We start from the raw sequence: 123227 nt of genomic DNA, 5'->3' as shown, positions 1-123227 counted from the left end.
AATGGTTAATGCTGGTAGGAATAGGACAGCAAGAAATAAATACAAAGATATGTTACCAAATCAGAACGCAAACCAAAACTTTGACAATGTTGAGGATCCAGAACAGAACGCCTTACTGCTATGCTATGCTAAGCCAAGCCAAATCAAACCAAAGCATATAGGCAACCTCCAAGTGTTCCCTTCATATGGGCTTTGGAGAATATTTAACAGTGCCCCAAAGATAATAGAGTTTCCTACAATTCCCCACAAAGCTAGGACCAACCTCTCCATAACTGACCAAATTGGCATTCTTGTTGTACAATCGTACTTTGCTTCTTGTCATTTCCACTCCTGCATCTCCCATCCTCCATATCATCATCTTCTTCACCGTTTTGTTCATTCGCTTAAGTACTCGTTGAGCTTGATATCGACCTGCAAATTTCAAATGGTCTCCTCATCCATTGTTTTGATACAGAAATGATGACAATATTAAAGCATGTATATATCGTGTTTACCATATATAAGCCATAGAGTACACAAATACTAACTAATTTTGAGGTTCAATGGGAGCAGCAATGCTGTAAAAAATTGATATTGTAGGGGAATAAGGCCGGCCAGGCTAGGCAAATCAGTCTTTGCTTGTATAAGCACTTGTACCAGATTCTTATTTATTTATGTTCAAACCGTGAATTATTATTCTTTGCAATCTGGCCTCGTTGGGCATTTCTTCCAGAGGCAATTTTGCAATTTCATTAACTCATTATGCAAGGCTTGTAACTTTGCCTCATTTGTCTTTGTGAACAATGTTGCTAGAGTATCCCACGCTTCCTTCAGAGTCTCGGCATCCCGTATATGCTGCTGCTGCAAGTATTCGTCCTCTATCGCAACGGTTAGACTGAACATCGCCTTTGCAGCCTTTACCTCCCATTTCTCCATGTCATTAGCTTCGGTTGGTGGTTCAACTTCATTTCCACCAACTATGCTCCATAGCTCCTTCCCTTTCAAATAAAACTTCATCTGAAGGCTCTTTATGCTGTAGTTGCTCCCGTTGATCTTCTGTATTGTGCTAGTTTGCGCACCAAAATCCGTCATTATGGATTTATTAGCTCTTGAGCTACTTTAGCTATGTTTGGTCCCAAACCGAAAATTAATTGCAGCCTCGAATTGCAAAATTAGCAGCATATCCTAAGCGATCCCTGATCGCGAACTCGAAAAGTTTATTTTTATAATCACGCTAGTTGATATCCGCAACAGTCTTGTAATGCTAAGTAGCTATCTTTGATACCACTTCTTGAAGTAATTGAGGGAGCAAATATAAAATAACTTAAGCAATAGAAGGAAGGGACTCAATTAAAAAGAAAATAGAACTAACTTGGATGCCTAAAAAAGCCATATAACCAAAATTCTAAAGAGAGCTTATAGCTCACTGTTTATTGCTTTCTCAACTCACACGTACGATGGGAAATGCCTAGCCTATTTATAGCTTCCTACATCGACTTAAACAGGTCGGATTAATTTTTTATTATTAATTTAATCTATAGATAAGCTTGACTAAGGATGATAAGCTTGATTTTTTATTCTATGAAGTAGAAACAAAGAGAAAGATCGAGAGAGAGCCGGAGAGAAGTCGGTGACTCCCAACATATAATTTTTATATATTGTGACTTAATCATCACAAATTATTACTCCATAAATGAGGTGTGCTGATGTCGAGATCGGATTAAGATGATTGTTGGTAAGTTATCGGAGCAATTAGGAAATATAGAGATTTCAAAGTAAGATTATAGAATAAAAAGGATCAATATATCTTATAAAATGGCAAAATGTAATTTAACTGAAAAAATAAAATGCAAAATTTATTAAAATATGAATAGTTAATTTATCTTTTCGAAACTTATCCAATTCATAAATAAATATATTATCCTTCTTTTCTTTTCCTTTGTAATTGTCTAACTAAACGATTTAATTAAATAATTACTTAGGATAAATTTTGGAACAACATTACATATAAACTTTAACTTTGTGTAAGTTTTTTTCTCAATTAAGAAAGATATTAATAAAAGAAAGAGCCCTTACAAAACACAATCAACTAACACTAAAATGCAATAGCAGCAAAACAATATCAAAACTGACTTAAAAAATTATATTTATTTAAATGTATACAATTGATTTAAAATTAAAATTTTGTATATACTTTTAAATTATCATTTATATAATTACACCAAATTAAAATATATTTATTTATTTAGTATAAAAATAAATTGATGTATTTAAATACAAACACTTAATTTAAAATTAAAGTTTTATATATACTTTTAAATTATCATTTACTATAAGAAATTATAGTGATAAAAGTTATGATTTTGAAATTTATGTGATAATACCACGAATCAGTGATAAAAGTTATTGCAAACTATAGCTTTTTAGTTGAAATTGTAACCACCATACCAATTTCGCCATTAATTAATTTGCTCTGCCCCCTCCTATCCATGGATCCAGCAGTAAATCAACTCCACTAATAATAATTTTATATGTATATCATATGCTTTGCCTTTACCTATTCACCAATGGGCTTGCATCTTTTTCCCAAGTAAATCATTTCTACTACTTTGCGTTCACGATCTAGCATATACACACATAAGTACTAGAGAAGAAAAGCAGCTCTCCCAGTCTAAATCTGCTATTTTTGTTTTCAAAAAGGTTGGAGTCATTATGAAAATTTCACCAATGGGAGCCTAGCCTTTGTAAAAAATAATATTCTTCAATCGGAAAAGAAAAATATAAGGTAGCTTAATTGAATGCTATTCAGCATTATTCTAGCTATTAGCTCCTTTTTATTCCAATATAATTTGTATATTCATATGCAGCCCAAGTTTTGTACGATTTGTTTTGTTTTCTTTTTTTATTGAATTGTTGGCATTAATACTAAATTGTTGGCAAAACACGATATTAATAACACTTGTATTAATAAGAATAAAAAAAATGCATGATATACAAATTTTAATTAATTTTTTTCTAGAATTAAACTAATCATTTTAGGGTTTGTGGATGTGTGTGTGAAGAAATTAAAGCGATAGTGATAATGACCCTCAAAAACCCTAGCATGCATCTTAGCCAATCACACGTTGCCGCCGGAAGTAAAAAGTTAAAAAGGCAACCAATAAGTAATGGAGTAGTAGTGTTTTTATCTTTACCACTAAAAGAAGCCACTTTTTGCCATAAAAATCAGAGTCGGCTCCGTAGTTAATAATAATAATCAACTACCTTATTAGACTCCTATTAGTATTTAATATGCCAACTCAAAAGTTGCAAACTCCCGTGCCAATGTAAAAAACTTTGATCACAAAAATTCACTCGCTCACATCATGCTTTAAAATGTTGATGATCGTTGATAAATATGAAGCCAATAGTGAACAATCCTTGATAAGCTGGTAAAGTGAAACGAGGAGAATGGTCATTTGTCAACATGTTATTCATTTATTCTTTCTAGTTGTGAAACCTAGTTCTGACATGGCTGCGTAGGTGAAAATCTTTATTACATGGAGTCTCCAGTTTCCATTCAAATCCGCCGACAGCGCAATAATTTCCAACTCTCTAAGGCAAAGATCCCACCATCCTCTTAAAAACTGAACCCCCTCTCAATGCTTCCATATTTAGGAGATCTCTGCAAGTTTTTTTTCTTCAAACCAAAAAAACATGGTACAAACAAAGAAATTCCGAGGTGTTCGGCAGCGTCAGTGGGGCTCTTGGGTATCTGAGATTCGCCATCCTTTACTGTAACTCCACCCACTCTCATCATTATCACCTTAATTGCCATATCTATATAAATGATTTATTTTATTTTGTTTATGTGTATAGGAAAAGAAGGGTATGGCTAGGCACATTCGAGACGGCTGAGGCAGCGGCAAGAGCATATGACCAGGCTGCCATTTTGATGAATGGACAAAATGCCAAGACCAATTTTCCTCCTGCTACTGCTCACAAAGATGATTCTCCATTGCCTCCCAAGGCTCTTTCTGAGCTTCTCAATGCTAAGCTCAAGAAATGTTGCAAAGACCAGTCTCCATCTCTTACTTGCCTCAGGCTTGACACTGATAATGCCCACATTGGAGTTTGGCAAAAACGTGCAGGCACTCGTTCCAGTTCCAGTTGGGTCATGAGGGTTGATCTTGGGAATAAGAAGACAACTACACCGCCATCGGAAGATGGACCGGCATTATCATCGCCACCTATAGCCGATGAGATTGAAGGGGAAAGTCACGTATTGGGAGAAGAAGACAGGATTGCACTGCAGATGATAGAAGAATTACTCAATTGGAATTGTCCTATGGTTTCAACTTCAAGTGGAGTTTAAAAAAAGCCATATCCATGTAGCTTGCTCATAAACACCATTGATCTCACTGTAAAACTGGTGCAATAAGCAGTATTTTTTTATTTACTAGGTAACTGTGAAATTTACTATATCAACATAAAGCAAGCACCAATGCTAGTGGCTTCAGGAACCTGAATTACCCATATGTTTGAATTGTCAACTTCTCCTTGTTCCCTACTTTTGTTGCTAATATATAGGTGTCTGTCATGGTGGGGTATGAAGCAGCAGCTAAGGCAAGGGTTAATAGATCAAATGACCTTTAAAATGTGTCTTATTAATAGGTTAATGTTCTAAGTAGGGCTAATTACATCCGTTTAGCTGCTGGAATATTTAGGATCTTGTAACGTATTAGCAGGGCTATGCTTTATTAATGAATAACACCTTTCAACTTTCAAAAACAAAACAAGTCTGTCATATACATTAAACACGGTCACCACCTAGGTAAATCGGATTTTGTATTTTTATATACAAGGCACCAAAACACCAAATCATCATCACTACTAGTAAATCATTTTTAAAAAAAGATTCTTTTAGTACGAAATGGAACCCTTAATTTGGTTAAATTAAGTATGTAGTGAGGTTTTTAATTTTTTTCCTTTTCATTTTTGTCCGCATACATGATACTCTAAATTAGGCAATTACACAAAACCAAAGCAGTTAGAAATGATTTTTAGTACGTAGAAAAGTGAGAGAGATGTACCTTGTGATGTTTATTGATGGGAACTTGATAAGAGAAACATGGCATGATGTTGAAATCTTTCTAATTTTCCGTTGTACTTTTATAATTTGCTGAAACTTAAAAGTGATGGACGACAATTCTTTGTCGATTCCTGTTGATTCGATGAGGTTGTAGTTATGGCCATGGGCCCTTTTGCTTAGCCTGCCTGCATGCATGCATGACGACATAATCCATAGCTTCCCTCACCACAATCGCTTTCTCTTGCATTAATTTTATGTCTTTTTTCTTTGTCGACCTTACAGCATGTTATATGTGATTATATGAACAACACAATTATATTGTATTTTAAACAAAGCTTTGTTTTATTAATAGCAAAAAGAAAAATATTTGAAGAAATTACTATTACTATATACCAATTAGTCTAAATACTGTCATCCAACTTTAAAATTTTTCAATTTAAGCATTAATATTTGAATTCGTTCCTATTTTGATCATTTGCAGTTCAATTGACAACGAAAAACCTTTTTCTAACTAGTATAATAACACATTTAGTCCTCAATACTTACATATTCTATCAATTTGATCCTAATTCTAAATAATTTAATAAATTTAACTCTTCACATTTACAAATTCTATAATTTGATCCTCAAACTTCCTAGCCAAATCTTTCAAGTTTTAAAACAGAGACATTCCACATCTATTAATTGTTTTATTTTGGTACATAACCATTTTTGTTTATATTTTTAAAGCGTTAGTGTTAGAAATAAAATAAACACCATTAAAAATAATAGAAAAATACAAAATTTGAAAATCTAATATATAGGAAAAGTACATAAATAATTCAATATTTGAAAGAAAGAAATTTTCACTCAACTAGCATAATTTTAGTTCTTAATTTATTTGGTAAATGATTTGACACAAAATCGATTATTAATGATACACATCGTTTATTGTGAATTTAAAATTAAAATAAATAGAACACATAATAATGTTTAAAAATTTTAAAAAATCATTATCAATGTAACAAAAGGAAATTCAATTATATCTTTCACATATTTTTCTTATGAAAAATTAAATGTTCATAATTTTTCTTATATAATTATTGATTGAACATTTAGATATTTCAAAGCCATATTTTTAACTTTGGATTTAAATTTTAATTTCAAGGACCTACTTCAAGGACTATTTCTATAAATATCATATTGTTAACAACAATAGTAAATCTAACGTGTTTTTTTTAAGGTTTTTCCATTTTCTTTAGCCAAAATTTTATGGTCATAAAATCTTATCTTTAGAAGAAAACTAATGAAAAAAAGAAAAGAAATGATAAACTCATTCGTATCAAGAATTGGCTCGAAAAACAGCTTGTTAGTTGAGAGAAGTTTTTTTTTTGGGGGGGGTACAAATTTATAGATGTGGAATGTTTTTGCTTTAAACACTAAAAGCTTTGGTTAGGAAATTTAATGATCAAATTAATAGAATTCGTAAATATGAAGGGTTAAATTTATTAACTTATTTAGAATTAGGATCAAGTTGATATAAAATGTAAATATTGAGGACTAAATTAATGTGTTATTAAACCAATTAGAAAAATGCCTTCCGTTATCAATTTAAAGATGAATGACCAAAACATGAACATATTCAAATGTTAGTAGCTAAATTTAAAATTTTTAAAGTTGAATGATTAAAATAGGATCATGAATATAATTGGATAACCATTTGTATAGTTTACCCAAATAATTAATTGATAGATTGAACTATTTTCGAAATTATACAAATTTGTCCCACTTATTATTTAAGCTATCTCTCTCAGTCAACTTCCGATACTAGCTAGTTTTTTTGAACTTGAAAGAGATAGGACATCACAAAAAGGAGTCTCCAACGTGGAGCAATATGGCTCAGATAATTTTATGTTTTTTTAATTGAAGATATCAAAATATTATGTTTAAATCAACGTAGTTGGTTTCTCGTTACACCAATCCATGCGTATTATTTCAGTAATAATTTGAAAATATTACATCATTTCTCTTATTTGTGACAAAACATTGCACATGAGCATGAATAATGTTAAAATATTTTTTACCAACTTTAAAATTTTTATTAATCAAATTTAAACTTTAAACTTCAATTTATGTAAACGAGAAACTTAAAAAATTAATAAATAATAAAAAAGTAAAAATTTAAATAGCAAACAAACTCAAGAAATAAAATAAAATTCTAAAGCTTCATAAACACAATGCGTATTTTTTATTAGCCTTTCATTTTATATATTTAGTATGAGGTCATATTATTGTAGATATTTTAAAGTAATGTTGTGGAAAATTTTGTTATTTAATGTGTGAGATACTTTTTATTCCTTGTTTTCTTTAGATTTATTAAATGATGAAGTTTAATTTGTGAAGTTTATTGATAAGTATTTTTATAATTAATTAATATTTTTATATTCAAAATTATTTAATCTAATTAATTTGATACATTTAAATATTTTATATACTAAATAGTTTTCAAAAACATCGATAAATTTGAAATGGTATATCGAAGCAGATTAGTACATATTAGTTCCATAAAAAAAAACGATGCAGTATTAACTACTTTAGTTTAAATAATGATACTCGGACATTCATGTATGTATCAACACAGATATTTAAAAAATAATAAAAAGAGTTGAAATAAAAATAATAAATTTATATAAGAGGTCAAAGATGTTTGACCTTTTCAAAGACTCTAAAAACAAAGATGGCCCTCTACAAGTCTCCTTCCTACGAATTAAAAGTCTACTACTATTTAAGTTACGGTAAACCATATGCTGACTTTGAAACTCTTTTAATGGAAAAGTAGGTAAATTTTTAGTTGGCAATGTCATACTCATTAATTTGTTTTTGTCACATAATATGTCGAATGCAAGACTTGTATGGTATCACCTAATTTCTGACTCCTTCCCTAACATCACTTAAAAGGAAAAACAAATAATATTGTAGACAAGGATGAATTTCGTTGTAATAACTTTTTGTTTGTCTTAGGCACACGTAATTCTGTTGGAAAATTGAACAATGGGAATAATTCAACTGAAGAAACAATGCTAATTCATCTGACACGTTCATACCATTTTATTATTATCTAGAACTTGTTTTCATATCCTGGGAGGGGGATTCATTGATCTGGCTTTGGAGATGTTGTTGTAATAACCAAAGCTTGATGTGAAATAATCACTTACTGGTAAGAAACATAGAGGAGCATGCAGCAGAAGGCAAAGCATGAAAGGAGGAGTTAATAATGGAATATGTTATACATAGTAGTGATGGATACTGACCGAGCAGCTTAATTTTATTTTATATCCCTTGGTGGTGAAAGTCCTCATTATTTTTAAGCGTATATATGTTTGATTTGCTGAGAGAGAGAGAGAGAGAGATGTGTTGAGAAGCATCTCGGCATCATCATCTGCTGGTATTGTTGTTAACTATAAGCACGGTTATGCATTTTCACCTTCACGTAGCATCTACAAGTTTCATCATACTTTTGAAATTTCCAGTCTACATATACCTTTTTCAATTCAAGTAGCGATAATGTTTACAAAAATCAAAACCAATCCTAAACCCTTGCGGTTATTGTTTTATTATTTCGGCAGTATTCACTCAATTACGAAAAGTTATAAAATCATCATTTAACTATTAGTACATTTTTTATTACCCAATTATAAAAGTTACAAAATGACTACTCAATTATTTTATTTTATCTTTTTCGGTCACCAACTATTTTCATAGTTAAATGATAAAAAATTAATTAATAGTTAAGTGATTACTAATGTAATTTACCCTAATTATTTTTATGGTGGTTATAAGTTTAGGGTTGACTCAACCATAACTTTGTTTGGAGATATATAGATTATGATGATTGTTCTAACTGAGTTGAATGTTTATATAAGCAAGTAACTAGTGAACCATGGTTTGGCCACCATTCTATAGGTCGTTCTCATTAGTGCATATAATAATATTGTAGGATAAATATTAAAACTATACATGAGTTATGATTTAATGTGTAATGTCATATATGAACTTTTATTTTTATGATTTTATACATAAAATTTTAAATTTATTTAAATTTCACAAATCACTAGTAACATTATCTAATTAACACCTTTTTATATTGATATATTGTATACACAAATAATTATATTAAGTCAATATGAAAATAAACGTATGCAATCATTTCTTTAAATGTATACAATTGAATTAAAACCAAAGTTTCATATATTTATATGAAACACAATTTAAATTTTATGTGTATAATTGTACCAAATTAAAGTTCATATATTAAATGACACATTAAATCAAAATTAATGTATAAATTTACTATTTATCCCTAATCTTGTATGAAGGAAAAAAAAGCTTTTGGGCCCAAAATGGTCCACAGCCAACCCGGGGGGGGGGTTTGAGGGTGGGATGGTAATTAGCGAAGAGCAGCTAGGGCATTCTGGGTCATAAGCTAGAAGAATTTCTCCCAAACTCTCTAAAAATCTAATTTTTGCTTCCGTGAACCAGCCAGCCTGTTTTCGTTTGCAGTAGTGACTCTCCAAACCCTAACCCTATAAACCTACTAGTTCTGCCCCACTTTTAATTAATTTCTCTGGTAAATCTCCAATCAAACTTGTTTTTAGCTATTTTCCGTCTTTTATTTGCAAAATTCCTAACTATTTTCTATTCGGATTTTGTAGAAAAAATGGGAGAAACAAGGGACAACGACGCTTATGAGGAAGAGCTTCTCGACTACGAAGAAGAAGAAGAGAAAGCCCCTGACTCTGTCACTGCTAAAGTCAATGGCGATGCGGGCAAGAAGTGAGTTATACCTTCTTTCTGTTCTATTTTCGCTCTTTTTTTCATTCTAATATTCTTTATCTTATGCACCTCTGGTAGGAGAAAAAGAAGAAAATTTGAATGATAGATAGTTTTTCTCGGAACAATTATTAGTTGTATAATTTATTTTTGGTTTCAAATACCATAGAGAATTCCTTTTCCATCTATCTAATTTGATCTTTTCTCTGTCATTGTAGGGGCTATGTTGGGATTCACAGTTCCGGATTCAGAGATTTCCTTTTGAAGCCAGAGCTGCTTCGAGCCATTGTGGACTCTGGATTTGAGCACCCTTCCGAAGGCAAATTTATACTCTCCTTTTGTAGCATTTGTTAACCTATATATGCAGTTCCATCCCTAAAATTACCTAGAAGGCTTGTTCATTAGCTGTTTGTTACTATGATAGTGTTTTCTATGACTGGGATAGAATGCAACGTTTTTGTTTCTGATTTTGACGTATACAACTTTTTCTGAATGTTTAATGTGTAACCTTTTCTCTGGCCTAAGATTTTAGTTTGTGATGCACTGCCTTTGCAGGTAATATACCACTATCACAAAGTTTCAATTAAAAGGATCTGGGAGGTTATATTTTACTTACCAGGGATTCCTTCGAAACAATTTTCTTTGGTTCTTCATCAGTTCAACATGAATGCATTCCCCAAGCTATACTGGGTATGGATGTTATTTGTCAAGCTAAATCAGGGATGGGGAAGACTGCGGTTTTTGTTCTATCAACATTACAACAGATTGAACCCACACCAGGACAAGTTGTTGCCCTTGTTTTGTGCCATACTAGGGAGTTAGCTTACCAGGTAAGAGCAAGTTCTCATCTTTTCTTGGAAGTCTTCTGGTCATAAAAATTGCCTTTGTACTCTTTAAGTTATATCATACATGTCGACTCATTAGTTATGCCTTGAACATGTAGATTTGTCACGAGTTCGAGAGGTTCAGTACTTACCTTCCTGATATCAAGGTTGCCGTCTTCTATGGTGGTGTTAACATTAAAGTTCACAAAGATCTACTGAAAAATGAATGCCCCCATGTTGTTGTTGGCACACCTGGAAGGATATTGGCTCTGACAAGAGACAAGGACCTTTCATTGAAGAATGTGAGGCATTTCATTCTTGATGAATGTGACAAGATGCTTGAATCACTTGGTACAGTTAATTTCACCTGAAGCTGGATGAGGGTATATGTTTTTAAAGTTCCATTTACTGCTATTCCTTGTATTTATTCTACTTATCTCACAGACATGAGGAGAGATGTCCAGGAGATTTTCAAGATGACCCCTCATGATAAGCAAGTTATGATGTTTTCTGCCACTCTTAGCAAAGAAATTCGCCCTGTCTGCAAGAAATTTATGCAAGATGTAATGTTTCGTGGCCAATACTACTTGAATTTAGAAGTACCTTTTTAATTAATCCCAGCTTTCTCCAAGAGTTTTGTGTGCATCTGGTGGGTCCATGTGTATATACTTCCCATTGGTTTTGCTTAAGCGCTGTGGCTCCTATTAGGCATTTATGGATTATGCAGATTGAAAGGGGAAGGTTAGTGGTGAATTCATGGGTTTGCTGTGGTTAGATTATTGAAGTAGTGTATCTGTGTGAGCTTATTTTTACTTTGGCTTAATTGTTTTTAGTTGTTCTCTATTTAGTCTATGGGTGTGGGTTTGGAGTGGGGTAATAATAAGGGTTGGGCATTTCCGGGTTAGGGAAGCAGTATCTGTCCTGTAATAATGTTTTTGAGGGAGAACAGAACTTGCTTGCTTTTACTAAGTAAGCATCTGCAAGGAGGCAAGGAAGATGGATCTGAATCTCAATTAAAGGGATGTGCATCTGTAATTCATTTCATACTGGATTCCATTTGCTTAAGGAAGCTCCCTAACATGAGTTACTGTAATGTTTGTTCCTTTCAGCCCATGGAAATTTATGTTGATGACGAGGCCAAGTTGACCCTTCATGGTCTTGTGCAGGTATCTTCCAAGAAGCTAGCTCATTGCCTTCTGATTTGTTTTCTAAAAGATTATTTAAGATCTAATCACCGAAATGATTCTATTGACAGCACTACATCAAATTGAGTGAGCTGGAGAAAAACCGCAAGTTGAATGATCTCCTTGATGCATTGGATTTTAACCAAGTTGTCATATTTGTTAAAAGTGTGAGCCGAGCAGCTGAGTTGAACAAGTTGCTCATGGAATGTAATTTTCCCTCTATATGCATTCACTCTGGCATGTCACAGGAAGAAAGGTTTGTACATATTGTGTATCATATATTCTTGCTACCTTGTCTTTTTTTAGAAAGGCTTTAGTGTACTTTGTTCTTGTAAAAAATAAATGACTCAATAACCTTTATCTTGTTGAAGGATCCCTATCAAAGGCCTTTTTTATATATATATTTCCTTATATTACCTTAATGCACTGATTTATGGTGGTATATTTGTGTATTTTCCACGGGGGAAGCTTTGGTTCGGTTAGAACCCCGAAAATTTTATTTTGCCTTATTTGGTGATATGGCCAAGTTGTGTTAATGCTTCATGGTCATTTGTTATTTTATTTTTCTTCGAGTGGTGCAAAACATACTTGAAGAGAAAATAGCGCCATTTTTTACTTTATTTTGGTTTTTTAGTTTACTAAATACTATGTTTTTCCTGTGATCCCAAATTTAGGCCTCTTGTTTAGGATTTGGCTGGTTCATTCAATGTCTACTGAATACTGTTTACTCGATATCTTTTAGAAGTTCAGATTTCTTTTTCTGTTCAAGTAGGTTAATGTTCCTTGTTTAAATATAATGTGGTTTAGCTTTTACCAATTAGCTTTGTTTTATAATGTATGCATCTGTAATGAATGCTTTATAGGTTGACTCGTTACAAAGGTTTCAAGGAGGGTCATAAAAGAATTCTTGTGGCCACAGATTTGGTTGGAAGAGGAATTGATATTGAACGTGTTAACATTGTCATCAACTATGACATGCCAGATTCTGCTGATACATACCTGCACAGGGTAAACTTTGTTTTGACTGCATTGTCATAGTAATCTTGCTTCTGTTTTCTGAGTACAAGTTATCTGACTGATGTTTCGTGATTCTTTGGCAGGTTGGTAGAGCTGGCAGATTTGGCACCAAGGGTCTTGCAATTACATTTGTTTCGTCTGCTTCAGATTCTGATGTGCTCAATCAGGTTTGCATTTAGAACTTGTGAATATTGTTTTGTCCCATTGATATGCCCAGCTCTAATTAATTTTGTTCAATCACTTGCAGGTCCAGGAGAGGTTTGAGGTGGATATTAAGGAACTTCCAGAGCAGATTGATACATCTACATACAGTATGTTTTTCTGCCTTCCCTCTGCTTTTGATATCCTTGTACAATTTTATTAGTTTTAAAGATTTCAAGGCGCTATTAGAATGCTTGATTACCAGCATGGTTCAGCTTTCTTGTGGAAAGCATTTTTTCTGCTCTACTGTCAAGGCGCTTTTAGAAAGCTTGATTACCGGCATGTTTTAGCTCTCTTGTGGAAAGTTGTTTGTTGGTTTAGTTTTTAGTTCGCCAAATTTCATAGCATGGTGCTTTGAAATAATTGACCTTTAATATTTTGTTCATCTGCTGGCAATAGGATATGGATGTCGAATTTTATTCTCATTGTACTTGTTTGGTAACCAAATTTTCTAAAGCATATAAAATATTTCATGTAGTGCCATCATAATGAAGGTTGAATTAGCAAAAGCAGAGTCTGATGCCCAAATCATGGATCCAATTTGTATTGCTGGATATCATGGCCGTGTACTTGTTGAATGAGTTGCTTGGGAGGAGCAGCAGCCACCATTTCCTTGCAATGTTGGACTGCATCTGAAGAGTAGTGTTTGTAGCCATTTAAGGCCTCAGTTAATTGAGATTTAGCTCTGTTTCCCTTTTTTTAGGACTTGTTTTTCATTTTGCTATCTATAGATATTATGCTGTGTTGTAATTAATTTGGGAGAGCATAACCTCTGTTTTTTAAAGTCCGATTTACCCTGTTATGAAACAATCATATAAACCAATATAATAACGTTATTGTATAAATCATGCATTTTCTGAAAGATTGATATCTTAGTGTGATGCTCCTCCCTTAATTGCAATTTGCAAAGAGTGCGCGCTCGTACGTGTATATATTGCAAATTTTGACTTGCAAGTAACATAAAATATTTGTTGGCCAGCAAGTCAGTATTAGTATTTGTTCGACGGAGTAATGGATTCGTCGTAGCCTACTTTAATTATGTGAAGGGGAAAAGCAAATTTTTTTTATTGTAATAAACAATCGGGTTAGATTCATTTAATAATGACATTTTGGAATAATAGTTCTCAAACAGAAGTTAGAATAAAAATAAATAAAAATTTTGCATTAAAAGTTAGATTGTGTTTTATTTCTTTTACTTAAAAATAGATAAATATATCTTAGATTAAAAAGTAAGTTGTTTTTTTTGTTAAAATTTTATTTATTTATATTGTTAAAAATTAATTTTTATATGTCAAAATGAGTGTACATTTTTTAAATAAAAGGGGCTAAAATATAATCTTATTTTTATTATATTTTATATTATTTTTACTTTTTTTTTAGCATCATAACAAGCCCAAGAGTAGGCCCATTGCAGCAACGAACTATTATGAAACCAAACTAATTTGAACTTCCCCCCCTTGAATCCGCTCTGCTCTGAGTCTGACCCCTTCTTGTTTCAGCAGTCATCTCCACTATCCCCATCTGATCTGATCAGGGTGGTCTGCAACAATGGGAAAGGGCGGGTCTTTGAGTCACAGCGTCCTCAGGAAGATCCTTCTCTCTTACACCTACGTTGCTATCTGGATCTTCCTCAGCTTCACTGTCATCGTCTACAACAAGTACATCCTCGACAAGAAGATGTACAATTGGCCTTTCCCAATCTCTCTCACCATCATCCACATGTCCTTTTGTGCCTCCCTCGCTTTCCTCCTCATCAATGTCTTCAAATTTGTCGAACCTGTTTCCATGTCTTCCCACCTTTACCTTTCTTCCGTTGTCCCCATCGGTGCCCTTTACTCTCTCAGCCTCTGGTTCTCCAATTCCGCTTACATTTACTTGTCTGTTTCCTTTATTCAAATGCTCAAAGCCCTCATGCCTGTCGCTGTTTATTCCATTGGCGTTCTTTTAAAAAAAGAACCCTTCAAGCCTAATACTATGCTCAACATGTTGTCCATCTCTCTTGGGGTCGCCATTGCTGCCTACGGGGAAGCTAGATTTGATACCTGGGGTGTCATTTTGCAGTTGGGAGCCGTTTCTTTCGAGGCTACCAGGTTGGTTATGATCCAAATCTTGCTTACTTCTAAAGGGATCACCTTGAACCCCATCACTTCTCTGTATTATGTTGCACCCTGCTGTTTGGTTTTCCTGTTGGTGCCATGGATTTACGTTGAATTCCCAGTTTTGAAAGAGATATCAGATTTCCATTTCGATTTCCTGATTTTTGGGACCAATTCTCTTTGTGCTTTTGCTCTGAATCTAGCTGTCTTCTTACTGGTTGGAAAGACTTCTGCATTGACCATGAACGTAGCTGGGGTTGTCAAGGACTGGTTGTTGATTGCCTTCTCATGGTCTGTGATCAAGGACACCGTGACGCCCATCAACTTGTTTGGGTACGGGCTGGCCTTTCTGGGTGTTGCTTACTATAATCATTCCAAGTTGCAGGCTTTGAAGGTTAAAGAGGCACAGAAGACGACTACAGAGGCTGGCGAGGAAGCTGGGAGGTTACTCAAGGATACTCAAGGTCAGGAAACTGGTAGCAGTAACACCGAATCCCAGAATTAGATCACATACACTTTAGGATATGAAATATGGAAAGACGCACAAGTTTGCTCTTTTGGCTGCTATTTGGTTTAGAGGTTTCCAATTCATTCCATAAGCTAATTATTATGGCCATTTCTTAGTAATTTTAGGGGTTGGTTGCTTATTGCAATGATTAATGTTAATAGAGGAAGAAGAATCTCACATGCCTTTTGTATTTTTCTATGATGTTTATTTAATTTCTTGATTCATTCTATCCCTTTTTTGGGGGTATTGACAAAATGTTCATCTAGGTGCTCATTATGTATGCAGAATACTTAGTGTTAGTGTGTGTTATTGCCTCTTTAGAAACAAAAACACAACAAAGTTTGTAACTAAGCCTGTTGTCACATTGCGACACCCGTGCCTATATATATAGTCATCCTTAATTGATGTCATCTAGCTGCAATCCCCTTTATTTTGATCCTGACTCTAGGTATTTGGCTAAATCCGAATCTAAAATACCATTAGTTCGACCTTGCTGGACTTTTGAAAGTGCAGATAGCCAAAAGTTGAAAAGCAACCGGCGCATTGAGGACAATTCCACTTCATGTACAAATATGGAGGGAGCCGCCGGCAACTTCCCATTGCTTAGCAAATATGGAAAAAAACTAGGAGGCTAAGGAACAAATAAAATGCAAGCCGATAAATTTGTTTCTCCATTACTCCAACAATCAAACATGAAACATAATGCAAGTAAACAACTTTTAAAAAGTTGTGACACAAACATAATGTTAAGGATTCAGAACAAAACAGCCTTAGTGCTAAGCTAAGTCAAAGCAACAGTAGCAGTAATGAAAACATATAGGCAACCTCCGAGTGTTCCCTTCATTTGGGCTTTGGAGAATATTTAGCAGTACCCCAAAGTTGATAGATTTTCCTAAAATTCCCCACAAAACCAGGACCATCTCTAGGCTGGCAAACCCTGCCTTGGCTTGATCCTTTTCTTCTAACGGTTGACGTCTTTGAATGCGAGGACCAACCTCTCCATAACTGACCAAATTGGCATTCTTGTTGTACAATCATACTTTGCTTCTTGTCATTTCCACTCTTGCATCTCCCAGCCTCCTTATCATCTTCGTCTTCATCTTCTTCACCGTTTTGTTCACATGCTAAAGTGCTCATTGAGCTTGATATCGACCTGCATATTTCGAATGGTCTCCTCATCCATTGTTTTGATACGGAAATTATGACAACATTAAAGCATGTATATATCGTGTTTACTATATCTAAGCCATAGAGTCTACAAATACTAACTACTTTGAGAATCAATGGGCAGCATTGCTGTAAAAAATTGAAATTAGAGGGGAATAAGGGCGGCCAGGCCTGCCAAATCAGTTTTTACTTGTACCAGATTCTTATTTATTGGTGTTAAAAGTAATGCTTAAAACAAAGTTAAAAAGCCATACAAGTATGATTGTTTTTGGGCAGCCATTCTTCTCTTTGATTGAATCTTTGTCAGGTTATAGCTGGAAGTGACATGCCTAATAAAATGAAGCTGGTGAGGGAAAAAAAAAGTCATTATGTGAAATTATGTTGTAAAAACAGAGGAAACATAACATGTACAAACCTGATCACCATCCTTGATGCCATAATTCATGATATGATCAGTGTCTGTGAGCAACTTCTGACCATCATAGCACAAGCAAAAATGTCCCCAAACATGTGGCCTCCATTATAAGTCAATAACACATGAATCAAAATCCTTTTGTGCTTTGCCAAGATGAACAAAAGAAGCTCCAAAATCGAAGAGTTGTTGAATACATACCATGAAATCTTGCCGGGACCTTTCTTTGGCATATGACTAAACACGTGTTGAACAGCCAGCTTGAGGTCGGCGATGGTGGCTGACTTTATAACTTCAACATCTACAGAAACCAAAAACAAAGTTACAAACATATGTAACAATTTCAACATACTGAAACGAAAGAAACCCGATAAAAGTACCAAAGGAAGAGCCATCCAGTTTCCGAACAGAGAGCTTGATGGGCTCCTCGGGAAGCTTAGAATAAGAATAAGAGGAACCAATGGACCGCCTTGGCTTCTCCAAAGAAGCCCTTGGGATCACCAAATCCTGAACTTGGTTACTCAACATGCTGTCTATGAAATAAGGAGAAGCGCCTTTTTGTGTGAGTTGAAGAAACACCATATATCCAAGGCAGGCTCTACCCATTTTACGCAGATGGTAAGAAAGAAGCAATTTGATTCTTTAGGGAAAGCCACAAGCATCATGGTGTAGCTTGTGCTGGGGGAAATTCTAATTGAAAGAGAGAGAAAGGTCCTTCGCCTTTGCCATTTTTTGGTATAATTACAAAATTTTATTTTTATCTGACGTGACAGGAACTTCAATTGATGATGTGACATGCCAAGTTATCGCTGATATGACATTATGAAATAAATTTATAAAATATGGAAAATGTTACAGAGGCTTTGCCAAAAGAATATTCGAGAAAAAAACTTGAACAAATTTGTGGAATCTCTCAACAAGTAGTTTCGCACCACAAATAAAATGCAAGGCAACAAATTTACTTCTCGATTACTCCAAGAATCAAACATGAATGATGACGCAAGTTAAACAACATTTTGGTTTAGGATAAGCATCGATATTCAAATTTATCTTTTATAAATTCATTAGATGCAAACTATATTTCCTTTTTTTACAAAAGCGAGAATAATAGAGCCAGAGGAGGGCGGCAAGCTAAACTAATAAGGTCCCAAACCCTTTAAAGCTAAGCACTTCCCATCACAAGAGACTTAAACCTTCAAAGCCACCTGATCTTGCCACGTGATCTTCCGTTTTCCGACTCGGTTCGGGCCGTTTCCGGTGTTCCAGCATGCTGATAGTTTAATATCATTGTGCTGCTCATCACTTCCAATTCTAAGTGAACTTCTCTTCAATTCCTCTACTCCCATTGAGTTATTACTAGCTTGTACTTCTTCCTCCTCTGTCTGCAATGGATGAAAAGTTATAAGAAACTAACCCTTCACAGAAAAGATTATAAAAAGCAAATTTATACTAAACTACGAATAGATCACCGAAATCTGATTTAAATCGAAAACCGGCGCCATGCTTCGAGCAGTAGCCTCCTTTTCGCTATAAGGCCTTTCCTTCTGGTATGAGTCGAGAGCCGGTAAACTAGTTCGCAAAGTAACTTCCTCCTTTTCGCTGAAAACTTTCTGTTGCTTTTGGTTTAAGTCAAACATAGGAGAAGGATGAGCTAAAGTGGTTTCCTTGGTCTTTACCTTCTGGTTCAAATCGAAACCTGTAGCTAGGCGCCCCAAAGTACGTTCCTTTCCGGTCGATTTCTTTTCCTCCGTATTTAGTTTACTTCTGATCACCTTATTTTGTGAATGCGCAAAGCTTTGTTCGGCCGGTGTGTTCGAAGTTAGGTTTTGCATCAAGAACTTGTGCCTCCGTTTCAAAAACCTTAAGAACGAAAAAGATGATCGAAACTCAAAATATGAACACTATATTAATAAATTACAGTGGTACTGTCATGCAAATCCAACAAATTTATGGCGGTACAAGATCATACCGAACTTCAGCCAAAAGGGTCAATTTTTTATCTTTCAAAACCTGCGATCTCTTTCTCATAGCCTCTGTTTCCTGAAGAACACAAAGCAAACAAAAGCTAAAACAAAACTGAGGACTTAACTGTATAAACGAACTAATAATTCCAGAAACAACAAAACAGCAGTTAAATTTGGTACAGTAAATGAGCCTTCAATTCTATTTTTGAAGGAATAAGTGCGGTTCGGACTTAGTGTTACAAAGCCATGATCTTAAATTACTAGTATGAAATATTCTCACTTTTAAGAACTTGAGGATTTTGATACAAAAAAAAAAAATCAATATTTTTATCATCAAACGTTACAGTAAACAGAGAACCATCAATTTAAACAAAACAAAAGAGATCCAAAAGATCATATCCAGTCCTTATTCTTAGAAGATTGAAGGCAATAACATATACCAAAATAAATAAAGAAACAAATCCAAGAGGAATAAAAACACCGGATCTAATAAAATTTAACAAAAATATAAACAAGCAGCAAGAAGTTAATACCTTGAACAAGTCGTCGAAGTCTTGCATAAGGCTGTGGTGCTTGAACCTGTTCCTTTGGTCCTCGTATATGGGGTATGGAGAATACTCCACAGAAGCAGCAACCCCTTTCATCTTCTTCATGTTTCAGAACACAGGGATGAGATTAAGAGACCCACAAATATGGAGAAGAGAAAGAGACAAGGGTATTTGACAAGAAATAAAGAGATGAGGGCAAGAAATAATAAAAAAGGAAAGAAAAAGTGTTGAGAGAGAGAGGAAGGTTCTGGCTTCCTGTTTACTCTGTGAAAACTCTGACCAAGACAAAGAAGCCCACATAACTGGGTGAAAAAAAAATGGGATCTTTAGAGAATAGAGACAGTGATGAAGATGACTTTTTGGGGGGGATTGCAGAAGGGTATTTGTGGTAAACATGTTTTTAATTGGTTTGAGAGAGTTGGATGGAGCACATTGGAAGACACCTATATTATCATCCCCCTATCTATTCTTTTTGGTTTATCTTCTACATAAAAACTTTGGTCCAGCAGAGCTGAGCTGGTCCATTTATGAAAGAGGGTGATGTGTGGACTGAGTCTTGGAGAGTGCGTGTGTGGAGTTTTCCCCATGTTTCCTTTGTTTTTCATGCCATGTCCCTGTGAGCTGTTGGTTGTTGAAAATAAAGCAGTGTGTGTGTGTGTGCGAGGATAGAAAATAAGATGATGCTGTTTCCTGATGTGTTTGTTCTTCTTGTCTTCTTGATGCTGCTGTTGGTGTTAGTGTTTCAGTTGCTCAAGGTACCTTATTTTTAGGCTTTGACTGCCACAAAGTCATCATCTTTTTTCCTTTTACTTTTTAGACACTGATGATGGATTTCAATGTTTTTGGAGTTACATTAACCATTATTATTATATTTCAGGCCCATGCATTGTCTATAAATTTCCTAAGCTACCCTTTTCTTTGTTCTCAAGGATGTTTCTGCATCCACACCATCTCCCCCATATATGTTTTTTTTTAATACTTCCCCACCACCTTTCTAACCCTACCATCTATTAAAGAAAAAGAAGGGAATAAACCCCAAAAGTCACAGTCAGTAGGTCAACTTATTGAATTGATGAGGATCTAATTCAATTTGCAGGCTGCCTACCTGCCTGTGTAGTTTCCCTGCTATTAAATCAGTAGGGTTAAACTAGTAATCTCATTGAACGACCTTTTGAATGAAACTAGCAAGTACTACTTGACAAATCAACCCACCAAATCCTGGAATCAGACACCATGGCCATCCTAATCTTATCTTTCCAAGGCCTAGCCATCCATAAATGCTTGACAGTTGAAATTTTCTAGTTAAATAGACCCCTTTGAATTGATATTTTAACAAAGTTCGAAAGGATGGTGAAAAAGCAAAAAAAAAAAAAAGAGACGCTTAAATGATGGATCGGATAAGCAAAGAAGACAAAAGGTGGAAAATAATGTACTTTTTATGTTCCTCTATTGTCTCTCGAACTGTTTAAGCATGCTCTTTTTCTTAAAATCAAGTGCTAGTATCTTTGCTTATGAGTTAAGGCAGTGGGTCATTAAATGACAAATACAAAACAAAGTGGCCACTCCCACCATTGATGACTTGTAGTGCTCATTGTTACTGTTTACAAATCAGGATTATTCCTTTTTCTTTTTCTCATCTTGTTTGCATATGAAAAAAGTGATAGAAATGATAGCCAGAAGCTGAGAATGATAATGGTGATGAAATTGCCTTGTGTAACAAATGATCGTCGAAGTGAAAATATTTTTTTCAAACAGGAAATTTAGTGAAAGGCGACATCCAAGGAAACTGCCAACAGTACCCTTTGGTTTGAAGGTGTTGCAGACAGAAATTGGAACAAGTGAAGGAAGGATCTGTTATGTTATGTTGAAGTGTCAATGCACAATTTTTTGTTATCACTGTTAGCGGTCCCTATGCTATACAAAGCTGAAACTGACAGAGTACCACAAAAAAAGAAAGAAGAAAAGCTAAGCCAAATGACTTACCCAAACTTGTACTGATAGACTCTGCTGCGCTGCCTGCAATTGTACCCCTTTTAAGAGTCAAAGCTATATATGAAGGCCCAAAGGAACCATGGTCAATGAAAATTGGGTTTCCGAGCCCTTTACAGTTGTGGGTTAATGTTATAACATTGCAAAAGCCTGGTAATAGCAAGCTATTTGCCTGTTTAACATTCCATCCTTGTTGAGGTCCAAATACGTAGTAGTTTGAATTTTGAAAACAGTTTATGGAAGGATCCTCCTATCAATGCAAGTATGTAACATTGGGAAGCGGATCAATCAGAATGCCATATATCATCATTACAAAACAAAGAAAATATCGGGTTGCCACAGGAAGGAATTTGCACTTAAACTTTTGATTCCAAACAAAGGCTGAGGTTGGTCAAATTTGGAGGTTTTAATGGCAATTTTTAATACACAGGGAGCAGAAGGTAAGTGGCAATTAATTAACTAGATAATGCATGTTTCTAGAGTATATTTCACAGCTACAGTTCGTGCTCATGAATGCAACGTCCGACCTGTTTCAATTCATTTTGAACATCGTTTTTGAGTGTTAAATTACAAAGCTTAACTAGTTTTGATGTTTGATGAAATCATGCAATGTCAGTCTTCAACGAGCCATTTGCAGCTGAATCCGAGCTGCCAAATTCTAGTTTGTTCCTTCAGAACTTTAGCTTGTCCTTTTGGTTGATGATAAGAACTAGAGACCTACTGTCCATCATCAATATATATATATATATAACGTTATTACATGGTTAAGGAAGATGTGAACAGATCTTTGTCCAGCCTGCTGCAACAAGGAAGCAAATGGATCCGTTTGCTGATGCTATATATGGAGCTGGAACAGATTTGATCGAAACCGAATTAGGTGCCTACCGGGCGAAGCTCTTAGGATGAGGCTCACCTTATGTGCAAGGCAATGTAAGATGAAGTTGTAACTTCTTAGTAGGTGATTTTCCTTCAGCCGATGTTACTTCAAAGTGAATGATCAATATGTGATGAATAAATTGAAATTAATCTTGTTCCCATTCCTGCATAAGGTATGCACTAGTAAATACTTAGCTTCCGAATCGCCAACCCGATGTCATCTTAGAAACTGACTCGAACTTGTTTGTTTCATCCAGGGGCATTGGATGAGAGAAACTGAAACAAGTACATTAACTTACAAGCCTTCTATGATGATGTAAATGCACCTGATCTATACATTCCATTGATGGCATTTGGCACATATGTAGTTCTAGCAGGCTTCTTTTTAGGCATCAGTGGAAAGCAAGTCCCAACTTATCCCTTTCAATCCTCTTATTTCATTGAATCAATAGCTTTTCCATGCCACAATCCTAGTTACAGATGAATTCCGAACCCGTATTTGTTGAATCTCGCTTCTTACTGCATGATCCGAGTTAAGCCTCGAAGTTTTTCAATGCAGGTTCAGTCCTGAAGCTCTAGGTGTGCAAGCTACAAAGGAATGCTTGGTTGGTTATTCCAAGTCCTACTAGAAGCAACGCTGCATACATTCGGAGATGGAGACGTGCCATTTCTCGACATAGTTGCTTACGGTGGATACACATTTGTTGCTGTTTCCATAACTATAGTTTGGAGGACGATTTGGAGTTACAGTTTGTGTGTAGTAGCAGTGTGGGAATTTTTGTCTATGGGGATGTTGCTTGTGAAGATCATCAAGAGAATTTTGATTGCAGAGGTTAGAAGTTCTGAAAAACATTCAAGCAAGCGCCATTATCTTCTTCTTCGACTAGCTGTGGCTCTTTTGGCTTGCAAATATTCTACTCTAAGTATTTGGAGCATTTGCTTAATTAGTATTTCTTTTTTTTTTCAAAACATTAAAAAAGCAAATAAATTATCAATATTATTTAGATATACTACTATCTCCGCTTCCTTTTAGTAAAACAAATAATCACTCATACCACTTTCGTAATTTAATCGAGTTAATAATATTAATTATTATGATTAACAAATAACATTATAAAAATATAAAAATTAAATTATGTTAAAAATTAAGTATTGAAATTACAACTTAGATTTAGGTAAAAGATAGAGATCAAAAATGAAATTTGACTATTGTGATAAATAAAACTATTTTTACGTAGTAAGTGAAAATAAATTAGTGTTACATCTATGATTGTGCCAATTACAGTTTGTACAATAAATTAAAATCAAAATTTCATCTATGCAATTATATACGGTGTACATTGAATGAAAGTTCATTTATATTTTTAATTTATTCTAAATTAGTTTTAGAATTTTAATAGTTTTCGTTATATAAGTTTTAAAATATTTTATATATTTTGTAATATTTTAGATAGACTTATAAATTTTAATCTAAACTCAATCTTGAACTCAAACAAGACTCAACTTGATTTGATCTTAAAAGTTAACAATCTAAACCTGTCCAATTCTAACTTAAACATGAAATAACTTGAAAAGGAACCCTAATTATTTGAATCCAAAATAATCTAACCCTAATCTTCAAAACCAAATGAGGATAAAAATGCTTTTGCAACACAAATTAAGGGATTCAAATAAACTCAATTAAAATCAATTCAACTTATTAATTAGGTCTGTTTTATATCATTTATATATAAAATTTAATATAATTATATGTTAGTATTGATTGGTGTTTTATAATACAATTCCTAATCTCTAAAACTCTTAAATCAGAAAATAATATATGTTAAGTTACATTTAATTTATGAATCTATAATTTTGTTCATTAAATAAGATTTAAGTATAGAAAAAGAAATTCCAAATGAAGAGAATAATATAATATAATATAATATAACAAATGTGAAGTTGAACAATAATCATATGTTTGAATCCTAAGGAACATTATTTAGGGAAATGACTGTGAGCAAGATCAGCAAACACAATACTATCACATATGTATGCTGATCACATAAAATGATAAAAGGCAATACCAGAAGCAAACGAATAAAAATTGAAATGAAACTCTATTTTTCCCAAGGGAAAAAAGCATTGGACCAAAGGCCATTGTTGACGTTATGAATCTTATCCCCAAATGGGAATACCGTCTCTTCGCCACTAAATCCCACATGAGTTTGTGTTTGTGGATTATTATTAGTATTCATCAGCTCCATGATCCATTGTTGCCTCTGCATCCAATCCATGTTGTTCACCTCCCCTTGCACCATGTCCCCCGTACTAGCCACTTCGGGCGTTACCATAGGCGGCACAGTCACGGACGACGATGAACCCCCTTGGCCTTGGGGATTAAGAGATGTTTTAGCAAGTGCATCGACCCTCTTGTCGATCTCCTTCAAGTTTTGATCGATCAACCAAGCGAGATCATTCAAGTCCACCACGTTTAATCCAAGGATACCGGCTTTGCCATTAAGGTTCTGGAACATGACATGGGTCATCTCCTTTTCTCGGTTATCCTTGCACTGCTTCTTGAGCTGCTCATTGGCTTTGGCGATCCTCTGGGCTAGGAAACTCTCTTGGTTCACCATCTTTTTGCTTTGTTCCATCTCGGGTACCTTCTTGAACTTGGACAGCACTCGTTGGACTCCCATAGCCGATGGCCAAACCTCCGGTTGGGACTCATATGGACTGTACATAATAGCACAAGCATCGATACCACAAAGGGTACTAAGTTCACTCACTTTTTTCATTAAACCCTTCTTTCTTTTCTTGAAGGTGGCTTTCCTTGCCGAGTCATTGGTAATATAGGCAAGCTTCACTTTCTTTCTCGTCATGCCTTGCAAATCAAAGGTTTTTTTCTCAGGTATTGCTTACCCAAAGCGCAAGTTTATGTTATATATAGAAATGAAGGGAGTCAAAATCTACACAAATTTAATATTCAATATTATCTAATAATTTTTGTATATGGAAGGTATCATCGGATATGATAATTACATAGAATATAATTGTGATTTTTCTTTATGATAATTAAGTTTTCGTTTAGATTTAATCATAAAGTAACGTCATATGTAATAAAAAAATTCATCATGTATTTATATGGAAGATATCATCGGATGTCAAAATTGTAATGTGATAATTACATAGAATTTAATTCTGATTTTTTTACAATAATTAAATTTTCGTGTAGATTTAATTATAAATGTAATAAAAAAGTCATCATGTATTTATATGAATTATATATAATATCAAATGATTTGTTAAGTAAAAAGGATAAAAATTATCTTCGTCACGTAATTATACGAATAATATATAAATATATATTTGGGAATGACAGATATATAATGTATATATAAAAGTCTAGCCAGATAAGATCTTGATGTCAACTTAAAATAAAATGCATTTGTTCACAAAGACATTATATAGCATTTAATCATAAAACAATAAAAAGAAATTTAAATTTATATAAATTGTAAATTTCAGCTGTTGACACAAATACCATGGAAAAAGAAAAGTATATAAAAATATTTATTCCTTGGATGAACATTATATAATTTATATTGTAAAATTCAAATTTGTGGACCAAAAATAAAGTTGTAATGCATAAATGGTATGTAGCAGTTGTATAATAACCATATTAGAATATTTATTACCTAATCAGTGTAATTATTAATTAGGAAATGTAATAATTTGATTTTTTAAATAATAATAACGTGTTTGGATTTTGTATAATCAAAATGTATTATATACATTGGGAATACCTTTCCTTTTTTTCTTTTACAAAATTATTGTATCGCAAATAAACATAACCGAATACGAACTTCTTTTCTAAAGGATAAACTTTAAAACTACACAAAATTTCGGTTCAATTAGCAATGTTATACATCAACTTTAATTTTATTTTTCATTTGATTCAATTTTCACAAACCACTAAAATAATTATTGATATAACACTACTTTGTGTTTATATATTACATACACAAACAATTATACTTATATAATATAAAAATAAATTGATGTGTTCATTCCTTTAAATATATATGATTGAATCAAAATCAAAATTTTATGTATATATCTAAACTAAAATCAAAGTTCATATATTAAATTACTCATTGAATCAAAGTTGAAATATAATTTTGATATTTATCCTTTCAAATTTTCCATTTCTTTTACATGAAGAAATAGGATGTTGGAGCAGGCCACGGGACCCATACAACTTTGTCTTCTTGGGCTTTAGTGGAGCCTTCAAAAAGAATAATAAGGCTAAAACTAAAGAAAATTTTCCATATGAATGGCCTGCTAATTGTTAAAAGCATATGGCTTATTATTAGTTGAATCTCTGATTCTGTTGAAAGGTTGAGAATTTAGATAATATTTACAAAAAAGAAAGCCCCTTTGTTAATCAACCGATGATGTTTCTATTGATGTAAAAATGTCAGCTTCCCCTTCTTCAATGCGCTGCTGTAAGCTTTTCTTTCCTTCTCTTAAATCCATTTGCTTCTTCTCCATCTTTGCCTATTTTCTGGGTTTCCATTCTTCAATTCATTCTCCTTTATTTCATTAATCAACCAAAGGGTTTTATAGTTTCTTTGAGATTATTAAAGCTTTGGACTTGTTTGCTTATCAAAGCTCAAAATACGAGTTTTTTTTTAAAAAAAAAGTATATTGTAATTATGGTTTCAGGGGTGGATTTTAATTCCAAGAATTATCTGTCTCATGGTAAATTAGTGTGTTTGCCTCCCAGAATGGGGCCATCAATGCTTTCATACCATTCCAGAGCTGATTTTCTGAAACTCAATAGCCTTACTTCACTTTCTTCTTTCCAGGTATGTTTGCATTTTACTCCTTACTTAGCTACTGAACTTACTCTTTGAATTTCCATTTGTCAATTAATAAAGCTTCAGCTCAAGAACCAATAGAATGGTTGATTCAAACTTCCAATTATTGAAATGTTTTATCCTTGTTCAATACAGCCACAGGTAATAAATTTAACTTACAAGCAGATTTTAGAGAGTAATCTAACTATAAATGTCTTACAACTGTCTAGTTCAGACCCTTGGCATGTTGAATAGAATCCAGCAGTATCGTAATTTTAATACCATCATTCTTTAATACCAGATGAAATATGAGATTCTTGAGTCTCTTCTTTGTTTCTTAATTTTCTGTTAGTTTTAGTATACAACTAACAGATATTATGCATATTTTTGGAATCGGTGCATTCCACAGCATAGGAATGGGAAACTCAAACTTCAGTCAAAGCCTATAGCACCATCAAGAAAGTTACATCAACCATGTGCATTGGTTATTAGATGTGATCACCCTCAAAATGCGGATTTGCCTCGCTATTATTCCAAGAAAGAGAAGAAGCCCTTCCCCGTGCCCATTGTGGAGCTGAGGCGAGCTGCTAGGGAGAGGTTCAAGAAAAGCAGAGGCCAGCCTAAAAAACCAGTTCCACCTCCAAAGAATGGCTTAATTGTTAAAAGCCTAGTACCCCTTGCCTACGATGTGTTCAATGAAAGGATTACATTAATTAACAATCTCAAGAAACTCTTGAAGGTGGTGAAAGTTCATGCTTGCCGGTATGTTTTTGTCCCTCTTCTTTGCTTATGTCCTTACGAACATCCTTATTCATAAAAGCACGGTGTTTTTAGTGAAAAATAACCTCTTTCGTTGTAATGTAAACAGTAGACACCTATAAAATAAATTTTGCATTTGACATCATGATATTTCTTACTACATATTTTTCATTTTACTACCAATCCATCTAAAGACCACTTTTTGCATTAAAGTTAATGAGTGCCATGTATGCCGCTTGGCCATCTTAGAGGTGCTATCAATGTTCTCACTGAAATTATTTAGTATCCTTGTAATATCAATGTTCTCACTTTTCACATTAATTACTGCACTTACTTACATTAGCTAGTCTTGCAAGTGATTGGCTGACTCTTTGTAAGATTATTTCAGCCTTCAATGTGTATGCTGAAGTGATCTCTTGATCTCACATGTTTGCAGTTATTGTAATGAAATTCATGTTGGTCCCATTGGGCATCCATTTAAGTCATGTCGGGGTCACCGTGCTTCCATCCGTAAGGGTCTTCATGAATGGACATATGCAACTGTTGAAGATGTATTCGTGCCAGTTGATTCCTACCACCTATATGATCGCCTTGGAAAGCGTATACGTCATGATGAGAGATTCTCAATTCCTCGGCTTCCTGCAGTTGTTGAGCTCTGCATCCAAGCTGGTGTCGATCTTCCCGAATTTCCAACAAAGAGGAGAAGAAAGCCAATCATTCGGATTGGTAAAAGTGAATTTGTTGATGCCGATGAAAGTGAACTACCAGATCCGGTCCCAGAACCTCCCTTGAAACCCATATTGACTGAAATACCTGATACAGAGATAGTAGCTCCTCGTGATGAAGAGGAAACAATCCAACTTGCTGAGGAAACACTTGAAGCATGGGAACAGATGAGGAGAGGTGCGAAGAAGCTAATGAGGATGTATCCTGTGAGGGTTTGTGGATACTGCCCAGAGGTGCATGTTGGTCCCTCAGGACACAAAGCACAGAATTGTGGTGCCCACAAACACCAGCAACGAAATGGGCAACACGGTTGGCAATCAGCGGTGCTGGATGACTTGATACCTCCAAGATATGTTTGGCATGTGCCTGATGTAAATGGACCGCCATTGCAGCGTGAGCTCAGGTCTTTCTACGGGCAAGCCCCTGCTGTGGTGGAAATTTGTGTGCAGGCTGGTGCTGATGTGCCCGATCAATATAAACCAACCATGAGGTTAGATATTGGGATCCCTACTAGCCTTAGAGAAGCTGAAATGGTAGTCTGATCCTTGAATGAGTTTTGCGCATTATTTCGTATCTTCATTTATTGTAAATTTGTTCATCAGACGGTTGTAGAGCTTGCTTGCTTATACCATGCAGCAAAGCACTATTATGAATTCTTTTACTTTTATTTTACTGAATAACCATACGTGATTATATGATTGATTGGGTAGAGCCAAGATTCAGACAAGCAACAATGTTTCCTTCTGCAAGTGAAAAGATGTGTGTTTCAACTAAAAGTTGTTCATTAAATAACAACACCTCATTTCCATAACCAAAAGAATGTAACTTTAAAGACAATCAAAGGTTCAAAAGAGTTGAATATTTGCAGATTTCCCCCTTCTTTTTTGACATATTCCCCCTTGATCCATTGCCTGGACTAAGTGATTGACCGAAAACAGACAAATTGGAACCAATTTTGAATTGCCTTCTTCACCTTTTTTCCCTCTACCTTTCCGGCCATGAGAAATGAGAAGACATTGTTACAACTGAAAAAATTTACTTGTCAAGCCATGGATAATTCACGGTCGCCACAGACCTGTTTTCTGATAAACAAAGAAAATATGACAAGCTTCAAAGTAGAAAAAAAAAATTGTAGCTTATAAACAAATAGCTTTCTAGTTTTCATCTTGTGTACTTGTAGGTGGTTCGATCAATCTCACAGTACGTGGAAGAAGAAACTCGGCAAACATAGGATAGTGTGAAGATGGGTAATAACCATCCATGTTATCATTGACCACTTGACATAAAACCGGTATCAGAGATCGTCCCCGGAAAAGAATCCAGTCTATGTGTAAATCCTGAGTTTGTCGGTCCCAACAGAGGCACAGTGCTCGAAATATCAACTTAAGGAATTCAAGAGCTCCCTGTTTGTCACCTGAAAGGACGAAATTGCTAAGTCCCGAGAATCATCACACCTCACTACTAAAGCAGCAGTTGGAGTATAAAAGGGTACCTTTGAAGCCATGATAAGTGCGTATGAGGGACACATTTTTCCTCACCCGAGCATTAGGCCACACGTCCCTCATGTCTCCCACCACACCATGCTCTCTGCAAAGAAATAATACAAAAACAGCCAGCAACATTGGAATTTGCTTCAACGCCGAGAGACACATAACAGGTTTTGCACCAAATAAAGATACCTTGATCTCCCAAGAAGAAAACGCCCTGTCGTTGATTCCTTCTGTGTGTTAAATCCTCCACAGTACACAACAGGTAAGCTAGGTGGTAAGGATGCAATATGTTGCCACGTAAGTAAAGCACTTCGTCTACGAGCACGAGGACTGAACTCATCCATGTTAGTATTTACTACTTGGAATGAGAATCCCGGAGGTTCAACTCCCTTAAGTTGGAACGTGTGTGCATCACGTTAAGGAAATAAATAAACACAATGGATTTCTATGAATGGTAACAACAAGCGGCAAGCTGAATATAAAAGGATATAGCCCAAGTTGCAATACACGGAACTACAGAACCCCACGATGTACTCCCAGGAACAGAAGGTGACTCGGACAACCAAAATGTTCCACCTTCAATCAGTTCTACCTTCAATCAACATTGAAACAAATGTTAGCAAACTGTATCCCGGAATAATTGATCATGGAAATCAACAAAACTACTAAGATACCTTCTCCTTATCATAGAATATTGTACAACATTCATCCGAAGTATCCTGAGGCCCTTTTCTCGATATTCCAAACTGATCATAACCTAAGGAAGGTCAAAAACCAAACCCATCCATGTTCAGCATGAATCATAAGATAATGACAGGAGACTGAAATTTAATTTGTAGAACTTTTACACACTTTATAGAAGCAACAGCAGTAAAAATACCATGGAGGCCACTGTACTAGGTGTCAAATTACATTTTGCCTCCTTTACTAAAGAAATCAGCAAATCAGACCCTGTACACTAGATCAAAGAGCAAACTGATCTTTTCTATTGAAATTTTCATTCATTTCTATTGTTAAAAACTGGAATGGCTGACAAAATAACCAAATAGTGTCACCTTGTATGTGTATCTCATGCTAAAATACAAGGACCAATTTTTAACAGTAAAAATGAATAAATTTTTTAAGAGAAGGGCCTCCATGATATGATACTTTTAACAAGAAATAACAACAAAAGCTTAAGCATAAATCTGAAATTCTAAATCTCATTATCTGGTGTAGTTAGAATATACTTTGAGTGTAAGATTTATAGATTATACTGCTCAACATTAGGCTAAAAATTGGTAGATTATATACCTGGCAAACCCTGCTGAAGATAATCCAGTTGAGATTTAACGCCTGAATGCAAATACCCAAAATGGAAATGATAACAATTACAATAAAATCAGATCCAGCAAAGAAAGGACGATCCCAAATTGCTTAAACCAGCTTGAATCAATCTCCAACACATTCAATCAGTTTCTATTCACCAACCAATTGTTTTTTAATATCGAAAGCTCTAAAGATTAGCTCAAAGAACATAAAACCAGCCTCCAAAAGTCAAATTAGGAAACACCCAGATCATGCAAATCAAGAAAAAAAAACAGCTAGAACAAAGATCCAATGTATAGATTAAGAAGAGGGGCATACCTTGTTGAGTACAAAGAATAATAGGGGAGTAACTAGTGATGACGCTTATGCACAAATCCCTCCTTTTCTCCCACGAATTTGGGCTATCTTCTGATTCATCTTCATGCAGGTTGAAAGTCATTACAGTCAAAGAAACACTCATATTTTAATTCGAAAAACGAGGGAATTTTTCACTCTTTCTCTCTTTCAATCTATTTGTTTATCTTCAAAAACTACATGTTGATTGATCAAACAACAAACCCAAAGTCAAAAAAGAGCTAAAAGCAAAAGGTTGAGGCTTATGCCATGCTTGTGAGTTTAGCTGTATTGACTTAGATTGCGGAATTTAGGGGTACAAAGAAAAAAAAAGACGTGTTGGTTGAAATGTTGAGAGAGAGAGAAAGACAGAACAGCCGAGAGAAACTGAATTATGTCTGAACGAGACAGAAATCCTTCCAAGCATTACTGCAACTTGGTGTTACTAGTATGAAGCAGGAATTTTTCCACTTTTAGCTCAAAACATTGGATTGTAACAAAATTAACCCAAAAAACCGTGAAAGTATAACTGGGCTTTCGGCATATCTTAAAGCATTGGGTCTTGGATTTTAATTTTGAATCCTTTGGAGGCTTTTCAGGTTTTCAGTCCAGTCCAATTTCACACATACATTGTCTGAAAAAGCCTAGAAAGTTTCCAAGCCGTATGTTGCGTAGTGCGTACTATGTAGTTCTGCTAAGCTCTGTACTAGATTTTAACAGTAACCACTGAATAGATGTTTTTTTTTTATTTGGTAAAAGTAAGCACTATACTAAACTTAGATTATATTTTGTTCCCCATTTAAAAAATAATTGAATTACACTATAATAAATAATATTTTCATTAAAAATTATCTATTTGTACTGCTCATTTTTTCAATAAAAAAATTACAATCCAACTTTTAATACAAGATCCTAAATATGTTTGTAAATCAACTGAAAAAAAATACATGTTCTTGAGCTTTGACGGAAGTCCCAATGAATAGATGCTTAACGCTTTCTTGTTAAATAGCTTCCAGTTTGAAGCATCGAATGTAAATTTGACAACTTGTAGGAAAAGTTAGTATTATTAACCTAAAATTTAGCAGCATTGGACTTGACATACACTAATAATAGACCAAAATTTACTATCACAAGTTCTTTATTCCATAGAACAGGTCCTTTTCGTCCGTGTGTCCCAAACTACAACTATCTAATGAAGAAACTTCAGAAAAGGAAAAGGAATAGGAAAAACTACAATTATCTGATGTTTTTTTTTTCTCCACTTTAAACACTCTCCTGGTTACAAAATACAATTTAGCTCATGTCAACAAGAGAGCAAGAATTACTGCATAAACTATAACAGCAGACAGACAGGTCAAAATTGCTCCAAATTGATAATGGATTTACTTCATATCCTGAATGGTCGGTTTTCTGATTTAGAATGGTCTAACTTAGCCTTCTTAAACCGTGTTTTCTTGGTGGCGATTTGTTGGAAAAGATTTGCACCGCCGAACTTGTGCTTATTTTGCCTTATCTTCTTCCTCTTACCCCTGTCATATTCTTCATCCCTGTACAAGTTTAAACAGGCATTAGGAGATTACAAGCTTCAAACCAGACAATGCTATCAGAAAATCAGGAAAGCACTTTCTTTTCTGAATCTTAATGGAACTCGCAGTTGAAGCTCATAACTTATAAAGAATACATCTATGTTCGCTCACCATTCATCTGGAACATAACCAATTCCTTTACTTTCCGAATCATTTGCTTCTATGGTCTGAGCAGGAGATACTATGTCCATATCATTCCATCTGGCAACTGCAGCAAGCAAAACAGCCCAAAGAATAACATGAATGGAATGGGAGCATAACAAAAAATAAATGCAGATGATGCACATGAGAAATGAATTTCAAAAGTACGTGGCAAAAAAAGCTGATGAAATAGATATTTTCGACAAGCACGCACCAGCAGTCTCCCCCAGACCTTTGGTAAGCACATGCCTATTTGGAGATGAGCCTGTTTTTCCATCTTTAAACGAACCAATTTCTCTTGAATTATGCCAATTTGCTTCTAAGACTGAGCCAGAACTCCCTTCTGCTTGCTGATCACTTGCAAGAACAGTACCATTCTGATAAATCCTCTCTTTAACTTCTCCATTTATATTATTCATCAAAGAACCGGAGTTAATGTTAACATTTTTATTTGCTGCCTTTTTCCTCCTATGATGAATCAAACCCAAACTGATTGTGCTGAATTTCTCAGATGTAGATGACCCTAGATCAGAGGGAAAACAATCCTTATCCAATAAATTATCTTTTAAAAGAACATGGGCCTTTAATGTGCGTTTCTTGCTCTTTTTATGTTTCTTCTTGCTGTGCATGTGAAGAGATGCCCTGAAAATTTTTAATTTTATACCGATATGCATGTTTCTAAGCTGACGCTTCAGATGCTTCTTCGTTGGCTTTTTACAGGGTGCTTTAATTTCCAAAGATCCATTTGGAATGCTCGAAGGGGATTTGAAAATTTTCTTTTCGCTACTATTGTCTCCCCTCTCATTCAGTGTCTTATCAATGGTACTGTGGCTGGAAACATCTCCTGCCTGGAAATGGTAAGGGAAAAAACCATAAATCAATATACAAGTACTACTATTATTACTAGTGGCAAATACTGAATAAGATATATATTCACCTGACTACCGTTACAAATTGGCTTATCTAGAGACATAGTAGCCTGAGCATTCTTTGATGTTTCACTAGTAGTACTCATAGATAGAGCTTTACCAGGAACTTTCTTCACTGCTTTTCCTATCAAATCTTCTAGTGCAACAGTGCTTGAAACCTCAATCTTTGAAGCACAACTAATCTGCAGTCATAAACGTGTAGAAATTAGAAACAGGTGTCAATGCTGCCCATGACAGAAGCCTGTGTAGGGAATAAAACATGCATATTTACCTTCTGCAGGGTCTCTTTACTCGCGATCTTTGCAGTGCCCGAGTTCTGGAAACCACCACAATTGGGTGATAAGGTCACTGGGATTTCAAAACCACCTTTAGTGTTTCCCCTCTCATTGCAGTCACTATCTTTGCCACCAGTAGTAACAGTTGAATTTTCTGTTTTAGAACTGCCAAGATTCCCACCTACAGAACAAGCTGATGGTTGCAAGTCTTCACCTTGAACCAGATTTGAAGAACATGCTTCTGATGAGTCTTTTGATGGCACATTGAAAGGGGGGAAAAAAGACTCCTTAAGCACTGAACCTTCTGCCATTACATGGTTTTGCAGAGATGGCACTTCCTTCATGATTGTCTCCTTTGACAAGTCACCATTAACAATAACCTTTGGAGTCATAGCAGCACAAGTGCCTGAAGCACTTAACTTTTTACCAACGGAACAAGTTTGCATATGCTCCTTAAGATTTTGATTTAAAACAGACCTTCCATTAACATTTGCTTTTAAGTTATCCCTCTGAAGAATACCAGTAGTTTTTCTTGGAGCAGTATTTCTTCTGTCACGAACATAGAACAACATGTAAGCTTTCTGCTCCAAAACAGTCCTCTCACTGACCTGGACAACCTGTTGCATTATATTTGAAACAAATAAGAAGGCTCATTCCCAAGATCAACAATAATGCTCCTAGAAAGGAATCCTTCAAGTAATGGAATAAGAAAGAAAAACAGTTCTTCATCTCCACCCTTAAATCTCTCATAATCCAATTACATGTAATGATATAAATCTATATAGCATGTCATATTCGAAAAGGTTGAAGTAGCCATCCAGTTCTAATAGTGGACATCTCTTGCAACTTAAAAACATAGCACAGTAAGCCACGTGACTCAAAGGTAACAATGAGCTTCCACAGCTTGCAAAAATAACATGGTCAATAACATTTCAGCATCTTGATCCTTTTCCAAATAAGAAGACAATAACCACCACTCACTGATAAACCCTACTAGCATTCTAATAGAAAGAAAAAATCTAAAAGGAAAATAGTAGTTTCAAGTACCCTGTTGTCATCAAGGGAGTACCACATGCCACTTGATGTGCGAACAAAACAGTAGTAGTGACCAGAATGAGTGCTCCATCCACAATGAACCAGAACACCGTAAAGAGTGTATTTCAAATCTCCTTCCTGCCAAGTCCAACAAACTTAGGTTTTCAAGCCTAGGTTCCTCACAGCAGAATGCTGTACATATTGCATAATGGATTAAAAATCAAACAGAATAAATAGCAACTGAACAGTAAACTTCTTCCTAGGATCACGGCCCCTTAAAAGTCTTAAGAGAAAGAAACTCATATGGCATTGCATTATTCTATTGATACTACTTTTTGTGCCTCACAAAGAATGGCTTCGATAGCCTACAAACACACTCAACAGAGAAAAGTAACAGTATTCAACAAATGCTTACTCACATTGGAACCACTGACAAAAGGCTTCATGTCTAAGGTCGGACCAAATTCAACTTTGCGGTCAATCTTTTGCCCAAAATCATATGCACGAAATCTCTTCAGATGGATGGTAAGTACATGAGGTGCATTGTAAACTGTCAGCTGTTTGATTGCCTTAACTTTCTGCTTGCAGCGTTGGCACTGATACTGCCGCTCTCCTCCATCTAAAAGCTCCGCAGCAGTGAAATTCTTAAGTGCCTTATGCAAGGAATCTGCCTTGACTATTTCAAGACTTAAATCTAGGAAGGGATCAAATGTGTTGGAGCAGTAAGAACACTGCATGCATTTAACCTGAAGAAGTAACAAGAAGCTATTGAATAATGTGTGGGAGCATCAGTTCATAATAAGTTTAAACAAACTTTGAATATTTATTAAGTGCACCAATATTTCTTGCATAACTGCAACATGTCCAAAATTGTCAAGATCTGGCAGAACTATTTACAATTTGGTCAGATCATAGTTCAGCAAGAAAAAATGTACCTGACTACAAAGGCGACCTCCAAAGATCTTGTGCACCAAACTCTTCTCATAAGAGCTAGGGGATTCACTTGATACTCCTAAAGGTAAGCAGCACTTGTGCATGGATTCTAGAAGGTTTACCATGTATTCATGTGCATCCTCCTGTCGAGAGTTTCGGAAGTTGCGAGATATGCCTAACCATGAGTTAAGATCACAAATTCGGTAACTAAAGAGCAAAATGTCTTAAATCAGGTGAAACAATAATTAGCCACTAATATCAATGCTACGTCAGGTTTAAATTTGTGTTTTTAAACAAATAACTCCCTCAAATGAATTTCAGATATTTATAGCTAACAGCATTGCCAAACCTAATCTCTGTTGGGTAGAGATTAACAAGCAAAATTTTCATGCACCTCAGCTGAATATCAGAATAGTCAGTGATATGACACACAAAAAGGATACAGCGTAGGTTTGAGACCAGGTCCTTTGGTGCCAATATCCTCCCAGTTGATTGTAGAGCACGGTTAACATGTTTCTGGATAGCGCATAAGGCACAAAACCCAGCAATACGGCCTTCATAAACCAATTGGAACATGGACATAATCAGAAATAAAATACATAAACATGACATGTAAAACTAGACTAGCATTAAGGCCGGAACACCAAAACCATATGCATAGACATTGATGCACATAAATCAAAACACTAGTCTATATTGTACCGCATAACAGGAAGAAAAGAACAATAGAGAGAAAAGATCATAGTTTTGCTCACAAGAACTTTGATGTGTGCCACTTTGTAGATAAGCTACCAAAGGCTCTGTGTATGTCAGACATTGTAATACCGAATTAAGAAAACATGTATTTCCAAGGTTCTCCAAACCAGCACCCTGTCAATTTTGAAAACCCTGTTAGTGGCTTCATTAATTAAAACAAAACACCTATATTAGCATTTTCCAATAATAACAACAACAAAATCCAACACTGAAGACTAAGTTTACTAATTTGATTGAAGACACTTCATATTATTTTCAGAAGACCAAGAAAGCTCAAATGATATAAAAGAGCCATAAAAATAACCAAAAACTGTATTCTATATAGAAGCAAGCTCAAAGAAGTAACCCAGTTTAACCATTCATGAAATATCCAAAACAAGACAAGAAAAAGGATGGAATTTCAATAAATTCATAAAATTAAGCAAATACTAAACGCCACCAAGATAATAGAACTCGAAATAAAAGCTTACAATTTTACGAAAACTAATCTTCAAACCGAGAATTGGATCCAAACCAGTCTCCCACTTATCCGTCCCATCAGCCTTCCTTCCTTTAGCACTCAATAGATCAGATCCCACCCCGTTTACACGCTTCGTATCCGACCCAGTGTTCAGCGTCTCGATTCTAAAATCCCCATCGTCGAAACTTTTAAACGCATTAAAGGGCTTCCTCGCTGGATGAAACTCGATCTTTTTCTTAGAAATGTCAAAACTGATAGAAGCAGAATCCAATGACCCGTTTCCAAGATCCGAACGCTCCTCCATTTCAGCTTCGATTCTCAATTCCGAGTTACTAATCATCGTCGCTTCCATGTTAATAAAAAGATTGTTAGCCTATAAATTCCGTCCCCGTTTTCAGTTCCAACGAAGAGAATTTTTCAGTGGAAAAAAATGCAAAAAAGAAAAAATGATAATAAAGCAGAGAGCTTTTTCGGCTTCTGCGAAAGAGGGAGAGAGAGAGAGACGAAGCTCACTATTAAACCCTACAGCAAACACCCCAAAATTAAATTTTAATACTTTTTTAATTGGTTGTTGAATTTTTTTGGTTAGCGTGGAGTGCGACGCAGCTGATTAGAATTTTTCCTGGTACAACGCGTTTGGAAACAACCAATGGGGAACCGCCACGTTGTGTGGAGTTCAAAGAATTGACTGGCGTCAAATTTCCTTAAAAGTAAATTTTATAAAATCTCCGATTACAAATACAATTTTAAAATTTTTTCTTTGGTGATTTTTTTTTTGATAAATACATAGGCAAAAGTATATTAATTTATTTTCCAATATTTTATGTATTCCGAATATATTTAAAATTTTATCTTGAATATATTTCAACATTCATTAAATTTAATGCCAATATTTAAAAACAATGTAAAAGTACGATACAACCATTTAAAATTGTATTTTACCTCTTTATTAAAAAATTAATAAATTAATCTCTACATATTAAATTAAAATTTTAATTTTTTATTAAAATTTCATTCATTTATTCTGTTGTAATAATAATCAATTTACTCTTTAATTTAAAATACAAAAATTAATTAAAGAAGATAAAATACAATCCAACTTATATTACATCTTCTAATACAAGGATGTACTTGATATTTTTAGCTTAAAAACAATGAAAAATCAGAGCAACTTATTAAAACCACAACCCCATGAATTTATATATATTTCAATCAACCACACCAGCAAGGCAGCAACTCAGCATTGCAACATTTCTCAAAGAAGCTCAACATCATTGGTCTGTTGTTCACTATCAAATCCATAAAACACAAAACAAAAATCTGCTTCTACAAAAAAAAAAAAAAGGAACCATCCTCTAATTTGCTTAATCCTTGTGCTGCTGAACAACCTCAACAGCCTCGTGTTGTTCACCGTAATCCTGCAAGATAAGAATAAGATAAATCCCGACATTCATAAATACAAATAAAAAATGAGGTTAAAGAAAGAAAAATGGATTGGATCAACAAATATGTCCATACCTTGACAACTACACAAGAGCAGCCAACTACCTTCCTTGCTTTCCCCTCGGAATCTATCTTGCATAACTGCATGCATCAATGAAGCACATTCAGCATTTACAGTAATGGGTTATGGCTCTTTCAATTCGGTTGCATAAGCAAAAGATAAATAATTCGTGCTCAATAACTGAGTGATGAGAATTTACTTACACCAGCCCACTCGCCGAGAGCTTTGGCACTGGGGGCACGTAGCATTTTAACATTATGATCAGCGCAGAGGGCCTTAACCAGTTTAACATAATCTGGCTGATCACAGTCATCGGCTATAACACAAAGATGCGCATTGTGTTTTTCAATTGCTTTGGCAGCTTCGTGTAAGGCTCAAGCAAGCCCACTGTGAGCTTTTGACTTCCTAATCACAAGTGGCAAGGCTGTGTTAATGTCCATTGGCTCACCAATGACTGCTGCTGCGTCCAGTTGGGCAACCGCAACTTCTTCTCTGCAAAAACAATAAGGTAGAATACAATGTAAACACATACAGATGAAGTAAAAACTAAAAACCGAATAAAAAAGCATCACATCTTTCAAAGAAACAAATAAAGACAGAAGCAGAAGTTTGGGGGATCATAATGGGTTGTGAAGCTGCCAAAAATATATGTTGGGAAAAATGGAATCCAAATAAGGCTTAATATCTAGATGTAGCAAAATGGAATGATTCGAAAACAAATACACAAAACACAAATATAAATGCAACATTCATCATTATTTTCCAAATCCATGATTCCTACAGATACATGTGACTTGAAATTCATGTATTTTAAACCTTTCTAATACATACTTCCTGAGGGGAGGTTGGTCTCGGACCCTCAAACAGTAAAGCTATTGTGCCCAGAGTGTCTATGCTCAGTTTTAGCCACGGACGGCCAAATGCTCACATTTCCTTGGTGGCGAGACGCTACCCAAACTTCGTGAACCCGTTGGGCTCTCCTTCGAGTAAGGAAACAGAACACAGGGCTAAAAGCGAGCATAGACACCCCAGGCACAATACCTCCACTGTCTGAGGGTCCAAGACCAACCTCCCCTCAACAATACTTAAATTAAACTTTGACTAATTTATACACTACTTAATGCTATTTCATTCTCACAATTTATATGCCAAAAGAAATCAAAATCCAAATTTTCGAATTCGGTACTTGTAATTTCTAGAACAAAACAAACAAGTGAAACCAAGTATGCAGATCATCTCAAATAAAATACAAAGCAAACTATATGATCATTACAATAAAACACCACAGCAACTTATTTCCGCACTTAAACAAACAAAACCCAAAGCCTATATAATGAAAAATGCAAACAATTTCAAATCAAATGGAGATCTAAAACAAACCCAACAACCGGATCAAAATTTATGGCAAAAACCATTGATATTCTTCTAATAAACATGGCCTTGAACTTTTAGAGATGAAAAAAAGTATTCACTTACCCTGACATTTTTTGAGCTCAAGTTGTGATCGTAAGCTCTGCTTCCTGGTAGACAAAAGGCAACGAAGCAGATCCCTTTAGTGAAAGATCAAAGGGAAAAAAACACAAAAAGAAATGAAGTAGCAAGAATAAGATTTAAAGACCCAATGAAGGGGGCTAACCTGGGAATGAAAGAAACGAAGAGCGGCAACCACAACTAACCTAGTGAGTGGCGAGGAGGATCTAATTTTATTCCGCAACCATATTTTTCGATATTTTGCCCTCAAAAAAAACAGATAAGGTAAGAATGAACGAACTGCTTTCATTGAGAGTCGAACTCAAGACCTCCCGCTTACTAAACGGGTGCTCTAACCAACTGAGCTATGAAAGCTTCTTGTTTACTGGCTCTTGAGTTTATAAGATATCGACATGTACACGCATCCACAAATGAATACGAAGATCAGTTGGGAGACCATGGACCTTCTCGTCAACTTCTACAATGCGCTTGTCATCGGCTGCTTCGCAACCAGACCAGCCATCTTCAGTACCCGTTCTTCTCCGCCGTCCGATTGTTTATGTCTAATATTTAGTGCAAATGGTTAGTAATATCATCGAACCATATTTGCCATAGACAGTTCAGAGGATAAGCCATGGAGATGGAGTTGAACTCTCTCACTTCTTCAACTTTAGGTCTAAATGAATGAGGTTATATTGAGCTGGAAAGTTGGAATAGCTTTAGGAGTTAGAATAAAAGGTAGTGGGAAAGAAGGTGAGCTGATGAATGAGATGCTTTCCATTTCTAATGCCCGCACAAGGTGACATGGATGACTGGACTAGTAGACACCATTACTTTCGATACCTTCGCTTTGTATACCATTACTTAACATCATTGTTCATTATAATAAAGAAATGTCAACTTTTTTTTTAAAAATCACACTACATTATTTATCTTTTTTGTTTGTTTGATATCTCAAATCTAAGGTGTTATAAAACAGGATGAAAATTATGTGAATTATGAAAATCAATAATTAATTTACAAAGGTTACTTTTATTTGGTGGAGTAATCATTAGAATCAATATTTTTTCCTTTACGAATATCATTAATCAACTTAAGATAATTAAATTGATAAGAATATTTTACCAAATAGTTAAATTTTGATTCCATTTAACATAGTGAGAAATGAGAATAGATGAAATAATGGCTATACTAATTTATATGAATTTTAGAATATTAAATTGTCAAGAAATGAAAGGAGGATAAATATGGAAAAAACAGAAAGGAGGACAAGACAGGAGAGGAGTAAAGGTAAAAGATAGTGGTAAATAAAGTGGGTAGGGACTAGGGAGTTGTTTAGGGTTTGGAAAGACACATTAGTTAAAGAAAGAGGCTTTGCTCTCAGAGGAGGTGGCTGGTTTCACAAGGGCGGTTGACCCAACTCCTCTGATCGACAGCGGAGCCTATGATTTCACCTCCTCCATCTTCTTCATCCACAACAGCCCTTTACCGCTGTCTTATTCTTACAACTAAAATATTCCATCGCTATTATTATGGCCTTCTGCTTCTGTTTCTGTTTCTGTTCTTTGTTTCTTCCCTTCTTCTTCTTCTTCTCTCTCGAAATGAGGCTATGATGATGATGATGTCGTCTTTTGCTTATAAAAGACCAGACTTTGAAGGGAAAAAAACAAGGCCGTTGCTTGGCGGGGCAGAAACTCTTGTTTCTTGCAGCCGCCGGCCCTTGTTTCCTTCACTTGTTTGAAAAAAGGCGAATCTGAGCCTCTCTTTTCAAACCCCATTTTTTATTTTCTTTTGGTTTGATTGTTTATTTGGACAATAAACAACTGTAATATCTAGATTTATCAACAAACTAACTTAAAAATGTTTTAATTTGTTCCTATCCATTACATCTTCTTCTTAGCTAATTATTATTGCTTAAATGCATATTTAAAAATTGAAACTCGTTATCAAAATATAAACACAGAAATGTTTATTACATGAAAAAGAAATAAATTACTTTCGCACTGTCTATAATTTAAGGATAATATATTATTTTTACCTCGAATTTGAAAATCAGTTGACTTTAATATATTTTCTATTCACTTTCGCACTTAATCTTAGCAATTACATTTATTTTGATTTTTAACTTCTTGAAAAATATAAAAATATAATGACAGGAATATAATATTATCACCTGAAATTTAAAAATTTTATATTAATTTGTATATTGAGATACAATTTTACAATATTCTAATCTTGTCCATGAATATACTATTGAGTATTGACAAACACTTATTATTTATTAAATATGAATTAATAGGTATTTTATCACTCAATTATAAAAAATTAATTATTATTATTTTGTTATCAACCTTTAAATTAGTTTGATTCGCTGTATTGGAATAGAGGCGTAATGAAATAATAGAATAGAGGCGTAATAGCAATTCAATTGTTTGGTTGAATATAATGGAATAGATTGAATATAATGGAATAGAGGCGTAATAGTATTCTTGTGTTTGGTTGAATGGAATGGAGGTGTAATAGCATAAGGGAAAAAACTAAAATGACTAGAATACATTTAGCAAAAATTTGTTTAGGTAAAATATTATTGTTATTAAATTTTAATAAGATTATTAATATCAATAATAAATAATTTAATCATATTTTAACATAATTATTATTAAATATATTTTAATTAAAATATATAATTTAATAAAATTCTTAATATTAAATATTCTTATATGAATTTACTAAAATCATAATGTATAATACTACAAAATATAATTTAAAATTATTATTATTAAATATAATTAGATAAAAATATATAATTTAATAAAATTCTTAATATTAAATATTCTTATATGAATTTACTAAAATCATAATATATGATACTATAAAATATAATTTAAAGTTATTATTATTAAATATAATTTAATAAAATATATAATTTAATAAAATTCTTAATATTAAATATTCTTATATGAATTTACTAAAATCATAATATATAATAATATAAAATATAATTTAAAATAATTATTATTAAATATAATTTAATAAAATATATAATTTAATAAAATTCTTAATATTAAATATTCTTATATGAATTTACTAAAATCATAATATATAAACTAAAATCATAATATAAATAATTTAATTTTTGAATGAATGCAAATGATTCACTATGAATGTTTCATTCATAAGATCTCCCCTGCTGTAACTTCTTCCTAGATAAACATGTGGCCAATCTCTCAGTCACAGGTTAGATTTATTCCTGCAACTCGAATCAGGTTAGATAAAGATTGAAAAACAATAGCAAACAAATAATTCAATGGATTTTTTCATTAATTTTACAAATGTTAATTGAGAGAAGCAACTCCAGAAATCATCATATGTTATAAATAATTCAGCACTTATGAGCTAAACAAAGGAGCTTGATGATATCCCAATACACAGGTTTATACAAACTTGATAGCAATCTTCCATCAAAAGTGTACGGATGAAGATAAGAGATGGTGACATTTTGGTAAGATAAAGGTTCCAGGATAGCTTATCGCCCCAAAAGCGCAACACGATCCCTCTGTACTGCCTGTGTCAAGTTGATGTCAAAGAGTTCGAATCGTATGGGCATCTCCATCTCATAGAAGGGGTTCTTCAAAACATAATCTGTGTAGAGCTCATAAACAGTTTTGTCCCTGGTTCACAAACTACAAAGAACTTTGTCCCTAAAAATTATAACATGCATATTTGCAAAATCAACAGTGTAGATAATTCATCGAGTGGTTATTTAGAATCCATTTAAAGGAGAAAATTCATATTTGTACATGAGTTTGAAGAATTCAGGATCCATTTAAAGGAGAGAATTCATATTTGTACATACTTCTTGTTATTATTAATTATAACAGAGTTGAACTTGAGACTACCATGGTATATGAGTCAAAAACGAAATGTTAACAAAATATGGCCCTTTTCATTTACCTTACTTGAATAATACCTCAAGTTGAAATGCAAATCTTAAGTAACTGTTTTATTTAAACGGGATAATATTATTACCTTGCAACACCCAACGCAAACACATAATGAGCTGTAAAAGGCTCAACAATCTGAAAGCACAAAAAAGTGAGTTAAACATGGTGATCTTATAAACCTTATTTATAAAATTAAATCTGCCACCTAAGTAATTTTTACCTTGGTGTTTTGCATCACTCAATCGAGGTAAAACCGAAATGGCTTCCAGATATACAGAATGCCCAGAAATCCGGTTCAATAGATTATGGGAAGTTGTTGGATGAATACACGAGCTAGTCTTGCACAAGGACAACCTAAATCCAAATTCAAACGCCCATATGACTTCTACAATATGTTAAAAAAAGGAATAAATCCACTCAAGGAACAAAGAATATAATTGTATTGCTAAAACGTGTCTATGCGTAGCAATACAAAAAATGTAAATACCTTCAACAATTTTTGTTCAATTGGTTGCAAGATAAAATATATCAAATCAAAACTAGAAGGGTGAGGTATAAGGTGACTTTCAAAGTGGTATTTAAAACAAACAAGTGCTAAGAAGAACTGAAGACAAGTTACAGCTCAATAGACAGTTAGAAGACTACCTACACATGGAAAAAAAACGAAGAAAGAGAACAAAACATATTTAACCAGAATTCATTCATCCATCTTGTGTAAACGAAAAGGCCGATATCAAAAGGCATACTGGATTTTAACAACAACCAAGCTTATACATAGCAGGAAAGTCAGAAGAGAGAAAGAACAGCTCATTTTGGTCCAAAAGCTACCTTCTTTTATCAACCAACATTCTACCCATACTTCATTCATGGAGAAGAATAGCAAGAAACGGATACCTTAAATCGAAAGAAACAAGAAATCAAGCCGGAAATTCAACCTAAAAACAGCTATATAGCAAAAAAAAAAAAATCGGCACAAAGTCAGCAAATCAAACTCTTTAAAATTTTGCTATTTAGCCATTACCTTAATGAGTTCTTGAAATTACTAAATTAAGAAAAAAAAAATCCATGCAATAAGTATTAAATTTAAGCTACAAATTAATCGAAAATAATTCCAATAACAAAATATAGAATTTTTTATCAACTGGCAAAAGAGATGAAGCTTTTTTTTTTCTTTTGGAATTACCAGCACAAGTCTTCTCTTTGGTGAGCTTATAGATGAGGACAGAGATTCCGATAGAATGGACAGCCTCGGCAGCGACAAAGAGGTTGTCGTGGTCATTTACAATAACTCGGAGAAGAACCAATGCCGCCATCCCCGATACCACCGCCAAAAAAGTCTTCACCTTCGGCGGCTGTCGTCTCACCCACATCGACACCGCATGGATCGGCCTCTTCTGTGTCCTCGTGTCTTCTTTATCCTTTTTTCCGTTTTGGGGATTTAGAGTAGAGCTGCTCATGGGCCGGGCGGCCCGGCCCGACGGCCCACCCAAAATATGAGAGGGTTTGAGTAAAAATATAGGCCCGAAATATGGGCTTGGGCAAAAAAATGAGGCCCGTTTTCGGGCATCACTTTTTCGGCTCGGGCCCGGTCCGGCCCGATATAATAAATATATTTATTTTTTTAATTTTAAAATATTTTTTACATACTTTTTTAATTTTTTAAATTTTAAAATATTTTTAAAATACTTTTTTTAATTTTAAAATATTTTTAAAATACTTTTTTTAATTTTTTAAAATTTTTAAAATTAAAATGGGCCGGGCCCGGGCTTATGATTTTTTTCGGGCCGGGCCTGGGCAAAATCTTAGGCCCATATTTCGGGCCTGGCCGAAATTTTTTTATGGGCCCAGCCCGGCCCATGAGCACCTCTAATTTAGAGGATGTGGGATTCTGGATTTTGGGGTTTGACTTGAGCTTTTTGTTTAATAGGGAAAAAATAAAAGTGATTCGGGTGGATTTTTATTTGACGGGCAAAAAATCTGAATTTGAATTAAAAATTACCTGAAATATGGGAACTGAAGGAGAGAAAGTTACAGATCTATGGGAGAAGATGAAGGAGAATATTTGAAATATGGCAAGAGAGTTTGAGGGCAGAAATTGTGTAGAGAGTTTGACGGAAGGTGAAAGAGAAGATGAAGGAGGGCAAAATTTGGAAAATAGGAAAAAGAGAGCGGAACGTAATTGCTATTCAGTGCTGAAGGCAAAGAATGTCTATTACAGCTTCTCACGTAATAGAGGCTGAATGGAATAAGGGTGTATTACAATTACAGCCAACCAAATGTTGGTTTGGTGGTGGGCCCACCGATTTGGGGAATGCATTTCTATTCCCCCAACCAAACATACTGTTATTATTTATCAAATATTGGAAAAGAAGATGAATTAATAGGTATTTTATCACTTAATTATAAAAAATTATAAAAAAATTAATTATTATTATTTTGTTATCAACCTTTAAATTCGTAATAAAAAATTTCGACTTTTAAAATTAATATAATAGTAATTTTAACCTTCAATATTTATACAATGTATTAATTTAGTCTTAATTTTAAAAATAGCTATAAGGACATTGTGAAATTTTTATAGTTTTATTTTTATTTGTAATATTAATAGTTAATTTTAAAAGTATGAGAAAAGACGAAAACTGTTATCTTAAATTTTCGACTGTTCCTATAATTTATATATTTTGATAAAATTTAATTGATAGGTTATTTTAGTTTTTAAGTAAAAGGTTTACATTCTATAAATGCTTAGAGTTAAAATTAATGTTATGTCATTAGTAATTTAAAATGAGGGTGATAAAAAAGAAATTTTTAAAAAATTAAATGATAAAATGAAAAGTTAAATAAATAGATTATTATTTTATAATTTAATAACTAAAAATTAGTTAGGTCGCGTAGTTTATCAAATTAAAAAAATAAATGCTTTATATGATTTATAAATTTCTTTGGGCTATTAATAGAATCCAAGCAGGCCGACCAAACCCAATCCTCCTAAGTGGATTAAGTATAACTAGACTGAACGGGTCCACCTTGAAATGTACAATTATAATGAAAATCAAACGGCCATAAAACGAGATTATGGTAGGATCAAACAGATGAACGGTCATAACCTATCAAGCTTCCTACGACCTTTTTTTTGTCGGCACATTAAATGCGAGCCAGCTAAGCGATTGCAACGAGTCTAACAAAATTTCGGCTATACGAGATCTTTATTCCCCACTATCCCCTTCCCCTTTCCTCTTACGAATCTTTTACTTGAGAAACCAAACAGACACAAAAAAAGCATTTATTTTGTTCTCGCAAGATCGAAAAAGTGAAGAAAATAAAATTTATTATTTTATTAAAGTTTTGTTTGGGGGAAATTGAGAGAAAAATTTGAAAAAAAAAAAATCCAAGATGAAGATCACATCGTTAGTAGTACTGAAGTGCAACCCGGAAGGATCCGATCCGATAATACTAGCGAACGCTACCGATGTGAGCCATTTTGGTTACTTCCAAAGGTCAAGCGTCAAGGAGTTCATCGTCTTCGTTTCTCGAACTGTTGCTAAACGTACTCCTTCTGGTCAGCGCCAGTCCGTTCAGCACGAAGGTAAGTCATTTCAGTTCAACACGATTTTAGTTTATTGTTTTCGCGTTTTAAGGATAGTATTTGTTTTCTTGATGATCAATATCTGTAGTGATTTGATTTGTAACACCTTGTTTAGATCTTTAGTGTTATATATTGTATTAGGTTGTTAATTTTCTTGATCTGTTCCTGAAGGAGATTTTAGCAGTAACAGAAACCATAATTCGGATGCTTTTCCTCACGATTTATAACTATTTGACCTTGAATGTTTACTTGACCTTTTTTTTGTGTGGATTTCGTTTCTCTTTTTAGGGTTTTGAGAGTATCATTTGATTGACTTTGATGAGACAGTGAGAAATTATTTTTGTATTTTTCTGAAACTTCTAATTTTGTTTTTTGGTGATATTAATGTAGAGTACAAGGTACATGCTTACAACAGAAATGGACTTTGTGCCTTGGGATTTATGGATGATCATTATCCAGTTCGAAGTGCTTTTTCGCTTCTCAACCAGGTAAAAGAAACTAAGTGCTTCATTTCTTTCCGTTTCATTATTTCCTTTATGCTTCACTGTCTTCTAATATTTTTTACTGCAACCAAGTGAACAAAATTTTAGCTCTTAGTTCTTGTAGCCAATCCTAAATATATAATGACTAAGGCTTGTTCGTTTCGTTTGGTTTGGTTTGGTTTGGTTATATAGAAAGTATCAGTATCTGTTGAAATTTTCTTTTAAGTATGATTACACTTTGTTTTAGTTTCACTTTAAAACTTGTCATGTTTATGCTTGTTGCTAAGCACGACTGTTAGTGTATAGATGGATAGATGAATTTGTTGAGGAAAATATTGTGTTTACAATGCCTTAAAGAGTGCAAGATGATGTCAAGTGTCTGTGGATCGCATATTATCATATCACATTTGATATGCATATGTTTTTTTACCATTCTTTGCTTCGATTTTGTGAGAATTTTCTGATAGTTTGTATCTTTCTTTTTATATTTCTAATGATTATGTTTGGCAGATTCTAGATGAATATCAGAAAAATTTTGGGGAGTCTTGGAGAAATGCACAAGCTGATAGCACTCAACCTTGGCCGTATCTGAATGATGCTTTGACCAAATTTCAGGTATCTGTCTCCTTTTTCGTGCATGTTTGCTCTAGTTTTAATGTGCTCGGAAGCTATTTAAAGGATATTACTTGGAGATTTAGAGAAGTTATTTTGAAAATCCTTTTCTGACCCTCTTTCCACCTTCAGGACCCTGCAGAGGCGGATAAATTATTGAAAATTCAGAGGGAGTTGGATGAAACTAAAATCATCCTTGTAAGTATTCTGTGTTGATGCAAAGATTGAGGATTTCGTATGCTTTCCCTTTAGTTTTCAGATATCATAGCTTGGGATCTTCTTGGAATGATCATTTTGTTGACAATTCATACTCGTATTAAATCTTGGGTGTGTAACATGAAAAAGTCATGCTTTAGATTGAAATTATTTTTTCTTTGATGCTTTGATAAATGATAACATATATAGAAAGATTTGTTTATATACAGCAAACCTGTTAGTATCATCATGGATGTTGTATAACTAGGAGTGTTGTTGAGGGAACTGGTTTTGTGCTTTTTGGGTTGCATGAATAGGAGTATAATTTGCAATTTTATCTGTTTCTTTAATTCTTACTCTGTTATCAGGAAAACCAAAACTGGGTTTGTTGATGTTATAGCATATTGCATCGCCCATTGGTTAGTATCATCATGGATGTTGTATAACTAGGAGTGTTGTTGAGGGAACTGGTTTTGTGCTTTTTGGGTTGCATGAATAGGAGTATAATTTGCAATTTTATCTGTTTCTTTAATTCTTACTCTGTTATCAGGAAAACCAAAACTGGGTTTGTTGATGTTATAGCATATTGCATCGCCCATTGGTTAGTATCATCATGGATGTTGTATAACTAGGAGTGTTGTTGAGGGAACTGGTTTTGTGATTTTTGGGTTGCATGAATAGGAGTATAATTTGCAATTTTATCTGTTTCTTTAATTCTTACTCTGTTATCAGGAAAACCATAACTGGTTTTGTTGATGTTATAGCATATTGCATCTGGGGGAAGAAAGATGTTAGTAAAATATTCAAGTTTAGGCTATATAGCCGCTAAATGGCTATTTGGGTAAGAAAAAGAAGGTTCATTCTTTGCTTGTGGGATTTATTACAGAACCTTCAGCAGATTGTTTTATAGTTTCATATGTTTGGCACATGAGCAATTAATGAGTACCGTATGCTCATTCTCTCTATTTTCTCGACTTGAGGATTTTGAAGGAACATCAGAGATCTAATGACTATTGGTTAAATAGCAGCCTATTTTTCATCTTCCCAGTCGTTAATTTTCTGTCAACTGTTTGCTTTTAAAATGTTACCTGAGGATGAAATGTTGAAATAATTACTATGCTTGTCTTAGCATATGACTGATTTTTTTTTTCTTGCATTCGTTGAAACAATTATTTAATTGATGCAGCATAAAACTATTGATAGTGTGCTTGCACGAGGTGAGAGGCTGGACAGTTTAGTTGAGAAGAGTTCAGACCTGAGTGCTGCGTCTCAGGTAACACTTGCAGCACTTAACAAAATCCCATGCATTAACCATTTTACATATCCATCAAACTCTACTAATCATCAACAGTGTTTCTTCCCTATTTAACATGTTTATTACTAGTTTTCGATTGTAGTGTTGATTTTACTCTGTCCCTCATCCTTTCTATTTCTGTTTTAGAACTTCTTACTACTGTCTTCGCTAAATTGGAAAAACCATTTATGTTGCTAACATTGAACATAATTGTGGTCTTTGAAACAGATGTTCTACAAGCAGGCTAAGAAAACCAATCAGTGTTGTACCATACTGTAAACTTGCAAGAGAAAGCAACAATGTTGTGATATGGGATTCGTTTATGTTGGCCTCTAAAGTTGATGATGATTGATGACTGTAAACTTGTGTTTATAATATGGTTTTTCAAGATTGTTTGCTGGTGAGAATTCCTGATCTTTCCCCTTTCTGGGCAATTTGTTGTTTGGATGAAAAGTGGAAGGGTAAACAACTGGTCTCACCATTGGCGGTGTAGTAGATATTTTTTTCTTTTCTTTGTACGCGACTTGACAAATAGATCTTATTTCTTGTTTCTGTGGATAGTAATATAATATAATAATTTGTGTTGGCTTGTGTTGTGTTGTTTGATTAAATCTGTTATTTGTGTTGGTTTAATTATGGTTAATTTAACGTATGTTGAGATCTGTGGAACGCATGTATATTAAATAATAGTTTATATGGTAAAAGTACTATAGAGATTTCTGTATTGGAAGTGTAGGTTATATCTTGCTCTTTTACTTAGAAAATGATTAAATTAATTTTTGTATGTTAGATTAAAGTGTAAACTAGTCATTTTGTTAGAAATTTTGTTAGAAATTTTAGTTATTTGTGTATTTTATGTTAACGTCGTGAAATTTTAATAGAAAAATTAATTTGTTATTTGATCTAACGTATAGAAATTATTTGAGTAAACAATGTAAAATGCAATTCAAATAAAGGTCACTGTAGTACTTTTATCTAATCCATATATATATGATTTTGTTTTTGTATTTGATAGACTACTCTTCCATGTGGATATTTTACGGATGTTATGAGGTTAGATGTTGGGTATGCCCTAAATAAGGAAAATTTGCTTTATGGTATTGTTAACATTTCGAACTGAGCATTACCACGCCTACGGATTGGCCATCTTAAACAATGCTGTTGGCACCGGCAAAAATGCGTGTTGAGTTGTCACTCTATCGCCAGTTCTTTCTTCATTTCCAAAATACTTGCGGACTTTGCTTTATATGGTATAATTGTATTTTCAACATCTCTAGTTATTTTCTTTAACATGTTCGATTTTGGTTCTGCAGTTAACTGCTATGAACCCTCTTATGTGTTAAAGACATTTTGTTTTCGGATGTTGTTGGGAGGCCTTTCTCCCGTACTGTTGATTTTTAATTTTAATGTTTCTGCTCCTTATGATAATAATAAAAGGTTCTCTTTAACATAAAAAAATTGGTTTTGATTTTTTCTGAAATGTATAAATTTGTCTTGGTTTTCTATGACAATTTTTAAATATGCTTTTCATTTTACCATGCAAACAAAATGATTGTCGAGAACAATGTTAAACTCAGCATCTACCTTCAGATTTCTATGCAAATTCTATAAATATACATGTTCTTTAAAAGTGGCTATGTTCGGGTTTTGTATTTAAATATGGAATTTTTTAAATATTTTCAAATTGGAATAACAATATTTGATGATTTAAACTAATAAAATAATTTCATCTCTCTCAAAAAATATATTTTATGGAACTAATAATATTATTTTCACTATTCCCCTTGAAATAAAATAAAATGAACAGAGGCAAGCTAAAAAGTCAAAACGGACAGCACTTTGACGGATGAGAATGCAACACGGATTCCATTTCATAGAATTTTTCAACATTTACAAAATAAATTATTTTTGTTGGGCCTCGATAATTTAACTTTGTGACGGTGAATCTACCTCTGCCTTTGGTTTACACTGACTTCTTCAAAACTAACCAAGTTTTTTTTAAAAGAAAAAAAAAAACCATTAAAATGACAGTTGCAGCAAGCAAACAGTAGATTCATATAATCACAGCAATCAATTCATCCCTGGCTGAATCTCAGTATTACATAAAAAAACCCAGACTAAACAAAAACAGAGATTGAACCATCATGTCACGGCGATCATCAGGGACATGGTTGAGGTTATGCCTCGTAATATTTGCGGTAGTTTCAGCACTGGCAGTATGTGGACCTGCTCTTTATTGGAGATTCAAGAAAACTCTCAGATTCGTCGATTCCAAATCCTCTTGTCCTCCTTGTATCTGTGATTGTCCTCCTCCTCTTTCCCTCCTCAAGATTGCCCCTGGTATTATTAATGCTTTTCCTTTTTTTTGTGTGTATTAATCGATTTTTTTTCTTTTTTCTGATTCTGGGTTTTTCTCAGAATTTGATTTGGATCGGTTGTTTGTTTGTTTATTGGAGTGAAGTTAAGCTTACCCATTTCTTGAATTCGAGGACTTGATCTGTTTTTGTTGCTAATTATATATGTTCCGTAGTTTTCACCCAGTGAGATGCTACGCTTAGTTTTGGAGTTAGAATTAAAATTTCCTGTTCCTTTGATTTGAGATTTTGATCCATTGCTGCTGCTAATTTCAGTTTAGATTGTTGCTTGTTTAATCATATATCGAGTCAAGGAATTTAAGAACAACTCGTTTTGATTTTGTCATTGTCTACTAATTAAAGAACCCAACTTCTCTATACTGTACACAAACCTTATTCATAGCCCTGAAGAAACAATTGTTTCCTTTTTTTCTAGTGTTTTCGGTCTTTTCATTTTAGGAAAGTGGATATAAACAACAACCTTCTTGGATTTGTCCTTCAAAGGAAACCGCTATTGATATATCCCGGCATGTTAAACTTTGTCTTGCTGTGTTGTTGAGCTTGTGAAGATGAGTTTATTGATACTCAATAATGAAATACATGAATGTTCTGTGAATGATGGAAACGATTATAATTCAGTAATTTCATTGATTATTTTCGGTGCCATTGCACCATTGATCTTGCTTTTAGTTAAGTAACTGTCCAAGTGTCCAGAATATGAATAAATCTGGTGTTGATCATGAAACAGTACTTGCATTTGTGCTGGTTGTATTCTTCACAAACCACATTGATACAAAAAAACAAGCACTGAGTGAAAAATATCGAATTTTTATACATTACATGAACTTCCATTTTTGTACTTGTGAGCAGAATCTGCTGGTCCTTTGTGCTGTTGGTTTCCTTTTGTGTGTGTGTGTGTGTGTGGGTTCCTGCTAGTCATCATGATGGTGCTTGTAAAGTTTTGTAACATGTTTTCATGTATCTGGTACTCGAAACTTTTGGTTACCTATGTGAATAGCTCACATGTTTTTCTGCTTTTTTTGGTTCTTTTGGCAGGGTTGGCCAATCTCTCAGTCACAGGTTAGATTTATTCCTGCAACTCGAATCAGTTGATATTATAACTTATTGCTTTATACTCGTCATTTTTGTTTATCGTACACACATAATATGATTAACGGCGACACACAGATTGTGGAAGCAACGACCCCGATCTCAAGAAAGAGATGGAGAAGCAATTTGTGGACCTTTTAACCGAAGAGTTGAAGTTGCAAGAAGCTGTCGCCGAAGAGCACACTCGCCATATGAACATCACCTTTGGTGAAGCCAAAAGGGTGGCTTCCCAATATCAAAGGGAGGCAGAAAAGTGTATTGCAGCCATAGAAACCTGCGAGGGAGCCAGAGAACGGGCTGAGGCGTTGCTAATCAAGGAGAGGAAAGTTACCACGATATGGGAACAAAGAGCTCGACAAATGGGTTGGGAAGGTGAATAACTTTCTACACATTTCATATGAATTATCATAGTCTCTAGAATTTGATATTTATTGAAGATGGCAAGCTAAGTTGCTTGTGCCTTGAGCAGTGTTGTTAGGGCAAATGGCCCCATTTATAGTTGCCTTAAAATTCCTTACAAGTATGTAAACAATTTTCACCTCTAATTTTTCATACTATTGTCTGCAATTTCTTCACTTTAAACAATTTTCTTGAATTATTTGAATTTGACGCTTGTGTCTGACACATGTTAGGTCAATGTTAGATAGGGGTAATCAAAATCCGGGTTAAATTGCTATGTTTTAAATAGATTCTTAGAAATCCAAACTTGGTAAAAGTATCATAGAGATCTTTGTATTAAGATCGTATTGTATTTTGCTCTTTTATTCAAAAAATAGACAATTTAGTTCTTTTATGTGAAATCAAAGAGCAAATTAATCTATTTTGCTAAAAATTTCATCTATTTCTATAGTTAAAATCTGGCATGATTACCAGAATAACCAGACAGTTATGTGTGATGGGTTATGTGTGCTTTATGCTGATCTACAATAACCAATTTTTAACTGTAGAAATAGGTTTTTGCCTTTGCTTCTTAATCTCCTCCTGCCACACGTCGATTCCAATCGTTAGAAAAAGCTGTTCTCGAACAGGTAGGTATGGTGGTCTCTTTATACGCAATTTCAAGTGATATTTTTAACAAAAGAATTCATCTGCTCTTTAATCTAATGTGCAGGGACTAATTTGACCATTTCTTTAATAGATGGAGCAAATTGTAATCTAACTCTTAATATAAAGCTTTTATGATACTTTTACCAAGTTGTTTTAATATGGCAATTAACTCTCACATCTGAATCCTAAAATAGTTAAGATCCACTTATATTTAAATACAATGCATGTTCCCCCACTTCTAAATGGCATGGACCGGCAGAAAGAAAAAGCTTTTGTTTTTTCCTTTATCAAGTTAATATTAAGTTTATATTTATGTAAAGTTAGTATTGTATTTAAAATACAAGAATAAAGTTTTAATTTTACTTTTAATAGTGTGTTTCTACATATCAGAACAAAAATGGACTATGAATTTTGTCAAAACATCCATCATTTTCTTTTTCCTTTTTTCCTTCTTCCGAGTATCCAAACAAACAAAAGGTAAAACATCAAATTTAGCTCTTAATGCTTATATTTTATCAATTAAATCTAGCCTTCAATTTTAAAAGAGTCAAATTTAATCATTAATTTTTGAAAATAATTGAATTAATTCGTTTTAATGGAAATGTTAACTAAACGGTTAAATTTTAAACATGAAAACCCACATGACAGCCTATATATACTAAATTGCAAATAGTATCATATCAACATAAAGTGTAAGTCGACGAGTTGCCAAGTTAACATGTTAAAAGTTGAATATTTTAGTTTATATTTTTATTTAAAAAAATTATTTAACTTTTTTTTAAACCTTATTAAGTACCAAATTGATAAAATATGATTCTAACATAAAAAAAACCAATAATGGTATGATGCATACATGGATCAAGCATTGACTTTCCTCAAGAGCCAAACACAAACAAAGAGTGTTTTTAAACAGAAAAGCGCACATGCGTAGCATTTGAGTTAAAAAGACATGAAGTGAGATGAGATGCCTAAAAAAACGCGGTTTCAATACTTTCAACGTTCATGCACCCAGTCTAGTCTCAAAACACAGCTGTGTTTTCTTCTTCAATTATATATAAATTTTAAAAAAAATTATCAACATTATAATATTTATCACTAGACAGAAAGTAAAATATAATATTATAAATCTAGATCTACCAATAAACATATATTTTAGCCCTTTGTTAATTTTACACCTAGATCTATAATAACATTAACTTCATTTTCTAAAAACAACTAAAATAAAATGAGTCTAAGCTTTGGACCTTGGTTTAGGGAACTCAAAGTTTTGTTCTAAAAGTTTCTTCTTTGAATCTTCTTTGGGATATCTTGGGTTCTTATTATTTTTCTTTTATTTTCTTGTTATCTAAATGGAAAACTCAAGGAACAAGAGAGGGCATGAAGAAGGTATTGAAGATGCAACCTATATTACAGAAACGAAGAAACCAAAGTTACCAGCTTTGGCAAGGTACTTACTTTGCTCAGCTTGATGGGTGCTTTTTTATCTTTCTTTTTTCCTTACTTAGATACTAAGTTTTGATTTAATTTGGTTTGTATTTGTTTGGTGAATTGGGTGATATGATAGCTGTTTAAGAGATCTAATCTGATTGATATGCATGAGTTTCTTCAACTGTTCTCGTTGACTATATATGCATATCAGCTGATTGCTTTAATGGAAATATAACAAAAAGCTTGACCTTTTCATTCAAGGAGATTTCAACTATTCGAAAGCTATGGAGATGGTTATGTCATGAATGGCATATGTATGTATATATGGACATTTAAGTTATAAAACCAGTGACTTGTGTAGGCAATGTGTTTATTCTAGTCCATGTAGGAGTTTTTATAGATTTCTTGACTATCACAGTTCAAGATGATGTAAATGAACAAGTTTTGTTAAATTTGATGAGTTTGTTTAACATGGTTTATACGAATACATATGCAAGTATTGAATGTCGAAATTTCTGCAAAGTTCATTCATGTTGATATTATTATACATACATGTATATGCAGTGTAATAGTGGAAGCTCTGAAGGTGGATAGTATGCAAAGACTTTGCTCATCTTTGGAGCCTATGTTACGCAGAATTGTGAGTTCGACTTTTCATTTTTCCTGAAGTATATGTATCCAAGACATATTCGTACATCAATATCGAGTGTCACTCTTACAAAGAAAAATATATATATATACTCGTATCCGACACTGACTAAAGGAGTAACAATTCGAGAACATTGCGAGTATGATCTATTTTTACTATAGCATTTATTATCTCTTGTTTCATTTATGAAAATTTAGTCCAAAAACTGGGCTAATGGAAGCTAGGTTTGAGCAACCGTGAACAGTTAAAGCTATGGCTTTTATTTTATTTTTTAAAGTATTAGTGTTCAGCATTTGTGTTTGATACGTATTTAGATATGTTTACCAAGGTATAATTCTTTAAAATATGTTTTGAACACGTACTTTATCCAATGCTCATGCCCGAATCTGAATATCGTAGACATTGGCTAGAATCTTGATGATAAACATAATCTTTTGCTTTCATAAGTGTTCTACCATGAGTGAGCTTGTACTGATTCTACATTTTGAATGAATTACAGGTCAGTGAGGAAGTGGAACGGGCATTGACAAGAATAGGGAATGCTACATTGACTGCCAGGTTTGCTTCTACAGTTACACCCAATATTTGGACATTAAAACTTGAATTTTCTCTTTGGTTCTCTGTCACCATATTCATGATGTTCATAAAACGGGGTGATACTTCTCATTTTTTCCTGGAAATATTTGTGTTTGGTACATATTAAGAATGGAGAAGTATGATCTTTCAAATATAAGGAAATGCTTTAAAAAACATTAAGTATTATCTTTATAAGACATGCTCGTATCTAACACTCACTCAATCACCTAGAAATGTACCTTAAACCACAAGAAAAGGGTTTTGTCGTATTGTTAATAATGAAATTGCTTTCCTAATCATAATAGGAATTCACCACCAAGAATACAAAGTGCAGATGGAAGAAACCTACAGCTTCATTTCAGAACAAGAATGCCGCCTCACCTATTCACAGGAGGGAAAGTTGAGGGTGAGCAAGGGGCCGCCATCCATGTCGTCTTACTCGATATGATCTCAGGCACTGTGGTGCAAACTGGACCAGAATCAGCTCTCAAACTCAATGTTGTGGTCCTTGAAGGTGACTTTAACGAAGAAGCTGATGAAGATTGGACTAAAGAACAGTTTGAGAGCAATGAAGTTAAAGAACGCGAAGGGAAACGACCGCTTTTAACCGGAGAACTACAAGTAACACTCAAGGAAGGTGTTGGAACTCTAGGAGATCTTACATTCACTGATAATTCAAGTTGGATCCGGAGTAGAAAATTCAGACTTGGTTTGAAGGTTGCTCCCGGGTATGGCGAAGGGATTCGTGTTCGTGAAGCTAAAACCGAAGCTTTTGCTGTTAAAGATCATAGGGGAGAATGTGAGTTTTTCCACTACAAATTACCTTAATGCTCTGCTCTTAATATATATCCATCATTTCCCCCTTAAAGCTTTTTCATTGTTTACTTGCAGTGTACAAGAAACATTATCCACCTGCATTGCATGATGAAGTGTGGAGATTGGACAGAATAGCCAAAGATGGAGCATTACATAAGAAGTTGTTGAAAGCTGAAATTGTGACGGTTGAAGATTTTCTTCGACTTCTTGTTCGGGATTCACAAAAACTAAGAAACGTAAGCCATTTCCTTTCCAACAGATCTCTGTTTTCTGCTCGTATAGCCTCGTTTTTTACCCCTGCATTCTTTGATTTCTTGATATATAGATCTTGGGAAGTGGGATGTCAAATAGAATGTGGGAGAACACAGTGGAGCATGCTAAGACTTGCATCTTGGGAGGAAAGCTTTATGTTTATTACCCTGATCAAACACATAACACTGGTGTTGTTTTTAATCACATTTATGAACTCAGAGGTCTTATTGCTGATGGCCAGTTCCTATCTTTGGAATCACTTAACCACAATCAAAAGGTTCGGCTTTTTCTTATATTTGCAATGCTCCACAGAAACGAAAACCGGAACACAAACTGCCCCTACCAAGAACAATATGACTAATTGACATGAAATTTTGCGTACAGCTTTTTGTTGATTCCCTGGTGAAGAGAGCATATGAAAATTGGCATCAAGTTATTGAATATGACGACAAGGTTCTCAATACCCTTAGAAGTACAAAGGTAGCAAATCCGTCAGCTGCACCGGTAAACGATAACAACTACGATGCAGATTACTATGCCACAACTGCTCAAAAGAGTAGACAGCAGTATATCACCTCAGAGCCAAGTCCACAATGCCATAATAATAATACCCACCAAACAGTCCATCAGTTGATTGAATTTCCCTTTGGAAGGTCTGATCAGAATGCAGCAATGACAATGAATAATCAGAAAGCATTATTACCTAGTACCACCACCATAAGTTACATGCCAATCGGAGGAAACTCGACAGCTGGGGTATCAGGTTTTGCAGGAGATTGGTCTCGGCCGAGGACCGGGCATGGATTTGAAGATTTCTTTGCTGAGGAAATCCGACTTAGGAGTTCAGAAATGTTAGAGACTGATGACATGCAAAGACTGCTGAAAACATTCGGTGTAGGTGTTGGTATGGGAGCTGGTTTTGGTCATCCAGATGAATCTTCTTATGCATACACCATCCCATATGATCATCAAATGGACCACCCTTATCCTTATGTGCCAGAACGTGGCAAAGGATCGGGGAAAGCGGTTGTGGGGTGGCTTAAGTTAAAAGCTGCTTTAAGGTGGGGAATATTTATAAGAAAGAAAGCTGCTGAAAGAAGAGCACAGCTTGTTGAGCTTGATTAACTGTTCTGATGCTTAAAAAAACGTATTTTAACATCATTATCTATTAGCTGGTTGACAAAGGATTGGTGCCTCAGCAATCATTAACCTTCATTTGGCAACATTGTTGAAAAATTCCAAGTTCTGTTATCTTTGCCAATATTTGATAAGGCATATTCATCAGAGAATGCTGATTATATAACAAGTCAGAATTTCTGTATATGAAGCTTGTTTCTCTTTGCTCCATGTGTAATATTTTCATGCTTTTTAACACTTAAATAATAGTTTGATTCGTTTTATTCTTACATAAAGGATTGTAACTTTATAATATATATATATGAAACAAAAACAATGGAAAACTGAGGGACTGCAAATTTTCTAAAGGTACCATTTCATAAAGAGAGAAATCTGAAAAAGGAGAATGCTGTCATCAATTTCAAGCAGAAATAAAATGGAGCAACAGAGAATAAACTAAGATAATGATAGAGACTCCTATGAAAAGGATTATTGCTTTATGCCTTTTTCACATCTTTTATCCGAGAATCAGCACCAACTGTATCACATGCACGATCCAAGGGGGTATGCAACATCAAATCCGAATCCCCCATCCATGAATGCAGTCTCATTATTTTGCTCCTGCATCAAGGGAACAGTCATCTTAAAGAATTTAAAAAGGAAACTAATCTGCAGAGGCTAACTCTGTTGTTTACCACACTTTACAGAATCTCATATTTCAATACGAATGCTAACTATGACAAGAACGAGGAAAAAGAAAGCATAAAAAATGTAAATAACAAAGACAGGAAGTTCTCTTGTCATACCAGTTTGAAAACGGGACTCATTATATCCTCCAAGGATTCAAAATTATTTTGACTGAAACCGTTCTGTGGCTTTGACTGCAGGAAGAGGAAGTTGTCATTGGACCTCAAATCTGTGTCAGACGATGATTTGTCGCCCTCAGAGTGCCTAACAGCAAAAGGAGCCTCGCCATTTAAATGGCTGAACAAAGAAACATCATTTGTGTTACTACTAACAGCATTGTTTTGGTCCATCATAGACCCACTTGCAGAAACCCGGGAATCCACATGGCTGTATGAATTATTTAGGCCAGCTTTACAGAGCATGTCTGCTCTAGAATCCCCCAAAACTGCTGAACTTGCCATTGAAGAAAGAGCAATACGACTGTTACTTGGGGAAGAGTTCCTCCAAGGGATGCTTTCTTGCAGATTATTACTCGGCAACTGCTCATTACTTGGTGGGAAATTGGATAATTGAACAGTGCCCTGCCAGTTCTCACTGCATCTACCATGTTCAAGACAATTAAAAGAACCACGAACACTCAGGTCATTAGATTCCCGATTCAGTGATGTCATACCAAAAGAGGGTAGATTTTCAAATGCAGCACTACATTGCACCTCTTGCGTGCTTCCATGTAACACCAAAGCATTGCCTGAGGCAGTTGACAGAGAATTGCTTGAGCTACCAACCACCACTCTAGCATCTGGGAAGCTAGAGGAAATACGAAAAACATTCCGCTCATTAACACAATTGTATTCTCCAAAGTGATTAGTGGACTTGGTCTGCGACAGTTGGTTTAGCTCTATAGAAGCCGTGATCCCTTGAAACAAAGCTTCATTTTGATTCTGGTTTGCAGGTAATACCACAGGCTGAATCTTTCCAAGACCATTAACAGAATTTCCGGGTTGAATCACACCAGAAGAAATACCGCTTAGGGTCAAAGCAGCTGAGGAGTTCAATCTACCAAACGTTCCACGTGATTGATACGATGGTAGAGAAGCACTTGAAAACCTTCTAGGTCCAGTGAATGAGCGAAAATCTCCAAAGCCATCCAGTGAACCTGTACGTAAGTGAGAGGGACCTCTACTGCCCAATGCAACAACCATGTTTGCTTGTTGTGTTGCAACACTGCTGAGTCTTCTCAGGTAAAGCCTATATTTCTGCAAAACAACATAAAACCGTGAGCTTAAAGGGGAGACAAATATCCAGTTAACACACATTTTTATAGGAGGTTGTGGTTCAAGTATCTGCACTTTTATACAGAACGGACAGCATCTTGACTCGATCTCATGTCTACCTCAAACTTAAACATGCATACTGTATTAATTGATAATTGTTGCAAGGCAATATATAGAAGACCATAATGCAGAAGTAAAGGTCACCAAGGAAAGGGATTCACCTGTAGATGGCTTGCTACATTCTCCCTCGTAAGCCCTTCAACATTCATGAGGTCAAGGATTTTCTTTGGAACAGCCTGGTCTGCATTTGAATAAAGAGAAAATGAATAACTAAAATCAGAAAATGCAGTCGGGCTATGTGATCACTGGGACAGAACAGAAAACTCACCGCCAAGACCCAATTGATTGACAGCTGCAACGAACTTCCTATGCAAATCTACAGACCAAACAACTCTAGGCTTCTTCTGGCTCGAGGAGTCTTCATTCTCATGTCCGTTATCTTCAGTCTCTTCTTCCTCATCTTCACTTTGGTCCTTTCTCTTCTTATTGACTTTCTGATCCGAACTGCAGGCCACCCATGTTTGACCAGCTTCTCCAGTTCCTCCTCGAGATTTATCGTGATTTGGGGCCGCAAGTTCATCCTTAGAGTCCGGTTTCTTTCTTCTGACCACGTGTTGCCATATGTTTTTCAGCTCCTCAATTCGAACGGGCTTCAATAAGTAGTCACAAGCACCATGAGTAATCCCCTTCATTACAAGCTTGGTATCGCTATGTGCCGACAACACTGGAATCAATTAAATGATAAATCATTTCAAAGACAACTCTACTCCATTACTCAAATTTACCACAAAAAGAATCAACAGAAAATAATACAAATGAATATCAATTCATTTTACTGCCATTAAATGAAACAAAAAATGGGTTAATGCCTTACTGATTACAGGCAGGTCCATTTCAAGCCCCACAAGTTCAAGTAGCTTAAACCCATCCATATCTGGCATATTAACATCACTAATAACCAAATCATATCTATTTTTGTTTCCCCTCAACATTTTAAGGGCTATTATTGCCTGATTGGTCGTAGTAACTGCAAAAAAAACAATAACATAAATGAAATGTCAAAAAGTAACCTCAAATTCAAGTACTTAAGCCCAACAATTATAGAGATCCAAATCAAATGAACACTGCAAAGCACAACATACATATTTTCCTGATAGAACAGTATCCAAAAGTTAACCACATAATTTATCTAAAGTTTCTACAACATGAACAGACCTTTGAATTGAATTGAACATGAAAGGACTGACCCTGATATTGGCATTTACACAGCAGATTAGCCAAAATCTTGAGGCAAATAGGATCATCATCAACAGCTAAAACACGCATGCCAACTGGAAACTGGTCCTCCCCACTATCTTCACCATTGGAACCACCCATTTTCTCCTCCATGGTTATTTTCAAAATAAGCAAATGAAACAAAAAAAAAAAACAGAGCAAAAACAGAGATCACAAAGCCAAAGCACTAATCTTTTCAAGTTTAACCACTGTTTTTAAAGGTTCAAAAGATAACACAGATTGCCAAAAACGCATTTAAAAAAAGGAAGACAAAAGTACAAAGACAAAGATTGGGTGTGAGAGAGAAATAGGAGATGAAAAAAAAGAGAGGGCTTTGCAAGTTAAAAGTTGTACGAGGAGGCAATGATGGAGATAGCTAAAACAGAGTTTACCTCCTTTTTCTTCTTGTGTATTTTCTTTGTTTGTAAGCCTTTTTTATTGTCAAAGCAAACATCCTTTATTTTTATTTTCCACATATATTCCACGTTTATATATTGTATTTTACAATTAAAATAGAATTTATAATATTTAGCATTAATAATAAAAAGGGTTTTTTGTCATTGAAGAATGTTAATTAATTTGAATATTATTTATTTTTCATCTAATAAATTTATTTAACGACTATAATAATAGATTAAACTATTATTAATTTATAAATTTGTGTATTCCTAATTTATTTATTCCACTGTTTTGATAATTGAGTTTTGTGTGTGTTAAAGGTGATAATAATAATAAATTTTTATTTTTATTTTATTTTTCCCCAAACTCGGGTCGATTTAGATTTAGATAGGATATTAAAATATTATTTTCATTTAACATACACTTCTTTTAAAGGCAACCATTCCTAAAATTAGTGTTAAACTGTTAATTGAGGATGTGTATCTTTGACTTTATGTTAAATATTTAAATTTTCAAAATTTTTATAAAAAAAGTATATATTTTATGAAAGATTACCATTAAAATATGGAGCAAGGTAATTTATTTATAGCCTTTAATTAAGTACTAATTGGCATCACTTTTGGAAGAGAATTACACCCACCACCAAAAATTCGCTTCAATCTCCCACCCCTTAAATTTTATTTAAGAATTACCATGTTTAAATTAAACCCTCAATGATAAATATTTTTAGGTTTCACGTCTAAAAGTTTTTATTTTTCTTAATTTTCAAAATATATCAAAAGACCCTTAAAATTTTTCAAAAAACAATTAAGTCCATGCTCTTATTAAAATCAGAAAAATATTATAAATAATAAATTTTAGAAAAATTATTAAATTTTAATAAAAATAAAATTCTAAATTTATTAAAATTAGAATATTTTTATAAAATTGTAAAAATAAAAATTATAAAATTTTATAAAAATCGTACAAAATTAATGACCCTAGTTTTTTTTAATTAAAGTCATCATGTGTTGCAATACAACATGGCATGTGACAAAAATTATAAAAAATAAAAATCAATAAAAGTTATAGAAAAATTATAAAATGCTTCTTTTGGTATGATAATTTTATAAATTTTTTACTAAATTTATATTTCTTTACATTTTTATAACTTTATAAAATTTTATAAGTTTTTATATTTCTATATTTTTATAATTTCTTACTAATTTTATACAATTTTACAATTTTATATTTTTTTCTTTTTATATTTTATTCTAATTTTTAATATTTGATTTTTATTAAATTTTAATAATATTTATAGCTTTTATTGATTTTAAGTTTTTTCTAATTTTAATAAAAGCAAGGGCTTAATTGCTTCTTCTTTTTTAAGTTTGAGGTTTTTTGATGCATTTTAAAAGTTCAAGTACCCAATTAAGCGCAAAAAAAATAGGGGCTTATTTGTTTTTCTTTTAAAAGGTTTGAGAGTTTTTTTTATGTATTTTAAAAGTTCAAGTAACCAAATGAGTTGGAAAAAAAGAGCAAAACTTAATTTTTTTTTTAAGTTTGAAGACTTTTACACCCTTAAACCTATTTTTATTAAAGATTTAATCCATTTTTGATGTTAATTATGATTTTATTTCAATTTAATCCTTTTACTAGTTGATGCCTTATAATTAGGACCTTATTTTTAGATTTTCTTTTATTTGTTCGTTTCAAATTGACTATTTCAAAATTTGATTTAATATATGCATATTTTTAAATTTTAAACTTTAATTTTGTTGAGAGGTTTTAATGAGTCAAATTATTTAAAATAATATTAAAAACATTTCATGTTAATATAATTTAATAAACATATTTTTATTAATTATAAATTTGAGTTAATTAAATCTAAGATTTAAATCCAATCATATAAGTCTATCTAAAACCTAACCTTAGATATATTTACACTTTTATAAGTTTGGTCTTTTTAGACATGAGGGAGTAGTGATTAAGTTTTTTATTAGCGGGGCTAATAGTAAAAATTTTGCTATGCAACCTCTTAAGAAAATGTTTAAATTATACATTAACATATGGTTAAATTGTACTTTAACCCTTTAAAATAAAAAAATTATATTAATTCTTTTAAAAAATTATATAACCATAAAATTATATTTTAATTTTTCAAAATTTATAATTCAATTCTACCTTCTAAAATTTTTTTGAAATCACCATTATTTGTTAGAACCCAAATGCAAGGGCTAAAACTCTATTATTCTCATCCTCTCCTTAATTTGTAATATCTCTAGCCAAAAAAATTAATTTCAAAATTATTTTTTCTTATGAATCTCAACTCTTCTATAATCTTTTATTTTCTTTTATTATTTTGAAGACGTTACATCTTAACATTTAAATAAAACTACATAATAATTTAAGTTCCCATTAAAATATTCAAAAATTTTGACAATTGTTAGAAATGTGTGTTTTACTCCTTAAATGTTCTTCATTTTATTATTGCCTAATCATGATTCATGAGCACATTCATTTTTAATTAACTCTTGCTCAATACAGGATAAAATGAAAAAAATTAAAATTTACCATTTTAGTTGAATAAACTCAAATAAGTTTTAATCTTTAATTTCTAATTAAATCAAGCATTTAATTTTATCTAAATACATATAATGTAAATCAATTTTCCATTTGAAATAATTCAAATAGTGCCTGTTGATACTATTTGCCAAGCCATCAAATTTCCTTTGAGACGAAAAAAACCAATAATTACACATCAATTTTAGTAGGATTTTTATTAGGTCTAAAAACATTGCAAATTTCTAAAATAATTTTATTGACTTCTTTTACTTCTTTATATACTGATGTTTAATTCCTCGTTTTCCACGTTCCATCCTTAATTATTTACATTTTCTTTATAATATTAGTATTTATTTAAATATTTTATTTTATTTTATTAACCAACGAATAAATATATACAATATTAAGAATTTTCAAAGAAAATGTTGAATGTTGCATTTCCTTTGCTAATATATTGACCACGTAATTTTATGACATGAAGTTTGCATATTAAAATAGAAAATATCTGATCCGATAGCAACATTTAAAAGTTGCATCCACCAAGTACGATTTCAACACGTGCTTTCATGATTTCTTTTTCACATTTCTTTTCTAATAATTATTTATCTACATATAAGTAAAACACAAAAAAAAAAAAGTACATAAGAGGATACAAAACGTTATAACTTTTAATAATCAAATCGATGGTAAAATTATCAATTTTAATTTAATTAAATGTTTACTTTTAAATAAACAATTAAAAATATAAATAATTTATAAATTTAAACATTATTTTTTAATTTTGAGTAGTTCAGTTAATTAAATCTTTATGTCTAGATTAATATATCAATTGATTTTTATTTAATTATTTCAACCAAACAATTTAATTCGATTCAAATAATAATAATGCTTAGGTTTAAGTTTTTTATGCACATTTATACATGTGTGGATACTTAATTGATTTTAGTTATTGTTATGTGAATATATTATTTGTAATTACATATTAAAAAAAAGAATACATGAGTTATGTCTACCTCTTAAATTTATTTTAAAATATTTTATTTCATTGACTATAGGTGAAAATAAAATAATATTTTTATTTTTATTTTTAAAATTTGATTTTCACGTTATTCAGCTATATTTTAAAACCATTCACTTTTTCGATTAGAAAACATTGACTTTTTAATCTAGCATTACTTGTAAAAGTAAATATCCTTAATTATTTAAAAATAAAATGTAAATTTTTAATTTGTATTTTAAAATTAAAATTTTATTAATAATATATTAAAAACTAACTATAATTTTAAACAAGCGCATTTGACTGATTTTCTCCCTTCCTTCCAGTTCAAGAAAATTCCTTGCTAAACATATTTCATCATTTAATTTTTTTTGGTACATTAATTAGTCGTAAAATATTACTACTTTATAAATAAATATTCGATATTCTTTTGTAAAAATATGGGCGGTGATTCCCACGCTATAAAAAGGAGAGTAAGAAGGGTGGTGTCATTTGTGTCCTTGAAAAGAATAGGTCAGGGTGTCACGAGAAGTACCAAAAATAGTACAATTTTTAAAATTTATTTATTTTGTTGCTCTTAGGGGAGCCCCTGGTTTTGAGCCAGAATCCTCCACGTTTCATCTTCCCATTGGCTAAACGGTTTAACCGTCGGTTCTACTTTAGATTTCGTACCCAAAACCCGAACCGAAATGCAGCTTTAATCAAACTGATGGGTATAAATAAGTATATTAGGTTTATTTTACGAGTTATATGACATTTTATTCCTTTATTGAAAAACGAGTAAATAAATATTTATATATTAGATTAAAATAATTATTTTTTATTAAAAATTAAATTAAGTTTTATTTTAAAATTCATGGTAGAATAGTTAACAGTTACATTAAAAATAGATGAAATTTTTAACATGATTAATTTACTTTTATTTAATATACAAAATTAATTTATCTATTTTAATAAAGATGACAAAATTCAACTTTACAAATATAGAGGCCTTTATGGTACTTTTATTAATATATTCCTACTCATTTTAGAATTTTAATTTAATTTAATTCGATTTAGATTAAAATTGCACAACTTGAATAAGAAATTGATTTATAATGCAAATTATTTTAATTCAAAATATTAAAAATATTATTTTATATATATTATACTTAAATTTTAAGAAAATTAATATTCATTAGTATAAAATTAAAATTTTCATGAGAGACTATTAAAATTGAAAACCAGTAAAATATGTTCTTAGAATATCTCAAAATTTTATATTATATAAAATAGTCAAAAATTATATAAATATACTAATTTAAATATGTAAAAGAATATCTAAGTATACATTTATATGGTTATAATAAAGTGAATCGATGAGTTAATGGGCCAACAGTCTCCTAGTGGAACATGGAAGTAATGGGCAGACATGATATTTGCATGTGAACATATTTTATGTTATAATTAGTCTGATATTTATATACTTCTAAATGTATTTTATTTATCTTAGCGAAAAACATCTATATTTTCTAATCATAGCTTAAATACGATAATGAAAGATCAATGGTGATTAACATCATAATTAATGAACAGTCCAATAGTTAGATGTCGTATAAAGGGTATAGATCCAACAAGGCTCAGAAATGAAAAATGTATATAATTCGATGAAGCAAGTTGGTTAATGATTAATTAATTAATCTTTAAATCCACGACAAATCCCTTTGATTGTCAACAAGCTAATTACAACATAAGCAATGTTTTCTTCCCATTTAGTCTTCATCTTGTTGAAAATATTAACAACTTCTTGTTAAAAAATAGTAATAATAATAATTCTAGTTAAGTTGAGAATTATTTTAACTTAAAAGGTATAACAATAAATTTAGTTTTTAATATTTGTCTATTTTATTGATCTTAACATTTAAATTTTAATTAAATTATTTAAAAAAAGTTAATTGGGCTGTTAAATTTTTACGGCATTGATGTGATCATTTATGTGATAGTCCATTTGTACATCATAAATATTTTTAACAAATTTCAAAAAGATAATTTTTTTTAAATATCTACATCAATAACGAAATAAGCATAAATTGTCATGAGGGTTGCAATGCTAATGTTGTTAAAATTTTAACATTCCAGTCAACCTTTTTATCTAATTTTTAAAAGAATTAAGACAAAATTATAATAAAAATTAAATTAAAATTAATAAAATGAATAACCATTAAAAATTAAATTGAATCGAATTTAATTCCAAAATTTCCAATGGATAAATAAACCAAAATTTGAGTGCCATATTTTTATTTTATTTTTAAAATGGTCCACGTCAATGGGTGTGATATGAAGCAATTACTTCAACCTCATCTTACAAATAAAGTTGATTATCCTAACAGATAATAATAAATTCAGTATTAATATCTTTCGGTTCATAAAGTTGAGAAGTTGTATTATGATCCTCCAACTTAGTGTGATAGTGAGAGCCTTAAAAGTTTAAAGTTAATCGAGTTTGATGTATTCACTTTATTTTTAAAAATTATGTTTAAAAAACAAAAAAAAACAATGTTTTTACTAATAATTTATTTAATTATTAAAAGTAGGAAAAAACAACAACATAAATTATTTAAAAACATAGTAAAAACTTGTTTAAAATTGTTGAAATATGAATTGAGAGTATGTTTAGCACTTAGATATTGCAAATCTAGTTAGCTAGCCGTTATTTTTGTTCTATTAATATAAATAATTCTTGCCTTTGAATTGACAAACACAGATATTTATTTTTAATTTAAGTCACTATAAACTTGGTCAATTCTCTCTCTCTCTATATTGGTTATAGTGGCAAACCTTTTGATGAAGAAGGACTGTATCTCTAAATATTAATGTTTTTTGTTAATGAAAATGGCACTCAATGTGATTTTGATTGTGGGATACATGTTAACAAGTCACTATTCAATTTGCAGCTCATTTCCAGCCATGTAATCTTCCTTTATTTAAAAGAAAATCCCAACTTTAGAAAATAATTCTTAAATTGAAATTTTATTTACTAAAGATAATCGTATAATGTTGACATTCAAATGCGTTAAATGTCATCTAGTATAATTTAATGGATTCGTATCAAATTGTAAAAATCTAAACATCAAAATAAGATATTAAAATTAAATCTAGATATCAATTTATATATAGATTTGATTCAATAATTTGGTCTATATTTAATTAGTTTTGAGTTTAAATTTAATTTATGTACTCGGATACATCTTCACACAAATGTTCAAAATTTATAGACTAAACAATAAAGTAAAGGCATTGGAGATAAAAAGGAGAGTGATTGACGTCAAATTTGGATGGTCCATCCATGGTATACCATATTATATTGTTGCCTGACAATCCGACTTAAGATTTAAATTACGATTATAAATGCTTTTTTGGATTGTATTTTATTTATAATTGCAAAATTTATTAACAAAAAAATTTGATTTATATTAAGTTTGTTATTTATCCGCGGAAATGTTATAATCTTGTATTTAAAACAATAAAGGTTAATATACTATTTGTTACATGAGTTTGGCTTTGATGTTTAGTTTTGCATTTAAATTTGGTTTCAATGTTCGCACTTGAGTTTTTTTTAAAATTGGTACTTGAGTTTTCTTTTGTCCCAGTTAAGCATCTTAATGTTCAATTTTATAATTGAGTTTTTTTTTTCAATTAAGTACTTATATTTTTTTACTAGGACATGCATGTCAACATTCATTGAGTCACATGCTACCGTTTGGTTTGAGTACTAATTTGAACATTGAAGCCAAACTCAAGTACCAATTGGGATAAAAAAAATTCGGATCCCAATTTGAATATTAAAGTTAAACTCAAGTACCAATTTGTATATTAACCCAGAAGAAGGCCCAAACAATTAAAAGAAGTGGTCCGCATGGGATCACAAACCCATCTTAATTTGGGCTGTAAATCACCAACATAAATCCACATTTTCAAAGTCCACGAATCGTCCATTTTAAACCCTAAAATCCCAGGAAGCATCCTTATTTTGTTGAAGCGTTTTCCATCTCCCAAGTTGAGAGATTTGTATAGCAGCTTCTCCTCTCAACCTCCACGCCAAACATGGTAAATCAACCTACTTCCTTTCCCCTTCTTCTTTACCTTTGATAATAATTGCTGACCCATTCATTTTTAGCTGAAATGGTTGCTTCAATCTCAGGTTGAGTTTTAAAATGGTATCTCTCTCTGTTTGATGTTTTAAATGGTTTATTTTTGGCATTGCAGCCTTCACATAAGACTTTCAGAATCAAGAAGAAGCTGGCCAAGAAGATGAGGCAGAACAGGCCTATCCCTTATTGGATCCGCATGCGCACCGATAACACCATCAGGTCTCTATGTTTCTTCAATTTTTTTTTTTTGCTTCAAATGTTTACAAGTTTTCGTTATTGCTCCATTTTGAGTATTTTCTAAGTAGTAATTGATGGGTTTATTTTAATTTTCGCTTTTTTGGTGCACTGCAGGTACAATGCGAAGCGTAGGCACTGGCGCCGTACCAAGCTAGGGTTCTAAGCTTTATGTGCTTTATTTGTAGTTTTGTACTCAAGCAAAGCTTTGTTTTTTTGTTTATTTCATGACATTTTGATGTGGCCTTGAACGTTTTTATGTGATGGTTGTTGACGATATTTAGCCATTGTTTCGACTGTTGTCTATCTAATGTCTTGATTTCGAGCTTTGAATTTTTATGAAACTGAATCATTATGTTCTTTGGAATTAATGAAAACTGTTATTATTCAGTAATGCTGAGATTGTTTAAGCCAAATCTTTTCATTTATTTACTTTGATAGCATTGAAATTCTAGAGCAGTGTTTGCAGTTTATTTGCCATTACATTGCTTGGGGACTAGAGAGTCTGTAAAACTTAGATATAGCATGAATTGGAACGATTGAGTAAACAATATACTCGTGTTAATCTACTTGGATCTAGAACTCAGTTCGATTGGAATCGAGTTGAGCTAGAGTAATTCAAGTTTTTGAACAACAATAGTAGAGGAAAGCGCAAACTGAATACATCGATTGTCAGCAAAATTGTAATGATAATTGGATGTGTAGCCTCCAGCATCAATGAAACCTCTTAAGCAAGCTTGGATTATGGTTTTGTTGTGGAGGTAGATTAAAAAAGTGACTACAAGGTCAATTTACTTTCTCTTGTTGGGTTTGCCTGACCCTCATTCAAGCCACCACCTCGGCTATTTCCACTTCCATGAAATATTGCATGATTCTTGCTAGCCAAATTGGCTAGTGCTTATGACTTTGTTGAATTGTGGTGAAGGGTGATGCTTTTGACACCAAATAGATTTGGAAGGTGTTGTGGAAAATCAAATTTCCTCCTAAAGTGAACTTTTTCTTGTGGGAATGCTATCACAATGCAAAGCAATCCAATCTGGGTCCTTCTTAATTAAAAGAATGTTGCCTATTCAAGATAAATGCCCCTATACATTATAAACGCAGTATCAACCTCAAGAAACTAGTCTGCTCTGAATTGGTAATTGAAGAACATAGGTCTTGTGAGGCTTTTCCACACAATTTTATGCAATAGCACCTTATTTTGTTTATGCCTAGAGGGTGCTTATGGATCTAACCTGAAAATAAAATTTTGTTTAAGGTTCGATTCTTTTTTTTTACTAAGGAGCCACAATTACTATCCCCCAAATTTCTTGTCACCAAAGGTACCCTAGATACCTTATTGACGACACACCCATCTTCAAACCAATCCACTCCACAATAGCCTGCAATTCAGATCGGTAAACTCCAGCACGATATAGCTCACTATTTGAGGAATTTACTTGCAAACCTGACACTTTATAAAAATATTCCAAAATGTTATTGATTCAATAATTCCTTTAGTGGAAACCAAAAAGTAATCTGTAAGGCACATTGCGTAAGTTGCCAAGTTTTACAGATAATTAAATATTTACAAATTAAATTTATTATTATACTAATTTAAAAAATATTAAATTATTATTCATTAATCATTTAATGGTAGAGTGATGAAATTATATATATTTTAATAGCAACCATCTAGCTTATTTTTTTAAGGTTAAACTACTAAAATAGTCACTTTTGTTTACCTCAGGTTACATTTTAGTCACTTATGTTTAAAATGTTACATTTTAGTCACTTACGTTATAGTATTGTAACATTTTAGTCACTGAGTCGTTAGTTGCCGTTAACAGTATAACGGTAAGCTGATGTGGCATGTTAAATCATCATTTTTAATGAAAATTTTAGGTTAAATTACACAATTGATCCCTATATTTTTTTATTTTGAGCAATTTAATTTTTTCTTTTATGTTTTTAACTTTCTTTTTTCTTCCTTATTTTCCATTCTCTTTGTTTCTCCTCTATTTTCCTCCCTTTTCATTTTTTAACATAGTTTTTTATATTTTCCATTTGTTAAAACTAGTCCCTATACTTTTCTTTTTTTTGAACAATTTAATTTTTTCCTTTTATTTTTATTCACAATTGTCTATAATAAGCAAAAAAGGATTAAAAATCTTTATTCGGTTTTCATTGAAGATCAATACAAAATTTTTAACTTTTTTTTCCATTCTCTTCTATTTCTCCTCTGTTTTCCTCCCTTCTCTGTTTCTTTTAACATAGTTTTTCTATATTTTCCGTTTGTTAAAACTAGTCTCTATACTTTTATTTTGGTATTGGGTATTTCTTGTGCGTTCTGTTTAATCTTCATTTTGATTAGTTTTTAATATATTTTCAACTTAAGGTAACAATTTTGTATTGATCTTCAATGAAAACCTAGAATAAAGATTTTTTAATCTTTTTTGCTTATTGTAAACAATTGTGAATTGGGGTTTTGATATCCTACACTTATTGTTGATGCTACACAATTGATCCAAAATGGATTATTATGGTGATTTTATAGAATTGCTTGGACATGATATTTCAATGATGATTCTCATGATACTAGTTAACCCTTCCGATCCCATTAGAGTTAACTTGATTTCTAGTTTTGGAACCAATTTGGTAAACAAATTAATGTCTTTGGTAGAATTTAGCTTGGTGTTCTATTATATATTGAAGAAGAATCAGATTGATTAATTCAATAAGATCAATTTTATTCATCTTGCAATAATAAAAACGGTCTTTGGATTTACACACGAGTATATAATCAAAGATAATTTTCTGTAACAAATAAAGAAATAAAAAAATTAAATTGTTCAAAAAAATAAAAGTATAGGGACTAGTTTTAACAAATAGAAAATATAAAAAAACTACATTAAAAGAAATGGAGAAGGAGAAAATAGAGGAGAAGTAGAAAAGAATGGAAAATTAAGGAAAAAAAGAAAGTTAAAAGAACATAAAAGAAAAGAACTAAATTGTTCAAAATGAAAAATATAGGGACCAATTTTATAATTTAACCTAAAATTTTTGTTTGAAATGATGATTTAATGTGCCAGATCAGCTTACTGTTACACTATTAACGGAAATTAATAGCTTAGTGACTAAAATGTTATAACACGAAAACGTAAGTGACTAAAATGTAACATTTCAAACATAAGTGACTAAAATGTAACCTAAGGTAAACAAAAGTGACTATTTTGATAGTTTACCCTTTTTTTAAAAGATAAAAATATGGTTGTAAACTAGAAAAAATGTAAAAGAAAAAAAATCTCCGTGACAATTTTACAACATAGAGAAGCGCACCGCTTGTTCACGGTGTCGTCTAACAAAATCACTCTTTTTAACTCCAATCCCAACCATTTTGTATCTTTCCTTCGACGGCCGATCTGTTTTACTGGTAGATCTTTCTTTAAAACTGAACTTTGAATCAGTTAACCACCAGCCATGGCGCCTCCAGCTCAGTCCCAACGATCACCGTCGCCGTCTCAACCTTCTGGGTAATTATAACAATTTCATGCTCCAATCCTTCAATTTTTGCTGCAATTTTGTCAATCTATTTTTTAATTTTTATCATTTCGAATTCTGATTTAGTGCTCTTTCTTTTTTTATGGAACTTTAATTAAGCGTTCTTATTATGGTTAACAGTAAAAGTGAAGTCTCCGATTTGAAACTCCAGCTCCGGCAACTTGCTGGAAGCCGAGCACCGGGTGTGGACGATTCGAAGCGAGAGCTTTTCAAAAAAGTGATCTCCTATATGACGATTGGAATCGATGTGTCCTCCCTCTTTGGTGAGATGGTGATGTGCTCGGCCACATCTGACATCGTTTTGAAGAAAATGTGTTACCTCTACGTCGGTAATTACGCCAAAGTGAACCCCGATCTCGCTCTCTTGACCATCAATTTCCTTCAAAGGGATTGCCGCGATGAAGATCCAATGATCCGAGGGCTAGCCTTGCGAAGCTTGTGTTCGTTGCGTGTGGCGAATCTGGTGGAGTATTTGGTAGGTCCGTTGGGATCCGGATTGAAAGATAGTAATAGTTACGTGAGAATGGTGGCGGTCATGGGAGTTTTGAAGCTTTATCATATCTCAGCTTCAACTTGTATTGATGCGGATTTTCCTTCCATACTGAAGCATTTGATGCTCCATGACTCAGATACTCAAGTGAGTGCTAGTTAAAAAGCTTGAATTGATTGTCTAACATTTTATTTTTGTTTGTAGATTAGCTTGTAGATTAATGAGTTATTTTTTTTATTAGGTGGTTGCAAATTGTTTGTCTGCATTACAAGAGATCTGGAGCGCGGAAGCTAGCACATCTGAAGAGGCATCGAGGGAAAGGGAAGCTTTGATTAGCAAGCCAGTCATATATTACCTATTGAATCGGTATGTTCCGTAGATAAAAATTGAAGAATCAATAGGAAAGTTCAATTCTTACTTTCTTGTTGTGATTATACTGTCATTTATGGTACTGTATATGTAATACTAAGTGCTATGATGTTATTAATTGAATGCTTCTAAATGGGTTTTTACGTGTAGGATCAAGGAATTTTGTGAATGGGCACAGTGCCTTGTGCTTGAGTTGGTAACTAAATATGTTCCGTCAGACAGCAGTGAGATTTTTGACATTATGAATCTCCTTGAAGATAGACTTCAGCATGCAAATGGCGCTGTTGTCTTAGCCACTATCAGAGTGTTTTTACAGTTAACCCTGTCCATGACTGATGTTCATCAACAGGTGCCTACCAACCTTTTTTATGTGACTCTTTAAAATGTGGCAAGTTGTTAAATTTCTACTTCAATCAAGCTATCTCCTAGCATGTTTACTATCAAGGAGGTGCTTTTCAGTTAATCTTGATCCTGCAATTCGTGCTTCTTTTGTTTGCCATCAATATCTTCCCCTTTCTTTTCTCTAAAACTGTATAAAGTTTGTAATTTAGTCATTAATTTCCTGTCATTGAAGAAAATCTGGGCATGTGTCTTCAACCCTGAATAATCATACATGGCCATCATATTATTAAACTATAATTGATTGTGTGTGATAGATTAGTAATACTCTTATACTAGTTTACGGAATCAGGAGTTTTCTAACGAAATTCTTTTGTTGTAAAGGTGTATGAACGTATCAAAGCACCGTTGTTGACCCTTGTTAGTTCAGGAAGCCCAGAACAGTCTTATGCAGTTTTAAGTCATCTACATCTCTTGGTTATGCGAGCACCTTATGTGTTCTCCTCAGACTACAAACATTTCTACTGCCAGTATAATGAACCATCTTATGTCAAACGATTGAAGCTTGAAATGTTGACTGCAGTGGCAAATGAGAGCAATACTTATGAGATAGGTGAGTAAACAACCTTAGTTTCTTTTGAGGGCCTCTTTAGAGAAGATGACATCAGTAAATTTTCAATGCTTCCTCTCAAATATTCTGATATGCATCATTGTTTACTAAATTTCAGTCACTGAGTTATGTGAGTATGCTGCAAATGTTGATATCCCAATTGCCCGAGAGTCAATCAGAGCCGTTGGCAAAATAGCACTACAGCAGTATGATGTTAATGCAATTGTCGATAGACTTCTTCAATTTCTTGAAATGGAGAAAGACTACGTGACTGCTGAAGCTCTGGTAATTAAATATTTATACCCCTACTCGATGTTTGGTCTCTTAAATATATGCATAACATTCCTCTATTTATGAGTTCTTTTATGCAGGTGCTTGTGAAAGATCTTCTTAGAAAATATCCTCAGTGGAGCCATGATTGCATTGCAGTGGTTGGGAACATAAGCAGCAAAAATGTACAGGAACCAAAAGCCAAGGCAGCTCTTATATGGATGTTGGGGGAATATTCTCAGGATATGCAAGATGCTCCTTATGTTTTGGAGAGTTTAGTTGAAAACTGGGATGAGGAGCATTCTGCTGAGGTAATCAACCTTCATGGATATTATCCAATGATTCCATGTTAAACCATGTTCTGTTTTTCTGAACCATTTCAGATTATAGTTTTTGTTTCTTAGAATCTCTCTTGTGAAGATAAAAAGAGGTTGTTGAGCCAGTTGATTCAACTTTCAGCTGTATCTATTATGGCATTTCTAACCCTTGTTGGGCCTCTGATGTTTTCATTCATGTCTTTCTACTGGATATGCTATGCTGCACACTTGTATATTTGATTCACGCAATATTATCACCTCCCCCTCTTCATTCCCTCTCCTTCCTAGCTGTGTCGTCTCTCATCTCATTCCACAACCAAGGACACTGCTGCTTTCTTGTTATTGTTAGATTGAGTATTTGTTTTCATTTGATAGTAGAATTTGGGCCTCTTTTTATACTGAATTTCTGAAAACTGGATTAAAAAATCTGTGTTATGAATTGCTTCATTTACTTGGTTGATGGAATATGGCATTCTACAGGTTCGTTTACATCTTCTCACTGCTGTGATGAAGTGCTTTTTCAAAAGGCCTCCTGAGACCCAAAGTGCATTGGGAGCTGCATTGGCTGCAGGTATTGCTGATTTTCACCAGGTATGAATGTCTTTTTATTTCTTCTTTTTTCCCGGCTCTTACATCTATAGTACTGTTTGAGTTGTCAAGTTCTTTTCTGGAAACGATAATTGATCCTTCAGCTTGACTGCAGGATGTTCATGACAGAGCGCTATTCTACTATAGGATTTTACGGTATAATGTATCTGTAGCTGAACGCGTGGTGAACCCTCCAAAGCAAGCTGTTTCTGTTTTTGCTGATACTCAAAGCAGTGAAATTAAAGATAGGATATTTGATGAATTTAACAGTTTATCTGTCTTATACCAGAAGGTAACTACTAGCTTCTCCCAACCTTTTGTTATAGGTATTTTTCTATTTTAGACCATTTTAAAGCTCTTGCGATGGGCTGTTAAAGCATCCAAACTGCGTATTAAAGGGGGAAAAATATAAGGCTTGTATCAGAAGGAGTTTGCCTTGGTTCAAGTTGGGCCAAAATGCCCGCAATGAAAATGCTATTCAAGCATTGTGACCTAAAAACTACTTGGCAATGAGGACCAGTCTGGATATTAATTCTAAAAGATACCTAAACAAAGTTTATTTGGGACATTACACTATTTAACACTCCCCTAGATGTGTAGGCTTGATTCCTTCGAAACCACTAGATCAAGATGTTTAAGCAAAATGGGGCTCCCTATGTAGGTCTTATTTACTTGATCTCTCATGCACAAGTCACTTAGTTGTGAACTTAAGAGTGAATGAGTTTTTTCTTTCCATACATTTTTAAATGAGTTAAGGTATTACTTAACAAAATACTTGCGTTTCTTAAGTCATTCTTCCCTTTTGTCAATTCCTTATCTTGCATCATTGTCAAATCTAACAACCAATGGAAGATCTACCAACGATGCTCATGGAATGGACTTGCAACTTATCATCTTTCTGTGATAGCTGTGAAACAAATTGCGACAACTTCGTTTTGTTTACCGTTAAGAGCCGAACAATTGACTGCTCTAATAACAGCTTTGTGCCTCTCCAATCATTTTCTTAATTTTATGCAAAATTTTCATTCTGCTATTAAACATTTTAGTATATTACATGTAATTGCTTCTCATTTTAGAAACCTAGGTTCTTCTGGTGTGTTACTCAAATCATAAAGGAATCGAGGTTAACTGATATTCATAAATATCTGCAGCCATCTTACATGTTTACAGACAAGGAGCACAGGGGTCCACTTGAGTTTGCAGATGAACTTGGAAATCTATCTATTGGTGAAGCAGCAAATAATGTTGTTCCTACTCAGATGGTGGAGGAAAACGACAAGGATCTGCTTTTAACTACTTCAGAGAAAGAAGAAACTAAAGGTTCACGCAATAATGGTTCTGCTTATAGTGTTCCTTATGATGGTTCGTCTACATCCGTCTTTGCCTCACAAACACAGATAGAGTCGGCAGTTTCAAATCCCACCTTGGCAGGCCATTCTCCTCAAGCAAGCTTCGCAATTGACGATCTTCTTGGTCTTGGCATACCAGCAGCACCTGCTGTCCTGTCTCCTCCTCAATTGAAGCTTAACACAAAAGCTGCTCTAGATCCAAGCACATTTCAGCAGAAGTGGCGCCAATTGCCCGTTGCTTTGTCCCAGGTTTGCTTCTGAACATTAAAACCTTTTATTGGCTAAACAATATGCGAGGATGCTTCTGTTTTAGTACTATATTTTATTTCCCGAACTTTTTTGTTTCTAGCTGATGACCACTTATGCTATGATAAAAAACTAGATCACCATTTAATCCCTAGGATGTAAACCATGTCTGGTCCCTTATGTCAGCTCTTAAGTCATGGAGCAGAAACTGTGGTTATATGTTCACTCCCTTCTTAGAACTCAACATGTCTTTAATTAATGCAGGAAATCTCGGTAAGCCCTCAAGGTGTTGCAGCATTGACAGCTCCTCAAGCTTTACTTCGACACATGCAAAGCCATTCCATCCACTGCATAGCGTCAGGTGGCCAATCCCCTAACTTCAAGTTTTTCTTCTTTGCACAAAAATTCGAGGAATCATCTAATTACCTTGTCGAATGTGTAATCAACACATCATCGGCCAAAGCGCAAGTAAAGATCAAAGCCGACGATCAAAATACATCTCAGGATTTCTCAACACTTTTCGAATCAGCCTTGTCCAAATTTGGTACTTCATGAACCCTAAATCTGTTCTTCATTTAATGCCTATGGGTAAGATGTTCTGAATAGGTTTTTTTTTTATTGAAATTTCTTTTTTCCTTTTTGGAAGAAATTGAACTGAATTGTTTTTGCAGAGAGGATTGTGAAAACTCTTTTTTTTTTTTTTACCTTTCTTTTTTGTAGTTGTAGATGTCTGTGAATGTAATTTGAAATGTACATTTTCTTTTAATTTCCATCATAATTCAGTTATTATATATATTTTTGAAACCTCAAATTTAAAATTCCGTTAATAAATGTGATTCCAGAATAGGAATGAATGATGCCTATACTTCAATAGTAAAGTCTTAGATAGCAAATTTGGCACTCTTTATATGTAAATCTATATATATATTTTTCTTATTTTAAACACGATGCGTACTAAATTTATTTAATTGCTAGTGTAGTATCGGTAAATGGTAGAAGGTTAAGGTTTTAGGATTTTAATGTTTTAGTTTTAAATTTATTTTAATAAATCAGAGGATATTACGCCTTTATTCGGCAAATTTATATTGATTTAATGAAATAATATATTTTAACAGATTCAGAAATCTTGTGAAAAAAGGAGGATTTCACGGATTTAAATTTAGATATTTCAAAATTGTAAATATTCAATCGACTATCATCCTAGAGACTTTTCTTTTCTTTTTTTAAAAAGAAAACCGTACAGATATAATATCTCACTGTTAAAAGAGAATTATCAAAATCATTTATCAAGAGGAATGAGATAACAGAATAACAATGATCACTTGTATCCCAAAGGGTTCAAGAAGTCCTTCAATGGAGCATAAATTTTCTTCCTTTCTTTTTTCAATTCTCCAAAACTAGCATAGATATCTATTTCACCATGTATATGCACAATGATGCCAAACACAGTCCTTCAGTGCATCAACATCAAAATTCTCAATAAATGTATTAACCTTCATCCTTTTTCTCCTTTGAATGTATCAAAGAATTTAGCCATTGCTTCCATGGAGCATCCTCTTGTTGTTCGATCCATGACAAGAAACAACTATCCAACAAGCAGAACATGTTTACATATAGAAGTTGGTATCTCACCGGTATATATCGGAAATTTGCGACTTGAACAATTGGCCATAGCCCTCCTTCGAGAATTAATGCCGGTACAAAATCCCTCTTTACATCTTCTTTGATTTGGGGAACACTCTTTCCCGCAGAAAATCCCATGTAAGTAAAAAACACAAGTAAATCCAATGGCCCGAAGATAAACCCGTCGACTGCAACTTTAGTAGCCACGAAACGAAAAGAATAGGGTCGTAAACGAAGTCCAAACCTTATGCATCGGTCCAAAACTTCGTACCTATAAATGTTACCATAAAATTTTAGAAGAGTTTCCAACAAAAAGGTTTGCATATAGAACAGCAGCCAATCCAAAAATAAAAATAAAAGGAAAAAGCGGCCACCATGAACCATCTTTAGGTTCCGTAATAAGCCCCTTATGTATTGTAAATCACTAAATCTTACGTGCATTGTAGTTTCCTAATGCACGATGAATCATATGATGCAAGCTCGGAGATATGCAAGTAAGCAGTAAACATCAGCATAATGTGACCTTAACATTATTTAACCAAGTAATCCATGGTGATAGGTAGATGATTACCAGTAATGTCCGACTGGTCCAACAAATCCGAACCCAAACAAACTTGTTGTAGCCACACGTTTCCAATTAACCTTTAATTCTTTATCCTTTTCCTGATACAAAAAATAAAAATAAAAAATCTTTCTTACTAAATAGAAATAAGCAGATTAATGCTAAAATACTCACAAAATTAAAGATGAGATTATACACAAGGCAGAATGCAAATTTTCCATTGTGGACATATATATTACAATAGTTAAATTATTTCAAAGTGGTGAACTTTTGTCAACAGGAATAATGGGGATAGGATCTAAGGTAACTCTAAAATCATGTTCTTCATTGCATCTATGCTACTAAGATTATAGTATGAGTACTTGTACAACATGATTATGTTCAATCATTGGATAATGGGGATAGGATCTAAGGTAACTCTAAAATCTTGAAGGGTCATATACGTAGGAAATGAGTGTTGGACACAGGTACTTCAAGAAAGAAAACGAAGAGTTGTATTAACATAGCATTGCATTGCAGATTGCAGCTAGACAAGTGCTGAATGATGAAAAACAGCAGCCATAAAATTGAAGCTCCCATCACAAAAAGAAACCATCTTTTATGCATGTAAGCGATAAACAAAAATAGAAAAACTCTCCTTTTTTAAAGGATTCAAACCAAGAAAAATTGTAATAAATCACTCAAAATTCCTTACTTATCTCTCAGCAGGTATAATTCTAGTCTCTCTTCAAAGGGGAGTGTATACACACACACACACACACACACACATATATATGGCTTGTTCTAAATGTTCATAAAACTGGCAGACTAAAAGCAAAATCAACAAGAATCAACAGATAAACCTCAATAACAGAGAAAAATGTCAAAACTGTACCCAAAAACAGTGGTTATAAGCTCAATTTCCATAAAGAAGCTACCAATTTTATCAAGAGAAGAAAAAGCATATATGCAGCAATAAAAACCAACCCTTTTTCTATTACAACAATAATTCAATGGCATCAAGAACAATAACAAGATTCACCAGAAACCAAACAAATCAAACTCAAAGAAGAGCAGGATAGAATGGAGAAATTAAAGACTACCCATAATGTTAAAAGTAGTAAATATGATGGTACCTGCAAATGATGGTGTTTTTTGGCAGTAGAGTGAGTAATAGTTTGAGCAGCTATGTCACCAAAACCCCAAATCAAGCCTGAGCTTAAAACCTGTGTCTTCACTGGGTGGATTGCTAAGCAATTTTGATACCATTTCCACAACTTCAACATTTCTTTTCTTTTACAACAGAAATGAACAAACAGAGATCAAGAAAAAATGAAAAAAGAAATGATCATTCAGATCTAATGTTTAGTTACAGGGTTTCATTTTACACAGTGAGATAATGAAATCAAAGAAAGATTATTTCTTTTTCTTTCAAAAACAAATTCCTTTTCAGGGAAGTCTATGAAATATAAAAATGGTTAATGTTTTTTTTGCTTCTTCGCCTTCTTCCCTGGGAACTGTAGGTGGGCCAGAATTTGTCAAATCTTTGCTTTAGAAAAAAAGTATTCTTTGTTCTGTTTTTGGGTTTTAGAATATTGAAACTATTAAAATTCCAGAGCCAGCCCAGCCCTGTCAAACCTGGACCTTTCTTTCTCCATGGATAATAATATTCTACCACTTTTTCCGATTCCAAATTGCTGTTAAATTATTTTGATTAGACTTGTAAGTGTGAAATTTGAAATAAAAAAATATTTTAATAGGTATGTAATTAAGGTATTGTAATAAATTTGAATTTATTAAAATAATTTTAACAGTGTTATGGAATTTTAAAATCTGAAAAATAGAGATAATAAATTCTTATAAATAAAAGTACAAAAACTAAATTTTAAATTTAAAAAGAATAAAATGATTTATATAACATATTTTAAATTAAATTCATTACTTAAATAATATGATTTTATGCAAGTATGTGAAAATAGTAAGTAGAAATTACATATATATATTATAAATATGTTTAGGGTATAAAATTTTGAAATTAATTTAATTTAATGAATTTAATTTCTACTATTTAATAGAAATTGGATTTTTTAAATATAAAATTAAAAATAATTAAATTTACAACTTACAATATTAATACTAAGAAATTCAACAAATAAGTGAATAAAAATTTTCATGAGAAAGAAGGAAACAAAATAAAAAGGAATCATGTATGAAAAAAATAAATAAAAAGAAAGCACTAAAAATTTTCAGCCCCACTTTGTGGTTTTCTTATCACCATATCTTTGATGTTTTTTTTGTGGGTGAGTAGATAATATTTTAGCTTTCAAAAAATAAAAATAGATAACACATTTTAATGCATTCCAAGAAAAAAGCCTCCATACTTCCACCATTCAGTAACCTCTGTTTCATTCTCTCACATTTTTTTTTCAATAATCCAAGATTTCAGCCCCCATCACCCCAGGTACTATTCTCTCACCATTTTTTGATTGCTCAGCAGCACTGCTCATTTTTCTTTCTGGGCTTGAATTAAGCTGTTTGGCATCGCTATCTGATTTCCCTTGCTCTTCTTGGTTTTGTGAAGTATGTATATTATATGTCTGTGTTATGTGGTTATCTTTGTCTGATCTATGTTTCCATTTTCATGAAGTAGCCCACTTGATTGCTTGTATTCAATCCAGTTTCGTATGTTTATGTGGATGGGATTAAAGTAATTTCGATCTCTGCTTTAGGTTTCGTTAGTCGATTGATTTACTGTTTTTTTCTTGTGTTTCTAGTACTGAGATTTTCATGTGGTAGTTCACTTCCACATTGCTCCACTTATGGATCAACAACATCAATCTCATTGCCCGGCCTGCATGAAAAAGGAAAGCTGCAGAACAGTACGGTCCCGGACTAAGCTAATGAACATCCTAATAGAAAGAGGAAAACCCCAAGAAGCTCTGTCTATTTTCGACTGTTTGATCGAAGGAGGGCATAGACCATCTTTGATTACATACACAACTCTCTTGGCAGCCTTAACTATCCAGAAGAACTTCGGTTCCATACATTCTATCATCTCTCAGGTCGAAGAAAACGGAATGAAACCCGACTCGATTTTTTTCAATGCTGTTATAAATGCTTTCTCTGAATGTGGAAATATAGAAGAAGCCATGGAGACTTTTTGGAAGATGAGGGAAAGTGGACTGAAACCCACTACTAGCACTTATAACACGCTAATCAAAGGGTACGGGATTGCCGGTAAGCCCGAAGAATCTGTTAAACTGGTAGACCTAATGTTGCAGGAGGGGAATGTCAAACCCAATCTCCGAACCTATAATGTACTTGTCCGAGCATGGTGCAAAAAGAACAACATGACAGAAGCTTGGAATGCGGTTAATAAGATGATTGCCTTCGGAATGCAACCAGATGCTGTTACCTACAATACCATAGCGACCGCTTATTCACAGAATCAAGAGACTGAGCGAGCCGAAGGTGTGAGTTTAGAGATGCAGAAAAATGGTGTGCAGCCTAATGAGAGAACTTGTGGCATCATTATCGGTGGATATTGTAAAGAAGGTAAGATCAAGGAGGCCTTGAGGTTTGTATATAGGATGAAGGAACTCGGCGTCTGTCCTAATCTCGTGATGTTCAATGGATTGATCAAAGGTTTTGTTGACATCATGGACAGAGATGGGGTTGATGAGGTAAGTAAACCAATGCAGGATTTTATGACTTGTGCAAATTTTGAGATCTGATATATGCTAATACGAGGCTTGTCATCCGAAGAACATGAATAAATACTTACCTTTGATCTGCAGGTACTTTCTTTGATGGAAGAATCTAGGGTCAAACCCGATGTTATAACTTTTAGCACCATTATGAATGCATGGAGTTCAGCAGGATTTATGGGTAAATGCAGGGAAATATTTGATGACATGGTGAAAGCAGGAATACAGCCTGACATTCATGCCTATAGCATTCTTGCTAAAGGTTATGTGCGAGCACAAGAACCGGATAAAGCCGAAGAACTTCTAACAATCATGATTGAATCAGAAGCATCCCCTAATGTTGTGATCTTTACTACCGTTATCAGTGGCTGGTGCAGTGCCGGTAGAATGGATCAGGCAATTAAGATTTTCTACCAAATGTGTGAATATGGAGTATCTCCCAATTTGAAAACCTTTGAGACCTTAATATGTGGATATAGTGAAGCCAAACAACCATGGAAAGCAGAAGAACTTCTCCAAGTAATGAAAGAGTTTGAGGTTCGGCCCGAGAAATCAACCATATTCCTTATTGCCGAAGCTTGGCGCGCCTCTGGATTGTCAAAAGAAGCAAACAGAATTCTGGGTTCGGTTCATAGCAAGGAAATGAAAATCGAGACAACAAAAGAGATACCAACCGAAAGCTTAGAGAAACTATATCACAGGCAAACTACAATGCCCTCACATTCAAGTCTCTTACAGATTCCAAACATGGTTACAGATGATCAAAAGTGGTCAGCTCTGTCTCTTCGAAAAGGTCGCATGGTGCTAAGAGATGCCGATCCTCCGTTGGATTGCTCGTGGCTTGTTACAAAATCGAAGCACATTCCGTTGGGCTGTAAATTTAGAGCAAGGTGTCCCATTGTTTGCCAGAAGCAATGCCAACAGCAGCTCGGAATATATGGTCAGCTTACACATTCATGTACAGTTGTTTTTCTTAACTGAGTAAAAAAAAGACACTAATGAGCTTCTGCTATTAAAGTCATGATTTCATTTCTCTAAAGAAACAGAAATTCGTCATCAAAATACTTCAAGATTTGTAAAGAGAGCTCTTTCACATTGACGAACTACTTTATTCCTTTTGTTTTGCTGAGAAATGCAAGTAAATATTGTTCTTTGTATCTGTTTACAATCTTAATCTTTTGTGTGCGAATATTTTATGTTGGAATTTTGCAGTGTAGTATATGGAAAAATCGGTTTAGATCGAATTAACCGATAGATGTTTTCGAGTTGGTTTGATTAAATCAATCTTATGGTAGTTAAAGTGGTTTTTTAAGTGGTCAAAATAATATAAGTTGGTCGGTTATCGATTATGAATTTTCATAATAAAAATATCTATTTTATCATTTTAAATATTTTTATAATATATAAAAATAAAATATATTCGATGATGAGTTCTCTTCCTAGCCAACTTAATGAAACCATCTAATTTTGCATTCAATATGATGAATGTGTACGGAAAACTTGACCCATGAGTAGTATTATTTAGATATTTAGATCGAACTTATATTCCAAAATTATTATTGAAAAAATTCATATGATTAAACTTAGACGGATTAGAGATATGGTTAATGAAAAAATACTCTCTAATGCAAATTAATCGCAGCTGAACAAAGAAATCAAGGATAAAAGAGCATGGTTTTTTTCTTTTGAAGGGGATAAAATAGAATGATATTTACTAAATAATTTCCGTTTTAATTTTCATATCTCAATAAGAATCTCATCTAATAATATTAAAAAAATTTAAATGAGGGTATTTTGGCCATTAAGAATTGACTTTTATATCGATATAATATATTAGAATTTGAGAAAAGTTGGAAAATAATTTTTTCATGAGGTAAACGCTGTCAATTTGGAAAAACGCAAGCGCAAACAGAGATCGCATTAGGTTATCTTCTTCTTTTTCTTTTTTTTTTTTTTTGCAATTTCCTTCAACTGAAAGGGGAAAATAACCCTAATTTTGTCTCTGGATTGGTCTCCCAAGTGAGGAAAGGGAGAAAAAGAAAGAAACTTTGAAGAAAAAAAATGGTGTTTTACTTCAAAGCCCGACCAGAGGTTGGCGATTACACAATTTTCATGGGTCTCGACAAGTACGAGAACGAGGAACTCATTAAATACGGCTTTCCCGAAGACATTTGGTAAATTCGAATTGCCTTTCAAGTTACAATAAAAAATTCCTGAAAATTCTTCATTTGTGCTATAAATTAAGTATTTAGGGTTATTTTTTTCTCTTATAACTCTGCATGAAATTTGGTGATTGAATTTATTTTGTTGCAGGTTCCATGTTGATAAAATGTCTTCTGCTCATGTTTATGTAAGACTTCATAAAGGTCAAACCATTGATGATATAAGCGAAGGTTTGCTTGAAGATTGTGCTCAGCTTGTTAAAGCTAATTCCATCCAAGGTTTATTTTAATTTCATCAATTCCTTTTATATATATATAATTTGTATATGTTTGATAATAAGTGGCAACCTTCTTTTTTGTTTTAATTGTTATGTGAGATTAGGGAACAAAGTGAACAATGTTGATGTTGTTTACACTCCATGGTCCAATTTGAAGAAAACTCCTTCCATGGACGTTGGCCAAGTTGGCTTTCACAATTCCAAGATGGTGAGCTTCTTTATTACTTCGATTATTATTTCTACTTTTGTTCATCTTTAATGTTTGTCTGATTTTATCGCATGATTTAGGTTCGGACAGTGAGAGTGGAGAAGCGTATAAATGAGATAGTTAACAGGTTGAACAAGACTAAAGTGGAAAGGAAACCTGATTTGAAAGGTATGCATATCTCTGCAGTTTCATTTTTCGCTGCAACTTAGGACTTGTATTATCATTGTCTATGAAAGAAATTTGGTGGCATGCATTAATGTCGTTTTTTCCATTTGCATTTTCTTGGCTATGCTGCATTAACTGTATTGTTTTTTTAAATTCAAATTGTTTTGTTTGTTCTTGATGTAACTAATGCAGCATAATATAATATGTTATTGCAGCTGAGAGAGAAGCTGTTAATGCCGCAGAAAGGGCAGAGAGAAAGCAACAGCTAAGGGAAAAAGTGAGCCACTTTTTCTTTATCTGTTTTTAACTTATTTCTTAGGTTTGATACTGGCTATTGGTGACATCAGCTGATGGTTTTGTTCGAGTATGCTATAGAACATAAATATTCTAAATGGTTGCAGCATGAAAAATGAAAGTTACCCTACTGGATTTTGTTTAGGATAAAAGTTGTTATACCGTACTGGATTCATGAAGGGCAGAACTGCATGAGCAATTATTGCACATATAAATTTTAATCTCAATAAACATATATGTATGATGTTGTTGTTCTATATACATAATGATATATTTGGATTATGTTTCTTGTCCAGTTTCTTAAACCAAATACATTGTATTATAATAAAAATAAAGTAAATGACTGTAAACTATGATCAGAATGGCACGATGTTTCAATGGACTTATATTCAGCTTCACTTTGCTGCTAATAATTCAGATATTTACGATGAGATCAAAGAAGTTCTAGTAGTTTTGTTGATGTTGCTTACTAAATACTTATACTATAGGTGCTAAATGCTGGGATTATAGTCTCATCCTTTGACCTCATACGAACATTGTTATTTGGATAACTAAAATGAAAATCCATTTGATTTCTCTGGCAGAAACGACATGAGGAACTACAAAGGCTTGAAAAGGAAAGACAAGCAGAGATAAGAAGCTACAAGGGTCTCATGGTCTCTGAAAAGATGACCTCAAACAAACAAATTGCTACAACAAGCAAATCTTTGCAGGAACTTGAAGAGGATTTTATGTGAACATATTGGTATTTCAATGCCAATGAGCAGCCAAAAACATACTGCCTGTAAAAGGAAAACGGCGGTTTGATGTTACTTTTATTATTGTTATTATTACTATTGCAAGCTTGAAGTTGTTTGCCTCAATAATAAGCTACCAAAAAATAGGCTACAAGAATTGGAACAAACTTACTAGGTTGAGGGTGAGGGGAATGAACTTCTGTTGTAATTGGCAATATATTCTACTAAACGTGATTGTTAACTCAATTGCTGGTTTACTTCAATTTAACACATAATTCTGATTGCAAATCTGCAAATCATCATGCCATGTTACTATGGTTTTGTTTTTGTTTTGCTTGTCCTTGCCATAAGTTCATTGGTGCCATCAAGGGATGCAAAAGGGTTGGACATTCTTACTGCATATTAAATGCTGACAAATTTTATATTGTTGTGCTTGGTGCTTGTTCCAGAAATGATGATTAGTGTGGTCTGACTTGGTTTTGGTGATGGTGTTTTGCTTCTTTGTTGCCAAGTTTCGTATTTCTTCTTGTTTATAGAGAAATTTTGGTTAATGAAGCATGCGTGATAGCTTATTGTAGGTTCTAATGGATTATTTATGTTGCTTTACCTTTTCATTTTTTTATTATTATTACTACTACTACAAAGCAACACTCATTTATGAATCTCTTAAATTATTGAATAAAGAAAATATGGTATGAAAAAAATAAAGAATTTTTTTGAAAGTGATACTAGTATAATCAAAGTACAAATACAAATATATGTTCAAGTAACCACAAGTGTTAAATTGTTATAACACAAGCAGATCACAAAGTAAAATTAAACTATTACAACAGAAAAATAGATTAAGAACATGTATTATATAAATTAAAGATGACAAACCAAACGATAAAATACTAGGTATTGTAATAAGAGTCGGATTGTATTTTGCTCATTTACTCAATAAATAAGAACAAATTGGTCCTTTTGTTATAAATTTAATTTATTTATAATGTTTGCAATTGGTCATTGTACATTAACATTAAGTACATGAGTGACATGCAACGTGGAATTGTTTACTTGTTTTATCACCATGTTAGTTTTAATAGTAAAATCGGATGGAATTTTTAATAGAAAGGACTGATTTGTTATTTGATCTAATTTACAAAATTAATTTCTCTATTTTTAAATAAAGAGATAAAATACAATCTAACTCTTAATAAAAAAACTTCCAAAATATTTTTACTCAAATTAAATTAAATCTCATACATAATAATCATACTTGATAAAGACTCGAAGATCTAATCATATAATTATATACGATAAATTCCAAACTTGAATATTCAAAATCAAGAGTATGGTTTTTACCAACTGCACTAAAATCTCATTAGCTAAAGAAAATAATATTTAATGAGGTTTTATTTGTAATCTTAGTTGAGGAAGTGAGCAGGAAGCCGGTTTTCTTTTCAGTTCGAAAGTTGGAAACCGTTTTCAATCATTAAAAATAAATAAACAATTAAAAGTAGATAAGTGTATAGTCACAAAAATCAATCTGTCTTTTCAATGGACGGCGAATAAACAATAACAGATCACGCACTGTCCCGACTGTGTCCCCCCTTCAACTTCAATATGTTAGAAACGACACCCTCATTTTACATTTTTTTAATTCCATCCCTCGGTAGTTGTTCGTTAGTCACGTGTATAACCGCCACCTCATTCCTCGTCTTCTAATATTTTGTACCTTTCTCAGCCTTTTGGCTAAGATTAAGTTTTTTATATTTTATCAATAATCATATAAATTTTAACATCATTTGAATATTCCCTTTTGATCGGGTGTAATAAAGTTACTGTAATATTTTTTAGCGTATTATAGTTTTTTGAAAAGAATACAACATTTCTTATATATTAAAAAATATTTTATAAAATAAAATAAATTTAATTAAATAATATGATATTAATTTAAAATATAAATTTGACTGATAATTATTTCAATTTTATGTGCATAATGAGGGTTTTTTACTAAAATAATCTAAAAGAAATAAAAATATACCCAAAAAAATTATTTACCAAAATATACCAAAAACAAAAAGGGCTGAAGGTGGTGCCAATGAGAATGGCGGCACCAGTGGTGCTAATGAGAATGGCGGCACAGGACTAAAATGTAACTGTCTGCAGTTTTAAGGACCTGACGTAAAAATTTACCATTTTAAATTTTGAAAGTGAATTGGTGAGTCCAAAGCTGAAACTTGGCTAATTGCCTTCTAAGCCCTCTTTATTTATTATTTTCTTTTTATTCCCCTTCAACTCACTTTTATATTTAATAAACAAGCCCTCAACCTATTTTTGTAGTTAAATAAACTCTTAATCTATAATTTTTACTCATAAAAGCCCTTTATTTTATTATTAAAGTAAATATATTTTACCTAAAGTAAAGCTATTTAAAAAATATAAACTAATTCTCATTTTATGTATTATTTTGGTAATTTGATGAGAATAGTTTATTAAATAAAAAAATACTAAATTAGTTCATACTTTTTTATTAAAGTATAAAATTTTTACTTAATAAACTATTCTCATCAAATTACCAAAATAATACATAAAATGAGAATTAGTTTATACTTTTTAAATAAACTTTACTTTAAGTAAAATATATTTACTTTAATAATAAAATAAAGGGCTTTATGAGTAAAACTATAGATTAAGAGCTTATTTAACTTCAAAAATAGGTTGAGGGCTTGTTTATTAAATATAAAACTGAGTTGAAGGGGAATAAAAAGAAAATAATAAATAAGGAGAGCTTAGAAGTTAATTAACCAAGTTTCAGCTTTGGCACTAACACACCCACCAACTCACTTTCAAAATTTAAAATGATAAATTTGCATGGCAGGTCCTTAAAACTGCAGACAGTTACATTTTCGTCTTGTGCCGCCATTCTCATTGGCACCTTCAGCCCTCTTTTTTTTGGTATATTTTGATAAATACTTTTTTTTGGGTACATTTTGGTATATTTTTATTTCTTTTGGATTATTTTAGTAAAAAACCCGCATACTGATATTACCAAATTTAGGCGGACAATAATACACAGTTCGCATATTAATCAGCGGTCAGCAACCATCCGTATCGAGGCAAGTACATCTAGATATATCACGTGTGTACTTTCTCGACACGTGACATATTTTGATTCGCCTTCCCTTTTATTTACTTCACCTCTCAGATAATTTTAATTTTTTTCTCTAAATGGGAAAAGCGAAAAAAAGAAAATTCGATTTATACGAGATAGAGACAGAATTGGTGGGAGAAGCGAGGGAACAGAGAGGAACTGCCGATTCCTCGCTGTTTGATTTTATTTTTATAAATATTGAATTTTCTGGTGGCGTCTCCGGTATCGCAGTTCGTCGCGATCTCTCCAGACGGTGGCCGGAATAGGATTGATTTTTTCTTTTTTTTTTAGGCGGGAATTGCTTTTCTTTTTTCTGAACGAAGATGGTGAGCTCTATGGTGGACAAAGCAACCAGCAGCATGCTGATCGGGCCTGATTGGGCTAGGAATCTTGAGATCTGCGACATGCTGTGTCGCGACCCTGTGTATGTGTTGCACTGGATTCCAGTTTCTCCTCTCCTCTTCTCTCTTTCTCTCTCTCTCTCTCTCTCTCTTAGAATCATTACGTCTGAATTTTATTAAGAAATTATATGAAGATTGTGAATCTAGTCTCGTATCTTATTATTATTTTTAGTTCTCATGAATTTTATAGAAATTAAAGATATTTGGCTTAGGATGTTTGTCTAGATTGATCAGTTTGCTTTATTCTTTTCTTTTTGACTGTTCAATATGTAATTAAACTCTCTTTTGAGAATTATTGCGTCGAATTCGATTAATAAGAAAGAATAGCGAGATTGTGAATATAGCTTCTTATCTCGTTTCGGAATTTTGTTATTGTTTTTGTTGTTGAAATTTTCATAAATTTTATAGAAATGAAAGATATTTGGTTTAGGATGTTTATGTAGATCGATCAGTTTGCTTTTTCTTTTTCTTTTTTTGGTTTCTCTTTGTTCAATATGTAATTTAATTCATGGATGCATGTGATAATACAGCTTTTAGATATGGAGTGGGTTGATCGATAGAGAATAAAGGATTTAATTTCACGTAAAGACAGTCTGGTAAATGGTAACAGAGAGCTCAACTATTTGTCTCAAAGTTGAAATATTACCATGTGATAGATGATTTTATTGGTTGTGACCTTATTATCCTGATGTTTCAATTTTCCATTTTCAGATATGAACTAGATTTTTAGTTACTTTAAACATGATCAGCTTAATGATAATTATGTTGTATGCTAGTGCTTTTGTTTATCATTTGAGGCATTTTCAAAGCAGAAAGGGTTGAAAGGTTTAGTTTCCTCCTTTTTTTGGTTAATGTTGGCTCTTCTTTTTTCAATTTTCTCTCTCCAAAGGAGGAAGGTGGAAGCTTGCTGGATTTATATGTTTTAGGTTTGAATTTTGTGCTTTCTTTTAAAAATAAAGCATTGAAACATGATTGTTGTTTATCAGGCAAGCGAAAGATGTTATGAGAGGCATAAAAAAGCGGCTTGGAAATAAAAATCCTAAAGTTCAACTTCTTACACTAACTGTAAGCTCCTGAGAAGTTTTACATCGATTTCTACTAATCAATGGCTATAATTATCACACGTTTTCTTTATCATCTTTTTCTTATATAGATCTAAATTTGTTCAATTTTGATCTATTTCTTATGTTCTAGCTACTAGAGACTATTGTAAAAAACTGTGGGGACATTGTCCATATGCATGTTGCAGAGAGAGATGTTCTCAGTGATATGATTAAAATGGCCAGGAAAAAGGTAAGTAAATGTAACATCCTTATGGATCTATTTTCTTGTAGTAAAATTTGTTCTCAGCTTTTGTACTGCTCAATTGTAGCCTGATTTTCATGTCAAAGAAAAGATATTGGCTCTGATTGACACTTGGCAAGAGGCTTATGGTGCAAATTCAAGATATCCACAATATCATGTTGCATACCAAGAGTTATTGGTATGTCTACTGAGGTCTCTCATCTCAAACTGCATTTCTTAGGATCCATTTACTCGTATGCTATATTTTGTTCATGATACCGTTGTGCATGCTGTTATGCAAGTAGCAATTTCACATAATTTGGCCTTTTCCCTCTTTTTTCTCTGACCCAAACTGGTTTCTTGTTTCAGCGTGCCGGGGCAGTATTCCCTGAGAAGAATGACAGCTCTGCTCCTGTATTTACTCCTCAAACACAACCTTTGTCTTATCCCCAAAGTATTCGCAATCCTGATAGGCAAGAGAGAGTAGAGAGAGTTGAGTCTTCTGCAGAGCCCGATTTCCCAACCCTGAGGTATTCTTTTTGTTCCTCAGTTGTAACATTGCCAAATTTTTTTAAAGGAAAATCTCTTAATGATGTCTTTGTAGAAACTGTTCTGCAGTAATGGTTAAGCAAAAGTTTGCTGCTCGTAATAAATTCTTCATTATCTATTATTTGAACGAAAAAGCTTGTTGAAATAAATGTCTTCTTCTTCTGAGTTTTACGGTAAGGTTCAATTATTTAATGAGGATGGTACTGCATTCTAATAAGAACATATGGCTCTCTTTTTTTTTTTTAATTTTACTTTTTACATATTACAACAGGAGTAATTGTCAAAACAAACATTTTGTTCACTTAATGTACAGTAAAGATGGATCAAAATGAATTATTGAGTGAAAAAAATTGTATTTTTTTTAACTTCTCAATTTGGTGAATTGTGCTCCATGTCCTTAGCTGTTAAACATGGTTATTTTGTTCTCGGATCAGTAATTGCCCTTTCCTTGTTAAGGTAGAGTAGTAGGGACTTTCCACAGATTAGAGTAATTATAATAGTTGAAAATTTTGTATGGACTATTATTCTGTCATATTATTGATAGCAACTTACATTCCTAATTCATCGTTCCTACTTGGTACTTTATCATTGACCATGCTTCTAGTGTTCTAACTGGAGTTTTTTAATCAGTGTGACAGAAATTCAGAACGCACGGGGTATTGTGGATGTCCTTTCTGAAATGATAAATGCATTAGATCCTGCAAACAAAGAGGTATGGGTTCTCAATTTTTTATTTTGGAATTAATAGGTTCACAATTTGAAATGTAGAGAAAAGGGATATATTTTGTTTACTTGCTAGAACTATTTCGTGTTCTTGCAAGTGCATAGTAATGTGGATTCCCAGTGATAAGTTATTAATTGGATTTAGAGTTACTATCGAAGTTGTAATATAACTGATTTGTGTGGTGATTTGGTTGGCTATGCTCCAATTTGTCAGATTGTGAACCAGTTTTTCAGTGTAAACTTTATGTTTTGCCAACTCTTATAATGAAGAACGTTTCAAAATTCATGAAAGTTTGACGCTGCTAAATCGTCTAATAATCTTTATTTTGAATATTATGGTTTTTTAAACTTCATTTTCTATTTGCATGTTCACTGATCTTTCTTCTACAATTTCAGGGACTTAAGCAGGAGGTGATTATTGACTTAGTGGAGCAGTGCCGTGCCTACAAGCAAAGAGTTGTACACCTTGTTAATTCAACAACGTAAGGACACCCTGTTAAAGTGGTGTTATCCTACATATGTTAAGTCTTAGATTTCCTTTGTCTTCTATTCATGTTGGATCTCTCCACCTATTGCCGATTGATTTTTAGTTGGATGCTTAATATAGTAGCAGAGGCCATCTTTCTTCTTTTGTTTCTGCCTAAACACGTGAGGTTGTCCACATGTAGAACTCGTTAAGCTACATGTGAGTGAGAGTTACTGACAATTGGTTTTAGGTCGGTTCTTAACACTTTTACCATTACCTTCCTAGTTACTTAGTACATTTCTATAGTTTGATGATTTGATGTTATCATTTGTTGTCATGGTCCTGACATTCTTTCCGGGGGGCTTCTTTGATGCATTCCATTTTGTATTACCTGACCCTTTAGGTTATTGTGCAGTATCACTTGGTAAAATGCATGATGAAAGAGGGAATGGAATCCCGACTGTTGAGATCAAAGGATTTCATTATTTTATTCAATTATATTCCTTTTAATGCTTTTCTGGCTAGCTACCAGAGCAGTCTGTGAAAGGATTAATTTCTTTTCTTTTCCTTTTTTGCTTGAACCTCTCTGTGATTACCTTAGTGAATACCTTTATGTGCATTTCTATTCAATTTCCGCATGACATTGTCATCTATTCTTGAATGTATGGTGTATGAGTTGCATTGGTAGTTAGTTTTACATCCGTGGAATCGCAGACGAAATTGTAAGAAATATCTTTTTCATATAAACCTTTGTCTCTCTTGTAGGGATGAATCACTCTTATGTCAAGGTTTAGCATTGAATGATGATTTGCAGTGTATACTAGCAAAGCATGAAGCGATAGCTTCAGGAACTTATCAAGCAGACAAATCTAAGCCTGAAGCTGCAAGAGAACTTGTGAATAGCAATGGTGGCCTAGTTGATACCGGGGGCAGCAGCAAACAGTCTGAGGGAAGGTAATTATGCTTCTTTGAACTGGACTATTATATCCTGGGATCTGGTGATCAAAATTCAAAATTATTGGTCTTTTGTGTTATACGAAATGATAGAATATTTCTAAGAGCAATAGTGTCTATCATGCATGTCTTCTTGTCCTAAGCATTACCTGGAACTTAGTTACAAATTTCTTACATGAATCCTTGACAAAATTTAGTTGCTGGATTTTTTTGAAATAGTTTCCTCACTTCAGGTGCTTGATATTGTTTAAGTGGAAGCTTTTTGAGCATTTTCAGATATTGTTATTAGTTGCGCATTTCTCTGTGAGGAGAGAGTGATTTGCTTATCAAATTTAGGTTGCTAGGATTGACATTGAGATTCATTTAATTCCAAGTTATCTGAAATCCTTAATTAGATGTTTCCGGTAGCTTGAGCTTTAACAAAAAAGATTCTTCTCAGATCTACCTCCAGCACAAATTCTCAAGCCCCTGCAACTAACGGTTCAACTCCTCCGGCACCAGTAAATCCCAAAATGGACCTTCTTAGTGGTGATGACTACAATATGCCGAAGGCAGATGATTCACTTGCCCTTGTTCCTGTGGGAGAACCACAACAAACTACTCCTGCGTCATCACAGCAAATGGCCCTCGTTCTCTTTGATATGTTTCCTAACAGCAACAACACTTCTAATTCTGTAAACACCCAATCTTCAGGTTTGTCCGGACAACTATATCCTTTGGCTCCTCAAATTCAGCAGCAGAACATTTTGGCTCCTCAAATTCAGCAGCAGAATGGAAATGCACCAAACATCAGGTTTCCTCGATATGAGCAATCATTTGCTCAGGGCACAGGTCCTGCCTGGAACAATCAGCTGGTTCAGCAGCAGCAGCAACAACAGTCCCCGTCACCCGTCTATGGTTTGTTTCTGTTTATACTATGCTTTTTTATTCTTAGCAGAGCATTTTACTTTGGGCAAAGACCATTTTCATTCCAGATTTCACTTGAGGAAATCATTAACATACATATATCGTAACTATCTTTTTCTCACCAAATTCATTTTAGTGGCATTTTAAGCTTCTACTACTACTAATACTATGTTAGAATTTATGAATGCTTCTTTTTTTGTATGTCGAGAAGGTGCCCCAAGTAGTAGCTCACTACCACCACCACCCTGGGAAGCATCAGGGGCAGACCCTGGCCCAGTCACAGTTCCTCAGTATCCCCAGCCACTGGTTACTCAAGTTGCTGCAACACACGGCCAACCTCCCTTAGGACCTCAACCTATGGGAAGCGAACAAGTGGTGGGTATATACATTCAGCCAATCACAACTAGTCATTTATCGGCAATTAATATTCAGCAACAGCCTGCTGTTTTCCCTCCCCAACGAGTCCAGGGACCGCAATATAATATCGGTGTTTTCCCTCCCCAACGAGTCCAGGGACCGCAATATAATATCGGCATGGTTCCACCACAAATGGCAGTAGTTCCCCAGGCAATGGCTCCAGCGTATCCTCCTCAACAAATGTATGGTGGCCACCAAACAGTACCATATTCCAGCGGTTATGGTCAACAACAACAATATCTTGATCAACAAATGTATGGGCTATCCATCAGAGACGACAATGGTTCCACTTCATCTTACAACCCACCAACCAGGCCTTCAAAACCAGAGGATAGGCTATTTGGAGACCTGGTTGACATGGCCAAAATTAAATCAACAAAAACCAATCCCGCAAGACCTCGTACTGGTAGTATGTGAATCTTCAAATTTTTTTTTTGTTACATATTTTTTGGTGACTAAGTTGTATACCTTTTTCTTGAATATATATATATATTTTACATTTCTATTATATATATGTATATATTTGGTTTTCTTCTTTTATGACAAATATTAATTTTATTGTGATTTAATGTATATGATGAAATTCTTTTCCAAGTTTTGAAGACTGTTAGGCCTGTGGCTGTTATATTATGGAATTTGCAATTGACTTATGGAATTAGAGGGTTGTCTTGAGTAATATTTGAAGTGCAAGCAATCTTGTTTTAAATCAAAACTCATGGATTTCTAATCACAAATTGGTTGGCTGCAAGTAAGGATGTAAATGTGGCATTGATACTTATCACAAATTATTCAAGTTTAATTCAAAAATTCGAACTTGATTCGGTAATTATCAAGTTTAAGCTATAAGTCGAATTTGAGCTTAATAATACTCAGTTCGAACGGCTCGTAAATTTAATTGAAGTTTTTATTTTTAATATATATTTTAAATATTGTATATTATTACATTATGTTATTGCTTTTAATATATATTATTAACCCTAAGTTTAATTATAAAATTGAGTTCAAGTTCGGATTTGTTAGTATCCAGGTTTGACTCAGCTCAATTGCACTCTAGACATAAAAATTTCAAAAAGTATCGATGAACAATACCTATTTCTACTCATAATCCTTATAAGTTAAAAGGAGAAACTATGCCTTCTTGATTGTTGCAATAACAACGATACCAATTAAGCTTAACAACAAACGGAAAATTAAAACCACGAAATAATGATCATAATATTATTATCATTGTTATTTAAATTCCTAATTTCGGATTTACAAAAATTTCAGAATAAAAAAATAGCATTCAAATCATAAATCTAAATCCCGTAAATCTAAAAAAGAAAAAGGAAAAGGAAAATTCAGTAGGAAACTGTAATGAGCGGAGACTTACTTCTTATTATCTCCATCTATCTTGTAGTTCTTTCCTCTGAGATAAAATCCAAGTAACAAAGATTGCGGCTACAAGCGCCACGATTGTAATGAGAAGCAAGGCATAACTAAAATCTTCAGTGAGTGAATCATAGGTCCTTGAAGGTGCGTAATGTGTGAAAAACAGGTCCAATCCATGTGCAAACACTAGTGTTGTTGATTCTAGCTTCGCCGCCACTGTTATTATACTTTGAAGACCTTCCACTCTAAGGCTATGTGTAATATAAGACTGGAGAAAGAAAATAAGTCATCAAAACACCCCCATCACTTCAGAAAATGCTCATGATTGGCCAGTTCAACATATGCATATGCCTTGGCATTTCATGCATTTTATTGTATTGTGCTCAAAATGTTTTATATTTTTATACATTTTAATGTTATTTATAGTTCGTGTTATATAAATTTTTAGACATTTATGTATTCACGTCATGTCATGTCATGTTTATATAAATTTTTAGAAATTTATGTATAAATTTTTATACTTCTCGTGTCATGTCATGTTTTAGATATTTTTATATATAGTATTCTTGTCTAACATTATTAAGTTAATTGAATAGTAAAGAAGCATCTCAATAAACCATATATATAAAAATTTATATTCATGCTAATATATAGATCTATATATTTAATTGGCATGCTACCACAGGTAAAAGATTTTATTATGTTATTGTCAATAAAAACTTGGCACCGTTAGCAAAAGCTGAGAACTGAGTTTGAGTCTCACCATGTGTAATTGTGTATGTGTAGGTCTTTAATTTTAAGTTTTAGTTCCGCTCATTTCTAATTTTTCATCTGTATGTATTATAATAATTTAATATTACTTTATATTTATACCTACACCTTATTTATTGTTATAAAAGGTTGTTTAGAAAAAAAATATCATCATATATAAAAGAAACAAAGAATAAGCTGGCCAGGGTGAGAACACATACGGGAAACTAACCTGAGGAATGATTGGCAATGAATCTGTTAGTGGTATAATGCCTTCTTCTCTCTCTGCTTGTGTGGGGTTAACTGATCGACGTGGATCCAGGAAACGCTTGTCCAGTGCCAAAACCTATAATACATGCGCTTAATACATTGCTACCATTTGTAGAAAACAGCAAATCTCTTAATTCTTTAAGAAGAAAACATGAAATAACTATAGTGTAGCAATGAAGAAGGCAACTCCATGATTTAACGAACCTGATCACCAATCGTACCAATGAGAAGCTGTTTTGAAGTTATACCCTTTACTGTTAATGTCACTGCTATAGCTTTCAATGAATGGGTGAAAAAGTAGGACTGTGATTTCGTTATGACCTCTGCTCGAGAATATGAAGAAACCGGTGAAGTAAGGTTGTGATTTCCAACAACAAGCTTCCAAACATCTTTGTTGTCCTGCGGATAGTGTTTGGAAATGATAAATTTAAGTGAAGGTACTTGCAAATTCAACATAAACTAGTCGACTTCATATGCTTACAGCTCGAGACTGGTCGTAAATTTCGATGACCGACATCTCATATCTATGTGCTCTAAGGTTGAAATAGTGGTAGACTACCCAGTTCTCACTTAAAACCTACAATAAACAAAACGAACATCATCAATTACATACCTTTTGATAGCTACTTATGACATCAATATGAGAAAGCCAATGAGAACTTACAGCTTGGACAGGGCCCTGTGAACCATGATGAGTCATACGGTGCAATACACGACCCGTTACAGTGTCGATAAGATATACAACCAACCATGATTCTTCTGGTGTAACAGATCCGATTTCACCACTGGCTTTGGGTGCAACAGTTGCCACGAAAAGTAGATTACTTGATATATATTTATACATGACATCCTGGTCTGCTATAAGCTTTGCTTGAGTATGTACCGCCTGTAAAACTCGAATCATAAAGCATTAACCACATGACACCGTTGGGAATTAACCATATTTACCTATCTTCCATAACCCCATTAACCACATCACTAAGCAAAAATCTTTGAGAAAAGCCATGGGGGAGGAGGAAAACACTTTACCTCGTTCAATTTTCTAGTGGCAGTTGTAATGATCTTTTCTGATTCAGAGGGCAACACAATTGACCACAACTCCCTAGAGTCAAAGCAGAACTCATCAGCCACATTGCCACTGCACTTGGTCTTCAAAGCATACCCCTTGATGATACCATTATCATCGTCGACTGAGTACCAGTATACATTTGAAAACTCACTTTGGAAAATATCAATAGCCTCAGGAGTTTTGGGGTATAAATGTGCATGCTTATCAGCATCGATTAGGAGATGGAGTCGCTGCTCTGTTGAATCTGTATATGGCAGCGGAATAACTTGCGCAACGGAATGAACAAGACGTAAAGAACTAAACTCCTTTCCTGTATAAGAATCAACAAGAGAAAGTACACCTAGTGCATCTGAACTTGGACCACACCTTCCAACTACAAGCACAGATGGATTTTCATCCAAAGCATGATGGTGGGGAACCTGCCACTGATGCAAGTTAAGTCCTATTGGCTGTCGACATGATTCAGACTTGTGTAGAGACTGTAGCAAGTGAGACCAGACAATGCGTCCATCTCCAGTATGCAAGGCAAAAAGCTTCCCTGCCCTTGTTAGTGCTATGAGCAGCTTCCGGAAGCCATTGTGGTCTCGGGTCATTTTGCTCTTCTCAGAACTTTTTAACCTCATATATTGTATGGCAGCTATATCTTCAGGGGTTGCAAGCATTAGTGTACCCTTAAGTTTCAGCACATGTCCCTTAAGAAAAAAAGAGCACCTTGTCAAAACCACATTGTTGAAATCATAACATTCTTGAAATCAACTTAAAAGATTTTATGTTCCATACCTTAAGCCATTCAAAGAGGTTGAGCTCCACTTTTGCGACAGATACACCAGCCTTTTCCACAGGGAGTTCTGAAGTAGTTACATCAATTATTGATGCCAAACCATCTTCCCTGCTCCAGACAATTGCACCTTGTTGTAATAACAACAATGAATGATCTTCCATCACAATCAAAGCCCGAAATCCATGAGACCTATCAGTTCGGATATAATTATTTATAAAAACCTTGTGGACGAACCCACGTTGCTGGTCCATTTTAATGCTTTCTTTAAGCAAATTACTATCCCAATCATGTGCTGGCTTGACTGTGAGATGAATATTGCTGCCTGCATGTTGAACCAATGCAAATGCTTGTTGGCCCTCAGAGATTGAGAGAGCATCACTAACGACTGTTTCATGATTTGTTTTTTCCACCACTTCTAACTTGCCTTCACCTATCACTCTAATAAATATAGTAGCTGCATCAGTTTTAATTGCAAATATTCCTGTGACCGATGAATGTATTATGACTGCCAGTCCCGGAGAATCCTCTAAAAGATTTGAAACAGGTGTCTGTTGAGAACTAATTTTCCCATTGTGAAAACTTATTGTTAGCAAAATTGACCCTGTGGAATCTAGAGCCGCAACTGTCTCACTAGAAACTAGTGAAACTTCTCCCGAAAACCGGCCAGAGAAGGCTGTGCTTTCATGTTTCAGCAACTCTCCATTCTTGGCATTGATTTTATACGTCTCAAACTGGGATGATGCAGCAAATCCTACAACGTATATGAAATCACTGCCAGGAGGCTGAATTACCTGCTGAACCTCAAGGCTGCAAGTAACATGGCAATATAGTACATCAATGATGCGTTATTTTCAAAGGGGAGTGAGTGGAGGAGGAAAGCTGTTGAAATTTTAAACTTCTTATTTGGACTAACCTTTCTTCTTCAAAATCCTTCTTCCAAAGAACCTCACCATCGATGCAAGAAACAGCATTAAGGCGACCATTGCTGAAAACGATGAGTGAATTGTCCTTTTCAATAATCAAATTTGTCTGCAAAATTTTGATATATATTAAATCAAATAGGCTGGTCAAAAGGCAGGATCTGAAGTTTTCCAGAAGATAAAAGTTAGAACAATACTTAATGTTCAACAAAGCACACTTCTTTACATAAACTAGTCTATTTCTTTTGTACGTGCTACCAGACAACTATATATCTTTTAGAACGAAAATCTAATGAAACAATTATAATTGTGCTACAGAATAACAAATATAGCATTGAAAGGTCCAAATTTCAGTAACCATGATCTACAGAAAACAGATCGACAGTGTCAAAAAGATAGAAGCAAAAACAATGTTAATTGGAAAGATTCTGGAAAATGAAAATTCTAATGCTAACCGTTAACAACAGTGATTTTGAGTGCTTTGGACCATGAAGTGAAGATTCCCACACCATCTGCCCATCAGGAAGATTCCATGCTCTTAAAATACTTCCTCCTGATGAAAGGGTAATGACATCTGCAAGAATTAAATTTATTCAAAACTTAATCGGTTAATAGAAGCAAGAAGTTCACAACTTTCCTTACTGACAACAGAAGAAGAAACAGACATTTAACCAAACAAAATATATCCAATAACTATTGAACAAACAAAAGTTGGAAACTAAATCAAGTAATGCAAGTAACCTCTCTACGTTACTCAGATTTTAAAGATTTTTTCAAGATTTCATGTCTCCGTAGATTAATACTTCAAGAGAAAAAAATGAATACTCGAAACAATACAACAAAGAATTGAAAACTAAGGCCATATAAGAAATATCTTTCAAAGTAGAAATGGATAACGAGCATACTTACATTTTCCCAGAGCAATGTCAATACCATCGACAACATCATTAGGTCCAAGCACATGTCTCCAAACTAAATAAAACAACCAACCAGAGTAAATGAAACAAAAATTGAAGATGAAAATAAATAAATAAATAAACATAAAAATACGATAAACTTCAATTGTGATCGATAAGATCAGACTTACAAATCTCGCCGCTGCGAAGATCGAGTGTAGCTATAATGTTTTGTTCGGTGGATGCTACGACTCGTTTTCGACCAGTTTTATGAGTGTGAAACACTGCTTGCTTCACTTTCCCGATGTACTGCTGATGCCTGAAGACTAAACAATTTATTAATGAGAATTAATGTTAAATTTGAATTGGAAACGAGATAGTTAAAAGATTACCAATCCATGAGGCCTACTTGATCTTCGTAAAGAGAAAGGATCGGTTGTAGAGAAGAGAAAAAGAAGAAAGCGAAAATAAAAGACATAATCGCCATTGGCTAATGGCTAATGGCTAAGGCGAGGATTAAAGAATGAATTGTAAAAGATCTGAGAGAGATGTGGAGATGACGACTATCGGCACAAACACTGCTTCAGCTTTGCTTCCATTAAAGCCGGTTTCTACTACCTATTAGCTAGTTTAATTTGTTTTGCATTTTTACTAAATACGTGCTTATTTTTTTGTATAATTCTGCATTTCATCCTTATACTTCACTAAAACTGATATGTTAGTCATTCTACTTTAATTTGTCACAATTTAATCCTTATACTTTTTGGAAACTAAGAAGTTTATCGAGTAAAACTAGTTTAGCCCTTATACTTTCTGAAAACCAAGAAGTTAGGGTGTGTTCGGCATTGTTGTTTGGGTGCAAAAAATAAAAATCATCCAAAAGCAATTCTAAATTCCTGACTTTTGAGGTTGATCAAATACAAAAGCTGAACATTTTGAATATAAATTATCAAAATACTCTTATTTGTATTAATTATTTAAAAATTTGGGTTAATTTATATTTTATGTATCATTATATTAAAGGGTGAACTATCGAAATAGTCAATTTTGTTTATCTTAGGTTACATTTTAATCACTTATGTTTGAAATATTATGTTTTAATCACTTACGTTATTATGTTGTAACATTTTAGTCACTAAGTTTTTAATTACCGTTAATAGTGTAATGGTAAGCTAACTTGGCATGTCAAATCATCATTTTAAACAAAAATTTTAGATTATATTATACAATTGATCCCCATATTTTTTGTTTTGAGCAATTTAATTTTTCCTTTATTAAATGAACTAATAAAAATAATTAAAATTTATAATAACAGTTAGACTATCTATTGCTATATTTAATCTTTTCATTTCGATTCTTTATTGAATCAATCACACTAAGGACTCGCTCATAAAAAAAATTATATAAAATAAAAACACTACGTGCTTCCCGCTTCTCAATAGTTCAATAGGCAAAATCTTCACAAACGCCTCGTATCACTATCCTCAAACCTCGTATCAACATGAGCTAGTTTGAACAAATTTATTTATGGAATAATGATTTATTTTATCTTTCAATTTTATAACAAAAATGTCTTAACCTTCTATTTAATTTTTAGTTTTTTTAATTTTAAAATTTATATTTTTTTATTAAATTACTTTAAAATGAAAAAAAAATTAACATTTTATTAATTTTGCTAATATAGTATATATGTTGATTGTCATGTAAATAATATCATCAATATTTAACTAATTTTTTGAAATATTAAAAAGTATTTCACCTTTAAACATATATTTTACAAAAAAAAAAAAAACGCACTGGGAATGTCCCGAAACTACTAAAAATTGAAGTAGATTTTATTGGACAAATCAATTATCAAAAACTCCATTTGGGTTAAAGCTGGTGGGTCCATTGAAGCATTTTCCAGCTATCACGTGCATTTTACACCGCAATCATATACATACTACCGTCCGTCGGTCACGTAAAAGGTGTCCATTAAAAATTAAATACATAAACTTATCGTGTCATGTCTGAAAATCTTTGTGATTGAAGAAACCAAAGACTGTGTGTTCTCTGAACTACAGTTAATTCTCTCTCTTTTCTCAACTCTCAAGAGCCAAGGGCCATTACGGAGATCACCCAACAATCAACATCTTCTCTTTGGTTTAACCCAAAGAAAGATCCGAAAATGCTTATGCTTTTATTTTGTTCGTAAAAGAAAAGAAGCTCGGAGATGATGCTGGTTCTCTCATCTTTGTGACTTTTTTGAAAGAAGATCGAAGGCCCATTTTCCATTGGAAGGTAAATTGGTTACCCTATTCATTAGATTCTCTTTTGGAACCTCATTTTTTGTATTCAACTCTGGTGGTGCCTTTTGGAATTACTGATAGTTAATTCAGCAACACTGTATGAGATGAAACGGAAAGTTGTATTTTTTTTTTTTTTTAGATTGAACTCGGCTAGTTGAATGTATCTGGTACTCTTGATTGTTGCAGAAAGGAGCAATTAGTGCATACTCATGTTTAGAACGAGCTCTGTAATAAATTCGGTTGCTGTCTTATGGTGATTCTTTGTTGATTAAGGAGTTTCATCATATTAGTGTTGAATTTGTTGATGGCATCAATTAGAAGAACACTGTCTCCGGTGCCTCGACCGGGGACTCCTGTTACAGGGGAGGCTGAACGTTCAGTTCCTTCTCCTCTGTCGAAGTCGACAACGCCGCAGACTGGTGGCTTGTTATCTTCTCTTATAGGTTTATCAGATTCTCAAGCATTGGTGTTCGGTGTTTTTTCGCCGATAACTACTAGGCCTGTTGATAGGCCGAATCCGAAACACAAAGGACAAGTATGGAGGAGGGCTCTTTTTCATTTCTTCATTTGTTTCCTACTCGGTTTTGTTATCGGATTGACATCATTCGTTTCCGTAGGCTTTTCTTATATGAACCTCATTTCAGAGCAACAAGCATTTGCTTTCGAGGTAGAACCGACTGTTGCAAGTTTCCATACGCATGATGGTTCAGAAAGGAATGTGACATCAATGGCGGATAGCACTGAGGTTGAAAACAATGTCACATTGAATCCATATGCATTGGTGCAAAGACAGGGAATGATTGAAGGGAATTTAGATAATGCCCTGACTAATCAATCACTTCCTCGAGATATAAATCCGGGATCCCGGAAGCTTTTGATTGTTATAACTCCAACACATGCTCGACCGCATCAAGCCTATTATCTAAACCGTTTGGCATACACATTAAAGCTAGTTCAACCTCCATTATTGTGGATAGTTGTGGAGATGACCTCACAGTCCGAGGAAACAGCCGGTATCCTAAGAAAGAGCGGCATTATGTATAGGCATCTTGTTTGCAAAAAGAATCTGACCGATATAAAAGACAGAAATGTTCATCAAAGAAATGTGGCATTATCTCACATTGAAACTCATCGACTTGATGGAATCGTCTACTTTGCCGATGAGTATAACGTCTATTCCATCGATCTCTTCGAGCAAATGAGGCATATTAGGTAAATACTAATATCTCGCTTGATATTGTAATGCAAATCCGGTGACGTTATTTTAGAGCATGGCTTGTTTTGTTCTTCCATTTCAAGCATTCGGTGAAAGTGTGAGAATCATTACTTGTCTCTTGATTAGCCATGATATCGTGTCTCTACCCGAGATAGGCTTCCTTAAGACGATCTCATATACATACATGTTAGCGAAAAAGTTGACTACTAAATGCTTCCACTTTGGCTTTTGTCTGCACTTTGCTTATTTATTTTTGGTTTCATTGCTGCGATCTCCTTCTCCCTTTTACTTGTGCCTATTACAGCAGTTTATTTCTATGGCCTTTGTTATAGGCAGTTCGGGACATGGACCGTGGCCAAACAAACACAGGACAACAATAGAGTTACACTGGAAGGCCCTGTTTGTAATGGAACTAAAGTCATTGGATGGCACCTAAATGAACTAAGCAAGAGATACAGAAGATTCCATGCTGAAATGCCGGGGTTTGCCTTCAATAGTACCATACTCTGGGATCCAAGACGATGGCATCGACCCACTCTTGAACAGATTAGACAACTCGAGACAGTCAAAGATGGCTTCCAAGTTAGTCGATTAACCCCTTGGAAGAGTCTTTTGCAACATAACTTCTGTTGAAATGCTTGATACTAACGTTTAACTCATTGATTTGAATTTGCAGGCAAGCTCAATTATCGAACAAGTCGTGGAAGATGAAAGCCAGATGGAAGGCTTACTGCAGGACTGCTCGAGAATCATGGTTTGGGAGCTTAATATCGAATCTAATTCCTTCTATCCCCAAAAATGGTTGATGAAGAATAACTTAGACGTTATTGCTCCGCTTGCATGAAATTCCGAGTTTGAAAGGACTTGATTTTGAACGTCAGGGTGAGTGTCGGCCCTTTCCCAAGTAATCAAAATATTTGTTCAAAACGTTTTACATATGAAAAATTAAAAATCAACACAGAATCTTTGTACAGCATATTGTTTTCCCATTTCTGCATTGTTTGCTGATTTTGGTTGGTCCTGGTTAGGAAAGGATGGTCATATTGTTACCTGGCATCTATCTTATTCATTTGTGCTATATTGTTCCGGCTTTTCATTTTTCTCGAATTACTGTATTTGACATCCGTGTACGACAAGAGGCTCATATTTTTTCTTAAAACTTCTATTTCTATGTACTCGGTCAATACAGTAAGGTTTTCGTTCGACATCACGCATACCTAACTGAAGTGCTTGTATATTCCGAGAAACTTAACAATCATCTATACTCTCATGATCTCCTATTCCTGAGTTCTCTGCCTCGTTTTCATTATCTCCATGACAAGGACCGTGAGCTTTGCAGCAAACCAGAAAGTACACAAAATTAAGCATGCTCAAGCCAGCAAGAAGGCAATAATAGTAATCATAATGCCCTTTATTCATATTACTCGAAACCCAGCTTTCCCCTCCTTTTTTAGTAACATTGTCAACCATGCTTGTTATTAAACTGGCCACCAGGTTCCCAGTGAAGCCTCCCAATTCATTAACATTGGCCGCAATGGTTGACATGGTTTTCGGTAAATTGGAGTAACAGAATTCAATCAGTGCAATTGCATTGAAAGCCTCAGACAAGCCAGCTAGGACATAAAATGGCAGTACCCATAGTGCAGACATATGCACAACGGCTTGCGGTTCATCAGAAAATCCTTCTTCGATCGCAATTTTCCGCCGAGTACACTCTACAAATGCTGAGGCTACCATGGATGCACAAGAGCAAAGAAGACCAATCCCCATTCTTTGTTTTAAACCGAGACGAACTGGTTGTCCTTTAATCTTTGAAGCTAAAGGAAGAGCTATCTGGTCATAGAATGCGATCCATACAACCACAGAGATCATCATAAACAAGCTGAATGAAGCTGCAGGGATTTCAAAGTTTGAAGTTACATGTCTGTCCATGGTTCCTGCTTGAATTACCATCAATGAGCCTTGATTAACGGTTACGGACAGCATGATTCCTGCGGAGCAAAGCGGCATTACTCTGATCAATGCTTTTAGGTCCTCCACTTGATCTATTGTACAAAGACTCCATGGGTTTGAAGCAGTTCCCTTCGAGGTTAAGTCCTCTTGAGGATTTTTTATCATGCACGCTTTATTCAGAAACCTGGACAGATTACAAACAAAATACAATGGACAAAGATGATCTAATTAAAATACACAATATATATTGTGATGCTAGTACCTTAGTTTTTCACTTGGTACTTGAAGCATCGATCCCTCTCTGATATAATAAACTTCATTTGCGGCATGGGAGGGTAACGCAATGTGCCTATTTCTGAAAGAAGCCACTATAACTTGAGCCAAACCAGTGAGCAAGCTTGCCTTAGGTTTCAACTTGATGTAAAATGAAGATGGTAAGAAGAACGCAACAGCTGAAAGGAACATCAGCATTACAGGTACCCCAAAACCCATTTTCCACCCCATGTTATCTTGAATATAAACAATCAAAGTTACAGCGATTAGAGATGAAAACATGAGTGTAACATAGCACCAATTGAAGAAACCGTGCGAGTTGTTTCTCTCATCCAACTGATCTACACCGATGGCCATGAATGACGATCTTATGCCACCAGCTCCGATAGAGATTAGGCCTAGTGAAAAATATAAGAGTAGAAGTTGGGGTATTGTTGGGGCTTCACAGATGGTGTTGAATTGGTCGCAGTATGGCCTTGCTTGTGGAATCATAGCTGTTGACCATAATAGAATCATCCCCTAAAATGAACAAAAAGATGGTTAATAGAGATTTGGCACTACATCTCCCCATAAAAAGTTGAATTTTTTTATGAGGAACTCCTGGTTAGAGAAGTTCCTATGGCCATAGGATTATATTTCATATACTCGCATAATACTTGTTATGAAATATTTAATTGGATTTGGGCATAAAAACTAAAAAGTTGAATTTTTAATATTATATTTATATCATACATACATATTCGCATAACACTTCTCATACCAAAATCCAATTAAATATTTTGGTTCAACAAATTCAAGCGAGTTCTGATAAAATGACTACGTTATTTCAATATCCCAACCTATATCTTTAGGGTCTAACCAAGGAATATTAAAACGGTAAGGTTACTATGTGTTTGTTTTGATCATTTAACTTTTCAAAATGATCATTAAATTGTTCAAAAATTTTCATTGAAGTCATCGAATTATTCAAAAATTTTTATTTAACTCGTCGGGCTGTTAAGTATTTTTTTCTTTAAGAAAGAGTCCTATTAGTAAGCTCCTATCAACAGTTCACTGATCAATAAGGTAGATCAGTACTTATCGATAAAAAATTATAATTTAGATCTAAATTGATTTAACATTCAAAATCAAAGATAAAAGAAAAGTTATCCATATTTTAGTTTGCAAATTTGTAATATTTAAAATTATTTTTAAGAGCTCTCAATTTATGCTGGCGGAAAACCATGTAAAGTAATAATTTTAATATGTAATTTTGTAATTTTAAAGTTTAACGATAAAAAACCTAAAGTTAGACTTTAATGCCTTGAGAGTAGTTTAAAGAAAACGGCATTGGTAAGAACAGTCTACAGGGAAGCTAAAATGATAGAGAAAGTTCGAGGGTTTTAAAGAAGATTTATTACCAGAAAACCAATAATGGTTCCGATTCCGATCATGGGGTACTTTCCCATATAAGAATCCGCAATAAAAGCACCAATGATGGGTGTGAAACCGGTGGCAGCTGACCAAACGAAGATCACACTGGCTGCTGTTGCGGTTTCCATGCCGAATTCTCCCGTCAAATACACTATCATATTCGTAGTTATCCCAACGATAGCCACCCTTTCAAAGGCCTCCATTGCTGTCACTCACAAAGTTGCATGAAATTAAAAATATATACATAAAATCACCATTGAGTGCCAAGTTTTTTTTTTTTGGGGGGGGGGTGGGCAACGAACCTAAGATGAAAGGCAGAGTTCTGAAACCACCCTTTGATGGAGAGGATGTAAGGAAAGGTTCACTGAGCTTGCCGTGTTCATCTGTAGGAGTTTCCATGGTGGGGATTTTTCCAGGCTATGGAATTGCTTGCTTGCTAAGCTTTGAGAGTACAAATGATTTTTTTTAAGCGATAAATATATGCTGTTGATGGTTTTTTTTTTAAATTTTGGGATAATATAATTTTTAACCCTGAACTTGTAATCATATTCACTTTGGTACTAATAATATTTTTGTCCACTTTCTGGTATCTGAATTTAAAAAATATTAAAGTTATGCCACAACATCACTTGAAAATTTTAATAACTGGGCTAGTGATTGATGTTAAACCACTTGTTTTAATTTAACCAGTTCAATTAGTTTGACTGTCGAACCAATAATAATTAAAATTTATAAAATTTAAAATGTAAAAAATTATTAAATTGGTTTTAACTATCAATCTTTATTCCAGTTTTAATTTTATCAATTTCAAGTAGTTTATGAGTCAATTGATTTAACATTTTGTTCACACTATTATATTAATCAATTCTTGATCATTCGATCCAATCTTATTCCAATAACACTAATCACATCATTAAATGATAGAACCAAATTTAGCAAGCAAAAATGAATTACTTGCCAAGTTCAAGAATAAAAATAGATAATAAAAAAATACAAGTACCAAAATAGACCTAATTACTAAGTTTAGGAGCAAAAATTATATTCTCTTTTATTTTGATCACTCCGACTTTATTATGTATGACTAAGCTTAAATATGATTCATTGTTTGATTATAAAATCAATAAACTTGCCAACTTATTGATTTAGTGATAAGAGTATTATGTTATAAGTATAAGAGTTTGAGTTTAATCCCAAATAACTTCACTCCTCACTCCAATTATGTAAAGAAAACTAAAATATAAAGTTGAGATTTCATTAATCATGTTGTAAAAGTGCAAAGACACCCCACTCAGGGGCGAAGCCAGAACAAATTTATAGGGGGGCCAAATGAAATTTTAATTTTTGGTAGTCTATATCTTTATAATTTTTAAAGGATTAAATCAAATTTTTATAATTTTAGGGAGAGAAAAAGTGTAATTTTACCTTTACTAATTTAAAATTAAAAAAAATAAAAAGCCTAAATGACAATTTTTCATTTTAAGGGAGTCAAGGCCATGCCAGCGCCCTAGAATCGCCTCTAACCCGACTAAAAAAAAATTGGTTTTTTCTTTGTCTTAAATGAAAAATAAATAATTAAACTATACAATTTTTCTCATTTAAATATTTAAATTTTTTTTTGGTCAAAGTAGACACTTAAAACTTTATTTCATCATCATTTCTAGTCCAATAGTTAATTCTTGTTAAAATAAAATTTTAGAAACAATCAAATTATTACACGTGATTTTTTTAAATAAATAAAAGAATTAAAATTAACGTTAAATAAAAATTAAATTAGAAATAAATAAAAAATTCTATCTCTTTCCCTTCCCCTCCCTCCCTTCATCATCTTCTTAGCAAAGTCTGAAATCAGAAACCCTCTAAAACACAACTTGCCATGGTCTTAAAAAGAAAAAGAGAAAATGGAGGTTTTCTTTTCTGTCACCACTTTTTCTTTCCTATTTTGAGTTTTTAATATTGAAGATGGGTTTGCTTTTGGCTAAGATGATGATTTATTTTAATATTGAAAATGAGAGTTTGTTTTAATTGGAGAAATTTGAAGTAGAATTCATTTCAAAATTTGTAGAAATTTCTTTCAAAAAAAATGAAGATGAAAGGAAAGAGAATGTGAGATGATGTTCTATTTAATTAAAAATGACATATGTCATAATTTGATTGATTCAAATGTTTTTTAAAGTGATAAATGAATAAAAATTTAGATAATTACTTTGATAAAAGAAATTCAAGTACTTAAATAGAAAATATTATTTATTATTTGAATGAAAAATTAACTAAATTGTTAAAACTTTAAACACAAGGACATGATGGCATGTATGACAATTTATTCTACTTCATTTCAAAACTGTTAAATTTTTGAAATAATATTTATTGTTTTAAAAAATTTATAAAGTATACCTAGATTATTAGGTCAATGTTGCCTATGTGGAAGTAAATATATTGAAGCAAATATGTGTGATAATGTCCAATTCTGATTGATTGCGACAATAATTCGTTCATGTAGTCGACATATTTTATTTCTTTCCTTTGCATGTTTATTGATTTTATAATAAAAAAGCTCTAAAAGCGTTTTAATTAGTAATAATTTTCTATGTAGTCAAAATTAATGGCACGTTTGGTTTGTTGTAATGGAATAGAGCTGTAATAGTATTCTTGTGTTTAGTTGAATAGAATGATATTGTAATAGCATAAGGAAAAAACTAAAATGACTAGAATACCCTTAGCGAAATTTTTTTTAGGTAAATGATTATTGTTATTATTATTAAATTTTAATAAGATTATTAATATAAATAATAAATAATTTAATCATATTTTAACATAATTATTATTGAATATAATTTAATAAAAATATATAATTTAATAAAATTCTTAATATAATTATTCTTTTATGAATTTACTAAAATCATAATATATAATACTATAAAAATAATATATAATCTACTTTATTATTTTTAAACCGCAATATATATTTAATGTGCTAAAATATCATTAGTGAAATAAATAATTTAATTATTCTACAATAAAAAATAACTTGAGAATTATATTTTGCATAAACATAATATTCATACAATAACAAAAGGTTACATGATTTCATTAGTTTATATGTCATAATCCATATATTATAAAATTTTACAATATTGTAATGACATACCATCCCAAATATTACAAACACAAAAAGTTACCAAAATATCATCAACACAACCATGATTTTCAATGGTCAACAAAAAACTTCCTTTTTATAATTATTTTTATAAAATATCTAATTGATTAATATAGTGTGTTAAATATCTTCCTTTTTAAAAAAAATACTCAATTGATTAATAAAGTGTGTTAAATAACAAACGGTATTTATTATAAGAAACCGTCAAAGTTGACAAATGAAACTGTCCATGTATTTTATATATTATCGAAAACAACACTATCATCATTTAACACATTGGAATTTAACATTATAAATATAATACTATTTAATATTTTAATCATACAGCCAACTATTTCATTTGATAATTTACTAATGAAAAAGCAAAACTTTTGAACAGAATAGAAATTCATGAAGTCTGATTGCATTCCAAATTGTTCTGTAAAAAAGATGAAAGTTTTAGATCCTTCCCGGAGCCGAAATTAAGGAAATAAGAATTTAACATCTACAAATTTCGAGGGTTTCTCTTCACGTTATAAATGCTACAATACAATACACAAGATTGATTCATTAAAAAAAGTCTATAAATTTTAATAGTTTTAGTAACTTGTAATTTTGTTTAGTAATATTAATAGCTTTTACCTTATTAAAATATTTTAATAAAAATTTATAAATCTTTTAAGTAATGTTAAAATATTTAATGTTAATTTTTTAAACGATACCAATACTATAATAATTTTACAGTAAATTATTTAATAGTCATATAAAATTACTCTAAATAGAAATATATATTGAAATTTACAATCTTTTAAGTAATGTAAAAAGTATTAATATTATTATAATATTTTTAATGTTAAATTTTTTAAATAATACTGTAATATTTTTTGTAATAAAAAAATCATAATTATAAATATATACTTAATTTTAAAAAATAATTTTGATTATTGTTGTTGACACTTTTTTTTGTGAAAACGGGACCGACTTAGATTTTAAAAATGATAACGAATATGGGAGTCGCCACCAATCTTTTTTGATGAGGTGTGATCGGATCACCTCGAAAAGTGATTGTTTTTTAATAAACGATTTGATTTTATTAGAACAACGACTTTGGTCCACGAAATTCAGAAAAATAGGTTCGGGAGTCGGTTACGTACGAGGAAAGATTAGCACCCTCGTAATGCCCAAAATTGGTACATAGTTGATTAATTAATATCTTAGTGTTGAAAATTGAAAACTTTGAATAGATTTAAAATACGATCCTTTTTTTAAATGCTAAAAATTTTGGAGAAAAGGGGTATTTTTCACGTTAATCGAGAAGGAGAATTACGTCTCATAAGTTAGGACACAATGTCTTGAATTCCCGATATGAGAATACATGCCGAAAATTTTATTTATTCGAAAGATATTTGATTATCTCGGGTTTTAAAAAAACCATGTCCCGTAAGTTAGAACACAATCTTTTATTAATTCCCGAGATCGTTAAAAACTTATGTTTAAAAAAAAGGGTTCGTATATTTGAATTTTTCGAGAAAATCGAAACCCCGTAAGTTAGGGTACGACATTTTCAAATCTCAAAATACGGAACGTTATTTATTTTAAAGTCATGATTTATGTGTCGAGTAAAATTAAGGTAGTATAAATCGATAGAAATAAAGTACAATGTTGATATGCATACGGAATAAATGCATTTATACGAATGACAATATAGACAAAATAATAATAAACAAAACAACAAACAAATAATGAAGATAACGAATTAAAAATTTAAGATCTAGTATTGTAGAAATAAATAAATAAATGTTGTATGAGACAATATTAATAATAATAAGGATAATGATGATGATGATGATAATAATAATAATTACCACTAAGAATAAAATATATAAAATAAAATGAAGGAAAAGCCTTTAAAATGTGAAAATCATGATGAATTAATAGAAATAAAAAACATAGTAAGCAAACAATTATAATAAAACGCAACAAAACAAAAAGAAGAATTAAAACCTAAAGACGAAAGGGGTTAGATTGACATTGGAATAAAATTAAGGGCCTAAATCCTAATGAAGTAAGTTTTTGAATATAATAGGGGCTAAAATTATATATAAACAGGCGCAAAAGGACTAAATTGAAATTTAATCAAAAGTCAGGGTGAGAACCGAAAATAAAAATAAGGGATAGGATCCGTTTGAAAGGTGCGAATAACTCAGAGGGACCAAATGGGGAAATATCCCCGCCCTCTGAAACACGCCTTTTCACTGGGACTAAATCGAAAACGAACTAAAATTTGAAGTATCGATTAAAAAAATAAAAAAACTGAATTAAAACAATTAAAAAATACGGAAGGGCCTAACGCGCAAACAAACAATTGAAGTAAAAACATGCGGATCCTGCTAATGGGTCGGGTTGGATCTCGGGTTAGACTTAAACAGTGTCGTTTTGGCCACCGATGTTAAGGTCCAAAACGTCGTCGTTTTATACCCTATATAAATAGTAAAAGAAAAAAAGAAAAAAAACATTTCCAACTTCATTTTTTCAAAAAAAAATAGAGAGCTCTCTGCCCCTCCATCCGGCTTAGGGTTTCGACCATGGCCGCCGCCATAGTGCTGCTGTGGCCAGTGGCCGGCGTTGCGCACAAATGGCGTTTCGGCCTCGTTTTAAGTGCGTTCAAAGGTTGGACCTTTTTTAACCCGAAAAGCCGCAAAAGGAAGGGTCCCTAGCCCTCTTTTGAGCCCAAATCCGACGATGGCGAAGGACCACTGACGACGGGGCTGCGGGCCAATTCAGGTAAACTTTCCCTTTCCTTTTTCATTCCATTTATCTCGTATGTAAAAAAGGAATAGAAAAAAAAGAAAATGAAAATAGACCGAAAAAAAAGAAAATGAAAGAAACAATCTGGAATGTAAAAAATCACCTTTAAACAATTCATTTTCTGTTTTTTTATTTCTCAGATGTTCCTATCCAGAAGAAGAAGAAAATTTTACATTTTGCTTTGGCTTTTATAGCCGATTGTATCATTGTTTTCTACTGTTGTTGTTGTTGTCTCTTCTTTGCTTGTTTGCAGGTATTGAGCAGTGACGAGCGAAGCAGGTGGCGAAGGGTAGGTGATGGGACGTGACGAACGGTGGCAGGGGCAAGTGGTGCCAGTGGCGTGCGACGCACATGGTAGCAGGGACTAGGGTTCTGAAACCCTAGTTTTCATTGGGTTTGGGCCATGTTTGGGCCTAATTTTGTAAATGGGCTGGGTTTTAAACTTTGTGGGCTCGGGCAAAATGGGCTCGTATAGTTATGTTATATTAAAAATCATTCAATAAAATCTAAAAATATAGTTAACAAATGTAAAGGTTTTACATTCTTCTTCCATTGCTTCGTTTTATCTTTTCTACTTTCTTCCCCACAATTTTTTCACTTTTTTTCTCTTCTCCATTAAATCTAGAGTTTTTTTTTTTCCTTCCATTTTTGCTGTTGTAAATAAAGGAAGAAAATAAAGATGGAGGGAGGGGAGGGGAGGGGAGAGAGAGAAAGTGAGAGGAGAGAGAAAATATAATATTAAATAATTATTTTATTTTATTAAAAATATCATGTGTCAACTCTTAATTGATCGAAGAGATTTTTAATAAAGATAATGAGCATGTACTATAATAATTACGGAATTATAGTTTAGTTATATATATATATAAGTTTAGGGCTTCTTATTAAATTAAATATAAAAGTATAAAATTTTTAAAATGGTTAAAACCTATTTTAAAAATATAAAATATTGTTAAAAATGGGAACATGTTTAATAATAGAGTTAATTTTTCAAACATTGTTAATTTAGAAAAAGCTTAAAAGAAAATCTAAAAGAATAAATATAATTTTTAAAAATTTTAATAATGTTTAAAACTTCAAAAGAATATATTTAGAAATTTAAAGTTGTGAATTAAAAAATTAATGCTATTCAATCAGGGCTGAATTCAGGGATTGGTAGGCCTGGCCTCTTTAAAATAGAAAATTTATGTTTAGCTTTTTAAATTTTAAAATTTTAAATTAGTAAATATATAATTATATTTTGACCCCTAAAAATAATAACATTTTGATTTAATCTTTTAAAATTAAAATTTTACTATTATAAAATTACAATTTAATTTTAATCCTCTTTAAAAATTTCTGGCTTTGCTCCTATATTCAACATTTGTTTATAATATTTGATTTTACTGCACTTTAAAAATTATACCAGCTTTAAAGCAAATTTTTAAAAATCATGATATAATTGTATATTTATTGATTTACTAATAAAAGGAAAAGAAATAAAAGCTCTAAAAAGTTTTTAATTATAATTTTGCACGATTTGTCTTTCCTTTTTTTTAATAATAATAATTTATTTCATGTTCATAATAAAAAAATGATTGGCATAATGGTAAAAATTGCTCGTCGAATGCTATCATTTGCACTGGTTTTCACTTGTTATGAACTCCTTTATTAGATGTAGGCATAGTTAGATTGTGATGGTCCATGGTCCCAACTCATGTGTGATTGATTGGTCAAATCAAGCTATAGTCTCATATCCCATAGTTGCGTAATCAGAACGTTGTCAGAGGCTGGTCCCTGGAAATTTTATTATTTAAGTTATTTACTATTTATAAAATTTTAAATTAATAATGATAATATTATATTTAAGTTCTTAAAAATAATAAAAATTTAATTTAATTTTTTAAAAATTATAAAGATATAAACTATTAAAATAATAAAATTATATTTTTACTTATATAATTTAATTCGGTCATTCAAAATTATTTTGACTCCGTCATTGTTCATATTAATTTAAAATGTTAGTATCGTTATTTATTTAAACTACTATTATATAATTAGATTTTATTTTAAAAGAGAATAATAATTTGAAGAGATGTTAGATTTTAGCTTACTCTCAGTTGTAATGATCTTTGCAAAGGAAATTATTATTTCAACAAAAAACAATGTCCTATACAAATATTTTTCTTTCTTTAGTGATGCAACAAGTTTCCTTTTCTATTAAATCTGGGGGTTTCACGTTCTTCTCCCGGCATTTTTTTTTTAATTTTCACAACTTTTCATTTATATTAACACCTTTTATTTTTCCATTTTTTGCTGCTGAAATAGAGGAAAGAAAGGGAGAGAGAGAGAGGTGAAGATGAAGATGGAGTGGAGAAGAGAGAAAATCATAATATTAAATAATAAATTAATTTTTATATTACCAAGTATCATGTGCCAACTCTTAATTGATTAAAAAGGGGTTTTTTCCAACTGAGATAATAATAAGAATCATAATGGTTACTAAATTATAGTTTAGAAATTTACTTCGACTAAAAAAGATTTAAATATCTAACTCAAAAAAGATTTAGTTTAAAGGTTACTCATTAAATTAAGCCTAATAGTTTATAAAAAATGAAAATTGGTTAAAATATAATTTTTACTTAGAAAAGAAATAAAACATAATTGTTGATTTCATCATAAAAGAAAAGAAATAAAAGCTCTAAAACGTTTTTAATTATATTTTTGCACGATTTATCTTTTCTTATTTATTTTTAATAATAATTTATTTCATGTAGTCAAAACGATTTCATAATAAAAATGATTGGCATAATGGTAAAAATTGGGCCCTTTTACCCAAATAACCCAAAAATATTATATTTATAAAATAACCCAAGTTTAAAATAATTACCAAAATAACCTAAAATGAACAATACACACTCTTTTTTTGCACCAATAATTGCCTAATCATTGTGTCAAACTTAAAAAAATTATTTTTTTGAGTTTTGGCTTGTCAATGGCCGGAACCCATATATATATTTTTTAAATTGTATAATACTGATATACTGATATACGAAAAAGAAAAAAAATAGGTCTTGGCTTTGTCAATGGCGGCACACCTGTACACAAGATAAAAAAATTTTTGTGTCGAATCAGATATAAAAATACAAAAAATTAAAATTTTTTTGGATCTTTGCTTTATCAATGGCGGCACCCAAGATCTGAGACAAAATTTTTTATTTTTTCGTGTCAGAATCATATATAAAAATACGAAAAAAAATTAAAAAAATTTTGACACAAAAAAAATAATTTTTTTTTATTTTTTTCGCATTTTTATATCTGATTTTGACACGAAAAAAATAAAAAAAAATTTTTACTGTGTATTGGGTGCCGGCCATTGACAGGCCAGCACCCAAAAATATTTTTATATTTTTTTCGTATTTTTATATCTAATTGACACAAAAAAATAAAAATTTTATTTTACTACCCTTTAAAAATTATATTAGCTTTAAAACAAATTTTAAAAGAAAATTATGGTGCTTGAAGTAAAAAATTAAAATTATTTAAAACTGGATTAAATAAAGTAATACAATCAATTTATTATTATATATTTTTAATTATTTTTCTGTGATTATTCTTTTATCACACTTAAATTTGTTTCAATATATATTATATATAAAATAAAAATGTTAAAAGGAGAAGAAGAAGAAGCTGTTCATATGAGCGAGGAGAAAGAAATGATAAGTGTAAGACTTTTTAATTTAGTTTTGTTTAATAAATATGTTCTTAGCTTTTCTCTATTATACATATTTGATCATTTCTTTTTGTTTTTGTATACTTTAATCTTGAATCATGTTAATAATCGAATGATAAGTGTTTATTAAATAACATTAGAAAGAATAAACAAAAACCAATTTGGAATATTTAGCTTTAGGGCCTTAAGTATTTTAGATTTTTGCTTTTTAGTCCTTGGAATCTTGGGTGAAAACTCTTTCATTTAATTCCTACTTGTTTATATTTATTATGTAGTACATTATTATTTGACATTTATACTATTATATTTTATCATTGTTGGCGGTATTATTGTGTATTTATAGTTATTTTATTGCATGTTTATTATCACCTTTTGTAGTGTTTTTTATAAGGTAACATCCCGATTTAATATAGGCCAATATCCATTACCATGTTGGGTGAGACATCGTTGTTTCTTTATTGACAGAAGAGACATCATTGTTGTTGGGATGTCTTTTCCAAATTGAGTAGGTTAAAGTCTCTATCATTTTAAATAAAATTTAAATTTTCTTTTTTAACCCTTTAAGAATATTCAAAGATATTTTTATTGTGATTTACTATAAAAAGTAATTTTATTCGTTTCTTTAGATCATAATTAAATAGTGAGTTAAACTCGTATTTTTAAAACTAAAATAACATGAATTTAATAAAGTACCAATTTAAAAGTGATGAGGATGTTAAAATCTTCCTCATGCATAACCAATTTTAGAATCCAAATTTTCTTTTAAATTTTAACACAGATCCAAAATTATGTTTTTTTAAAAGATTTTATAGATTTTCAATCAATCCTAGCAAAAGAACGACTTCCTTTTGAATTTAAATTCTCCTCTTTCAAATTTCAATACGATCCTGTATTTTTCTTAAATTAAAAAAATTCAACGTTTTTCAACAATTCGTGAAGCTTTATTTTTTATTTTCAATAAGATGTTCGTTCGACATCACACATATCTAACTGAAGTGCTCGTATATTACGAGAAACTCAACTTTGATCTATACTCTCATGATCTCCTATGCCTATCTCCATGGCAAGGACCGTAAGCTTTGCAGCAAACCAGAAAGTACATAAAATTAAGCATGCTCAAGCCAGCAAGAAGTCAATAATAGTAATCATAATGCCCTTTATTCATATTGCTTGAAACCCAACTTTCCCCTCCCCTTTTAGTAACATTGTCAACCAAGCTTATTATTAAACTTGCCACCAGGTTCCCAATGACGGCTCCGAATCCGTTAACTTTGGCCGCAATGGTCGACATGGTTTTCGGTAATTCGGAGTAACAGAATTCGATCTGTCCAATTCCACTGAAAGCCTCAGCCAAGCCAGCTAGAACATAAAACGACAGTATCCATAGTGCAGACATTTGCACAACGGCTTGCGGTTCATCGGAAAGTCCTTCTTCGATTGCCATTTTCCG

The 123227-nt window shown here is 32.9% G+C and overlaps 23 protein-coding genes, 2 non-coding genes and 2 pseudogenes across 32 annotated transcripts in view; 14 read left to right on the top strand and 13 right to left on the bottom strand.

The window, feature by feature from the left end:
• The first annotated feature begins 3470 nt into the window (after positions 1 to 3470).
• On the top strand, positions 3471 to 4511 carry LOC105793019 (ethylene-responsive transcription factor SHINE 2). Its single transcript, XM_012621948.2, has 2 exons — positions 3471 to 3755; positions 3838 to 4511. Exons 1-2 carry the CDS (start codon positions 3676 to 3678, stop codon positions 4331 to 4333), a joined length of 576 nt encoding a protein of 191 aa, XP_012477402.1. The 5' UTR covers positions 3471 to 3675; the 3' UTR covers positions 4334 to 4511.
• A 4994-nt stretch (positions 4512 to 9505) lies between these two features.
• Positions 9506 to 13947, top strand: LOC105793013 (DEAD-box ATP-dependent RNA helicase 15). 2 transcript variants are annotated; one of them, XM_012621924.2, is made up of 12 exons: positions 9506 to 9656; positions 9742 to 9862; positions 10078 to 10178; positions 10517 to 10689; positions 10803 to 11034; positions 11128 to 11246; positions 11793 to 11849; positions 11939 to 12123; positions 12731 to 12875; positions 12968 to 13051; positions 13132 to 13195; positions 13564 to 13947. In XM_012621924.2, the coding sequence occupies exons 2-12, from the start codon at positions 9747 to 9749 to the stop codon at positions 13572 to 13574; spliced, it is 1287 nt and encodes a 428-aa protein (XP_012477378.1). In that variant the 5' UTR covers positions 9506 to 9656; positions 9742 to 9746; the 3' UTR covers positions 13575 to 13947. The 2 variants fall into 2 exon arrangements, with proteins under 2 accessions (XP_012477378.1, XP_012477379.1); XM_012621925.2 differs by lacking the exons at positions 9506 to 9656; positions 9742 to 9862 and having other exon boundaries at positions 10415 to 10689.
• A 464-nt stretch (positions 13948 to 14411) lies between these two features.
• On the top strand, positions 14412 to 15913 carry LOC105793010 (probable sugar phosphate/phosphate translocator At5g25400). Its single transcript, XM_012621917.2, has one exon. It carries the CDS (start codon positions 14634 to 14636, stop codon positions 15684 to 15686), a length of 1053 nt encoding a protein of 350 aa, XP_012477371.1. The 5' UTR covers positions 14412 to 14633; the 3' UTR covers positions 15687 to 15913.
• A 419-nt stretch (positions 15914 to 16332) lies between these two features.
• Positions 16333 to 18064, bottom strand: LOC105793011 (uncharacterized). The gene is made up of 5 exons (XM_012621919.2): positions 17649 to 18064; positions 17470 to 17569; positions 17272 to 17371; positions 17111 to 17199; positions 16333 to 16842 (listed from the first exon to the last, which is right to left on the bottom strand). The coding sequence occupies exons 1-5, from the start codon at positions 17872 to 17874 to the stop codon at positions 16530 to 16532; spliced, it is 828 nt and encodes a 275-aa protein (XP_012477373.1). The 5' UTR covers positions 17875 to 18064; the 3' UTR covers positions 16333 to 16529.
• Positions 18065 to 18282: 218 nt separating this feature from the next.
• LOC128031858 (uncharacterized) lies at positions 18283 to 20540 on the bottom strand. Of its 2 annotated transcripts, none has more exons than XM_052634609.1 (4): positions 19766 to 20540; positions 19238 to 19308; positions 18945 to 19128; positions 18283 to 18650 (listed from the first exon to the last, which is right to left on the bottom strand). In XM_052634609.1, the coding sequence occupies exons 1-4, from the start codon at positions 19883 to 19885 to the stop codon at positions 18456 to 18458; spliced, it is 570 nt and encodes a 189-aa protein (XP_052490569.1). In that variant the 5' UTR covers positions 19886 to 20540; the 3' UTR covers positions 18283 to 18455. The 2 variants fall into 2 exon arrangements, with proteins under 2 accessions (XP_052490569.1, XP_012477376.1); XM_012621922.2 differs by having other exon boundaries at positions 18738 to 19128; positions 19766 to 20535.
• LOC105793012 (uncharacterized) lies at positions 20098 to 23947 on the top strand (annotated as a pseudogene).
• A 797-nt stretch (positions 23948 to 24744) lies between these two features.
• Positions 24745 to 25509, bottom strand: LOC105793761 (agamous-like MADS-box protein AGL80). Its single transcript, XM_012622603.2, has one exon. It carries the CDS (start codon positions 25507 to 25509, stop codon positions 24745 to 24747), a length of 765 nt encoding a protein of 254 aa, XP_012478057.1.
• A 1463-nt stretch (positions 25510 to 26972) lies between these two features.
• LOC105793007 (APO protein 2, chloroplastic) lies at positions 26973 to 29672 on the top strand. Of its 3 annotated transcripts, none has more exons than XM_012621913.2 (4): positions 26973 to 27135; positions 27356 to 27498; positions 27899 to 28251; positions 28685 to 29672. In XM_012621913.2, the coding sequence occupies exons 1-4, from the start codon at positions 27105 to 27107 to the stop codon at positions 29514 to 29516; spliced, it is 1359 nt and encodes a 452-aa protein (XP_012477367.1). In that variant the 5' UTR covers positions 26973 to 27104; the 3' UTR covers positions 29517 to 29672. The 3 variants fall into 3 exon arrangements, with proteins under 3 accessions (XP_012477367.1, XP_012477368.1, XP_052490487.1); XM_012621914.2 differs by having other exon boundaries at positions 26976 to 27135; positions 27401 to 27498; XM_052634527.1 differs by having other exon boundaries at positions 27013 to 27135; positions 27417 to 27498.
• A 20-nt stretch (positions 29673 to 29692) lies between these two features.
• LOC105793009 (uncharacterized) lies at positions 29693 to 32555 on the bottom strand. Its single transcript, XM_012621916.2, has 8 exons — positions 32091 to 32555; positions 31758 to 31799; positions 31139 to 31221; positions 30955 to 31056; positions 30654 to 30868; positions 30467 to 30561; positions 30149 to 30388; positions 29693 to 30056 (listed from the first exon to the last, which is right to left on the bottom strand). Exons 1-8 carry the CDS (start codon positions 32230 to 32232, stop codon positions 30010 to 30012), a joined length of 966 nt encoding a protein of 321 aa, XP_012477370.1. The 5' UTR covers positions 32233 to 32555; the 3' UTR covers positions 29693 to 30009.
• Positions 32556 to 33215: 660 nt separating this feature from the next.
• Positions 33216 to 38745, bottom strand: LOC105793006 (ubiquitin carboxyl-terminal hydrolase 23). The gene is made up of 11 exons (XM_012621912.2): positions 38231 to 38745; positions 37760 to 37874; positions 37448 to 37558; positions 37007 to 37179; positions 36491 to 36817; positions 36084 to 36209; positions 35033 to 35653; positions 34770 to 34943; positions 34047 to 34680; positions 33803 to 33899; positions 33216 to 33652 (listed from the first exon to the last, which is right to left on the bottom strand). The coding sequence occupies exons 1-11, from the start codon at positions 38570 to 38572 to the stop codon at positions 33493 to 33495; spliced, it is 2880 nt and encodes a 959-aa protein (XP_012477366.1). The 5' UTR covers positions 38573 to 38745; the 3' UTR covers positions 33216 to 33492.
• Positions 38746 to 39392: 647 nt separating this feature from the next.
• LOC105793005 (40S ribosomal protein S12-like) lies at positions 39393 to 41543 on the bottom strand (annotated as a pseudogene).
• On the bottom strand, positions 41496 to 41569 carry TRNAT-AGU (transfer RNA threonine (anticodon AGU)). Its single transcript has one exon. It is a non-coding gene; the product is annotated as a tRNA-Thr (tRNA).
• Positions 41570 to 44547: 2978 nt separating this feature from the next.
• Positions 44548 to 45397, bottom strand: LOC105793004 (uncharacterized). The gene is made up of 3 exons (XR_008198649.1): positions 45359 to 45397; positions 45224 to 45273; positions 44548 to 44895 (listed from the first exon to the last, which is right to left on the bottom strand). It is a non-coding gene; the product is annotated as an uncharacterized LOC105793004 (transcript).
• A 2950-nt stretch (positions 45398 to 48347) lies between these two features.
• Positions 48348 to 51918, top strand: LOC105793003 (VAMP-like protein YKT61). Its single transcript, XM_012621908.2, has 6 exons — positions 48348 to 48724; positions 49115 to 49212; positions 49717 to 49821; positions 49951 to 50016; positions 51200 to 51286; positions 51536 to 51918. The coding sequence occupies exons 1-6, from the start codon at positions 48532 to 48534 to the stop codon at positions 51584 to 51586; spliced, it is 600 nt and encodes a 199-aa protein (XP_012477362.1). The 5' UTR covers positions 48348 to 48531; the 3' UTR covers positions 51587 to 51918.
• A 1351-nt stretch (positions 51919 to 53269) lies between these two features.
• Positions 53270 to 55375, top strand: LOC105793002 (uncharacterized). The gene is made up of 3 exons (XM_012621906.2): positions 53270 to 53647; positions 54718 to 54741; positions 54850 to 55375. The coding sequence occupies exons 1-3, from the start codon at positions 53452 to 53454 to the stop codon at positions 55149 to 55151; spliced, it is 522 nt and encodes a 173-aa protein (XP_012477360.1). The 5' UTR covers positions 53270 to 53451; the 3' UTR covers positions 55152 to 55375.
• A 1551-nt stretch (positions 55376 to 56926) lies between these two features.
• On the top strand, positions 56927 to 60860 carry LOC105793001 (calmodulin-binding protein 60 E). The gene is made up of 7 exons (XM_012621905.2): positions 56927 to 57265; positions 57811 to 57886; positions 58395 to 58453; positions 58777 to 59270; positions 59363 to 59523; positions 59613 to 59816; positions 59924 to 60860. Exons 1-7 carry the CDS (start codon positions 57168 to 57170, stop codon positions 60662 to 60664), a joined length of 1833 nt encoding a protein of 610 aa, XP_012477359.1. The 5' UTR covers positions 56927 to 57167; the 3' UTR covers positions 60665 to 60860.
• Positions 60861 to 61005: 145 nt separating this feature from the next.
• Positions 61006 to 64343, bottom strand: LOC105792999 (two-component response regulator ARR12). Of its 2 annotated transcripts, none has more exons than XM_012621903.2 (6): positions 63924 to 64343; positions 63551 to 63703; positions 63005 to 63400; positions 62838 to 62917; positions 61462 to 62598; positions 61006 to 61276 (listed from the first exon to the last, which is right to left on the bottom strand). In XM_012621903.2, exons 1-6 carry the CDS (start codon positions 64063 to 64065, stop codon positions 61199 to 61201), a joined length of 1986 nt encoding a protein of 661 aa, XP_012477357.1. In that variant the 5' UTR covers positions 64066 to 64343; the 3' UTR covers positions 61006 to 61198. The 2 variants fall into 2 exon arrangements, with proteins under 2 accessions (XP_012477357.1, XP_012477358.1); XM_012621904.2 differs by having other exon boundaries at positions 63892 to 64074.
• A 7479-nt stretch (positions 64344 to 71822) lies between these two features.
• On the top strand, positions 71823 to 72649 carry LOC105792998 (60S ribosomal protein L39). The gene is made up of 3 exons (XM_012621901.1): positions 71823 to 71977; positions 72137 to 72240; positions 72373 to 72649. Exons 1-3 carry the CDS (start codon positions 71975 to 71977, stop codon positions 72419 to 72421), a joined length of 156 nt encoding a protein of 51 aa, XP_012477355.1. The 5' UTR covers positions 71823 to 71974; the 3' UTR covers positions 72422 to 72649.
• A 2875-nt stretch (positions 72650 to 75524) lies between these two features.
• Positions 75525 to 81236, top strand: LOC105792997 (beta-adaptin-like protein A). Its single transcript, XM_052635117.1, has 11 exons — positions 75525 to 75767; positions 75916 to 76432; positions 76527 to 76651; positions 76805 to 77003; positions 77378 to 77606; positions 77722 to 77888; positions 77975 to 78184; positions 78671 to 78781; positions 78894 to 79070; positions 79930 to 80376; positions 80638 to 81236. The coding sequence occupies exons 1-11, from the start codon at positions 75715 to 75717 to the stop codon at positions 80926 to 80928; spliced, it is 2526 nt and encodes an 841-aa protein (XP_052491077.1). The 5' UTR covers positions 75525 to 75714; the 3' UTR covers positions 80929 to 81236.
• Positions 81237 to 81632: 396 nt separating this feature from the next.
• Positions 81633 to 84065, bottom strand: LOC105792996 (uncharacterized). Its single transcript, XM_012621899.2, has 3 exons — positions 83674 to 84065; positions 82568 to 82659; positions 81633 to 82267 (listed from the first exon to the last, which is right to left on the bottom strand). Exons 1-3 carry the CDS (start codon positions 83821 to 83823, stop codon positions 81862 to 81864), a joined length of 648 nt encoding a protein of 215 aa, XP_012477353.1. The 5' UTR covers positions 83824 to 84065; the 3' UTR covers positions 81633 to 81861.
• A 768-nt stretch (positions 84066 to 84833) lies between these two features.
• On the top strand, positions 84834 to 87401 carry LOC105792995 (pentatricopeptide repeat-containing protein At5g25630). The gene is made up of 3 exons (XM_012621897.2): positions 84834 to 84998; positions 85312 to 86220; positions 86335 to 87401. The coding sequence occupies exons 2-3, from the start codon at positions 85357 to 85359 to the stop codon at positions 87223 to 87225; spliced, it is 1755 nt and encodes a 584-aa protein (XP_012477351.1). The 5' UTR covers positions 84834 to 84998; positions 85312 to 85356; the 3' UTR covers positions 87226 to 87401.
• Positions 87402 to 88070: 669 nt separating this feature from the next.
• On the top strand, positions 88071 to 90376 carry LOC105792994 (uncharacterized). 2 transcript variants are annotated; one of them, XM_012621896.2, is made up of 7 exons: positions 88071 to 88168; positions 88265 to 88418; positions 88558 to 88685; positions 88789 to 88892; positions 88973 to 89060; positions 89273 to 89334; positions 89936 to 90376. In XM_012621896.2, exons 2-7 carry the CDS (start codon positions 88306 to 88308, stop codon positions 90086 to 90088), a joined length of 648 nt encoding a protein of 215 aa, XP_012477350.1. In that variant the 5' UTR covers positions 88071 to 88168; positions 88265 to 88305; the 3' UTR covers positions 90089 to 90376. The 2 variants fall into 2 exon arrangements, with proteins under 2 accessions (XP_012477350.1, XP_012477348.1); XM_012621894.2 differs by having other exon boundaries at positions 88100 to 88418.
• Positions 90377 to 93293: 2917 nt separating this feature from the next.
• LOC105792991 (TOM1-like protein 9) lies at positions 93294 to 99518 on the top strand. The gene is made up of 10 exons (XM_012621890.2): positions 93294 to 93648; positions 94612 to 94690; positions 94820 to 94918; positions 94998 to 95108; positions 95279 to 95439; positions 96089 to 96170; positions 96578 to 96663; positions 97413 to 97601; positions 98041 to 98498; positions 98719 to 99518. The coding sequence occupies exons 1-10, from the start codon at positions 93548 to 93550 to the stop codon at positions 99339 to 99341; spliced, it is 1989 nt and encodes a 662-aa protein (XP_012477344.1). The 5' UTR covers positions 93294 to 93547; the 3' UTR covers positions 99342 to 99518.
• A 596-nt stretch (positions 99519 to 100114) lies between these two features.
• On the bottom strand, positions 100115 to 105563 carry LOC105792990 (uncharacterized). The gene is made up of 12 exons (XM_012621888.2): positions 105374 to 105563; positions 105173 to 105300; positions 104995 to 105057; positions 104541 to 104659; positions 104079 to 104194; positions 103165 to 103972; positions 102345 to 103076; positions 101980 to 102201; positions 101797 to 101892; positions 101520 to 101714; positions 101278 to 101391; positions 100115 to 100563 (listed from the first exon to the last, which is right to left on the bottom strand). The coding sequence occupies exons 1-12, from the start codon at positions 105466 to 105468 to the stop codon at positions 100303 to 100305; spliced, it is 2949 nt and encodes a 982-aa protein (XP_012477342.1). The 5' UTR covers positions 105469 to 105563; the 3' UTR covers positions 100115 to 100302.
• Positions 105564 to 106958: 1395 nt separating this feature from the next.
• LOC105792989 (probable beta-1,4-xylosyltransferase IRX9H) lies at positions 106959 to 109461 on the top strand. The gene is made up of 4 exons (XM_012621887.2): positions 106959 to 107261; positions 107456 to 108481; positions 108818 to 109067; positions 109162 to 109461. The coding sequence occupies exons 2-4, from the start codon at positions 107574 to 107576 to the stop codon at positions 109327 to 109329; spliced, it is 1326 nt and encodes a 441-aa protein (XP_012477341.2). The 5' UTR covers positions 106959 to 107261; positions 107456 to 107573; the 3' UTR covers positions 109330 to 109461.
• A 152-nt stretch (positions 109462 to 109613) lies between these two features.
• LOC105792988 (protein NRT1/ PTR FAMILY 1.2) lies at positions 109614 to 112587 on the bottom strand. The gene is made up of 4 exons (XM_012621886.2): positions 112427 to 112587; positions 112112 to 112329; positions 110701 to 111230; positions 109614 to 110622 (listed from the first exon to the last, which is right to left on the bottom strand). The coding sequence occupies exons 1-4, from the start codon at positions 112521 to 112523 to the stop codon at positions 109734 to 109736; spliced, it is 1734 nt and encodes a 577-aa protein (XP_012477340.1). The 5' UTR covers positions 112524 to 112587; the 3' UTR covers positions 109614 to 109733.
• A 10066-nt stretch (positions 112588 to 122653) lies between these two features.
• Positions 122654 to 123227, bottom strand: part of LOC105793495 (protein NRT1/ PTR FAMILY 1.1-like) — a 1677-nt gene continuing 1103 nt past the window's right edge. For both annotated transcript variants that reach the window (XM_052635316.1, XM_052635317.1), the window contains one exon: positions 122654 to 123227. This exon is cut by the window's right edge and continues 135 nt beyond it. In XM_052635316.1, coding sequence (XP_052491276.1) covers positions 122910 to 123227 — 318 coding nt within the window. In that variant the 3' untranslated portion in view covers positions 122654 to 122909.

Source organism: Gossypium raimondii, chromosome 8 (genome assembly GCF_025698545.1).
Source record: "Gossypium raimondii isolate GPD5lz chromosome 8, ASM2569854v1, whole genome shotgun sequence".
Classification (NCBI taxonomy): domain Eukaryota; kingdom Viridiplantae; phylum Streptophyta; class Magnoliopsida; order Malvales; family Malvaceae; genus Gossypium; species Gossypium raimondii.
This window is presented reverse-complemented; position numbering and strand designations above follow the sequence as displayed.

Excerpts from the sequence above, each read along its gene's own strand:
- LOC105793019 (XM_012621948.2), top strand. The coding sequence starts at position 3,676 with ATGGTACAAACAAAGAAATTCCGAGGTGTTCGGCAGCGTCAGTGGGGC. Across the intron at positions 3,756-3,837 it reads GAGATTCGCCATCCTTTACT|GAAAAGAAGGGTATGGCTAG; the intron begins GTAACTCCACCC and ends TTATGTGTATAG.
- LOC105793013 (XM_012621924.2), top strand. The coding sequence starts at position 9,747 with ATGGGAGAAACAAGGGACAACGACGCTTATGAGGAAGAGCTTCTCGAC. Across the intron at positions 10,690-10,802 it reads CTAGGGAGTTAGCTTACCAG|ATTTGTCACGAGTTCGAGAG; the intron begins GTAAGAGCAAGT and ends TTGAACATGTAG. Across the intron at positions 12,876-12,967 it reads CTGATACATACCTGCACAGG|GTTGGTAGAGCTGGCAGATT; the intron begins GTAAACTTTGTT and ends ATTCTTTGGCAG.
- LOC105793010 (XM_012621917.2), top strand. The coding sequence starts at position 14,634 with ATGGGAAAGGGCGGGTCTTTGAGTCACAGCGTCCTCAGGAAGATCCTT.
- LOC105793011 (XM_012621919.2), bottom strand. The coding sequence starts at position 17,874 with ATGGGTAGAGCCTGCCTTGGATATATGGTGTTTCTTCAACTCACACAA. Across the intron at positions 17,372-17,469 it reads GGTCCCGGCAAGATTTCATG|GCCACATGTTTGGGGACATT; the intron begins GTATGTATTCAA and ends CTTATAATGGAG. Across the intron at positions 17,200-17,271 it reads GCATCAAGGATGGTGATCAG|CTTCATTTTATTAGGCATGT; the intron begins GTTTGTACATGT and ends TTCCCTCACCAG.
- LOC128031858 (XM_012621922.2), bottom strand. The coding sequence starts at position 19,885 with ATGAAGAAGATGAAAGGGGTTGCTGCTTCTGTGGAGTATTCTCCATAC. Across the intron at positions 19,309-19,765 it reads ACTTCGACGACTTGTTCAAG|GAAACAGAGGCTATGAGAAA; the intron begins GTATTAACTTCT and ends TGTGTTCTTCAG. Across the intron at positions 19,129-19,237 it reads ACCCTTTTGGCTGAAGTTCG|GTTTTTGAAACGGAGGCACA; the intron begins GTATGATCTTGT and ends TTCGTTCTTAAG.
- LOC105793761 (XM_012622603.2), bottom strand. The coding sequence starts at position 25,509 with ATGACGAGAAAGAAAGTGAAGCTTGCCTATATTACCAATGACTCGGCA.
- LOC105793007 (XM_012621913.2), top strand. The coding sequence starts at position 27,105 with ATGTCAGCTTCCCCTTCTTCAATGCGCTGCT. Across the intron at positions 27,499-27,898 it reads CTTCACTTTCTTCTTTCCAG|CATAGGAATGGGAAACTCAA; the intron begins GTATGTTTGCAT and ends TGCATTCCACAG. Across the intron at positions 28,252-28,684 it reads GTGAAAGTTCATGCTTGCCG|TTATTGTAATGAAATTCATG; the intron begins GTATGTTTTTGT and ends ACATGTTTGCAG.
- LOC105793009 (XM_012621916.2), bottom strand. The coding sequence starts at position 32,232 with ATGAGTGTTTCTTTGACTGTAATGACTTTCAACCTGCATGAAGATGAA. Across the intron at positions 31,222-31,757 it reads TCTTCAGCAGGGTTTGCCAG|GTTATGATCAGTTTGGAATA; the intron begins GTATATAATCTA and ends GACCTTCCTTAG. Across the intron at positions 30,057-30,148 it reads ATTGATCGAACCACCTACAA|AAAACAGGTCTGTGGCGACC; the intron begins GTACACAAGATG and ends TTTGTTTATCAG.
- LOC105793006 (XM_012621912.2), bottom strand. The coding sequence starts at position 38,572 with ATGGAAGCGACGATGATTAGTAACTCGGAATTGAGAATCGAAGCTGAA. Across the intron at positions 37,559-37,759 it reads TGGCACACATCAAAGTTCTT|GCCGTATTGCTGGGTTTTGT; the intron begins GTGAGCAAAACT and ends TGGTTTATGAAG. Across the intron at positions 36,818-37,006 it reads GAGGTCGCCTTTGTAGTCAG|GTTAAATGCATGCAGTGTTC; the intron begins GTACATTTTTTC and ends TTACTTCTTCAG.
- LOC105793003 (XM_012621908.2), top strand. The coding sequence starts at position 48,532 with ATGAAGATCACATCGTTAGTAGTACTGAAGTGCAACCCGGAAGGATCC. Across the intron at positions 49,213-49,716 it reads CTTTTTCGCTTCTCAACCAG|ATTCTAGATGAATATCAGAA; the intron begins GTAAAAGAAACT and ends TATGTTTGGCAG. Across the intron at positions 49,822-49,950 it reads ATGCTTTGACCAAATTTCAG|GACCCTGCAGAGGCGGATAA; the intron begins GTATCTGTCTCC and ends TTCCACCTTCAG.
- LOC105793002 (XM_012621906.2), top strand. The coding sequence starts at position 53,452 with ATGTCACGGCGATCATCAGGGACATGGTTGAGGTTATGCCTCGTAATA. Across the intron at positions 53,648-54,717 it reads CCTCCTCAAGATTGCCCCTG|GGTTGGCCAATCTCTCAGTC; the intron begins GTATTATTAATG and ends TTCTTTTGGCAG. Across the intron at positions 54,742-54,849 it reads GGCCAATCTCTCAGTCACAG|ATTGTGGAAGCAACGACCCC; the intron begins GTTAGATTTATT and ends GGCGACACACAG.
- LOC105793001 (XM_012621905.2), top strand. The coding sequence starts at position 57,168 with ATGGAAAACTCAAGGAACAAGAGAGGGCATGAAGAAGGTATTGAAGAT. Across the intron at positions 58,454-58,776 it reads AATGCTACATTGACTGCCAG|GAATTCACCACCAAGAATAC; the intron begins GTTTGCTTCTAC and ends TAATCATAATAG. Across the intron at positions 59,524-59,612 it reads ATTCACAAAAACTAAGAAAC|ATCTTGGGAAGTGGGATGTC; the intron begins GTAAGCCATTTC and ends CTTGATATATAG.
- LOC105792999 (XM_012621903.2), bottom strand. The coding sequence starts at position 64,065 with ATGGAGGAGAAAATGGGTGGTTCCAATGGTGAAGATAGTGGGGAGGAC. Across the intron at positions 63,401-63,550 it reads AATGGACCTGCCTGTAATCA|TGTTGTCGGCACATAGCGAT; the intron begins GTAAGGCATTAA and ends AATTGATTCCAG. Across the intron at positions 62,918-63,004 it reads CAATCAATTGGGTCTTGGCG|ACCAGGCTGTTCCAAAGAAA; the intron begins GTGAGTTTTCTG and ends ATTCAAATGCAG.
- LOC105792998 (XM_012621901.1), top strand. Across the intron at positions 72,241-72,372 it reads CGCACCGATAACACCATCAG|GTACAATGCGAAGCGTAGGC; the intron begins GTCTCTATGTTT and ends GGTGCACTGCAG.
- LOC105792997 (XM_052635117.1), top strand. The coding sequence starts at position 75,715 with ATGGCGCCTCCAGCTCAGTCCCAACGATCACCGTCGCCGTCTCAACCT. Across the intron at positions 77,004-77,377 it reads TGACTGATGTTCATCAACAG|GTGTATGAACGTATCAAAGC; the intron begins GTGCCTACCAAC and ends TTTGTTGTAAAG. Across the intron at positions 77,889-77,974 it reads ACGTGACTGCTGAAGCTCTG|GTGCTTGTGAAAGATCTTCT; the intron begins GTAATTAAATAT and ends TCTTTTATGCAG.
- LOC105792996 (XM_012621899.2), bottom strand. The coding sequence starts at position 83,823 with ATGTTGAAGTTGTGGAAATGGTATCAAAATTGCTTAGCAATCCACCCA. Across the intron at positions 82,660-83,673 it reads AAAAACACCATCATTTGCAG|GAAAAGGATAAAGAATTAAA; the intron begins GTACCATCATAT and ends TTTTTGTATCAG. Across the intron at positions 82,268-82,567 it reads GGACCAGTCGGACATTACTG|GTACGAAGTTTTGGACCGAT; the intron begins GTAATCATCTAC and ends TAACATTTATAG.
- LOC105792995 (XM_012621897.2), top strand. The coding sequence starts at position 85,357 with ATGGATCAACAACATCAATCTCATTGCCCGGCCTGCATGAAAAAGGAA. Across the intron at positions 86,221-86,334 it reads ACAGAGATGGGGTTGATGAG|GTACTTTCTTTGATGGAAGA; the intron begins GTAAGTAAACCA and ends TTTGATCTGCAG.
- LOC105792994 (XM_012621896.2), top strand. The coding sequence starts at position 88,306 with ATGGTGTTTTACTTCAAAGCCCGACCAGAGGTTGGCGATTACACAATT. Across the intron at positions 88,893-88,972 it reads GCTTTCACAATTCCAAGATG|GTTCGGACAGTGAGAGTGGA; the intron begins GTGAGCTTCTTT and ends CGCATGATTTAG. Across the intron at positions 89,061-89,272 it reads AAGGAAACCTGATTTGAAAG|CTGAGAGAGAAGCTGTTAAT; the intron begins GTATGCATATCT and ends ATGTTATTGCAG.
- LOC105792991 (XM_012621890.2), top strand. The coding sequence starts at position 93,548 with ATGGTGAGCTCTATGGTGGACAAAGCAACCAGCAGCATGCTGATCGGG. Across the intron at positions 97,602-98,040 it reads AGCAAACAGTCTGAGGGAAG|ATCTACCTCCAGCACAAATT; the intron begins GTAATTATGCTT and ends GATTCTTCTCAG. Across the intron at positions 98,499-98,718 it reads GTCCCCGTCACCCGTCTATG|GTGCCCCAAGTAGTAGCTCA; the intron begins GTTTGTTTCTGT and ends TATGTCGAGAAG.
- LOC105792990 (XM_012621888.2), bottom strand. The coding sequence starts at position 105,468 with ATGGCGATTATGTCTTTTATTTTCGCTTTCTTCTTTTTCTCTTCTCTA. Across the intron at positions 105,301-105,373 it reads CAAGTAGGCCTCATGGATTG|GCATCAGCAGTACATCGGGA; the intron begins GTAATCTTTTAA and ends TTTAGTCTTCAG. Across the intron at positions 100,564-101,277 it reads CATTGCCAATCATTCCTCAG|TCTTATATTACACATAGCCT; the intron begins GTTAGTTTCCCG and ends TTCTTTCTCCAG.
- LOC105792989 (XM_012621887.2), top strand. The coding sequence starts at position 107,574 with ATGGCATCAATTAGAAGAACACTGTCTCCGGTGCCTCGACCGGGGACT. Across the intron at positions 108,482-108,817 it reads GAGCAAATGAGGCATATTAG|GCAGTTCGGGACATGGACCG; the intron begins GTAAATACTAAT and ends CCTTTGTTATAG. Across the intron at positions 109,068-109,161 it reads CAGTCAAAGATGGCTTCCAA|GCAAGCTCAATTATCGAACA; the intron begins GTTAGTCGATTA and ends TTGAATTTGCAG.
- LOC105792988 (XM_012621886.2), bottom strand. The coding sequence starts at position 112,523 with ATGGAAACTCCTACAGATGAACACGGCAAGCTCAGTGAACCTTTCCTT. Across the intron at positions 112,330-112,426 it reads AACTCTGCCTTTCATCTTAG|CAATGGAGGCCTTTGAAAGG; the intron begins GTTCGTTGCCCA and ends TGTGAGTGACAG. Across the intron at positions 111,231-112,111 it reads GAACCATTATTGGTTTTCTG|GGGATGATTCTATTATGGTC; the intron begins GTAATAAATCTT and ends TGTTCATTTTAG.